Genomic DNA, 142,591 nt, shown 5'->3' on the forward strand with positions numbered 1-142,591 from the left:
GCCCTGAGTGGTTAAATGAATTGCTCAGGGTCACCCAGCCAGTATGTGTTGCAAGCAGGACTTGAACACAGGTCTCCTGATGCTAACGGCAGCCTTCCCTCTGCTACACAATGCTAGGGAGGTAATGTGACATTTGAATCAATAGAATTTGGCAGTTGATTGGATGGGGAAGGAGTGAAGAAGAGGAAAGAATCGAGGATGGCTTGTGGTCTGACTGCCTGAGCAAGATGGCAGAGCTGCTGCCAACAGACATAAGAAAGCTGAGAGGAGAGCTCCCACTTTGGAGGGGGAGAAGGAGGAGAAAAGAATGACTTCCAATTTGTTCATGTGGAGTCTGAGGTGACACTGGGTAGTACAGGTGGGCATGGCCAATATACAAATGAAAATAAGTACTTCCTAATCTCTCTGCCGTGTTGGGTGTTGGGTAACATTGGGCTAATTCTCCCCATAGAGAAAACTAGGACAAATCCAAATATGTGGACCAGAAACCACTATGTCTGACCTTATCAGGCCAATAGTTGAAGCCATGGAAGTGGATGAGACCATTTAGGGTGAGAAAGTAAAGAGAGAAGAGCAGAGAGTTAAGGATGGGCACTTCAGGGAACATTCAGGGGACTAAAGAGGGAGGGGAAGGGGGGAAGAGCCAGTAAAGGAGATAGAAATGGAGCAGATGGAGACACAAGGGATTCACAATGGGCATGTCACAGAAGCTGTAGGAAGAGACACCTTGCATAAAGATGATGGCATCATGAGTGACCGACACTCTTAAAGGTCAGAGAGAATAAGGAATGGGAAAGGCCATTGGATTGGAAGATTGGGAGGTCACTGGTGACCTCTGAGACTATTAGCAGACTGGTCAACATGAATGTAAGATTGTTATGGGTTCAGGAGACTAGAGAGTGTGGAAGTTAAGGCAGCAGGTATAGACCAGCCTTGTGTTTGCTATGTAAGCTAGTTACTTGTGGAAAGTATGAAATGAAAGGAGTAGGAGATCTGATCCCTGCCCAGGAGGAAAGGAGACAAGCAGGCTGTTGGGTTAGCTGGTCAGCCAATCAATCAGCATCTGGAGAAGAAGGGTTCTTTCACTCTTTATATCCCCAGTACCTGGTACCTGGTAAGCACCTAATACATGATTGTTGAATTGATTTGAATTCAAGAGCCTCCTATATTCTAGCCACAGTGTGGCTCAGTGGCAAAAGAACCGGCCCAGGAATCAGGATTCCCACTCCACTTCTGACACCAACAAATCTTATGACTTCATGGGGCCTTCGGCCACTAGGATTCTACATTTCTGAGCGAGTGCTAAGCTGCCCTAGAGAGGCGATTCCTTCTGACAGCTCCCCTAACAGCGAAATCACTAGGCCGCTGGAAGAAAAAAAGGACCCAGAGCTGGGAACCCAATGGACAGAAGCACAAAGAGGAGCACTGCCCTCAAGGAGCTTCTGTTCAAGATCCAGGAGTGAATGATAAGGGCGAGACCAGAGTGGGAAGACTGGAAATAGGACAGAAGGAGCCAAATTTGAGACTCACGGCAATGGAAGAAGCAGCAGGTGACTGCTTGGTGGCTAATTGGAAGGTCGGTGAGAGTCCAAGAGGTCTCCAGGATTTTGAACCCAAAGGACTCTGGGGGATGGAAGTCAGTGCCAGGGTTGGAGGAAGGGGCTGCTGTGGGTGGGAAAGGAGGAGTTCCATTTAGTGTTTGAGGTGACGTTGGGGTCCCCAGAGAGTGGGCAGCCAGCACTGGGAAAGGTAGGAATGGAATTACACTGAGAACACAGGTCTGGGAATTGGTCACATAGACAAGAATAGCTAAAAGTATAGAAGAGGCTGAGATTTACCAAAGCATAAAGTATATGGTATAGAGAGTATAGAGCGAAGAGGAAAAGAGAAAAGAGGAGATTATGGATAGAGCCTTGGGGAATATCCACACTTAGGGGACTTGAGAGAACTAGGAGAGAAAGGCAGAGACAGAGAGACAAAGAGAGGGGGAGGGAGACAGACATGGAGGGAGAGAAACAGACAGATAGGCAGGACGCAGAGAAAAAAGAGGCAAAATGAGGCAGAGACCCAGTACTGTAAAATATCACAGAAGCAAAGCAGAGAGAGATTTTCAAGAGCAAAGGAGGTCGTTCTGGAAAGCAACTGAAAAAAAAGGCACTAAATTGTTCAGCCCCGTTGGCCCAGCTTCCCCCCCCCCCCCCCCGCGACTGGGCACACAGCCCAGGGAGGTCGTGTTCAGAAACAAAGGTCCAATTTATACCAAAATATTTATAGCAGCGCATTTTGTGCTGGCAAAGAACTAGAAAAAAAGAGGTGCCCAACACTTGAGAAAGCTGAACAAACTGTGGAATTATCAGTCAATCAACAAACATTTATTAAACACCTGCTATATGCCAGACACCATGCTAGGCACCGGAAATGCAGACGGAAGCAACAATAGCTTCTGCTCTCAAGGAACGTACAGAGTTCTCCTGGGATAAAACAACAGGCAAGCCCGTGAGCAACAAGCATTTAAGTGCTTACTCTGCATCAGGCCCCGTGCTAATCACCGGGGAATGTGGATACAAGCAAAGAGAAAGACAGTCCCTGTCCTCAGGGAGCTTACTTTCTCCTAGGAGAACATGACAAGCTTCCAGGTAAATAAACAGAAACAAAACATAGACAAAGAATTGGGGGCCAGAGTGTGCTAGTAAGAGAGGTAATCAGGCTAGGACTGGTAAGGAGGCAGCCTTTACAGGGAGCCGAAGGGGCTCCAAAGGGGTTCTTGAAGGGATGAGAGATGGGAAACTGAATGACACACATAGGCAGTGGCCAGGAGGTCCCTGAAGACTCCCTCCACTGAAGTGGTTTGCACCCCTCAATCACCTTACCCGGAGTGTGGGATTCTTTCCAAGGCAATGCTCTTTTTCCTGTACTTAAAAATTCCTTCTCCTCTCTATGGAATTCTCTAATTCTACTTAAAAATTAAAAATTCCTTCCTTAGCCAGAGGGTTTGGGGGAGGGGAGAGATCATCTCCTCCCAGGATTCCTAACTCCTTTTCTTATTCATTCATTTTACACACGCTTATTAAACACTTACTGTAAATAACACACAGTGCTGGCTACTGAGGAACACACTTGATCTCTCTATGTTCAAAGCAAACTGGCATTTTCAGCCCAAGCAACCGTCCAAATCTGCCTACAACATGATAGAGGGAGAGAGAGCTATCGGGGGAAAGGACTGCCCAGGGATATTTGAAGCCCTCTTTCCCTTTGAGTGAATCTTCTCTTATATCTTTCCAATCTCTGCACATATCTGTAGACATGGAGGCCAGAGTTAGAGCCTGCATTAGCACGGGACATTGAAATAAAGCTGCAGGAACTTGGGCCATTTGTTCTGTCCTGATGACTCCTTGAATCATGGCAATTAATGAGTCCTAACACGTAGGATTACATACACGTTTACTTCCCCAGAGAGGAATGAACTCACAGCCTCCTTGTGGGCCAACACATACCAGAAGGCCCTGGTAAAGAGGGTGGAATGTTGCTGATCCATCTTACCCCAGCTCCATCCCCCATGTGCTAGCCAAGCCCTGGTAAAGAGGGTGGAACGTTGCTGGTCCATCTTACCCCAGCCCCTTCCCCCATGTGCTAGCCATGCCCTGTTGAAGAGGGCAGAATATTGGTGGTCCAATTTGCCTCAACCTCAGCCCCTAGGTGCCAGCCATGCAACTGACAAGCCCAAAAATAACAGAAGAATTGTAAATCAGTGCTTTCCATAGAATAATTGCAGACAACATTCAGATCTCCTTGGGATTTCCACTCAGGCTCCCTATCTGAGAACAATTACCCTTGTGAACTTAATGCTTGCTTCCCTACTGTGAGATCCATACCACTGGTTATAGATGATGCTGATGATAGAATGCTTTAGAATATGGAAGTCTTACCTGGGGAAGCAGAGGGTAGAACAAATAAGTGCATTAGCCTTACAGCTCTTAACACTTTATCATGAATTAGCCTCTTAGCTCTCTGCAGGGAGGGTGTGATGAAACAACATCTGGAAAGACAAGGAAACTCTGGTGGTTGGTTCAGTAATAAGGAAATATCCAGAGCAAACTGGCCTTCTCAACCTTTCTCGTGTCACCGACCCCTTGGTCAGTCTGGCAGGGCTAAGTACTCCTCAGAATCCTGTTTTGTTGCCTACATTCATGATTGGAAGAAATACTAAATTTGAGTTAGAGATTAGTGGGGGGAAAGTGTAGTGTTGCTGGTTTTTAACATCCAAGTTCATGGATTCCCTGAAATCTATTAATGGACCCTTTAGGGTAAGAGCCCCTGGCCTTACCATGACACATGAAGTGATATTCAGAATCACTGGGTAGCCAGAAGACACAGAGGGGAGTGGATCTGGAAGGTTTGGAGAGTGAAGAGAGACCTGAAGAAGTCAAGTGAGATAACAGATTGACTTCTAAAAGACTTTGCAGATCTCAATGGGACAGATAGATAAACACACACACACGTTCAAATCCAGCCTCAGACACGTAGAAGCTTTGTGACCCTGGGCAAGTCACTTCACTCTGTTGCCTCAGTTTCCTTATCTGTCAAATAAGCTGGAGAAGGAAATGGCAAACCACTCCAGAATCTTTGCCAAGAAAATCCAGTCCTAACAAGCACAATTACTTATATGTTTACTGCCCCAGAGAGGAATGAACTCATAACCTCCTTGTCAGCCAACACCCACCAGAAGGCCCTGGTGAAGAGGGCAGAATGTTGGTGGTCCATCTTACTCCAGCCCCATCATCTATGTGCTATGGGGTCATGAAGAGTCAGAAACAACTAACCAACTAAACAATAATAACACATGTGTATATATACTGCTTTTGATTTTTTTAACATTTTTAAAGTTTTGAGTTCCAAATTCTCTTACTCCCTCCCCTCCTGTTCCCCCTTGCTGAAGCAGTAAGCAATTAGATACAGGTCACACATATGCAATTATGTAAAACATTTCCATATTAGTCATTTTTACAAGAAAGCTCTAATAAAAGAAAAAATGAAAGAAAGAAAGAAAGAAAGAAAGTGAAAACTAGCATGCTCCAGTCTGTATTCAATTAATATCAGTTATTTCTCTGGAGGTGGATAGGATGCTTCATCATTAGTACTTTGGGATGTTCTTAGATCACTGTATTGCTGAGAAGAGCTAAGTCATTCACAGTTCCCCATCAAACAATGTTGCTGTTACTACGTACACTCCACTCTGCATCAGTTCATGTAAGTCTTTCCAGGTTTTTCTGAAATCATCCTACTTGTCATTTCTTATAACACAATCATATTTCATTCCAATCATGTACCACGGCTTGTTTGGCCATTCCCCGATTGATGGGCATCCCTTTGATTTCCAATTCTTAGCCACCACAAAAAGAGCTGCTATATTTTTGTTCAAATAGGTCATTTCCCCTTTTTTGGATGTCTTTAGGTTTTAGACCCGGCAATGGTACTGCTGGATCAAAGGGTATATACAGTTTTATAGCCCTTTGGTTATAGTTCCAAATCGTTCTCCAGAATGGTGGATCAGTTCACAACTCCACCAACAGTGCATTAGTGTCCCAGTTTTCCCACATCCCCTGCAATATCCAACATTTTCCTTTTTTGTCATATTAACCTCAGAATTGTTTTAATGTACATTTCTCTGATTAATGGTAACCATACATACATACGGGTACATGTTTATACAAACTATTGTTATTGCTATTATCATTTATTCAACCAGATTTTATAGTATCTGCTATGTGCCAAGTACTGTGCTTAGCACTAGGTACATAAAAGGAAGACAAGACAGTTTCTGTTCTTGGAGATCTTGCACTCTACTGACTAAGAATCCACACGGCTAAACACACGGATACCTTATTTAGACTTGTATACCAGAATCAGCAAGCATATATTAAGCACCTACCAGGCACCGTGTGAGGTGCTCAGGACACTAAGAAAAAAATGAAGCAATCCCTGCCCTCAAGGTGTTTATTTATAGTCCAACTATGTAGTTATGTGTGAATGATGAATATACAATAGTGGAGAGTTATATACAAAATAAACTCGAGTTAGATACAAGGTGATTTGGGGGCAGGGGATATACAAGGTGGCCCCCAGGCTGGGTCTAGAGGGAAATTCATTTTCTACGAGATGGAGGTGAGGAAGCGCTCTGGACAACCAGTGCCAATGTATAGAGCTGGGAGATGGAGCATTGTCTGAAAGGAACAGCAGAAGGCTGACATGACTGGGCCACAGAATGTGGAAAAGAGAATGAAGATTAAGAATCCTGGAGAGGTAGGAAGGGTCCAGGTGGTGAAGAGCTTTAAATGCCAAAATACTTTATATCTCAACCTAACAGTAATAATAGGGAACCAATGCAGTTTATTGGGGGGGGGGTGTTACCTGGTGCTTTAGGAAGATCCCTTGGCAGGGGAGAGTTGAGGCAGGGAGACCAACCAGAAGACTACTTGTTCTTCTCCCTGGAATGGTGACCAGAGTGGGTTAAAGTTACAGGGATAACGAATGAGGCCATAGGGAAGTTGATTGACATGCCCCATCCAGGAACAATCACATAGTCGATTTTATCATGGTTCCAAAACTGGAATGTATACAGTGGCAAAGCTATTGTTAAGGCTATATAGAAGATGACTGAATGCCATGCAGTTTAGTGAAGCAGGACTGGCATTTTCCAAAAATAATTTTCTGGGAGAGATAGTCACCAATCAGTTGATCTGGGTCCCATTGCAGAATTTCCTTCAGGCAATGGCCTCTGGATTGGGTACCCTGGTGGATGGGGAGGCTATGGAGGAGATGGCCTGAGAGTAGATGAGGTCCACTTTGGGCATGTTGACTTTGAAGTGATGGCTGGAGAATGGAAAATGGATCAAGACCATGGAGGCTTCAGTGTGGATGGGAAGACATTTGAGGGTACAGGAGAGACAAACGACAGAATATTATGATTATAGGGAATTTTTGAAAGAAGGATATTAGAGCTAGAATCCAAGCTAATTAAAGAGTGTGGCAAGATGATTGGGCTGTGAAATGAGGAGGTACAAGAGCTCTCTCCACCACCAGCCAGCTGCAGCCCTCTCTCCCAGCAGAAAGAGTAGCCCACGGGGCAGCTTACTGGTGCAGCAGATAGAGCACCGGCCCTGGAGTCAGGAGGACCTGAGTTCAAATCCAGCTTCGGACACATAACACTCACCAGTTGTGTGACTCTGGCCAAGTCACTCAACCCCAATTGCCGCACCTAAAAATAAGAAAGAGTAGCCTAGGTGACTGCTTCAAAGGAATCATATTTAGCCCAGAGAATGAAGACTCAGGAAGGATGGGATGGCTGTCTTCAAGTATCTGAAGGTCTGTGACATGAAAGGGGAGTTAGATTTCTTCTCCTCAGCCCTAGAGGGAGCATACATTTCCAGTCCTATCACTCATTCCTCTTGCTCACGTACTCTGAGGTGCAGTCAAATGGCTCACTCTCTGTTGGCCACGCACCACCCTCAGTTCTCCATCTCCATTTGCACTCACTGCCCACACTCCATGCCTGGACTATACTTGCTCCTCATCTCTGCTTCCTAGCATCCCTAGTTTCCATCAGTATTCATCTCCAGTGACTCCTTCCTGCTCTCCCCCCACAGCTGTTTCCCCTCTTGAATGTGAATTCCTTAAGAGCAATGATCATTTCATTGTGTTTGCACTGGTAACCCCAGTGCCTAGCACAGTGTCCGGCACACAGGCAAAATGCTCACTTATTGACTGCAGCGTGTCTCCCTGCCCGCTCTTCAATTATCTTTCATTTGTTGTGTCTGTATTCTTGGTATGTCCTTCAATATATGGGTGAGCACGTTGGCTCCACTAACAGAATGCCAGCTCCTTGAAGACAGGGACTGTATCGCCTTCGTAGTCGTATCTTCAGCACCTAGGACAGTGCCTGGTACGCAGGTGACCCTTAATTGATGTTTGATGATTAGTTGATTGAAATGGATAGACGTTGCAGGAGGGCAAATGTCCTTCAGTGTCAGAGGCAGAGATTCAATGTTAGAAAAACTCCCTGAGAACAAGCACTGTCCCAGAGTGAAAAGGACTGTCCCCAGAAGGTAGTGGCTCCCCCCTCACTGGAGATCTACAAGCAAGAGCTGGATGGCCACTGGTCAGGAATGTTGGGGAGGGTATTCTTGCTGTCCTCCAGGTGGACCAAAGTAGCCTCTGTGGCCCCTTTCAGCCCTGAGATTCTGTATGACTCTATATTCCAAGTAACATTCCCCAGGTGGCCAGAACATGAAGTCATAATGAAATGATGGATGTGACAGCTACCCCACCCTACCCCACTCCACCCCCCAGGGTTTTGAGGGAGAAAAGGGTTTGCTCTCTTGGCAGAAATACTTCCCAGGAAACACCTGGGCTGCAGAGAGCTTTCAAAAGCCAGGCTTCATCTCCACTGGACATCTGCTTGTGAGACTGCCAGACACGGAGGAGTCTGGAGGAGGCATGAGCTAAGATACAGAGGACTCTGGGGGGCAGGATGAGGAAGGATGAATTAGCCAGAAGTTGGTCTAGAGTTAAGAGGATGGGAAGAGTGTTAGGTCAATCAGAGCCATGTTGGGAGTGGTGGCATTGAATGCCAACATAAGGAGCACGCACTTTATTTGAGAATCAATGGGAAGTCATCTAAGGTTCTTAAGATGATGACCATAGTCTTAGAAAAATAAATTAACCATGGAAAGAGTACTCCATCAAAGATGTGAAGAATATACTGGGGAAGGGAATGAAGAAAGGCAAAGAAACCATTTAGTACAGAGGTTCCTAATTTTGTCCCCCTTGCCTAGAATACCCACCCTCTTCACATCTGCTGGCTAGCTTCCCTAGCTTCCTCAAGTCCCAGCTAGAATACCACCTCTTACAAGAAGCCCTTCCTAATCCCTGTTAATTCTAGTGCCTTTCATCTGTTGATTATCTCCACTTTATCCTGCATGGAGATGGGGTGAAAAACAACATACAAACAACTTTGTACAAGCAAGATACAGATATAGATGTAGATAATATATATCCGTGGCTATTTATATGTGTCTGTGTGTTGTATCTCCTTAATGTGTGTTTCATATTTTCTTTTCTGTGTGCTTGTACTATTAGAAAGTAAGCTCCAGGGGCAACTAGGTGGCACAGTGGATAGGGCACCAGCCCTAAAGCCAGGAGGACCTGAGTCAAATCCATCCTCAGACCAAACACTTGACACTTACTAGCTGTGTGACCCTGGGCAAATCACTTAACCCCAACGGCCAAAAAATAAAAATGCTCCAGGAAACGGTTTATTTTTGGTTTTTATATTCTCAGTGCCTAGCACAGTGCCTAACAGATAGTGCTTAATGGACACACGTTTCTTCATTTATGCATTTGTTCGGCTTTGTGCTGTATTGGATAGGGTCCTGGATTTGGAGTCAGGAAGACTTGAGTTTGAATGCTGCCTCCTGCCTTAGACCTCTGCCAGTCACCAGTCGTCTGAGTCAGCAAGCACTTAATGAATTTACTGGACGAATGACCGCCTGTGATGTGCTGGACACTGTTGGAGGCACAGGAGATCTAAAGGTCAAGAACCAAAATGAACCAGTCTGTGCCTTCCAGGAGCTGAGAATAAACAGCAGCATGAAGACTGCAGGGCAGAGAATGGAGGGGACAAAGAGTCTTAGAAAACGTGGAGGAAGGAAACTGAACAGACATCATATTTACTTATCTGTGTACATATTGTTTCACCAAAATGAGATCTAAACTCCTTGGAAAGTGAGGTTTTTTCTTTTTAATTTTTGTGTCTCTGACATCTGGCATATGGTAGATGCTTAATAAGTGAATGCCCTTTGAACAAGTGATTAAATGAACAAATGATCTAGAAATTCTTGAAAGAAACCCTAACATTCATGAGCCAGCCCTTTGTAGCACAGAAAATGGAAAGAAAATCAAGTGAGAAAAACCAAACTGGGATGAAGCCAGCAGCCAGGACGGTTGGGGACAACCAAGAATGTTTTTTGATTCTCTCAATCAGTCACTCTTTGCTGTCCCTTCCTCCCTTCCAGCAATGAGCATTCTAAGACCTTATTTCGAGGAGAGATAAGACTCTTCTCAGAGTGCCCTGTCTCTAGAAGGGGCCCCGCACACCTCAACTCCTCTATCCACAGAACCGTACAGGCTCCCATCAGAATCCAGGGAGGAGAGCTCCAAAGGGCTCGGATCTGAAGTTGGGGGAAGGTTTCCTGGCAATTTTAGGGCCAGGGCTATTTGGAAAATAACCAAGTCTTTTTTTAAAAACCACAAAAATCTGGAAAGAAAATGAAGTCAGATGATTTCTGAATGGCCCAATTAACTAGCCTGGAGCCATCTGACAAAACATTGCTGAGCAGCTCTTCCTACTGAGCGACAATTAAAAGTCCGAAGAATGGTGAGAGGAAGCTAGATTTTCTCTATTCTCAGATAGATAACTATTTATAGAGGCAGCACGGTGTGGAGGCTGAAGAGCTGATCTTGGGGTCAGGAAGTCTTGGGTTCATATGCAGTGGCTGTCTGACCCTGGACAAGTAATTTTACCTCTCTCAAAGTTCGCAAGACCACAGAAGGTGCAGAGGAGGGGCTGCCCAACAGAGGCTGCAGGCAATGACCCTGGGGAGAGAGTCAGTCTCTAACCCAATAGGTTTCCTTCAGTTTTCAGGTACAGAGAACAAAGTAGTCCAGAGACCAGCAGCCCCTCCAGAAGGGCAGGAAGTAGTAACCCTGGACTGGTGGCTTTCTGCTTCTACAGCCTTCGGAGCTCAAAGGTCATCCCAAGCTTTCAGTTCCACACAATTTCTGCTCTGTGAGGCCTTTCCTGATCCCTCTCCTGGAGGCAGCTAAAATTCTGGACTCTGAGTTCAAATCCCATCTCAGAGACTACATGGCTGTGTGACCTTGGACAAATCCATTGACTTCTCTGAACCTCAGTTTTCTCATCTGTAAAATGGAGATAATAGCACCTGCCTCCCAAGGCTGTAGCAAGACTCAAATGAGTGAATGTATGTAAAACACTTAGTAAATATGAAAGTGATATACAAATGTCAGCCATGATATTATCATCCCTCCACAGGTATTGCTGGCATTTAACTTTTTTATGTATTTGGTATCTGAGGGCAAGTTGTTTGCCTTCTGAAATAGAATGCAAGCTTCTTGAGGGCAGGAACTCATTAATTTTTCTCTGCATTTCTTCAGTTCTGGGCACAGGGCCAAAACCTAGTAGGTGCCTAATAACTACAAGCTGAATTAAATTTAATTGAATGATTAAGCACCGGCTATGTGCTAAGCATTGTGCTGAAGCAAAGATTAAAAAAAATTACAGTCCCTGTCTTCAAGGGAGATAGAACACTACTCTGGGGGGATAAGCTATGCATATAAGTATAATGAAAGTATAGATTATAGACTGTTACCTCCTCCTGGTACCAACCTCCTCACTTTACAGATGAAGAAACTGAGGCACAGAGAAGTTAAGCAGCCTGCCCAGGGTTGCACAACTAGGAAGGGCTGAAACAGAATTGGAACTCAGATCTTTTGACTCAAGGCCCTGCACTCCCCCCTCCCCCCACTGCATTACCTAGCTGTTGGAGAGCCAGAGAAAACTCCCTAGGCAGTTTTTGTTTTCATTCAGTCATTTATAGTCATATCCAACTCTCCGTGACCCCATTTGGGGTTTTCTTGGCAGAGATACTGGAGTGGCTTGCCATTTCCTTCTCCAGCTCATTTTACAGATGAGGAAACTGAGGCAGGCAGGGTTAAGTGACTTGCCCAGGGTCACATAACTAGTAAGTGTCTGAGACAGGATTTAAACACAGCTTTTTCTGACTCTAGTGGGCAGCTAAGTGGTACAATGAATAGAGCACCCACCTTGGAGTCAAGAGATTCTGAGTTCAAATCCAGCCTCAGACACTTGCTAGCTGTGTGACCCTGGGCAAGTTACTTAACCTTGTCTGCCTCAGTTTTCATATCTGTAAAATGAGCTGGAGAAAGAAATGGCAAACTACTCCAGCATCTCTGCCAAGAAAGCCCAAATGTGGTCATGGAGAGTCAGACACAACTGAAATGATTTAACAACTTTTTGACTCTACCCGCAGTGCTCTTTAAAGTTCAGGGAAGGGAGGAAGGAGAGGTAAGGCCAGAAAGGTAGATTGGAAGCAGATCATGTAGGGCTATAAATACCAGGTTAAGGAATTTAGGTCTTATCCTGGAAGTCATAGGGCACCCTAGAAGGTTTTTGATCAGGAGTCAGGCTTGGCCCTAAGAAAGATCATTCGGGAAGCTTTGTGACAGATGGGTTAGAAAGAGGAGACACGGCATTCAATGACAAGGTATGAACTGCTCATCTCTAGTACTACTGCATGGGGCCAGCAGACAAAACGTCTGATGCTCATCCAGAAGCAGAAGAGCTGCCTTCACTGGAAGTGTGTGCTGGGGACAGGGAGAAGTTACGTTGGCTAAGTAGGTAGGGGCCAGATAGTGCAAGAGCTTACAGGTCAGCTTTGTTCCAGTGGGCAGTGGGGAGTTACGGTAGATTGTTGAGCAAAGGAATAATGGAATGGTGGAAGAGCTATTTTTTTTCCTTTGAAAGGTAAGCCTGGTAGGATAGATTTAAAGGGTTGAAATTTGGGACAAGGAGGTCAGTTTGGAGCCTGCTGTCGCCTGGGCTTGACGTAACAAGGCTGCATTCGATGTGTTCAAGATGTCTTGTGTACCTCCCATTTTGAGATTTCTGGAGACTCCTAGGATTCCCCACCAGGAAGCTGTTACAATAGTCCAGGTAAGATGAAACCCTGAACTACAGGAGCTACTCAGGGCAGTGTGGTACAGAGTCAGAGAGGCTAATCAGGGGCAGTGTGGTGCAGGGTCAGAGGGGCTAATCAGGGGCAGTGTGGTGCAGGGTCAGAGGGGCTAATCAGGGGCAGTGTGGTGCAGGGTCAGAGGGGCGAATCAGGGGCAGTGTGGTGCAGTGGTGAGAGGGATGCAACAGGAAAGCTTTGGTTGGAATCCTGCCTCATATCCTTAAATGTTCAAAGATTTAGCACGGGAAGGGACTTTACAGCCAATGTAGCCACACCCCTTCCTCATTGTACAGAGCAGGAAATTAAGGCCCAGAGAAACTTTTAAGTGACATGCTGATGGGTAATAAGAGGCAGGGATAGAACTGGACCCACGTTTGAATCCTGCCTCAGACTTACTAGCTTCCTGACCTGTGACTTGCTAGTCACTTCACATCTTTAAGCCTCAGTTTTGCCCCTCTGTAAAATAGGGATAACAAAAGAATTTATCCCTCCCCACACTGCTGTAAGAATCAAATGAGCTAATATAGATAAACAGCCTTGTAAATCTTAAACGTTACAGAAATGTCAGCTGTTATTTGGTTCTAAATTTGCTTTAATTAACCTTACCACAAAATAACTAGGAATTTTGTCACTCTGCTGTGTACTTTTTTCCTCCTAAAATTTGTTTCACAACTGTAGACAAACTGCTAGTAGTTTAATTTTAAACTGAGCAGAAAGAAATGAATATCAATGAAACACTGAAGAAAAATGGTCCAGAAGGGAGAAGAAGGAAGTCGACAAGCAGGGCAATGTTGGACCTACCATTGTAAATTAAATACACACTTTTTTAAAACTATAGCTGTACATAGTAGACATTGGTGGTTTTCTGTTTTTAGTGTTTTGGAATACTCATGTTTGTTGGTGTTTGTCTGATTCATCATTTGAAAAATGCGAATTTATTTTTTGTAACATTAAGCTGGACAAGGAAGCTTTTGCCAGAGTCATTCACATTTAGCCACCTATGGCCACAAGACACCCAACTGAGCCATACCCCCAAACTCTGGAGGGAGCCAGAGGCAGCTCCCCAGGGATCCTGGTGAATGTCACTGCACTCCACACTCCTAACGTGAAGAATTGGACAAAACTTTGGGGATGCCAAAAGGCTTCTTTCTCCTGGAAGTCCCAAGCTTGGGATTTTCACCTATTACCATATTAACAGGGATTAACATGAACCAGCATGATTGAGGTACAGTCATTAATTGTTGAACACCTGCTGTGTGCCAGAGACTGGGCTAAGGGCTGGGGGTACAAAGAGGCAGAAACATGGTCCCTGCTCTCAAGGAGCTCACATTCTAATGGGGGAGACATGTCTCGCATGCAGATGTCCATGGCCAAACATAATGGCTGCAGGATAACTTCGAGCTGATCTTAAAGGGAAGTCACTGATGTGGAAGAGTGTGGGGAAGGCTCAGTGGAAAGAGTCCCAAGTCCTGTGTTCAAGTCTCTCCTCTGCTACTTACTCCCTGTTCTATTTTATTGTTTCCTTCTGCTGGACCTCAAGTTTCTAAAGCTCTGCTCCTAGGGGGGAAAGGATTGATTTCTAAGCGTGAGCCCTGGGCTGCAGATGTCACCTTGGAGCTCTGGGAGGTTACACCCATTCGGCACATCATTTGTGCCTTCGAGGCAAGCGTGACCTTTTACAAACCCAGGGCCTGAGAGAAAGAAAAAGAGAGAGAGAGAGAGAGAGAGAGAGAGAGAGAGAGAGAGAGAGAGAGAGAGAGAGAAACAAAAGGTGGAAAAACCAGAGCCAGAAAAGAGGGACACATAGAGAAAATGAAGAGAGAAACCGAGACAATATCAGAGACAGACACAGAGAGAGACTGGGGCGAGGGGGCGAGGTCAGTGTTACAGCACGATCGAGAGAGAAGGAAAAAGGTGGAGATGGAGACAAAGAGATACAGAGAGAGACACCGTAACGACTAAAAGCAGAGAGATAGATGGGGGAGGGAAAGAGGAGGAGAGAGAAAGTCAGAGACTACTGCCCTGGCCGTCTGCCCTCTGCAGTTACTAGCAGGTGACTTGGCTGCCTCTGCTTACTCTGAGCTCTTTCTCTCTTTTCCGGGTGCCAGGCCCCAGGGGAGGGCCAGGGGCCGCCCCTTTGCTTTGGCCTGGGTGCCTCCCTCTATCCTGGCACCCTAGGGTGGGAGGTGGCGTGGAGGGAGGCCAGAGCGACGCAGGAGCGCCAGCCACAGCCTGGGTACCTGCCCCGTGGGTGCGTGTGCTGAGACTGAGCCACCCGCGGAGAGGAGAAAGTCGGGGCGACTGCGGAGACGGGAAAGGGGAGCCTACCGGTGGGCTCATCGCAGAGCCTGAGACGAGGTAAAGGGCTCCCGCTCCTTCCCCCCGGACTTGTGCGGCCGCTTCCCAGGGCGCCCAGCTGTTGCCCTGGCCCGCCTTTTTTCTCTTTCTTCTGTACTTCCCTTCCTTCCTTCTCACCCTTCCTCCCTTTCTTCCTCCTTTCCTGCCTTTCTTTTGATCTTTCTTTCTCTCCGGTCCCTTTTTCCTCCCCCCTTTTATTTTTCTTCCTATCTTTCATTCTTTCCTTTTCCCTCTCTTTCCACTCTTTCCTACCTCCCTTTTCTTCCTTTCTCACCAATCTGATTTTTGTATTTTTCTTTCCTCTCTCTCCTTCCATTTCTCCCATAATTCCTTTTCTGATTTCTTCTTTCTCTGTCCTCCCCTTCCTGCTTTCCTTCCACCTTTCTCTTTCCTTCATTTCTTTTTTCCTTTCTCTTCCCTCCTCTTTCTCTCCTACCTTTTCTCCCTCCTCCCTGTCCTTTCTTTCTCTGTTGTTTCTTTCTTTCTTTTTCTTGTTTATCACATCCTTTTTCCTCTTCTCATTTCCTTTCTCTTTTCCTTCCCTTTCTTCCTTCTTTCCTTTTTTACTAGACTCTTTTTCTTTGTCTGTTCTCCCTCTCTTCTTCCTCCCTCTATTCTTCCACACAGGATGATGGAAAGAGCACTGACCTAGTAGTCACAAGACCAATGTGGTTTCCCATGCTTGCTCTGAGACTTTTCTTACTAGCTGTGGGACCTTGGGTGAATTCCTTCGCCATTCTTGCCCTCACTTTCCTTATGTGTAAAATGGGAGGATTGGACTAAATGGTCTCTAAGCTCTCTTCCACCTCCAGATCTATGATCCTCTCTCTCTTTTCTTTCTTTTTCTTCTTCCTTTCTCGGTCCCTGCTTTTGTCCTTCCTTCTCTTCCAAACGCACAGGAGGTCAGAATCAATGTCATGGTCAATAATAGGAGATCTTAGCTAGTGCTGGCCTGATGACTGGTGGAATCTGCTGCCTGAGAGCAGGGAGGGAAGGGGCCATTCAGGAGCCCAAGAGGAAGCGATAGAAGGGAGGAGGGGACACAATCCCGTAGTCGTTTAGAATTGAGGCTCCATGGTGGAGTGCTTGGAAAAGTCGGCCCTGGGCTGGAAGACAGACCCCTTTGATTCACCAGGTGCAGGTGAAGGGGCCTGCTCACTCTGAGAGCTGCAGCCCAGGGCTGCTGGGCCAAGTGCCTTCCTTCAGGTGATGCTGAGTCTTCACCTCTCCCCTTCACCCACCCCACCAATCCCCCAAGGAAAGCAGTAGAGGATACCCTGGGAGCCCCAGGAATGGCGTAGGGAGCCAGGGATCCATGAAACACAAGGGAAACAATTCCTAGAATGCCCAGGGCTGAACTATGCACTCATACTCACCAAGCAGGACCTAAAAAGGTAAGGACAAGACTGATGGATGTGTCCGCTTGAGGAGAGTCACTGTTTGAGTGGCAAAAGCAGCCACTACAGGGACTTGAGCCTTCGGTGGGAACTGGCCATTTTGGGGATTGCTCTTTGAAGATGACCTTCTGTCGTACTGATTTATATTTTGGGTAAAGGAAGGATAGAGCCAAGAAGGCAATGAATGGAGCAGATTCTGAGGCACCCTGGAATTGGCCATCAGACCTGGAAGGCGGGTGGAACGACTAGGCTTTGCCCTAGGCTGCTGACAAATGGAGAGGGCTTGCTGAAGAAATACAACTGAGACAGCAAAAATCAATTTTTAAAGCACAGCCAGGGTGATGCTTGTCCTCCCCATCCCTACCCCTTTTTCTCACTGACAAAGCTGGACAGGGTGAACTCCTTTCCCATAGCCCATCCCACTACCTCTCCTGAGAGAGGCCGCGTGGCCCCAGGGGCATCCCCCACAAGGCCTCATGTTCATGTTCCCAGGCTTGGATTTCTCCCCAGTATCCTCCTCACCCCACCCGCAGGGCACAGTTTGCCTTTAAGACTTGATTCAAGGCTGCATTCGAGTGTTGCTTATTTACCCGGAGTGTGCTTCCAAAGTGCTTTGTATACCCAGAGCTAGGCACAAAGGAAGCTCTTCATGTTTGTTGGATGAACATGCCCCGATTTACCTTGACCGCCAAGGCTGCTCTTCACAGCCATATTGGTAAGGAAAGGGGCGGAGGGGAGGTGGGGTGTCAGGCATAGGGGACAGAGGGGCTAGGAGAGAGGAGGGAGGTGAGGAAAGCAATTAGCAATAAGACAAGGAGTATTAACCCCACTTTAGAGACGGGGAAACTAAGCCTCAGGGCAGCAAAGTGCTTTGTTCGAGGTCACAGAGCTTGTCATCTAAAGCCCCTGTTATGCTATTAGACAACCCTCAGCCTGGTGCCTGTCTGTAATGAGGAAGACTTATGCGTAGACAGGATCTCACGGGGGACTGTCCAAGAGCCAGCCTGGGAAAAAAGCCGGACGGGGATTACCATTGCCATTATCTCATAGATGAGGAAATTGGGGTCCAGAGAAATGAAATCACGTACCAGAAATTTGTTCATTCAACAAGCACTTAAGCCTGACTCTCTTTGACTCCATTTGGGGTTGTCTTGGCAAAGATACTGCAGTGGTTTGTCATTTCTTTCTCAGCTCTTTTTACAGATGAGGAAACTGAGACAAACGAGGTTAAGTGACTGGCCCAGGGTCACACAGCTAGTATGTGTCAGGCTGGATTTGAACTCAGGTCTTCCTGACTCCAGGCCCAGCTCTCTGAGCACTGTGGCGCCCCCTAGCTGCCAGGGCACTCCCTGTCCTCAAGCAGCTCCCATTCTAATGGAGATTTCATCTGCCGTTCAGATAGAAGTCTCGTGATTGCCAGTGATTGCCAGGCCTCTTCTCTAATGTCATCTCCACCGATAAAATCACATCTGTTTGAGATGTTGAGACAGGACAGGGCCAAGGGCTTCGGTGGCCAGGGCTTTCCCTTCCAGGGCTTCAGTCTCTGTGGACATCCCAGAGCTGTTGCCAGGCTATGTCTCCAAGGGGCTGCTTCCCAAGCTGACGCTGAGGACACTGGGCGGGAAGCCAGGCTCAGGGCCCTGGGCTGTCTCCCCTACAGTCTGAGGGGAGATGGCAGTCAAGGCTGCGATACTGTTCTGACTTGTTGGCACATGCTACATCCTGTCTCACCACTGGGGGGCCTTGCTGATGTGGCTAGCCTGGCACCTCTGCCCGGTGCATGCTGACGCTCAGCAGTTGTTAGGGATGGCCAGCCCCTTCCCCACAGGACTTCTTTGTCCAGATAATGACTCTGAGGGCTGGTCTGGACTGGTGGTCTTGGGGTAGCTGCCCCTTCCAGGGCTCCTGAGCCTCCCTTGCCTGTAGCGGTAACCTGTCAGCAACTGTTGCTGGTGGTGATGAGGAAGATATACCCCTTCTCCCCTTAGAATTGCCTGGAACACGAAGGTTAAGTGATCTCAGCCCAGGATCACAAACCCATATGCGTCAAAGGCAGGATCTGAACCCAGGTGTTCATGACTCAAGGTAATATTCTATCCATCGAGAGAGGAGTAATATTTGGTATAGATGTACAGGCTCTCTCCTCCAGTAGAAGGTAAGGATCATCTTCAGTTTTCTCTCTATATGCCTGGCTCCTAATAACTGCATATCAATTGATTGTGGGCCAGGGCTACACCTTCCCTGTGACAGCAGCATCGCCCCCTTTGGAAGCAGCAATATGTGTAGAGAAGGCTAAAAGCCCCTTCCTTCTGCCAGAGACTTGTGCATTCCAATCCAGACCCTTTGGCATCAAACCTGGTGCTGTTTGCTCTCTGCCTCTCTGCTAGATCTGCTCCCTTCTCTCTATAATTCAGTTCATGGTCCTAAGCTGAGGGGAGCTACAGGAGGGATGCAGAATGATTTCAGGTCATGGGCCCCTGTCCAAAGGGCCAGATCCTGGAGAGGTGTTTTAAGAATTCCCAGGACAGGGAAGCCTAAGGGGGAAGTGAGAGTGCCCCGCCCCCCAAGCCTGGCTCTTCTGCCTCCCAATCCTGCCTAGAGCCAGCTCTCTGCCTCTGGGTATTCTGGTTAGAGGACCAGGTGTCACTTCAATAAATGATTTCAGGGATAATCCTGGACAAAGAGATGTGTTCCAGCATAGAGTGGAGAGCTCGCTGGACTTGGGGGCACTGGGCCTAGATTGAAATCCTGACTCTTCCATTTACTAGCTGTCTCAACTCCTCTAGGACTCAGTTTCTTCTGATGTAGAATGAAAGGTTAGGGCTAGGTGATCTCTGAATCCAGGTCAAAAGCTAAGAGTCCACTGGTCCCCAGTTTCCTCATCTGTAAAATGGGGAGAGGGATAGGGTGCAGTGAATGATCTCTGAGGTCCCTTCTAGCTCTAAATCTGTGGTCCTGAAAAACTTCTCTCCTCTCTCCTGTCTTGTCCTTGAAGTCAAATCAATCTTCTTCCACAGACATGGATTAAACTCCTGCTTTGTGTAAAGTCCTGGGGAGAGAAGGCTTCAGAAAGGTCTTCCTGCAAGCAGTGGCAGAAGGGACCTGGACACTATTTCCCTTTCTTCTCTCCTCCACAGAATGAAGAAATGCTTGTTCATAGGACCATCGATTTAGAGCTGGAGGCGAGCTTGTCCAGCCCCCTGATTTTACCAGTTAGGAAACTGAGACCCAGAGAAATAATCTGCCCTAGGTCACATGGGGAGAAAGGGGAAGAGAAGGGATTCGAATTTAGGGCAGATGGGTGGTGTGTTGGATAAAATGCTGGCCCTGGAGTCAGGAAGACTCCTCTTCCTGAGTTCAAATCTGGCCTCAGACACCTACTAGCTTTGTGACTTTGGGCAAGTCATTTCTCCCTGTTTGCCTCAATTTCCTCATCTGTAAAATGAGCTGAAGAGGGAAATGGCAAATCACTGCAGTATCTTTGCCAAGAAAACACCAAATGGGGTCACGGAGAGTTGGATACGACTGAAACAACTGAACAGCAACCATGTCATGCTTTCTTGTAACTCATAGAATTGGTTTTCGAATTCAAGGGACAAAATCTCTGCTGCTTCTCCTTCCCCCATCCCCAGAGGACCCTCTCACCTCCCGTGTCCACCAGCATAGAGAGGAAGAGTGGTGGATTCAGAGTCAGGGGACTTGGGTTTGAATGCTGGATCTGCTAGTCACTCACTACCTATGTAACCTTGGACAGGCTGCTTAAACTCTCCAGGCCTCATTTCCACATCTGTAAAATTGGGAGGCCAAATGAAATGAATGGTCCTGAGGGCCCTTCTGAGTCTGAATCTATGATCTATGACCCACAGAAATATGGTTCCTATTTGTAATATTCCTGTGAAAAAAGAAAATCCATGAACCAGCAATTAAGACTTTGTCCCAGAGGGTCTTGGGAAAGCCCTCAGCATCTTCAGCTTTGATGTCCCCCTGAGTCTGCTCTTTTCCAAGCTAAATCTCCCCAGCTCCTCCACCATTCCTCATGTGACATGTAGGTAGCACCATGGAGAGAACACTGGTCTTCAACTCAGCAAGACTCAAGATCAAACCCCACCTTAGACACTCACTAGCTGGGTGACCCCCAAAAAAGGGGAAAAGGTCAGACTCCAAAGTTCCTTCCAGTCCTAATTCTATGACTTAAGGCCTCCACCATCTTGTTTGTCTTCATTTGATGACTCTCCAGATTATCAATATCCCTCTAAAACTTCGGCGTCCAAACCAGGGATGGCTATAAGATCGGTACTCTGGGTTCCCTTATCTCCACCCATGTAGGAAGAATGACTCAGAGAAACTCTCTCCTCCATTTATAGTCAGAGGCTACGTGGGGGGAGGGGAAGTCTCCGGAAGACTTCCCAACAGAGCTTTGCTCCCCAATTCCTGTTGGCCAAGAACGTACCTCCTACCAACGTCAGATCAAAAGTTCTCTTCCAATCAAGGAAAGACAAGAGATAGAGTTTAATTTTAAACCAACATTGCAGCAAAAACTGTTTTTTCCCCATCATTCCTTAAACTCAATCCAAAACTACCAGCAATTTGTAATTATTTTTTTTTTAAGGGGAGAGAGAGAAAGCATATTTTAAGATATCTAATGAAAGCCAATGATCTGTGTTTGCCTCCTTGGTATTTAACTGTGCAAATTGTCCTGAGCCCCCCTGCTGGGTGGCCCTGGGCCCTACCTCTCCCCACCCCCAGCTGCTCTGTCAACAAGCAGAGATGACTGCGAGTCTCAGGAAGTGAAAGCATGATTAAATTCAAGCACAGGAACGAGGAAGAAAAGATTATTTGCTCAGGAGCCTCATGACCATGAGATAATTTCTAGAAATTTATTTTTTAACAGTCTCAAGAGAGATATGATCATCAGGACTAATTAAGGAGGGGATTGTCCCATTCTCCTGAACGCAGTGAGGCGTAGGGAATAGAGTGCTGGGACCTGGACTCAAGAAGATACCTCCAGTGCTTAAGAGTGGAATGGCCCCTTGCCCCAGGGTGTCACTATCTCAAGTATCACCAAACCAAAAAAAAAATGCTTCTGTCACTTCCTTTTCTGAGCCTCAGTTTCCCCATCTGTAAAATGGAGATAATCAGGCCCATATACCCCACCTCACAGGTGTGTTGCAAGGCTCAAATGATAGAATGTATCTAAAGTGCTTTAGAAACTTTAAAACACTATATCAATGGTGACTGGTTTTATTACTCCACCCTGGTTAAAACCTATCTGGAGTATTGTGTTCAGTGCTGGGTGTCGTAGTTCAGGAAGAGCACTGATCTGCCGGAGAGCATCTGGAGGAAGTGAACAGGATGGAGAAGGGCCTGGAGTCTGTGTCATATGAGAATCTGTGGAAGGAATTGAGAATGCTTAGCCTTTTGAAGAGAAGACTCAGAGAGGGCATCGTGGTATGGAGGAAGGATTAGCTTTGCTCTGCTTGGCCCCAGAGGGCAGAACCAGAAAGGGCTGGTGGTAGACTGCAACAGTTGCACAGAGGCTGATTCAAGGCTGATGTCAAGGAAGTCTTGCCAGCAGTCAGATTTGCTGCAAATCAGCTGATGTGGGCTTCTTTGGGAGGTGGCTGGCACTTCGTCCCTGGAGTCTCCAAGCAGAGGGTGGAGGCTCTCTTGGGGATGTTGCAGAGGACTTCCTGTTAAAGGCTGGGTCAGGCTAGAGGCCACCGAGGTCCCTTCTGACCCTCAGAATCTGTGATTCTGGGACTCAGTGGATGACCACTCATCCGGGACGTTTGTGGGAGAGGCAGGTTGGACCTCTCACCTGCTTTCTGGCTCAGGGATTCCAGCACACTCTCATGGCCAGCAGAAAAGGAGGAGGGAAGCACTTCACTCCACTTGCATGATATCTGAGACAGTGACACCCACCTGTCCTGGCTGTGGACCATTGGATTGCTCCAGCTGTTTGCACAGCTCCTGGGAAGCAAGGCTGCATTCCACATATGTGCTGTAAGAGGACACCAAATCCTGGGGTGGAGGGAGGGGAAATAGCAGACTTTATTGCCTAGCTCTCTAATACACTCTCAAACAACAAGCGTTTATTAAGCGCCTGCTTCGTGCCAGCCACTGTGCTAGGCAATGAGGATACAAAAAGAAATGAAACAATTCTTGCCCTCAGGGGGCTTACTTACTGTTCAGGACGTATCAAATAAATGTAAATTAGGTACAAGGTGATGGGGGGGGCTAATTCAACATTCAAAAAGATGGGAGGAAGAAAGAAGAGCGTTCCAGGTATGGGAGAAAGCCAGTGAAAAGCATGGAGCTGCAGAGAAGAGACTGAATTAAGGGAAGTAAAACATTAGAAGCCTGGGAAGGTGGGGCAGGTGGGAAAGGGCTTTCAATATCAAACAAGAGGTGTTCTCTTTGATCCTGGAGGTGCTAAGGAGCCAATGAGTTCATTGAGCTGGGGAGGGACGTGATGTGTTCAGAGTGAGCTTTAAGATCACTTGGGCAGTTGAACGGAGGAAGGACTGGATTGGGAAGACCCTTAAGGCAGGCAGACTGACAAGCAGGTTATCACAAGGGGATCATGTGTCATGCGAGATGGCATATTAAAGAGATCTGGTTTTGTATCTCGCCCCCTGACAAGACTGTAAGCTCTCTGAGGGCAGGAACTGAGTTCCCAATTTTTTATAATTATATAAGTGAGATTGACGATAGCATTTATGGAACACCTTAAGGTTTGTAAACTGCTTTACAAACATTATCACATCTGATCCCCACTATAACCCTGCAGGGAGGTGCTGTTATTTTCCCCATTTGTTCTAAATGTTGAGGTCAGATCTGAACTCAGGACTTGTTTTATTCAGGTCCACCCCTCACCTAGTGCAGAGCTGTACGTGTAGGAGTAGGCAGTGAATAAACCTTTCTTGACAGACCTTTGGCTTCAGAAGGATGCACACTTATGACAGTGTTCGGTCTCGCTTAGTTGGCACATCTCATCAGAGCTTAATATTTGCTTGTTCATTGATTGATTGACAGACAGATTGATAGATTGATGTGGCTTTGGGCAGTTGAGACTCTCAAGGACCATCTCATCTAGTGAGATGTGGATGGGGTGTTACCTGCATCCATGGAAAGATTGTCCCCCTAAGGAAATCACAGTTCCACGACTTAAAAGCTATTGTGAGGATAAAATAACATATGTAGAAGGTTTTGCAAACTTTAAAGTGCTAATATAGTTATGATGAAGTAACCTTCCCAAAGTCACCCAGGAAGTAAAGCCAGGTCTCCAGAGTCCAAATGCAGCTCTCTTTCCACCAGCTGTGCCAGCTGCTGAGGGAGAGGCAGGATGCTGAAGGACAAAGACACAGAAGTGTGTCTAGGGGACAGAGAGGAGTCCAGTTTTGCTACAATGTGAGATAAGGGTAGGAAAGTGGGTTGGAATAAGATGTTGGAGGGCATTGAATTCCAGGCCAGGGGAGTTTGGACTGGGGCTTTGGGGTGACAAGGTGATCCAGGGGTGTGCTGATAAATGTTTAACAACCAACTCTCCCCTCACCCCTCTGAGAAGTACTACATGACACTTTTAAGTTTAATCGGCACTATCAATATTTTCTCCATCACTGTCTTAAGTCTAGACAAGCAAAAAACAGTAAATCAAGCCTTGATTTTTAGCATTTGCCGATTTCATAAGTATGAATATGCCCCTTGAAAATTTAACAGTTGGGGGGTGGAGCCAAGATGGCAGAGCAAAAGCAGCAACTTGCTTGAGCTCTCCCCCAAACTCCTCCAAATACCTATAAAAATATCTCTAAACAAATTCTAAGACAGCTTAACCCACAAAAAGACAGAGTGAAACAAATTTCCAGCCCAAGACAACTGGATGATTGATCAGAAAGGTATATTTCGCTGGGCTGGGAGCAGAGCACAGCGTGGCATGGGCATGCAGGCTGCAGCAAACCTGGAGCAGGCCTCAGAGGCCTGAATCGCAGGCAGCTGTGGTGGTTTCCAGACTTCTCAACCCAGAAATGCCAAAGACAACTTAGGTCAGTAGGAAAAGTCTGTTTCTGCAGTGCTGAGAGAGGAAGGTGGGGTCTCAGCTCCATTCCCCAAGAGCATGGCCCTGGGGTGGGCAGCTGCTTCCCTAGCTTCTGGCCCACAGACTGAGAGGGAATCGATTGGCTGATCAGAGGGGGATTGCAGGGATCTCTCTGCTGGTGCTGAGGCAGGAATCTCTTGCTTTGCCCCCTACTTGGATCTGGGTCACAGTTCTGGGCGGGAGTCCTGGGGTGAGGAGGAGCGCTGGCACAGTGGAGCTTGTAGTGGCTGTGGACAGAAAACCTTCCTCACACTTCCAGGACAGAAAGGAGTGCTTGTGGTCACTAACAGACCACAGCACAGGCCAGGAAAGGAGAAAACACCTCGCCCCTTATCATACCACCTTGCAAGAACTGAAAATTTACAGGTCCCTACAAGTATCTCTGAAAACAGCTATATAAACCCCCAAAGCTTGGGACAGTACATTCTCCACATTGGAAGCAGACTCTTAGCTTAACAAAGAGTTTAAAACTCAAGTAATTGGCTGGGATCATGAGCAAGCAGCGCAAAAAGAGTCAGACTATATTATCTTACTTTGGTGACAAAGAAGATCAAAACATACAACCAGAAGAAGACAACAAAGTCAGAGCTCCTACATCCAAAGCCTCCAAGAAAAATATGAATCAGTCCCAGGCCTTGGAAGAGCTCAAAAGGGATTTTGAGAAGCAAGTAAGAGAAGTAGAGGAAAAACTGGGAAGAGAAATGAGAGTGATGCAAGAAAATCATGAAAAACAAGTCAACAGCTTGCTAAAGGAGACCCAAAAAAATACTGAAGAAAATAACACCTTAAAAAATAGCCTAACCCAAATGGCAAAAGAGGTCCAAAAAGCCAATGAGGAGAAAATGCCCTAAAAAGAAAAATTGGCCAAATGGAAAAGGAAGTCCAAAAGATTACTGAAGAAAATACTTCCTTAAAAATTAGAATAGAGCAATTGGAGCTAGTGACTTTATGAGAAATCAAGACACTGTAAAACAAATCCAAAAGAATGAAAAAATAGAAACAATGTGAAATATCTCATTGGAAAAACAACTGACCTGGAAAATAGATCCAGGAGAGAGAATTTAAAAATTATTGGACTATCTGAAAGCCATGATCAAAAAAAGAGCCTAGACATCATCTTTCAAGAAATTATCAAGGAAAACTGCCCTGATATAGTAGAACCAGAGGGCAAAATAGAAATTGAAAGAATCCACCGATCTCTTCCTGAAAGAGATCCCCAAAGGAAAACTCCTAGGAATATTGTAGCCAAATTCCAGAGTTCCCAGGTCAAGGAGAAAATATTACAAGCTGCCAGAAAGAAACAATTCAAGTACTGTGGAAACACAATCAGGATAACACAAGATTTAGCAGCTTCTACATTAAAGGATCACAGTGCATGGAATATAATATTCAGGAGGGCAAAGGAGATAGGATTACAACCAAGAATCACCTACCCAGCAAAACTGAGTATAATCCTTCAGGGGAAAAAATGGTCATTCAGTGAAATAGAGGACTTTCAAGCATTCTTGATGAAAAGACCAGAGCTGAATAGAAAATTTGACTTTCAAATACAAGACTCAAGTGGAACATGAAGAGGTAAACAGGAAAGAAAAATCAAAAAGACTTATTAAGGTTGAACTGTTTATATTCCTGCATGGAAAGATGATATTTATAACCCATGAGACTTTTGTCAGTATTAGGGTAGTTGGAGGGAAAAATTATATGTATGTATAGGTAGATATAGATAGATAGATAGATAGATAGATAGATAGATAGATAGATAGATAGATAGAGGCACAGGGTGAGTTGAAGATTAAGGGGTCATATCTGGAGAATAAAATTAAGGGATGAGAGAGGATTATATTTGGAGAAGAAGAAAGGGAGAGGTAGAATGGGGTAAATTATCTCACAAAAAAAAAACAGAAAAGAAAATGCTCTTACAGTGGAGGGGAAATGGGGAAGGTGAGAGGGAATGAGTGAATCTTATTCTCAGGATTTGGCTTAAGGAGGGAATAACATACACATTCAATTGGATAAGGAAATCTGTCTTACCCTATGGGAAAATAGGGGGAGAAGGGGACAAGAGAAGGGGGATGATAGAGAGGAGGGCAGATTGGGAAAGGGGTAATCAGAAGCAAATACTTCTGAGGAGGGACAGGGTCAAAAGAAAGAATAGAATAAATGGGAGGGCAGGATAGGATTAAGGGAAATAGAGTTAGTTTTTCACAACATGTCTACTATGGAAGTGTTTTGCATAACTGCACATGTATAACCTATATTGAGTTGCTTGCCTTTTCAATGAGTGGGGAGGGAGGAAGGGAGAAGATTTGAAACCTAAAGTTTTAAAAACATATGTTTAAAAAAATGTTTTCACATGCTACTGGGAAATAAGAAATACAGGAAATGGGGTACAGAAGTCTGTCCTGCCCTACAGGAAAATAGAAGGGGAAGGGGATAAGAGAAGGGGGGAAGAGATAGAAGAGAGGGCAGACTAGGGGAAGGGATATTCAGAATGCATGCCATCTTGGGGTGGGGGAGGGGTGAGATGGGGTGAAAATTTGGAACTCAAAATCTTGTGGAAGTAAATATTGAAAACTGAAAAAAAATAAATGTATAAAATGTAAAAAAAAAAGAAAATTTAACAATTGGCTCTTGAGAGCTCATTGGAGCTGGACCCAGCATACTCCTGTCAGAGCCCTACAAATGATCGGCCAGCTCCCTGCCCCTTCCTGCTGTCCACTTACCAATGTCCTAACATCACTGCTACTCATCTCTGCCTTTTGGATTTAGGCTCCCCACCCCCACCCACCCCCTGTAGACCTCAGAGAGCTATCAACCCCACCCTTGCTTTCCTCCCTCCTCCTCAGCCCCTCGCCAGCAGGGAGCCCCAGGCAGCTTCAGAACAGGGTGGGATCAGCAGCCAGATGGCAAAGGGCAGAGGAAGGAGTGAAGAGTGAGAGCAAGTGTAGATGAATCTCTTGGAGAAGTCTGACAGTGAGAGTGAAGACAATGAGAAAGGAAAGGGGGGAAAGGAAAGTTTCTCTCTTTCCTAAGATTAGAGACACCTGAATTGCTTACCGTCGGTATGCAAAAAAAAAAAGGGGGGGGATCCAAGGAATGCAGGACTTAGGGCACCTCCGGGGCTGGGGCAGCCAACCCCTCCATCTTCACTCTGAGGCCCAGAGGGGTTGGGTAACTTATCCAGAGACACACAGTAAGTGTCTGAGGCAGAATTTGAACCCAGGACTTCCTGACTCCAGGCCAAGCTCCTTCAAGTCCTTTTTGGGAAGGCATTGTAGATTACTTGGTTCTCTGAGTTCTTGGGTATACTTTTTGATGTCACTGTCTCCAACAGCTCAGCAGTTTCTCTAATCTGCAAGGAAGCCACAAGGGATATAGGAGACCCTACTAGAAAGTGGATTTCCAGGGGAGTCTCCTTTCTCATTGTGACAGGATTAACAACCAGGCTTGCTACCATTATGTCCTGAGTAAGAATAAGTAGGATCTGAGAGAGAAGCTCAGGGGCTCTCCAGAGTCTATGGAGTATGAGCTTTCTCACACAAATTCTCCGATGTCGATTTAGGCTCAAAAGTCTATTCTGGCTTACTCTTTGTATCTCAGCTGTGTTCTAGACGCTTGACTGGCATTTTGTCTTCTTGTCCTATATTGGCTTAGCACAGTGCATTGAACTTTGGAGGAACTCAATAAATAAATACTTGTTGATTGGTTGGTGGGGGGGCCCTGAATAAGTGAGAGGTTAGGGTAACTGACTTTGATTGACTGACTTATTCTTAGGAGCCAGATGTTTTTTTCCATGTGAGGTTTGGGGTTCGGCCTTTCCAAGGTATGGTAAAAAAGAGAACAGCTAAGTCAGCTGATGGTCATGGTTGCGTTTGTTTGTTTCTTTTTTCCCAAAATTAGGATATACTGTGTTGCTTTGATGTTAATGAATGCCCTCACTGTAAGCTTAAATATTTCAGAAGAGAGGGTGAGATGGGAAAAATAAGAATTAAAGAAAACCACCCCTGTTTTTTATGAGGAAGAGGGCATTTTGTTCCATTGAAAAACAGTCATTCATTTTGCTCTAGGGGGCATCTGGAAAGACTTTTTTCCATCCGAGAACCCAATTGAACCTTACATGAGCAGTTGGAAGCCTGGGGCATACCAACTCTCCTCCCCACCCAAACACAGCCCACAAAACAGTGTTGTTTGTGAAGTTGGCCTTGGGTTCTTAGGGCAGTCAGACTGGTTAGCCTGTGAACTTGGAAGTCTGCCTGTGAACTTGGAAGTCTGCCGTGACCTGGAGGCTCCAAGAGGTTTATAAAGGAAACCGGGCTCTGGGCAACCGAAGGAGACTTATCATGCTGGCCATGAAGAGCGTAATGGGAAGTTTCCAGTTGGTAAAAACTAGTTTAGCCCATCTTCCTGGTAAAACAATCTGAGGGAAGAGTTATGCTAGAATGAAGAATGGACTGCACTGGGAACCAGTGGATACGAGTTAAATCCTCACTTTGTCATTTATTACTTGTGTGACCTTGGGCAAATCACTTCCCTCTTCTGAACCTCAGTTTCCCCAACTGTAAATTTATACACCTAGGAGGTTGGACTAGATGATCTCTGAGGACTCTTCCAGCTCTGAATCTAGAAGCCCAGGATCTGGGAAAGAGGTTGTTTGATTAACATTTTCACGGTGAATATTTTTGGTCAATGGGTTGGGCCGAGAAAAAAAAACCAAACCTTGGAATCCAGAATGGAAAAAGGGCTCTCCAAGAAGGGGGAGTCATTTTCCCATTTCTGAGGATTCTCAGTGTCAGGCTAGGAAAGCAAGCATAGTGGACCACCTGCTCAAAGGGCCTGGGAAAGGACCCTAAAAGTGCTTCAATGCTCTCACCTCTTGCCCTGGATGAATTCCCCTAGGGAAAACATTCCCGGTAAGTTTATCTAAGGACTGTGAAAACCCACAGTCTTGGGGCTGGGGAAGACCTCAGGAGCCACCTGGCCCAACTTGGCCCTGAATAGGAATCCCCTTCTCTGATTAGGGATCCTAGTCCAGTCTCTGCCTCCAGACCTCCAAGGAAGGGGAGCGCCCCTCTCCCTCCCCACTACTTCCCAAGGCAGCCCAATTCCACTTTGGAACGGTTCCCCTTGTCAAGGAGAAAGCTTTTCCTTCCATAAAGACTCAACTTACCTCTTTGCCCCTTCAGTCCCTTGTGCTGGGGCCTCCCCTCTGGGGTCAAGAAGAATGAGGATAATCCCTCTGTTACTTGAGAGACTTTGAAATGGTCCAAAATTGCTCTCATGCCCTCCCCTGGTTCTCCAGGCTAAACCTTGATCAATCCCTTTTAGAAAGATTTGTAACTTACCCAGTCAACCAATCAGCAAACAATCATTTGTTGTTGCACAGTCATTTCAGTCGTGTCCAACTCTCTGTGACCCCATTTGGGGTTTTCTGGGCAGAGATGCTGGAGTGGCTTGCCATTTCCTTTTCCAGCTCATTTTACAGATGAGGAAACTGAGGCAAACAGGATTAAGTGACTTGCACAGGGTCACCCAGCTAGTAAGCGTCTGAGGATGGATTTGAACTCAGGAAGATGAGTCTTCCTGACTCCAGGGCCGGCACTGTATTCACTACACCACCTAGCTCCCCTAAGCATTTAGTAAGCCCGTATGATGTACTAGGCACTGGGGATATACACACCCCCTGATCTCATGAGGCTTACATTCTACTGGCAGGTACAGTATGTTCACAGACCAGTAACTATAGATTGTCTTGCTACAAAATGGCAGCCAGCTGTGGATGCATTGAGGAAGGCCTTCAGTCCCCAGAACCGACGTCTGCTAGATCTCTCTGTTAGCCAACTGGTTTTGGAAATCATTCGCTGCTTATTCCATCAGGCTCCTGCCAAGAGTGTGACCTTAAACCCTATGATAGCAGCTGAGCCCATTAGAATCAGCCATGTCTAATGGACTCTGACCTCCATCTTTTGCCCTCATCACCCCATGTGCTATCACAGCAGGGATAGCACATGACACTTCTCACAGCAGACATTCCAGTTTCATAAGAACCAGGCCTGTGTGATTCCTCTTTGCTATTTCAGACACAGCCCTTGGGCATTCAACTTGCCTCAGTACTCTTGAAAGACTCACTGGACCCTGAAGAAAGATTTTTTAAACTGTTCAAATATTGCCGTATCTTCAAGTTTGCATTGAGGTTTTGGATTTATCGTGCCCTCTTCACTAACAGTTTTTGGATTCATGGTAGAAGAGAAGAGTTCTGGACTGAGAGCTGGATTCAAATCCCAGCTCCACAACTTATTACCTACATAATCCTATGCAAACGACTCCTCCCCCTGGGACTCAGTTCTCTCATCCTGCAAAATGAGGATAAATATCCATAGTATTTAACTGCCGAGGCTGTTGTAAGTCTCAGACCAGATAATGCATATAAAGTGATTTGTGGATATTAAAATGCTTTAAAAATGCCTGCTGGTGGTGGAGGGGATGGTAGTACGAGGAGAAGAATGCTTGACTTCCTTTAGGACTCAGCTGCAGCACTGCCCCCAAAACGAGTTCCCCACCCCCAGCTGCTCATACCTCTCCTCCAAAATCACCTACTTATTGGGTATCTAAAATATATAGGTATTTTTCTGTCAATATGTTGCCCCCCCATTAGACTATAAGCTCCTAGAGGGCAGGGGCTGTTTGATGTGTCTGTGTCCTCAGCACCAAGGACAGAAAGCAAGGCTTCATACTTTCTATCTGATAGATAGATAATAGTAAGTTGGATGAGATAGTCTCAAAGTTCACTCCTAGTTCTGAATCTAGGAACCTCTGTGTGTGTGTGTGTGTGTGTGTGTGTGTGTGTGTGTGTGTGTATGTGTGTACATTTTGAGCACTGACCCAATGATGGGCTGTAGTTCTCTTGTCCAAGGACCAGACCAACTAAGTTTGATGATGCTTATCCTCATGAATGTGGAATTTTTCAACCAAAACTTTCCTCTCTTCTTTCTAAGTAACAATTTTTAATTAATCTGTTTCCTCCCACCACCCCTACCTCCCATGAGAATTTTTTTTAAATGAAAAATAAATCCATCCACTCATATTTGCAGAGTCCTTGGATAATTCACTTCACCACCTCAGACTCTATAGCCGGAGGTCCTTTCCACCTCTAAATCACAGGGTTCCACAGGGTTCAAATCTCTGTCCTGCCACTTTTGCCCATGTACCCTTGGCCAAGTCCCTTCTAGCCTCTGGGCCTCTATAAGATGAGGAGGGCAGACTTGGGGGCTCTGGGGTCCCTTCCAGATCTAGGGTCCTATGACTTAAGTGCTTGTTGAGGACAATTGAATTGAGTTGAGTAGAGGATGGCTTGGCCCCCCCTTGTCTGATTGCCTTCTCTGTGACTCCTAGGGTGTTGTCCTGAGCCACCAGCCACAATGGGCAGAAAACTGGATCTCTCCAAGCTGACGGATGAAGAGGCCAAGCACGTGTGGGAGGTGGTTCAACGTGACTTTGATCTTCGAAAGAAAGAGAAAGAACGATTAGAGTAAGAAACTTGGTCATTGATTTTATCTTTAGTTTTCTGTTTATGTGGGGGATCCTGTCCCCCCTGAGGACAGTAACTATTTTTCTTCTGTATCCTCAGTTTCTATTGCATAGTAGGTGCTTAATAAGCATGTGTTAAGACAGCAGAAAGAGCACTGCTCTAGAGTCAGAGGACTCGGGTTCAAATCCCACTTCTAATGTGGATTTTCTTTGTGGCCTTGGGGAAGTGATTTCACCTTCATAGGCCTCAGTTTCCTCATCTGTAAAATGAGGAGGTTGGACTACATCCAAGGTGTCAAACACACAGCCCCCAAGTGAGGCCCAAACCAGATTAAAATACAATTGGAAAATATTTAATAAAATAAAAATACAGCAAAACATAGACAATATTAATACACTGTGGTTTGGTCCATGGGGATCCTTATACACAGTTTAATGGCCCCTGTTTCTATTAGAGCTTGACACCACTGAGCTCAATGATCTCTGAGATCCCTCCCAACTCTAGATGTAGGATCCTATGAATGAAATTCAAGTATATTTCATAAAGTTGCATATAGATTCATACACGCCAGAAAATTCTACCATCCATGATAGATGGTTATTTGTTTTAAGTCAGTAAATCTGTTAGAATGAAGGCTTGAGTCTCCAGGGGACAGCTGCAGGCCAGGGCTGCCATTTGCAAAGGGAGGAGATGGAATGTTCACACCTGGCCCAGGCTGTATAATTGCCTCCTCCACAGCTATATCAAGAAGAACTGGTTGGGGGTGGGAGGTGTTAACCTCAGCCTTAGATAGGTTGCATGTGTGGTGATGTTGTATAGGTGGCTAGAGGCTGGCCTGGAACTTGGTCTCAGAAGGACAGTCAGGGCTAGAGATGGCCATAGTCTGGGAGTCATCTGCATTGATGTCAATAACAAAGCCCCTTAAGTGGTCACATTATTTGAATTCTCACTGTTTCCCTTGGCTAGAACGAATGACCATATTTTACATAATTATAACTTTTAATAGTGCAAATTCAAATGACTGCCACCACTTCAGGAAGTTCATGGTTCACACTAATTGGGACCTGGCCATATGTGGACATTGAGGCCATGCAAGCAGGCAGGTTTCCTGAGAGCAAGAAAGAGGAGTAAAGGCCCAAGGGTAGACCTTTGGGCCTTCTTAACTAGTTAGGTTGGAAGAAGAGAAGCCTTTGAGGAGAAAAAAGGGGAGGACCTCTGGAGAGGGAAGAGGCCAGCTAGATATAAATGGGGTCAAGAGAACCAAGAGAAGAGAATTCCAAGAAAGAGGAAGTGGCATCAGTGCCCTGCCACAGAGAAGGCCAGGAAAAGCTGACCATCTTTCTTTGTCAGAGGGTTGGTTCTTGGAGACATCAGGTCACCAAATGTCTACACCACCCACCATTCACCCCATACCTGCCTGTGAAAACACTACCCTTCCTTCAAGGCCCAGCTCCTGCACTGGAAGCCCACCATTATTGCCCAACACATTGGACCAGGAACTCCCGTAGGACTTTACCCTTTCCTGGGCTTAACCTGCTCTACCGTGGATCCTAGTCAGTGCGAATCAATACTATGTGCCAGATGCTAAAGATGCAAAATCAACGACGAAAAGAGAGCTGCCCTCCGCAAGCTCCCCCACTCCCGGGAGAACGGGAGCAGAGCTTGAGCACCTTTGAACCACCTCAGCACCTAGCATGGGACCTGTCCAGTCACGCTGGTTCCTGTACTGAGGGGCAGACAAAGACGAATCGAATCTCGTCTTCCCTCAGCACCACATGCTAAAGCATTGCCGTGACTATGTCGTAATGAAAATGTCAAAGGACTTTGGACGTTACTTCTCTTGCCCGGCTGCTTGAGGAACAAGTGTGTGTCTCTTTTCTAACTGTCCCCTCCTTATGTGAGCACATGGTTCTCAAAAGAATTGCAAATCACTCATGAACAAAGGGAATAAATAAGCTAGGGAAATTTCATTTAGTATAAGAAACTCCCTCTATCGATGCAGATTGCAATCTTCTCCAACATTTGTGGCATTAGGAAGCTGCCTAGAGCCCTGAAAAAAGAAATTACTTGGCCAGGGTCACACAGCCAGTATATGTCAGAAGCAAGACTTTATCTCATGCCTGTCTGGCCAGTTCTCTATTCATCCCTCCACACTGCCTATGATAACAAACTGCTTTAAAAGGAGAAATGTTGATACTATATCCAACATTCTGCACCCACAGTCCCCCATCTCTCCAAGGACAGGAGAGAAAACAGAAATCTGAGTTACTGAAAAACTAACAATGGTCTTGGAGGACAGAGAGTGAAATCCACTTCCCTCTTCCCAGCAGAAAGGCAGAGGGCTGCCGGGGCAGAATGCTGTATACATCGTCAGGCACAATCACTGTGTAGGTTGTTTTGGATTAACAGTTGGTTTTGCTTTGTTCCAAGGAAGGGTTCTGTTCTGGGGAAAAGAGTAGGGAGAAGCAAGAGGTTGGGTTTTCCAGAAAAAAAAAAAACTGTGATAGCCAAACAAAAGATAGCAATGATGCTTTAAAAAAAAAAAAAAACAATGAAGATGTGCCCCTGACAGCAAAGGCTCCCATCCCAAAACTTGTCACGTGGCTGACACGGACGCTCGTGGTCCTGGATGCTCTGTGACCTGAGGAGAGATCAGGGGCCTCCAGGGAGCTTCTTATAACAAAGGGCCTGGATACTGAGGAAAGGGCAAGGGCAAAGCAGAATTCAGGATAAAGGGTCCTCCAGGTTCTCATTATTATGGGAAGTGATTCTACCTTTGCCATGTGATTCCTGCCTCTTGTCCCATTAAGACTTGCCACCTCTCACGTTCCTCATCCAGAGAAGGAAGAGCTCACTAATTTCAACAAGTGTTTGTTGATCGCCTGCAGACTAGAAGCCCCCTGGCATCTCTGTCAGCTCCAAATCTAGGAGCCTATGAATTGAATTGACTACCTGATCTGTGCTCCTTACCTACTGGAGTAGAAAACTCTGCTCTCCCCTTTCTAGGCCCTGGTCAGCTTGGCCACCTACACAGATGCTGTGGAAGTGGACCAGAGACACTGATGTCACCAGGAAGCTTGAGGACCCGTGGGGAGCCATTCTCTTCCCCCAACCCCCTTTGCAGGACCATCAAGCCTTCCTCAGACTGGGAGATGTGGGCTACGCTCCTCTCCAACCCCAACCTTCAGTGTCCCTTGGTTGTATAGGGAGAGAGCCAGATCTTTCCCCAGAAGCTTCGCCAAGATGACTTATCTCCCTCACTAGATTGTCAGTTTCTTAAGGGCACACAGTAGGTGCTTATTTCTTGAATGACTAAGTTCAGGATGTGGATTGAGATTCTGGTCCCATGAATTCTCCCTCAATCTGAGAAGCAGAGACAGAGTGAAGGAAACAGAGATGTTTAGGCTGGACAAGAGAAGATTCAAGCGGGTGGCTCTTTAGGGCTGTTAGTAAAGGAAGCTTGTTCTGTTTGCTCTGTGTGACTGTGTACTACTCACTCAGCCTCTCTGGGCACTGAGCAGGTCTCTGGCCTATAGAATAACCCTAAATCTGCTCTGAATTCTGGTGGGAATATGGCTGAAACCCAGAAGAAAATGAGCTCCTTGAGTACAGGAAGGGTCCTGCCTCTGCTTTGGCATCCCCAGTGCTGGCACAGAATTGCCACTTAATAAGTGTGGGTTGATTTCTGAACTGATTACCTCATATGCCTTCCTGGCTTAAAACCCCACTGTGATGCAACAGAGAGAGAGATGGCTTTAGAGTCAAATGGACAGGGTTCAAATCCCAGCTCTGCCGACTGCTGTGATTCAGAGCCTCTATGTGCCTAGATAGGGGATGGAAACAGGATCCAGCCTAGGCCTTCTGCTCTGATCCCGTGACTACTCCAGTAGATCTCTAATCATATCCATGTGGTCCCTCCCGTGATGCTGATTGCAACCCACCCATGCCACTCTTGTCCAAGTCCTCCCACAAGTCGACCAGAGGGGACCCTCCCCAGTGTGCTGGCAGCCTTCCTCAGTTTCTCCTGACACCAGAAGGATAGCAGTGGGCACAAACGCTGTGTGCCTAGCTCCTCTTTTTTCTCCCATCTTTTCCACACCTACATTTCTTCCACAGCATCCTTCAGTGCCTGGCTATACCAGGCTACAAATGATTGGTTTGTCATGTAACATTTTAAAGTTTGGTTCTATCACATTTGGTCCTCACAGCAACCCTGAAAGGTAGGTTCTGTGGGGAATTAATTAGTATCCCCATTTTACAGAGGAGAAAACTGAACCTCAGAGAAGTAAACTAACTTGCCCAGGGTCATCCAGCATTCCAGGCAGGATTCAAACCCAGGACTTCCCAGTATTAAATCCAGTGCTCTCTCCATCACATTACACCCCCCTTTTCTGAAACTCTGAAGCCAACAAACCAGTCAATTAACAGACATTTCATGTGGTAGGCACAGAGCTAGGCACTGGAGATAGAAATGCTACCCAGGTTTCAGGAGCATTTACTAGGACAGAAAGGACAGCAAACCTTGTCTTTGATTCAGCCCTCAGTGGCTTTCAGCCCCCCATCAGGCATTTGGCTGGGCAGCAGAGGAGGGGGGAGCAGAGCCTGTCTGAACCAATAGAATGTTATTCCTGGTAGTTCCCTCAGACAGGATGCAGCACTTGCCACCTTAAAGGTTAAGGTAACCTCTTCTAGTGCTCAGACAAAATGAGTTAGACTCTAGGGAGAAAAATGTCAGGGTGACCCAGAGCCCCAGGTTTGCCATCGGGGGCCTGGGTTCCTGTTCCAACATTGTCTCAGGCAAAGTGTCATGAGCTCCCCAGCCTCACTTTCCTGCTCTGTAAAATGGGGCTTGACACAATTCAATAAAGAAATATTGTGTCTATTTATGGTGATGTTAGGGTTAGGCACTGCGTAAGGATGGAGCTCACTGAGTGGTCCCCAGCTTGATGCAATGGCTCCATGTCATCCCCAAACTGGAGCCTGCTGGGGGCATCTCTCTCCTCCCTCTCTGCCCCTGGGATTTGTGCTGGGTCTCCTGCTCTGGCCAGCAGAGGTGTCCCCACCCTAAGCCTCGCCAGGGAGGGTCACGATAATACCTCTGTTGCTAACATCCATCAAGTGGTTTTGGGCAACCTTGACACAAGCACTACCTTTTAGGGGGAGTTTGGCTGGACCAGATCAAGCCCATTCTTTACAGCCAAAACACAGTGAGCACAGTGAGATGTTGGATTCTTTACACCCTTCAGTCAATTTTGTAACAAGACAGAGCCTAGTGCCAAAACCCTCCCTGTTCCTTTATCACAGGATCTCAGCTATCAGGCTGGAACAGATCTCAAAGGCCATCTAGTTTCCTCATTCTACACAGGAGAGAACTGAAGCCCAGAGCCACCAATTGGCTTCCCAAAGTCACACAGAGGTAACTGGGGTTTGAACTCAAGTCCTCTGATTCCAAAGCCCAGGCTCTTTCCACTGTACCAGCTTTGGCTTCCCATACCTAGCCAGCCCCTAATTCAGGCTGTCCTCAACGGAAATGTAAACTATTCTCCTAAATATCTTATACAGATGGGAATTCAATAGGAGGAGGAGAGTGGGGTGGATAGCCTTGGGGAAACTGGCCAGTGTTTTCAAGGACCCCAGGTTTCTCCCTGAAATAACCCCCACCTTTCTGACATCAGCCATCTTCTGGTGATGCCCATGGATCTTGGAACATGACATTCTCCAAAGAATTACAGCACTGTATCACCCAAAGGCCTCTAGAGAGGGGCACAGTGGAGGGGGGTTTCAGCATACTCAAATGTACTTAAGTGATGGGCAGCCCGCCATTCAATGTTCAAAGATCTGGAGGCCTCCTGCCCATCTCCACCCAGCACACTGGGTGGACTCCTGGTGAAGGAATCATGGGAGGGCCTGGGCAAGAGTCAGGATGAGAAGGCCAGGATGAGTCACCCTCTCAAAATCTTCTCTGACTCAGCGTGAGCTCACCATTCCAGGCCCTGCCTGGAATCCAGGAGCCCTCCCCTCCATCTTGACTTCTTATGTACTCTCTATGTATCTTGCACGTACCTATTTATGTACATGCCATCTCCCCCATCAGAAACTGAGGTTCTTGAGGGCATCTAGTCCACCCCCACCCCCCACTGCCATTCCTCATTGTGTAGAGGAGAAAATCAAGGTCTTAGTGAAGTAAAATGACTTTCTCACAGTCACATAGGTGTGCCTGGGATTTGAACCCAGAGCTCCTTCCACTGTGTCATGCTCTGGCATGTACCTACTCATCCCATCCTCAAAGATGTCCTCAACACAAGTTGGGCTTTTTTGCCTTTCTCTGTATCCAATACAGTGCCTAGCATACAGTAAGTGCTTAATAAATGCTTGCTGATTGATTTTAAGTGCCCCACATCCAGGAGATCACAGCTTCATCCCAATATCTCAGGCAACAGTTGGTGCAGTCATTTTGGTTACAAGACCCTTTGCCCTGCCCACATCCCTGAGTCTCAGAAGGAGCTCCAAGATGTGGTATCAGTGGTGGAAAGACATAGGCAGGGCCTGTCTAGAGGAGGCTGAAAGGAAACCACCTTCTTTAAAGGGCCCAGCCTACAAGCTAAATATCACACCTGCTCACCTTACCCAGTTAGGCAAACAAGAAGAGAGAGGCTTGGGAGTCACTACAAACACACAGGGATTTCAGAGATAACCTCAGACAGAACCTCCATCTTGGGACAAAAATTGATAATGGCTTGCTCAGGGAGGAGGACTTAGGAGCTGCGCAGTGCTGAGTCCTCCAGGGAGCAAACACAGTGGAAGGGGAGGTCAGCTGCCTTCCCTGAGGGGGTGATGGCATCTGAGCACTGACAGATCAGCCTCAGAATCTCTGAGAGCCAAGTTGAAGCCAGGTGGGGCACCCCTGCAGGGCCCCAGCTTCCTTAACTCCTGGTTCAACACCAGCTTGGTGCGGGTGACTTCTAGCTTCTAGGAAATCCCTCCCTTAATATCCCAAGGGATGACTGCTTTCTCTGACCCTAAGTTACCTCAAACCTCCTTATCTAGGCAGTTATTATCCCCATTGTACAGATGAGGAAACTGAGGCTCAGAGAGGTTAAGGGATGATGTGCCCATGTCAGGGGTGGGACTTGAACCCTGGTCTTCCTGACTCCAAGTCCCCAATATGCTGCATTAGAAATACAGGAGAGGGCAGCCAGGACAACTAGGAGGCTTCGGACCAGTGAAAACAATTTGGAATAATTGGCCTAAACAAGACAAAATTTGGGAGATGCATGGCCACCTCCAAGTACTTACAGGGCTGTCTGTAGAACCTGCCATATACAGTAGGCACTTAATAAAAGCTTGGTGACTTGATGAACTGGCAGAAATGGCAGAAATTCTGAGTTTGGCTTAATATAAGGAAAACCCTTTGTAACAATGGAAACTGAAAAAATGAGATGGGTGTGAATTGGGCTGGGCGGCTGCAGGGCCCTGTTCCTGCTCTGAGATTTTATTATCCTACTTCCAGGCTTTGTGGTATCCTTGTATGGTTTCTCCCTCCACATAGAAAGATTGTAACCTCAGGGGCAGCTAGGTGGTGCAGCGGATAGAGCACCAGCCCTGGATTCAGGAAGACCTGAGTTCAAATCCGGCCTCAGACACATAACACTTTCTAGCTGTGTGACCCTGGGCAAGTCACTTAACCCCATTGCCTATGCTTAAAAAAAAATTCAAAATACAAAAAATAAAGATTGTAACCTCCCCTCTACCTCCTCCAAAAATATGTGCCCCTAGAGATAAACCAAGCTACAAAAGCCTGGTTCTCTGGGGACAGAGATACAGGTAGACCAGCCATGCTCAAATCCTTGCAGGGGAAATGAATCAACATTTATATAGCCCCTACTATGGGCCAGGTACTGTACTAAGCTCTATTTATAAATGTCTCCTTTGATCTTCACAATCACCTTGCAGGGTAGGTGCTATTATCATTCCCATTTTATAGATGAGGAAACAGAGGCAGATAAGTAAATAAAGTGACTTGCCCAGTGTCACGCAGCTAGTAACTGACTAAAAGCAGGATTTGAATTCAGATTTTCCTTACTCCAGATCCAGAGCTCTCTTCACTTTGCCACCTGGGCTTGGATTTCCCTGGGCCCCCACCACCACCACCCACCATCTTTATAAGAGTTTGAATGTCACTCAATCCTAAGGAGGGAAGAATTAACAAGAGGTCCTATTTAACCCCCTCACATTCTACAGATAAGGAAACTGAGGCCTCAGAAGGTTAGTGACCTGCCCAAATCACTGAGGTGGGAAGTGGAAGAGGCACAAGACCAGCCCATCCTCTTCCTCACTCTCATGTTTCTTTGGTGACATCTTTGCTCTTCCATCCTTTGAATCCTTCATCCATTCCAACCCCCATTCACCCCAGTGAGGAGAGCAGATTCTGGGAGAAAACACGGGGAAAACACTGGGTTTTCTTCCAATGTTGGGCAAGGTTCCTCGTCTTCTTTCACCCTTTCTTCCCTCATCCCTCTCCCCTCTGCTCACCTCAGACCCAGCATCCTTTCTTCCTCCTACACCCTGCTCCTCCTTCAATTCAGTTCTAAGAGTGTTGCCTAAACTGGGCCTTGGGCTTTTAATTCAGCTGTAAAATGAGGGGTGGGACTGGGTGGTCCCTGTGGCCCCTCCAGCTCTAGAGCTTGGATCCCAAGAGCTCTCTGAGCCTCAGTGTCCTCATCTGTAAAATGAGCGGTGGGCCTAGGAGGTCCCCATGCTACCTCCAGCCCTTGAGGTATGATCTTACATGCTGTGTACGTGCAGGGCACTGTACACAGACATTTAGCAATATTTATTGACCCAATCAATCCATCTACAAAGTCTCCTTAAGTCAATAATTCCAAGCTTTATTGAGGTGCGGCTACTCTATGCAAAACCATTGCTAAGCTCCGGAGAGGCTGGAAAGGCCCCCCGGAGCCTCCAGGGAAGCCCTGCAGACTGATCAGGACGGAGCTAGCATGAGAACCCACCTCCTCGGGCACCGAGCCCTCAGCTCCTCGCGTTGGGAGAAGCTGCGCAGCCGGGGCCTCTGTTTCCTCACATGGCACTTTGTTCTTTTCCGCCACCTCCCTAAGGGAGCTGAAGGGCAAGATCCGGAAGGAGAGCACGAAGAAGGAGCTGCTTTCGGGCCAGGCGCACCTGAACGAGACCCACTGCGGGCGCTGCCTCCAGCCCTACCGCTTCCTGGTCAGCAGCAAGCGACAGTGCCTGGACTGTCACCTCTACACCTGCCCGAAGTGCTGCAGCCGCAACCAGCGAGCGCAAGGCTGGGTCTGCTATGCGTGCCGGCTGGCCAGGTGAGGGCGTTGCGGGACCAGCTGCGGGACCAGCTGCGGGACCAGCTGCGGGACCAGCAGCGGGGCAGCGCGGGGTGAGCTGACTGTTAGCCCAAGTCAACTCCATTGGCAGGAAGCCTGCAAAGAAAGCGCTCGTCTGTGGGATTCGGAGTTATTGTTAGGGATGATTATTGAACAGTGAACTTGGAGTCAGCAGAGACCTGGGTTTGATATAGGCCTTCAGCTGTGAGATTTGGGGCAAGTCACTTCCTTTCCGAGCCTCATCTTTCTCATCTGTAAAATGGGGAGAATAATGCAACCTACAAAGTTCATGGACTGAGAACTAGAAACTGTCTCAGAGACCATCTGATTCACAGGTTCTCAAACTTATTTGGCCTACTGCCCCCTTTTAAAAAAAAAAATTACTCAGTGACCCCCCCCAGAAATCTACTTTATTTAACCTTTTGACGGTTTTTAAAAATTTGTGTCATTTCAAAAAATATAAAATACATATTTTTTAAATGATGTATCTTAAATTTAATGATTCATTGTGTGTTTGTGGGGCTTTCTGCATTGAAATTTTGATGATACAATATCGCAGTAATGTAGTATCGTTACTGTAAACAAGTCATCATAGGCACATATTCCTGCCGATGCACGCTGGACTACCCGACAATGCACCACACACTCACCTGCCATCATCAGTCGCTTATTAAGACCTGTCAGTGGCCTTGACCACTGATCTGTAATAACTTGGATTCTCTGTATTTATTTGGAAAATAATGTAATCGCTATGACTTTAACTCTGTTACACAACAGATGAAACATATAGGGATGGTTTTTCAAGATGTTCTATCTTCTTTTCTTTTCCTATGCTTCCACCACTCCTTTATTTTTATTCAATGCCCCCCAATTGCCCCCCATTGTTCCAGTGCCCCACAGGGAGCTGTGTTGTCTACTTTGTGAGCCTACGAATCCAACCTCCTCATTTTACAAAAGAAGAAACTGAGGCCTAAGGATTTGCCCAAGCTCATACGGGTAGTAAGTGGCAGAGCTAGGATTTGAACCCAAAGCCATAGAGTCCAAATCCAAGGTTCTGTCCACTGCACCATACTTTCTAAGGGACTCACTCAAATTTGGTTGGTTTTTTTCCCACTCCACCAAAACTCATGGGGTTGTAGTGAAAAAAAGTCCTTTGTAATCTCTAAAGTCCTATAGGAATGCAAGCTGGGACTTTTATCCTTCTACTGAAGTCCTTTGTGATGTCCTCACGGGGCATGTAGGTGAGCTTGTGGTTCTGAAGGCTATGGTGGGAGAATACAACCTCTGTAGCAGGATGCGAAGGCTGTAAATGGGGCTGAGACACACTCCCACCCTGTTAAGGGAAGACCAGCCTAGCAAGGCTCAAAAGGGCTCATTCTCATATTAGCTCAAGATGGTAAACTTCTCAGTAAGAGCCATTCTGAAAAATGAGGCATGACTAAGTCATGGAGGGGTCACTATCAGGATCTGTGGAGGGGGCATCAATGCTGATGACATCAGAGATCTCTGAACTATTAAGATTTTGAATAGTGGGACTGTTGTGAGAGGCATCAAGGTGTAGTGAATGAGGTGATGACCTCAGAAAAAGAGCTGGGTGGGTTAGCTAGATGGCTCAGTGGCTAGAGGACCAGCCCTGGATTCAGGAGGACCTGAGTTCAAATCCGGATTCAGACACATAACACTCACTAACTGTGTGACTCTGGGCAAGTCACTTAACCCCAATTGTCTTAAAAAAAAAAAAAAAGAAAGAAAAGAAAAAGAGCTGGGTGCTTGTATTGTCCGTGTGGTCTCACACTTTGGCATTAACTCCCTGGTTCACAAGAATGTCTCTTTTCCTTTGGCAGAGTTGTGAAGACAGGCTCCCTCGATTGGTACTATGAGCATGTGAGAGCAAGGTTTAAGCATTTTGGTAGCGACAAAGTGATGCGCTCTCTCTATGGAAGGATGCAGCATGAACACAGTAACTTACCTGCTTTAGGTAAGAGTGTGGTAGACTGGGTAGGGGAGGAGGGGTCTGAGTTTCTCCGAGCCTGGTCTTCTCTGCATACAACAGACTGTGACCTTCACAGGGACAGCTAGGGGCCAGTCTGCCTCTGGAGCCCCTGGTTTCTTTTCCCAGATGAATGTGAACTGCCCTAGGTAATAAAATTATGCAAATTACAGCAGGAGGCCTCACAGATGTATGTGTGTGTATGTGTGTGTGTGAGAGAGAGAGAGAGAGAGAGAATAGGAGAAAGAGGGGAGGGAGGGAGAGAGAATAGGGGAGAGAGAATAGGGGAGAGAGAAAATGGAAGAGAGAAAGAGAGAGAATGTGGGAGGGGGAGAATAGGAGAAAGAGAGAGAAAGAACAGGAGAGAGAATGAGGGAGAGAGATAATGGGAGAAGGGAGGGAAAGAGAGACAGACAGAGACAGAGACATGGGAACAAGCATTTCACTTTCTTCTCATATGTAGGTGTTGTTATTATCTCCAGTTTACAGATAAGGAAACTGAGGCAAACAGATTAAGTAACTTGTCCAGGGTCACGAAGCTAGGAAGTACCTGAAGCTTGATTTGAACTCTGGTCTTCCTGACCCTAACTAGCACAGTAGCCACTGGGTCATCTAGCAGTCTTCTAATAATAAAAACAATTAAGACAAAAATTATGTAAATAACAAGAGCGAATCAAGTAGTAGAATCATTCCCTGCCCCATTCAGCAATGGGGACAACTGCTTGGGCAAGTCATTTAACCTCCACCAGCCTCAATTTCCTCATCTGTAAAATGGGGGGGGAATCAAAGTAGAAGGCTTCCGTGGTCCCTTCACTCTCTGCATCTAAGATCTTATAAATAGAGCTAATGTTGTTTTTCCCCAGCAGATGGCAGCATTGTGCAGCATGAGCCTCCTTAGTATCTGCTCTGATCCGCCAAGGACTCATTCAGTATCCCTCAGCTGCGCTGTCTCCAGCCCCGAAGGCAGATCTAAGGATGGGGCTGGAGAGCAGAGCATCCCCCCTCCAGAGCAGAGCTCTCTAGTTCGACCCAAGATTTAGAGCAGGAAGGCCCGCAGAGGTGTTCAAGTCCAACCACCCCATCTTACAAAGGAGGGGACTGAGACCCAGAAAGGCAAAGTAAGCTGCTTGGGGTCACCCAGCTACTATCTGAGGCAGGATTCAAATCCAGGTCTTCCTGCCTCCAGGTTCAGCCTCTCTTAGGGAAGGAGAAGCGTGGCGGTCAATGTCTGAGAACAAGACTTCATGCTAATATGAGGGGCAGTGTGGTGCAGTGGGCAGAGAGCTGGCCTCAGACTCAGGAAGACCTGGGTTTGACTCTTGCCTACAATAAAGTCCTACCAGCTACCGTTTCTATACATTATCTCAAGTGATCCCCCCAACAACCCGGGGAGGAACATGCCCTTATAATCCCAATATTACAGAAGAGGAAAGTGAGGCAGACTTGCCCAAGGTCACACATAGCTAGTAAGCATCTCAGGCCAGGCTCAAACTGAGGTCTTTCTGACTCACAATGGTCTACCCTGTGCACTGAGGCACCTGGCATGGTCTTTCTCCATAAGATGCCTCCCGAGAACGTTGCTGATGACGAAGACAATGATGATGACAAAGACGAAGACAATGACGATGATGACAATGACGATGATGATGATGATGATGATGTAAAATAACATGGGTGTGTGCTTTTAAGGTTTGCCAAGCATCCACATCATCTTGTTCATTTCTCAATGAATGTCTTCCCCTTACTTCCAGGTCTTCACAACAGATCCCACAGTCTGCCAGACATGAACAGTAAGTGGCCTGGGTGGTTGTTTTGCTGGCATTCTTACATTCTTACCTAAATTTCAAGGAATTAACCAGAGCCCTGAGGAAAAGCCCCAATTTCCCCATCCTAGTTATGGTTCTACTTGAAGTGGTTGGTGTCTGCATAAAGAGGAAAGAAGACAGGGCTCAAACAGACTCCATCTATGTAAGAAAGAGAGAGAGAGAGAGAGAGAGAGAGAGAGAGAAGAAAGAGGAAGAAAGAGAAAATGAAAGAGAAAGAGAAAGAAAGAGAGAGGAAGGAAGGAAGGAAGGAAGGAAGGAAGGAAGGAAGGAAGGAAGGAAGGAAGGAAGGAAGGAAGAAGGAAGGAAGGAAAGAAGGCATTGGACTCTAATGTTTTATCCATGGGATTCTTAGTAAACACAAATACTTCAATGAGAATCAGCCCTCCCCCCTATCCTCCCATGTACACCTGTGACTCTCCAAGGCCATGAGGGATAGCGGATAGAGCACTGGACTTTGACTCAGGAAGACCTGAGTTCAAAGCCTGCCTCAGCACTCAGTAATAGTGTGACACTGGACAAGAAACTTAGCCCCTCTTGGCCTCAGTTTCCTTATATGTCAAACAAAGGGGCTGGACCCGATGACCATTAGGGTTCCTCCCAGCTCTAAATCGATGCTGCAGCCAGTCTCCTGTCCATCACAGGTGAAGCACAGCTCTCTCCCATCGGAGACAGCGGGGAAAGTGAGCAGACATCTGAAGATGAGGCTCCGGATGGCCCGAGACTCAGCATCTCAGCAGAGTGAGTGTCCCTGCTGTGCCTGTCCCTCCTTCCCTACAGTCCCTTCTCTCACATCACTGGTGCCCTGCAGTCAGGACCAGTCACCATCTGGGCGCCCTTGAGCATCACAGGAGTTTCCAATCCTGAATTCTCAATCCCCAAAGGTCAGACAATGAGGCCAGAGTGACCAAAGTCCAGAGCCAACTCAGCAAATAGCCCATGTCAGCTCTGGTCCCACCTCCCACTGACACCTGTCTGGGTTACAGCGATCCCCTTTCCAGTGCCAGCTTTGGGCAAGCCAAAATGTCTGCTCCAGCCCCCTCCACTCCTAACGCTCAGGGAGCCTTTGGCAGTCCAAGATTTAGGGCTCATCTAGCCCCCTCACTTTGTAGCTAAGTGAACTGAGGCCCAAAGAGGCACAGTCCCCTGCCCAGGGTCACATAGCAAGTGAGTGATTTAACCCCATATTGCATCCATCCTAGAGCAGCCTTTGCATGAGGCCTCTATAGTAAAGGAGAGCTACAGACTCAAAAGGGCTGGGTTCGAGCTTTGGCTGGGCTATCAACTAGCCCTGGGTGGGCTACTTCTCTATCCTCTCAGAGCCTCAGTCTCTTCCTCTGTAAAATGGGAATAAGACCTTTGCAGTCCCCCCACACCAGAGCTGTTATGAGGGGCCAGTGAGAGACACTTGGGGTATGCTCTGCCTGGCATCTCCCTCACCACTGCCATGAGCATCAGATGAGCTCATACATCAGGGGGCACCATGGGTAGAGCTGGGAACACTCGAATTCAAATCCAGCTCCATTAACCAGGTGACCCTGGGCAAGTCATTTTGCCCTCTGTTTGCCTCAGTTTCCTCAACTATAAAATGGGGATAATAATAGCACCACCCTGCCAGGGTTGTTGTGAGGATCAAAGGAGATCATATATGTAAAGTATTTCTTGAACCTTGAAGTGCGATGTAAATGCTAGCTTTATCATTATTATTATTATTGTAAAGTACTTCACAAACCTTAATATCCCATAGACACGTCAGCTATTACTCTTAAGGTCCATGAAGAAGACCCAGCCAATGCCCCCCACATACCTGGAAGTCCCCTCCACAGGGCTCCCCCTCCCCTCCCCCGGTAGGCACCAGACGTGGGTATGCCTAGGCTCCCAGTGCCCCCCGTGAATGCTGGTGCCCTTGACTTTTGCCCTTTCTCCCTCTTGCCACCCCCTTCTAAGGAAAAGCGGCTGCTGTCAGTTCATCCCTTTGACTTTGAAGTCGACTCCGACTGTTTGGCTCAGTCTCGTCCTCAGTCTCTGCAGCTTTGTCCAGCGCCAACCGCCCTGGATGGCCTTCAGGTACTGGAGGGTGGGTGGGCTTTGCTGCCATCCCCCTGCCCCTCTGCTCCCTCCTGGCCTCCCTGGCAGCCAGCACATCGACGCCTTGAAGTGTCTCGCCATCCACCGGGGAAATCCTGCTAGGCAGTGGGGTTGTCCTCAGTCACGAGGACCAGCCCCCACCCAAGCTGTTACTGACCCTTCCCCACAGTCCTCTGCATTGTACTCACACTGACTTCTCTGATGGACTCTGAGTTCCCTAAAGGCAGGGAATAGCTCATCTAGATTCAGAGCTGGGAGGGCCTTGGGGGTCATCTTCACAATCATCCACCTCACCCTTCTTTTTTTTTCAATAAAGAAGCAAAGTGAGGTCCATTGAGGGGGTGAGTATTAGAGCAGAGCCAGGATTTGAATGCGGATCCCATCACTAGGATCCGTGCTCTTGTCTCCCACCAAAGTTAGACCAGAATTATCTCAGGGGCAAAGGTCAGCTCTGCTCTCACTCTCCTTGGCTCTCAACAAGCCCCATGGTAACAGATATGCTGAGAAACCCTCGGATCCTTCATTTCAAAGGACATGGGTCTTCAGCCCTGTGACCAGACCCTCTCAGATGATCCCAGTGCCGATGATGAGGAAGCTGCCTCCCAGACAGATGCCCTGATCACCGATGCCAGCCTCACCCCAGAGGCTCAGGACCTTCTCGAAGAGCAGGGATGCAGCAGCCCCAAGGTGTCTGTGCTCTCAGACTCCAGCCTGGAAAGAAAGCCCAGCTCTGGTGAGCTCCAGGGTCCTCTGGGAGGGGAGGTGGAATCAGCCGGGAAACCTGGACCATCACCCCGGTCTATAGGACAGAGGTGTGCACTTAGGGTTAAGGCTTGCAGGCCCTTCTTGGTCAGCACCCCCTTTTTGGCATCCCTGTGTGGGTTGCATTAATTCTGTCTCCCCCTAAGCTATTTTTCAATGTTTCTAAGAATACATGAGAGACACTGTATTAGAATAGCTAGAGAGCAAACCTCAGAGTCAGAAGACTTGGGTTCCAGTATGGCTTCTGACCCATGCTGGCCATGTGGCCCTGGACAAGTCCCCTAACCTTTCAGGCCCTCCCCTCCAGGTAGCTCTAAGACCAATGAGTTACAGAAGGAGAGCTGACCTGCATTGACAAGGTTTCACTACAAACTCCTGACACTGATGAAATCCCTGGTCAGTCCAAAAAGTCCGTTTTCTATTCAAGAAACGAGCCACCATTTGGGAAGGAGGCTGGGCTGGGGGATGGGGGAGTGCCATAAATGGCTGGCCCTGGGAGAATGAGGATTGGTGAGTATTCTGACATTCCTGGTCACGGGACAAGAAAGGCAGTCTGGGGACAAGCCTTCTTCTGAGGGACTAGCTGTATGGGCCACCATCCTCGAAAGTGCGACAACCAGCTGGAGGATCCAGAGGAGGGCAGCTGGGCTGGGGAAGGGCCAGGAGTCTGGGTCAGATGCAAGGGGGTGGAAAGAACTGGAGAAGAGAAGAGTCAGCAGGGAACGTGATAGCTGGCTCAGGTGTTTGACGGGCGTCCTTTGGAAGAGAGATCAGCTCCACTGGGCACTCAGCGATCCATCCCAGCAAAGAGATCAGTCTGGAACTGAGGTCAGGGAAAGGTCTCTGAGCCTCCCTTCCCAACCTGTAAAATGAGTGGGTAGGACTAGATGAGAGAAGGGGAGGAAATAAGCATTTATGTAGCACCTACTGTGTGCTGGGTGTTTACAAATATCTCATTTGATCCTGATTCTGTCGTTGGAGTAGATGACCCCTGAGGTCTCTCCCAGATCAAAAAGGATCATTCTGCAATCCTAAGTTTCCAGTGATCCTCAGCCTGCAGCCTTCTGGAGAAAGTCACCTACAACCATAGATTCTAGGGATGTGGCTGCATCAGAGCACGCAGCCCCGTAAGGCTCCTTCTGCATAGAGCTATTCATTGAAAGATCCTCCATTCCATTTAGGGGATGGACAAGAGCTTCCTCCAGCTCCAGTTTTGTTTGTTCTGCCATCATTTCATTTCCTGATACAATCCTTGGCATTCAGAGGCTTGCTTACCCCCATCCCACCTGGGGGAGGGATGAGGTTTTGAGCCCCGCAGTTCATGCCCCTCTCAATTCTGCAGTCAATGAGGTCATGGCAGAAGCTGAGCTTTTGCTCACTAAGCCGCCTCTAATAGCATTACTCAATCAGTGCACTGGGGAATCTTATCATAGGGTCCTGAAGCAGAAAGTCTGCCCCCTACCCCCATCCATGTTTTCTCTTTCTGTTTTTCCCTGCCAACATCTGCCAGCTGCCAAGCAGAGCTAGGATCCTGTAAAGGTCTGTAGACATAAAAGTAGTCTTAAAATTCGGCCAGTCAATTTAACCAAAAAAGTATTTTTGTGTTTTCTTTTTTAACTTATTTTTGCATTTATTATCTCTCCTTCCTACTCCTCCCACCACTGAATTTTTTTTTTCCCTAAGAAAAAACCCTAGTCCAGCAATTCAAATTCCCACACCGGTCATGTCCAAAATATACATCTCATTCTACATTTTTAGTTAAGCACCTACTATGTGCCGGGCACAGTGCTAGGCTCTGGGATGCAAAGACAATTATGAGCTTGTGCCTGCCCTCAAGGAGCTTACACTCTGCAGGGGTGGGGGGGGCAGCATGGAAACTGATAAGTGTAAGGAAATACAAGATGGGTAGAAAATAAATACATGGCGATTTTTGTAAGACCTCCACTTCCCAATGGTTCCACCTCACCCCCTCCCAGAGCCCTGCCCCTTATAATAAAGAGTGAAAAAGAAGGTGGGCAAAGGGCCGGGAGAAGTTCAGCAAAACTAACCAATGGATCCAAGAAGTCTGGTAAGTATGCAGTGTTCCATACCTGTAGCCCCCCACTCCTATAAAGAAGTAGGAGCAGATGCCTTCTTATATCTCTTCTTTGAGGTCAACCTTGGTCACCATACTTTTGAGGCCTTAAGTTCTGATTATCTAAACTAGGAGCTTTGACTTGGCTTGAGTAATGGAGAAATGGATTTAGAGTCAGGGGCCCTGGATTGCCTAGCCAAGAACTGGCTGTATGACCCTGAGCAAGGCCCTTAACTTCTCTGGGCCTCTGTTTCCTCTCCTGTAAAATGAGGGGACTGGACTCAAATGTCTTTAAGAGCCCCTAGTCCTCTAAATCTATGGTCTTCCAATCATAGGGGCTGAGAGGGGTCCCTCCCACTTCCAGATCCATGAAACTCTCCCCACAGAATTCAAACCCACTCATCCTCCACAGAGGGAGAAGCCATGGGGAGTGACCAGCCCCAAGTCCAGTACTTTGCCAACATGGACATCTCAGACGAGGACCTTGAAGAGGACCACCAGAGAGCAGCCCACCCGACCCACCATTCCAAACGCAGAAGCTGGACTTCCTCCCCGGAAAGCACAGCTCCCTTTGAAAGCCAGGTAAGAGCAGGGATTCCCGAGAATCCACCTCCATCCTTCTCCTCGGTGTGATAGACTCCACGCAGAGACACTGAACCGAGAATGTTAGAAGAAAATGTGCTCAAGCGTGTTTGCACACTGCTTTCTTTTACATACAAAAATGCTGACAACTCCGTGCTAGAGAAACTCTGAGTAACTAAGGGGGAATGCAGGCCTTTGGCCTTATGAGCTCAGGCAGCTTCCTGAAAATTCCAGCTGTTTCTGAGAACTGGGCCCAAAGGCCCTGGTCCTTGGTCATTTGCCCTGGGCCTTCTCCCCTCTCTTTTCTCAAATTCTCCCTTTCTTGACTGCACATCAAGGCACCAAAGCTTGAAATCCTTCAACCAGCCTGCTCCAGCCACCTGGCCTTCGGCATCTCTGACAAATACTGCCTTTTTCCAAGGCTAGACTCAATCATAGCCCATAGGTTTCCAATAGCATTGAAATCAGACATTCCCAAAGGCAGATGGAATATTGCAATACAACCCTGCAGCATGGCATGCTTTGTGGAAAATTAAGAAATTTACCCGGAAGATAGAAATGACCTTGCTTTGATGGCCTAGGAACTCTGATCTGGTTTAAAGCCCATTGAACACCTGTGAGCTACAGTCAAGTTTAGACTTGGAAAATTAGTCTTATTTCCAAGTCTGCTTAATATTCACCATGATATGTGGTTTCATGAGGAAGAACTAAAGGAGATGTGTTAAAGTCTTATAACCTCAAGGCCAAATTGGATACACTAAGTAACCCCCTGCAGCGAAAGGGGAGATTGCAGATCACAAGACTGTGGGTTGGGTTCGGGGTTTTTAAGATGTAAAAGGCTGTCAGATTTACTGCTCACCAATGAGTTTCATCCTTTCCTCTGCCCCGAGTAATTCTCCCATAGTGTAGGTGCCAAGGCTCACGCTGGGCCCTGGGTGTACAAAGACAAAAGAGATGTAGTCTGAGAGCTCCCATTCTGCTGGGGCTGCTTGAACATGACACATACATGGTGAGGTATAAAAGAAGGCAGGGAGAAAAGGGGGCAAAGGAAAAATTGGACCAGGTGCTCTGGCAGAATGTGAGGGAAAAGAGGGGAGGGGAGGCTGCCATTCCTTTCATGTAAAATGAGAAAGTCTTGGGGCAGCTAGGTGTCACAGTGGATAGAGCACTGGCCCTGGAGTCAGGACGACCTGAGTTCAGATACAGCCTTAGACGCATAACACTTACTAGCTGCGTGAACCTGGGCAAGTCACTTAACCCCATTGTCTAGTCAAAAAAAAAAATGAGAAAGTCTTAGACCACATGGGAGGTAGCTGCTTGGCACTGTGGATTGAGCACTGGACCCGGGATCATGTTAAATCCTATGTCTGATATTAGCTGTGCACCAGGGCAAGCCAGTTCACCTCTGCTTGCCTCAGTTTCCTCATCTGTAAAATGGGGATAATAACCAAAAGGCTTCGCAAACCTTGAAGTACTACATAGATACTAGTTATTATTATTATTATTATTATTATTATTATTTCAGCTCTAAGTCTCTGATCCTCTCAGACCCCCAGTTTCCTCATCTGTAAAGTGAAGGCATAAGCATAGATAGCTTCAAAGATGCCTTCCAGATCTAGACTGATGGTATTATCATTTGAAATCATTCCATCTCTAACAAGTACAGTTTCCTCATTTGAAAATAGGGAGAAAAATAGCCCCCCACCCAATCCCTGGAATGGTCAGGGGACCCAGATGAGATTTTATTTTAATTTTTCAAAGTAAGGCCCTCCAGTCCCCAGCTCCTCTGCCTCTGCCAGCCTGACCTTTGCTCCAGGGATGTTGGAGCCTCTTCTCCATAGGCCAGCCCTGTGCCCGCACAACTTCTTCAAAGGGGGGGCTGTAACAGGAAGTTTACCCAGGACTTTGGTCTGTTCACCCACAAATAAGAGATTCGAAAGGAGGCAGGTTAGGGGATTGAGCCGCTCCCTGACCCCATGAGAGGTCTAGAGAAAGCTCTCCAAGGTGCAGGGAACACAGGACCCCGCTGCCCCTAGCCTCCAGGATGACTCAGACGTCCCCCACTAATTGGTGAGTTGGCCACTAAACAAGCACATGTCCGAGATCTGACCCCCTAACCAAGGTGGGAGGACTGGTCCAAGGTTTGCTCCCAGGGAGAGGGCTTCAAATGAATTTAAGTGCTCAGCCGCTTCAGGCGTTGGCTAAATCAATAAAGCCAATGAGCCTGGAACACAGCTGGTTTTTGTCCTGTTTACTCAGACCTGTTTAATGGGGCTGGGAAATGAGCTACTTCAAAGTAAGGAAGCCATGTGACCCAGCAGGAAAACGCCCTGGTTTTAGGGCCAGAAGACTTGGGTTCAATTCCTATCACTGTCCACTGTTGCTGTGTGACCTTAGATAAGTCCATTTACTGGCCTGGGCTTCTGTTTCCTCATCTGTAAAATGAGAGGCTTGAATTCCTTCCAGTTGTAGACCTATGATGCTCTGATCTTCCACGGGTTTTTGATGAAGATTCTGTGCCTAACCCAGGCTCTTGGTGCTCATGGAAACTCTGTCTCTTCCTCCTCCCACTCAGCTTACTTGGTCTTAATAACTTGTATTATTTTCATTCCATGAATTATAAGATGATTTGAAGCCACATTTGGTGCCTTGGGCACCAAAACAATTCATTTTAGTGCAGACAACAGACACAGGCAGGCCATTTCTGGGCCCAGCGCTCTGGGCTTTCCCAGTGGAAATGAGCTGCCAAGAAGCTGCCCTCTGCTTGCGAGCCTTTGACAGCCCTGGTGATGGGTCAGAGGTGGGTGTTGACAGAGGGTCTGGCATAAAAAGATATGAGGATACAGCCCCCATGCCCTGCAAAAAACCAAACAGTTTCTCTTTCCCTTTGTGGCCTCAAAGGCAAGGAATGTCATCCAAGTCTTGTGGTGGGACCTTGAAGTTACAAATTCTCTGACTCCATGTTGAACATGAAGAGTTTGGACCCAGTGGTCTCTCAGGTGCCCCATCCATTTCTAAAATTCCAGGATTTACTCAGGATTTTTTCTATATTTCTGGTTTCCTGTTTTTGACCTAAGTTTGACATTTCAAAAAATCATACACTCCCATTGTCATTCTGGGGCTGGAAGGGGCCTTATAGACCATCCAACTCCACCATTTTAGAGGCAAAGAGGAAGCCAAAGAAACAGGTGGTACATGACAAAGACAGAATTTGAGCTCAGGTCTTCAGACTCTGAATCTTGTCGAATGCTGCCTCAACGTGGCAATGATGATGGTGATGATGATGATGGTGATGATGGTGATGATTATGGTGATGGTGATGATGATGGTGATGATGGTGATGATGATGGTGATGATGATGGTGATGATGGTGATGATGGTGATGATGATGGTGATGATGATGGTGATAATGATAGCTAGCATTTATATCATGCCTACTGTGTAGCAGGTACTTTACAAATAGTATTTCATTTGGTCCTCACAACAACCCTGGGAGGTAAATGCTATTATTATCACCCTTTACAATTGAGGAAACTGAGACAGTGATGAGGTGACTTGCCCAGAGTCACACCACTAGCAAGAGTTTGAGGTCAAATTTGAACTCAGGTCTCTATGACTCCAGGCCCCTATGACTCCAGGCCCAGTACCACCTAACTGCCCTGGTACTACTTTGTCTCAGGGATTTTAATCAGGTTGGGGACCTGACTCGAATTTGGAATTGCTTTTTCCCTCCATGCTCTGGGGTAGCAGCTGTCCAGTGAATATGCTCTGTTGTGAGATGTTCACAGTGGATAGAGTTGAAGGGGGAATTACTTCAGATCAGATCATATTGATCTGAGTGTCTTAAGGAAATGACTCATTAGAGCCAAGGGTTTAGCACATAAAAGGACCATTGATTGATTGATTATGATACACACCTCTCCCAGTTTAGAAAGATACTCCCACTCCAACCCTGAGTGCCTGGAGGGGCCCAGGCTAAAACCATGGCCCTATCCCTTTCCTCTCTTCAAATAAACCAAATAAGAAGCAGATACAATAATGACAAGAGACTTCACCTCGTCAGTAGAATTGAAATGGAGACAATTGATTTTTCTCAGTCGAACTTAGCCCAAAAGAATGATTGGTTTGGGGTGACGAATAGAAATCAAAATTACCCCTTTATGTAGACCCTTGGATTCTGGCAGGAAACCAGAGGCTCTTATCACCCGATGGCCACTTCACCTCCATCAGTGTGGATGTAATAATGTGTGTGCCATCCGGTGTGGATCAATACAGGGGGTTCTTACTGGATGTGTTGGGTAAACATCCCTGCTCCCAATGAGAGGAAGGACAGGAGGCACCAATATCTGCTGTCTGGGTTTAGATAAACTTATGATCCCATAAGAATTGGGTTTTTTTTTAGTTTATTCATTATGCCTGTGATTTCCCAATCTCTCTTGCCAAGTCACCCAGTTTTCTGCCTTGAACTCTGAAACTGGGGAGGCAGATTGGGGTGATAGGGGTTGAGCAGAGGCTGGTGTTAGAATCAGGAAGACATGGGTTACTGCCAAACTCTTATCAGCTTCCTAACTCACCCTAAGCCAATCACTTTAGCTCTCTGTGATTCCATTTTCTCATTTCCAGCTGGAAATCTGTGACTCAATGATTTCTAATAGCAGGGCTTCCTTGGGGAAGGCTGCTAGCATCCCTTCGAGACTCTCCATTCTGTGGTTCCTTTGTGGCCCTCTCATGGGGGCCTCTTCTTACGGGCTCCTCTTGGGTGCTCTGGTGCTTCCAAGGTGGTGGGCGCCAATGTTGGGAAGTGGAATCTGTTTCCTCTGCTGTCTTGCTCTTTCTCCTGCCGCAGATCCCTGACATGAATTGGCGCCTTCTGGCCATTGAATGCCTGCTGGCCCAGCTACAGGAGAGAATCCTGGTACCCTGGGAGGAGGTAATGCTGAGCCACACCCTGCGAAGCCATGTTCCCTCCTGGTCCTGTCTTCATAAAGGAAATCATGATGCTGAAATGGAAGCCTCTTGTTGAATTAAATAGGGCACCTTATACCATTATCTCATATCATCCTTGAAATAACCCTGGGAAGAAGGTGCTACTCTTGGCCTCATTTTACAATGAGGAAACTGAGGCAGATAGAATAAGTGATTTGTCCAAGGTTATAGAGCTAGTAACTAAATGTTTGAGGCTGGATTTAAACTTAGGTCTTCCCGACTCCAGGTCTGCTGCGCTATGCACTGAGCCATCTAGCTACTTGCACAGACGCTGGGTTGAACAAATTCAACCTATGTACCCACGATGTATGAGGCAAAAAGCAACACGGAGTAATGGACAGATGGCCGGCTTGGAGTCAGGAAGACTCCAAGTTCAAGTCCTACTTCCAACACTAACTGGCTAGGTGACCCTGGGCAAATCACTTAACAGAGCAATAGACCACTAGCCCTCCCAAATCTGAGCCTATGATCCCAAGAACCTGCAGACTTTGACTGTCTATGACTAGCTGTGAGATAATACAGGTGGTGTGTTTTGCAAACTTTAAAATGCCATAGAAATGTTAGCTATTATTATTATGAGAAAGACCTTGAATGAATGAAAGATAAATCATTTATTAAGTACCTGCTAGGTACCAGGCCCTGTACTAAGCCCTAGAGAATACAAGTATAAGCAAAACAGTCCCTACCTTCAAGGAGCCTTACATTCTAATGGGGGAGAACGAGATATGAAGGGGAACTGGAGGGGGGAGTGGGGAGGATAGCAGGGAAGAGGCAGGGAGCCCTGGTTGTGGGCAAGATGAGGCAGAAACAGAAGCCAGCTTCCCAGGGGCAGAGTCCAAAGTCCTGAGTAGGATGAGAAATATAGCCTGAGTGCTGGCAGCATGGTTTGGCAAGAGATCCAGCTAAGCCAATAAATCCTGAGTGCAGTCCATGACACTCTGGGACAGCTCTAATTTTAAAAAGTGTTTCCTGAAAAGCCTCCCAGGCCACACTGTAGCCAACCAAGAATTCCCTTATACCATATATCTAGTTCAATGCCTTCATTTTGCAGATGAGGAAACGGACACTCAGAGAAGGGAAGTGACTTGCCTGAGGTGGCAAAGTGGGAGAGCCAGAATTTGAACTCAGGTCTTCGAATTCTAAACTATCTCTCCACTTCCTCATACAGTATGTATTGTTAATATCAATCAATCAATAAATATTTATTAAGTGCTTACTATGTTCCAAGCACTATATTGAGCCATAGGATACAAAGACAGAAATGAAAATAGCCCTCACATTCAAATGTGAGAAAGCATGTGCATGTTCAAGAGGTACATACTATATCCAAAATGAGTGCAATAATTTCAGAAGGGAGTATCTCTACGTAACTAACTGGTCGTTTATGACTAGAGTAAACCACAAATAATCATCTAACTCCCCCAATATGACAATCCATTCAAGATCTCATCAGTGTGAGAATATGCTCCAATGACTTCAGATCCCAAATGGTCTGTAATTTAACACTTGGAATGGGTTGCCTAAAGCTCAGAGACAAGTGACTTGCCCATGGTCACCTAGCTGTTACATATCAGAGGTGTGAGTAGAACCTAGACCTTCCAAGGATAGCTTCCCCCAGATCACCACTTAATGAATTTATGGCAGCCATCTTTGTCTCTTGTCAACTCCAACCTTTTCTTTTACCAAGAACAAGCTTTCAGAGAACAGTCATTAAATTAACATCACTGTTCCTGGACAGGACCTATCAATCATTGGCCAATCACTGTTCCCTCTGACTTCCTGGTCCAAACTCTCCTCCCCGCTGACCACTCCCCTCTCTGTGTTGTCTTCACTTTTAGAACATAAGCTCCTTGAAGGCAGGGACAGTCCCCCTTGCTTGAATTTGCACTTCCATTGCTTAGCACAGCATCTAACTCATAGAAAGTTCTTCATAAATGCTTTTTTACATTCATTCCATGCCATAATTAATGGTTCTCATGCGTGATATAGCTCCCCCCAAAAAAAACCTCAGCTAGTGGCCAAGGTCTAGTGATGACCCCTCCTGATAAAGTGAGGTGGGCATCACTGATCTCATCTTTGATAATGCAGAGTCCCCAGCAATTCACCATGAGGCATGGCTGGGGAGGGGGAGGACATTACTGGAAGAGTCATGTCTTACATCTCTGGCTAACAGGAGACCTGATCACAGGGAGCAGGGTTGGTATATGGCTATATAACCTGAAAAGTGGCAGCTGGGAAGGAATGGAAAAACAGTATCCACCAGAGGATAATGGAAAGGGGCCTCATTGGATTGGGTATGAGAAAGCAGCAACAAATTACAGAGAGGGAAGGTGTTCAAAGGATCGTTGATTTTGAGACAAAAGGCACCCCCATCATTTTACAGATAAGGAAACCGAAGCATTCAGAGGTGAACTTAATTGCTCCAATTCACACAGATGGTATGCAAGGCAGGATTTGAACTCTAGTCTTTCCAACTCTAGGCAGCTAGGTTGCCTAGTGGTTAAAACACTCAATTTAGAGCCAGCAAGACTGTAGTTCAAATGAGTGTGTCACATAGTGAGAGTGTGCCCCATTGGTATCACTGAAATACCAGGGTAGACCTCCTGTGGCAGACCTGTGGGAAGCCATGAGCAAGGGTAGAACAGGAAGGGCACAGATGGATGGATGGATGGATGGATGGATGGATGGATGGATGGATGGAAGGATAGATGGGCTGCAATCTGCCCCAGTAGAGAGACACACACATCAGCGAGATCACAGCCCTATTGAAATCCTGGAATATTAAGTAATATTAGAGCTAATAAAAAGAGCTGCTGTTGTAGGGAGAGCCTTGGGGGGAGGGGGGGAGAGACAACGTCAAGAAAATATTTGTTGGGAAAAAAAGTCAGTAAGTTGTAAGTGCTGGGAGGGCAAGGATTGCTTTCACTTTTTGCCTTTGCAACTACAGCATCTAGGCCTGATATATGACAGACCTTTAATAAATGTGTGGAGAGGAAGAGAGAGAGGAAAGGAGGAGGAAGGGAAGGAAAAGGGAGGAAGGGAGGGGGGAGGGAGGAAAGGAGAAAGGAAGGAAGGAAGGAAGGAAAATTGGGGAGGGGAAGCATTCCTGGCCCAAGAGCCAGACAGTGAAAGGCATCCAAAAGGAAAAGGAAAGTCCTGGGCGGAGAACAAGGACAGCACCGCGGTATCATTGAGGGAATGGAGGGGGCTGGGCATAAAAACCTGGAAAGGTAAGCAAGGGGTGGGCTGGGAAAAGCTTTAAAAGCTCAAGAAAGGCCGTTGTATTTTCTCTTGGAGGTAACAGGTGGTCCTTGGAGTTCGTGGGGTGTGTTGGGGGAAGGAGGAGGGTGTTGGCGGAGAATGGTGTCATCAGCACTGAGTTGAGCATGTCCTTGAACTCGTTTCTTCTTCCCTATCTGCTCCGGCTTGTGGTAACTTGAAGGAGATGTAGCTTGGTGGCAAGATCTCGCTTATTTTAGCGTTAAGAGTCGTGGGACTAAATCCCCGCTCTGACCCATAGTAGCAAGATTAACTTTCTACTCATCGGCTTTGTTACTTTGACTAGATTCATTCCCTTTCCCTCCCTGAGTTTCAGTTTACTTATCTAGAAAAGGAGGGGTCAGATAAAATGCCCCGAAGACTCGGATCTGGGCCCTCACGGTTGCCCTCCGCGTGAAGCTCAGTTTTCGTTTTTAAAAGCGTACAGGGTCATACAAACACTGCAGAAGAATATTGGCGGTTTGTTGCTGTTTGCTTGTTTTCCAGTAGGCCTTGTTTCTAGTTCATTCACTCAGTGAACTCTGCCATTTTCCAAAGGCCATCCAGCCTGTTTCTCCTCCTGTTTCACTCTGGACTCAGCTCCTTGTCCATTTGCAATATCTGTCCAGGACTGAGCCCACCTCCCGAGCGCCTCGGGCATCACCCACCGGCTGCTGGACGGTACCCCCACTCCACCCACCCCAGCCAGGGGTGCAGGGAAATGGGCTCCAGGCTGGTAGTCCGAGGAGCCGGCTTGGAATCGGGGCCCTGTCCAAGCTCTTTATTAACAAAGTTATAAAAAATTCGCATGACTTTTTTACTTTTATCTTCTTTGTTGCCTTCTAGCTCTCGCTCCCTTTTTTCACCTTTACGTGACCCGAGGATGCCTTTGCTCAGTTGATCTAATTGGTTTTAGGGAGGAAATCCTGATGACGAGGGTGGGGCAGCGGAAGGGAGGGGAGGCAACAAGGGGGAGGGGGAAAGGAGAGGGCGGGACCCCGACTACATAATTAGCTCTGCCTCGGGGCCGGAGGAGACACTCTGGGAGCCTCGGAGGCTTGAAGGTCGTGGACTGGGATCCTGGAGACCGCGAATTCGGCGCCTGCCAAGGCGTAGCGTGGCCAGCAGCCCGGCAGGCCAGTCCTCTCCTGGTGCTCAGCTCGAAGCTAGCGCGCCTTTCTGCGCCTCTCCTAGCCCAGCGATGCAGCCTGATTCTCCCACAACGCCTTCCTGGACTCCTACCGACCCCGCTGCAGCTGCAGCTGCAACTGCCGCTGCCGAGGCCGGGCCCAGCTCCACCCACCTAGGTACCCCTGGGCAGGACCAGCACCCAGTGCGGCCCTGGAGGAAGACGCCCAAAGACTTCGCTTTTGGCAAAATCCTGGGTGAAGGATCGTTCGCCACCGTGGTCTTGGCCCGGGACTTGTCAACTTCCAAGGACTACGCGATTAAAATCCTGGAGAAAAAGCAAATCCTTAGAGAGAAGAAGGCACGATATGTCACCAGCGAACGGGATGTCATGTCCCGCTTGGACCACCCGTTCTTTGTCAAGCTTTACTTCACTTTTCAGGACGAGGAGAAACTGTACTTTGGCCTCAGCTACGCCCAAAACGGAGACCTCCAAAGATACGTGCAGAAACTGGGTCCTTTGGATGAGCCCTGCACCCGGTTTTACTCTGCAGAGATCGTGTTGGCCCTGGAGTACTTGCACGGGCAGGGCATTATTCACAGGGACCTGAAACCTGAAAACATTCTGTTAAATGCTGAGATGCACATTCAAATTACAGACTTTGGATCGGCCAAAATACTGCCTCCCTGTAGTAAGCAAGCCAGGGCTAACTCCTTTGTGGGCACGGCATATTACATATCACCGGAACTCCTCGTGGAGAAAAGTGCGTGCAAGAGTTCGGACCTGTGGGCTCTGGGGTGCGTAATATACTACCTTGTGGCAGGCCTGCCTGCTTTCCAAGCTCGAAATGAGTATCTTGTATATCAGAAGATCATTAAGCTAACATATGACTTTCCAGAACAATTCTTCCCAAAGGCAAAAGATCTCGTGGGAAAGCTTCTGGTTTCGGATTCTACAAATCGATTAGGATGTGAAGAAATGGGGAGATACAGAGCCTTGAAGGCCCACCCATTCTTTGAGAACATCACCTGGGACAATCTGCATCTTCAGATTCCTCCCCTGGTCCCAGGATCCTCAGTTTCTGTGTATGAAGATGAAAATGACTTTGGAAATTATAACATTTTCCAGCACGTAGGTCCACCTTCATCTTCTTCCCATTCCTTGGATGGTAGAGCCATGCTTACTTCAAAGGCCCACTGGTCATGTGGAAGGCTACATTCATCAACTGGATGAGAATTCTTTGGAGCTGGACCTAAGGTTTTCTGAAGAGGAGAAAAGACTCTTACTGGAGAAGCAGGCTAGTGGGAACCCGTGGCATCGGTTTGTGGACAATCATTTAATTCTGAAAATGGGCCCAGTAGACAAGCGGAAGGGCTTGTTTGCCCGACGGCGCCAGCTGCTTCTTACAGAAGGACCTCACCTCTATTACGTGGATCCTGTCAGCAAAGTCCCGAAAGGAGAAATCCCTTGGTCACCACAACTGTGGGCGGAAGCCAAGAATTTTAAGACCTTTTTTGTTCATACGCCTCAGAGGACCTATCACCTGATAGACCCAAAGGAGACGGCTCATAAGTGGTGCCAGAAGATCCAGGAAGTTTGTCAAAGCAGATGCCAGAACCATCCACAGGCTGCTGTCTAGGAAAGCTTACCCCGGGAGGGCCAAGAGCCCTGGCAGCTGCCCTCTGTCCTACGAACTCTTTGGCCATGTCTGAGTCCTACCTAGGTAACAGGAGGAGGTGTGTTTACTGCTTTTGTCTCTCCTGCCTCATCCTCCATCAGGCTCGGTCTCAATGATCATTGAAGCCTGAGAGTTCTTTAATGCCTCTGCTGAAGCTTGATTTCAATTTAATTTTATTCTCCTGTTCCACCTTTTTTTTTTACATATGGCAGAAATAAAATGCTTTTGCCTTCTACTTTGCTTCTTGTTATTTTATGTCCGACGTGGTCCTGCTAGGTTATCTTCCTTTATCCTTCTCTGTAAGATTTCAGGAATGAGTTTATACAGCAAGAACTGGCATATAGAACTCTTTAGAGTTTGCAAAGTGCTTTACATTAGACTGTGAGCTCCTGAAAAGCCAGTGCAGCTTTTGCCTTTTTTATATCCTCTGAGTAAGCAGCAAACCCACTGAGGGCCTACTGTGTGCCAGGCTTTCTGCTGAGCACCGGTGTGCCAAGCACGTGGAGAAACAAAGCCCAAAACAGCCCAGCCCCCTCCTTCAAGGTTTATGTTCTACCCTTGAGAAGCTTACTTTCTGTCTCAGAACTTCCATTCAATCAGCATATATTTTAACTGGGTTTAAAGCGTGTTATTTAGGAGGTGGATAATACATTAGCTCGCTAATACCTCTCTATTGTAACCACCTCAGCCAGCAGCCAAGTGTGGAGAAGTCTGAAGGCAGACTGAAGGGGGGAGGTGGAAGAAAGGCAAAGCATGGTTGGCTGCGGGGCATAAATGGGGAGTACAACTGGGGCTCAGGGGAGCACGGGGGAGAGAGGAACTTAGCTTGGGGAAGAGAAGTCAAATCGATGGGTGGACAGCCTCCTTCCCCATCTTGCCCAAGCTTGACTGTCTCCTTCATAGATACCTCTTAGCTGAGGCTCTTACTGGAGCCTTGGAGCTGAAGGGCCACAAGGGAAAATCGAGCCTGTCCCTTTCATTTTATATGTGCAGCAAGGGAGGCACCCAAAGTCACAGGGAATAAATGGAGGCAGGATTCGAATCCAAGAGGCCAAGCCTCTCACCCTTTCCACCACACACACCAGCCGCCCAGTGCCGCTGCCACCGCCCCCCCCCCACCCCAAACATTTCTTCCTTGGCTGTGTTGACTGAAGCTGCTGCTACTGTGACTCACTTGCTGACCACAGCCGGCACTGGGCTCTGGGTAACTTTCACATAGGCTCTGACTCTGGAGTCCTTGAACTTGGGATTTAGAAACATTTTGAGCATTATGTGTCAATATAATTGGTTTCCTTGTAACCCTCTGTATTTTATTTCGTATGCTTAAAAAGACGATTCTGAAAAGGGGCTTTCCCAGGCTGTCAAAGGGGCTGAGGTGCCAGACTGAAACGTGAGTCCCTGATAGATAAGAATGCTGAGCCTGGAGACAGAAGACCTGAGTTCAAATCCAACCTCAGACACTTAGTCATTTGTGTGAACCTGAGCTACACTTTCCTCCTCTGTAAAATAGGGATAATAATAGCACCTCACCTCCCAGAGTTGTGAGGATCTGATGAGATAAGAATTATAAAGCACTTAGCAGGTGACTGGCACTTAGTAGGTACTTAATAACTGTTTTTGGACTAATGAGCTGTTACTAAGTGCTAAGCACTACAGTGCTGGGTGCTTAGGGTGGGGACAAGAGGTGAGGAACTTGTTGTGAGAAGCTTACCTTCCATTAGTTCAGTCCACAAATATTTATTATTTACTTTACTGTGGCCAGAGCCACGTGCCCCCTTCCTCTCGAGGCTGAGGTGGGGGGGGGGGGTCGTACTTGAGAGACAAAGATTTTAAAAGTCCTTACTCTTGGAGCACACATTCTATCCAGGAAGAAAATGTCTCACTCATTGCTTAGGTGTCTCTGTTAGTCACTGGGGAGACAGAGACTAAAAGAGCCCCTTGTTCCATCCGGGGGCTGGCATAAAGCCAGGCAGGTGAACAAGGCTGCTTCTTTTCCTTAGTGAGGGAGTTTCTCGTGTGCAGCTACCTGCACACAATCATATCTCCGGCCAACGACAAAACTCCAGTTAGAGTGAGGCTTCATCGACCCGTAGAGACGACCAATAGAGGTCATCTAGTCAACCAATCAACATGCTTCATCAAGCGTTTATTCTGTGTCGGGGACTGTGGACCACCTGAACCACCCCTGCCCTCAGGGAGCTTCCATTCTTTAGGCTCCTAGATTCAGATCTGAAAGAGAAGCTCTGGTTTAACCCCTCCCATTTCTAGCATAAGGAAATTGAGGCCCTGAGAGGCTTGTGACTTTCCCAATGTCTCACAGGTAATAAGTAGCATAGCTGGGTGTGCAGTATATTTTATAGTACACAGGTGCTTACTAATTGTCTCCTCTATTAGAATGTAAGCTCCTTGAGGGCAGGGACTATTTTTAGTCTTTCTTTTTCTCCCAACTATGAATATGCTAAACTGACTTAGTAGAGGCTGGGAATTCCCTCCCTGACTTCTTGATATAATAAGTTACTCTTTGTAAGTCCAGGGGGCTCCTTCCTTTGTGGCCTTGATTGATTCAAAGAGGTGTACAGGCCCTGTTCACACTCAGTTTTGATTGTTTGATTCAATTAAAAATTGTCTTCACCTAGTCACTGGAGCTAACATTGGGTGATTGGTTTCAACTCCACCCTTAACACTTAACTACAGGTCTGGTCCCCATCCCCGAGAGCTAACTCCCTCCACTCCCTCCACGTTATGCCCCAGGCAGATAGAAACTCCTCAAACTTTCTGTTGGTCAGAACTTGAAGGAGAGGGGACAGGAAATCGAAGCCAGTTTCATTTGCTTCTCTGTTTCAGTCCTTTGGGCCTGAGCCCCACACGGAGGCTGACATAGAAGAAGAGGCCCTGAAGACCAAACTCGGGGAGCTGACCAGCAAGGTCAGTGACAAGGGAGGGTCTTCAGAGGAAGAAGAGGAGGGCCAGAGTGGGCTGAGCCCGGGAAGGAGCTCTGTAGCTGGCAGCGGACCCATCGAGGCCCAGCAGGTTGGTAACCACACCCTGGGCTATTCCATACCTGACTTCTTGGCCCTCCGGCCTGGCCTGGTGAGAATGTGTCAGGAAAGGAGCATGATGCCAGCAGACTTACTAGACCACTCATCAACTGTCAACCCAAGAGCTCCCTAGAAGGAATAGGGCTGGTTATGGCATTAGGTGTCTCAGGCTGGGAGACATCTAGTCCATCCCTTCCTGAGTAGGATCCCCGCTCCAACATTCCTGGCAAGCAGTCAGGCCTTTGCCTGAATCCTGCAGTGATGGGGAGATCACTACTCATTTCATTTCTGCACAGTTCTGATTGTTGGGAAGTCATTCCTTGTATCCAACCCAAATCTCCCCCTCTGTAACTACCACCTACTGATCCTAGTTCTGAACGTTGGGGAACAAGTTTGCCAAGCACAGCCTTTCAAAGTCTAGAAGCCAGCTTTGTGTCCATCCCACCCCTCTCTTCTCTTCCCTGTTTCCTCAACCAGCCCTCCTATGACCTCAGTTGGAGGCCATTCACCTTTGCTGTATGCTCTCCAGGTTCATCAATATCCTTCATAAAATTAGACACCCAAGATTGAATGCAAGACTCCAGGTGTGGGCTGACCAGTGACCATCACCTCCTGGTCCTGGACATCGCTGCTCACTCTTAAAGAAGCCCAAGATCTCATTGGCTTTTTTGCCTATCCTGCAGGACTATGGACTCCTGTTGAGTTTGCAGTCCCCTAGGACCCCCAGATCATCTTCAAATGAGTTTCTAGCTAGCTAGCTAGCTAGTGAATAGGGTGCTGGACTCAGAAAGACTTGGGCAAGTTACTTAACCCCTGTCTGCCTCAATTTCCTCATCTTCAAAATTAGAATAATAAGAACACTTACCTGCCAAGGTTGTTGTGAAAATAAAATGAGATAATATCTGTAAAGTGCTTGAAAGCCTTAAAGAAATGATGATGATGATGATGATGATGATGAAGAAGAAATGGATTTTCCAAAGCCACGTAGTTGGGGTAATGGGTCTACACTGATCCCCCTACACTAAACACAAGGGCCTAGTCACTCCATCTACAGCCTTGGAATGGGACGAAGCCAGCTGGCTCACACCAGGATCAAATGTGACTTTGTTCTCATTTGTTGTTGTTCAGCTGTTTCAGTCGTCTCCAAGTCTTCATGACCCCGTTTTAGGGTTTTCCTTTCAAAGATACTGGAGTAGTTTGCCATTTCCTTCTCCAGCTAAGGAAACTGAGGCAAATGGGGGAAGTGACTTGCCTAGGGTTACACAGCTAATATCTGAGGCCAGATTTGAACTCAGGAAGATGTCTGCCTGACTTCAAGCTCCAGGCTCTATGTGCATTATAGCACCCCCTAGCGGCCCTGTTTTGGTCTCACTGGTGGTCCCATCCTATGGGAAAAGTTTCCACCAGTTCTGTTAGTCACTCTCAAAGCTGGACAGACCCCATGTATGTGCCTTTAGGGCCTGCCATCTGAGACAGTCTTTCAGAACCTGAGGACAGGATAGGGAACAAAGGGGCTCAATCCCTGCCACGTGAGATTCCGGTGAAAAGCTTGAGGGTGTTTAGGCTGGAGAAGAGAAGCTGTTTTCAAGTATCCAAAGGACTATCACAGACAAAGGTGATTAGACCTGGCCTGAATGGCCCCAGAGGAAAGAGCAAAGAGCCTTGGGTAGAAGCTAAAAAGTTTGGCTGATGTCAAGAAAAACTCCCAACAGCTGAGTGCTATCTAAAAATGGACTCTGGGCTGTCCACCCCCAGCCCTCCATGGAGGTCTTCGGGCAAAGGCTGGTGCCAACTTGGCAGACAAGGGGATTCCTGTCTGTTAGGGGTTAGACTAGGGGGTCCCCCAGGACTCTTCTATCCCTGAGTCTGGCCTCCCACTAAAGCATGGACCCCTCCACTCTGTGCATCCTTAATGTCTCAGAGTATCTCCTCCCACCAGGCAGATTGCAACCCTCTATGCCTAGTGGATAGGTTTTCATCAACTTCCATAACCTGGTGCCCAACACTCGAGGCCTCCCCACACTGAGCTGGACTGGTTCTCAGACAGCAGATGTTCAAGCCAGCATCAGTGTGCCAAACATGTTCACCTCCATCTACCCATTATGCCAGCCCTCTCCAGCTTGATCAGACATGCAACATGTTCATTCCACTGACTTGAAGGCTCCAGGGTCCTCTCCAGGCCTCGCTACAATGAGGCAAGGGAGAAGGATTTTAGTTCAGGATTTTTCACAGTAACTGCCATTTGTGGGGACACAGACAGAACCTGTGATTTCATTAGCAGAAAGAACTCATTCTGCTCATGCAATTGGGTGACTTGGAGGCTTAGAGAGAGTTGCCTGGAGTGCTAAGGAGAGGCAGAGACTTGGCATAGGATCATGCTGCCTGTATGTGTCAGAGATGGGACTTGAACCCAGGGCTTACTGGCATCTGCTTCGGCTCACTATCCACAACCCTCCATACCCCACCTTGTCTCCAGCTTCCTCCAGGGACAATGATTGACAGATCAGAGATTTATAGCTGGAAGAGATCCTGTAGACATCTTGTCTGACCCCCTCATTTTACATCTGGGTTTACACTGTAGGTGGATAGCCCCGCATCCGGTCCCAATCTGGATCAGGCTTTTACCCATGTAGCTAAGTCTGCTCTGTCCTATTTTCTCCAGGCTGGCCAGACACATGGAGGGGAGAATAGGCTTCTTGACCTTGAGGAACGAGTCCCAAGCACCAGAAGCCCTGAGTCAGCGCTCTCAGAGCTGGAGGACAGAGTGGCCTTGACAGCCACTGAAGTTCAGCATGCAGAGAGGGAGGTAATTGTCAGGATATCTTATGTCAAGTCTGCAAGGATTTATTAGAATCTACTCTGTGCTGAGCACTAAGTGAAGTTCTGAGGATACAAAGAAGGGGAGGGGAATTACATTACTATTCTATCAATTACATACATATGTGTGTGTATGTGTGTATACATACTATATACATACAATGAATTTGCAGTTAGGTAGATAGATGATAAATGGATAGATAGATAGATAGATAGATAGATAGATAGATAGATAGATAAGATAGATAGATGAGATAGATGGATGGAAAGAAAGATAGATGAATGGATGGATGGATGGATGGATAGATAGCTCAGCCTTGTGCTTTCACTAGTATTTTCCCCAGCATATCAATTAATTTAAAAACATAGTTCTGAGAAGGGGTCCCTCAGCTTCACCAGATGCCAAAGGAATCCAGAACACAAAAAGAGGCCAAGAACCCTTAGGCTGGAGCGTGCTGAGAAGGAGGACTGTTCTCAGGTTTCATTTAGTGAGCCAGTTGGATGAGGGGTTTTCGTATGCATTTAACATGTGGGTCTTGTCATAGGTGTCAGATATAAAATCTCGAATTGCTGCCCTCAGCGCCGCTGGACTTCCTGTCAAGACCTGGGAGAAACCAAGGAAGAAATCAAACCTACAGGTGGGTAGAAGGCACTGCAGGCTGGGTGGGGCATGGTGGGGGGAGTGGGAGGATGGAATCACTGTCCACAGCAAGCCAAGCCCCAGCCGCAGCTCCCAGAACTGAACGGGAATGCCAGGGGTCGCTGCTCTGCTGGTTTGTTGGGGGTTTTATTTTCCTATATCCCTTGGTGATACTGCATCCTGGAGACTCACTATTAGATCTTTCGCCACTACAAAAAAAAAAAAGCCACTATTAGTATTATCGTACATATTGGGCTTTTTCCTCTTTCTTGATCTCTTTTGGTCATGGACCTAACAGCATATAGCTGTGTCAGAAGGCACACTTTTTGTGTCTGGTTCCACATTGCTTTCCAGAATGGCTGGATCAATTCACAGTTTCACCAACAGTGCATCAATGTGCCTATCTTCCCTCAGGCCTCCCGGCATTTATTGTCTTTGCCAATCTGATAGGTGTGAGGTGAAACCTCACAGTGGTTTTCACTTGGTTTTTCTCTAATTATTAGCAATTGGAGTGGTTTTTTTTAATACAGCTATAGACAGCCTTGGTTTCTTCTCTTGAGAACTCTCTTATCATATCTTTAGACTGTTTATGACTTGGGGAATGGCTCTTATTTTTAAATTTTTGGATCAGTTCCTTAGAAATGAGACCTTTGCCAGAGAAATTTGATGCAAATATTCTTCCCAATCACCTGTTCCCCTTTTAATCTTAACTTTATTGGATTTGTTTGTGCAAAATCTTTTTAATTTTTGGTAATTAGAATTATCCATTTTATGTTCTGTGATCCTCATTAATCCTTGTTTGGTCATGAACTTTGCTACTATCCAAACACCTGATACATAAATTCTTTCAATATTTCTCGAATTATTTGTGCTAGGACCTTTTGTATCTAGGCCACAGGCCCATTTGGAGCCCATTCTGATGTAAGGGATGTGAGGTGTTAGTGTAAAGGAATTAGGATTAGAAATGGAATCTGTTACAACCCTAATTCCAAGGCATTCACTGTGGATAAAGCACTGGGCCTGGAGTCAGGAACACCAGAACTCAAATCCAGGCACCAACACTTACGAGCTGGACAACCCTCCACAAGCCATGTACCCTTCTTCAGCCTCAGTTTCCACATCTGTAAAATGGAGAGAAAATAGCACTTACTTTGCGTGACTGTTGTGAGGAGGAAATGAGATAATATTTGTAACGTACTTCACAAACCTTCAAGTGCTATATAAATGCTAGTTATTCTTAATAATAAATCTAACTTCTTCCATGCTGCCAACTACCTTCCCTAGCAGTTTTGATCAAATAGTGGGTCCTTTCCCCAGTAGCTGGGGTCTTTGGGTTTATTAAAACTAGGGTTCTCTATGGTATTTACCTAATCTGTTCTGCTGATCAACTTCCCTATTTTTAACCAATACCAAATTGTTCTGATAATTACTACTTTATTATAGGGGGCAGCTAGGTGGCACATCAGCCCTGGAGTCAGGAGGACCTGAGTTCAAATCTGACCTCAAACACTCCTAGATGTGTGACCCTGAGCAAGTCACTTAACTTAAATGTGTATGTGTGTGTGTGTGTGTGTGTGTGTACACATATACACACAACACATACAAACACACACACACACCAGTTGTCCTTCTAAAGAAAGGGGAATGGTTGAATAAATTGTGGTCTATGACTGTTATATAATAGCATGGTGCTACAAGAAATGAGGAACTAAATGATTTCAAAGACACATGGAAAGAAAGACTTGTATGAACTGCTGCAGAATGAAATGAGCAGAACCAGGAGAAAAATTTATACAGTAATAACAATGCTGCAAAGGTAAGTCTGAAAGCTGTAAGAACTCCGAGGAGGACAATGACATCCGTGATTTCAGAGTGCTGGTTGTAAAGCATGCTGCGCACCTTTTGGCCAAGGCATGGAAGGATGCAGAATGAGATAACTTTTTTAAAAACACAGCCATTGAGGAATTGTATTTGCTTAACTGTGCATACTAGTTGCAAAGCATTTGTTTCCCACCCCCATGGAAAGGAGGAGGGAAGGAAAGAAAATATGTTTTTGTTAATTTTTAAAAACTTTCATATGAAGGAAAAACAAAACAGAAAAAGACTCAGCATTTGGAATAGAGGACCCTAAGTTTAGAGCCAGAAGGGGCCTCGAAGCTCATCCCTCCAGTCCAATCCCTTCACTGATACTTGAGGAAACTCGGGCTCAGACTTGGTTGAGTGACCAGGATACAAGCATCATAAAGTTAGGGCTGGAAGGAGCCTTACAGGTTGTCTACACCCACCCCCTCATTTTACAGATGAGGAAGCTGAGGCCCAGACAGGTTAGCTGATTTGCCCACGATCACACAGGCAGGACGCAGCAGAGGCAGGACTTGTACTCAGGTCCCTGACTCCAAATCCAGGAGTAGCTGATCTGCCTCAGTGAATGGGAGTTTCTACACTAGCGAGTGCTCAATCTCCACACAGGCCTAGACCCCCAAAAATGACAAAAATTCTATTATCAACCTGACATTGCTTCATTTTTTTAATGGAAAGTCACAAGGTAGGATAGTGGAGATTTGGAATCTTGGGGTTTAAATTCCAACTCTCTAAGGGTGGCCCTCTTCCCCTCTGTGCCTCAGTTTCCTCATCTGTAAAATGAGGGGTTGGCCTCTAAGGACCCTTTAGCTCTGGAGTGAGAACCTAGATTCATGGTCATCTATGGGGAGAGGATCAGTTCCCCCATCCAACCTGGGGGGACCTGAGTCATGTGGGTGTCATGAGGGAGCCACTGAGATGTCTCCTTTCTTTACTCTTAGATATTTCCCCTGCAGACCCCCAAGAGCAGCCTCGGAGTTGAAGATCCCGAACTCTCTGGGGCAAACAAAGTGAGTAACCGCCCATCACCCCAAGAAGCCAGAAAAGGAGAGGAGAAAGGAAAAAAAGAGGCTCAGCGTCAATCGTTATGAAATAGGATTGGTCTATTCAGATTTAGAGGTCCTTTTTAAACCCTTGTTTCTATTCCTGTCTTTATTTCCAAATACATCCTTCTCCCTCACCCCCTCATCCCTTCCAACGAAGATTTTATTATTTTTAATAATATTTTATTTCCCCCAATTACATGTAAGAAACAATTTTTAACATTCATTTTTAAAAATTCTGAATTCCAAATTCTCTCCCTCCTTCCTTCCCTTCCTTCTCCCTGAGACAGCAAGCAATTTGATATAGATTATATAATAACAAAGATTTTAAAAGAAAGGGAAGAAAAGCTATTCCACAAAACCAATAATCACATTAATGGTATCTGACAACGTATGCAATATTTTCCACCCATAGTCCCCCCACCCCTGCAAAGGGTAGGAAGAAAGAATAGTATTCATAAGCTGTTCAACTTAGGGAAAGACCTTTGCTGGGATGGGGGGGGTCACCTAAACGGAGGATTATTAATTTGGTCCTGGAAGAAAGCTTAGAAGTTGATGAAGTGGATAGAGCACTGGCCCTGAAGTCAGGAGGACCTGAGTTCAAATCTGTCCTCAGACCAAACACTTGACACTTACTAGCTGTGTGACCCTGGGCAAGTCACTTAATCCCAATTGCCTAAAAAGAAAAAAAAGAGAAAGTTTAGAAGCCAGCTAAACAAATCCTTCATTTTATAAATGAGGAAACTGAGGCGCAGACTTGCCCAAGTTTACACAAGTAACAAGTAGCAGAGTTGGGATTTGAACCCAGGTCATCTGACTCTAATTCCTCTGTGCCATACACTCAATTCTCTTTCTAGTGCCCCTCCCACACTGCCTTTTTTACCTTTTGTATATTTCTGATTAATTAAAGATTTTCACTTGATTAAAGCAATTCAGGAAGAGATGGAGAAAAACACTCAACGGGGGAAAAAAATTACCAACATGCAAGTAAGAATTAGGGTGCTAGGTGATGCCATAGTGCACAGAGTCCTGGCCCTGGAATCAGGGAGACCTAAGTTCAAATCCAGCCTCAGACACTTGCTAGCTGTGTGACACTGGACAAATCACTTCACCCTGTTTGCCTCAGTTTCCTCATCTGTAAAATGAGCTGGAGAAGGAAAGGCAAACCACTCCAGTATCTTTGCCAAGAAAACCCCAAATGGGGTCATGAAGAATCAGACACAACTGAGAAAGACTGAAAATAAGAATTTAAAAGTGGAGGGTGTTCAAAGTAACATGGATGGGTCTCTTCCCTTCTGACACTGATTATTTGTTGTATGCACAAATGAGTCTTTAAAAAAAAAAGACCATTGGTGTGGGGGGCCTCCTCCCTCCAGCCATGCTTAACAACTGCTTTCATCGCCTGCCTAACCTCTACCCTTGCTGCTTAAAGCCTCACCAGCTTAAAGTCAAACTGGCATTGGGTGAATGGTCTGAGCAGGTTGAAGACTGAATAGACATGGCTTCAAGGCACCGCTGGGTCCACCCAAGTGGTGCTTGAAGTTGAGATACAATAGGAAGAAAGCCTGACCCATGACTGTGTTGAGTACACCCTACTCAGCTAAGGGAGGGTAATAGATAGAAGGATGGCCAGCACTAGAAAAGATGGATGGTTTTCTACTTCATTTTTTCACCTCCTTTTCATCTCCAACTATACACCCAGGATTGGACTGGTTCCATAGATCAGGCCAAGGACAAACTCATGAAGTCAGACCACCGAATGACATCTCAAGATGTCAGTCCTTCCTACTTACTATCTCTTATCTCCTTCAGAAAAAATCTCGAAATTTCAGGTTCCTCCACCGTCCCCTGCCGAAGGGCCTGAATACCCTATGGCCCAGTGGTTAATCTTAATTGGCAGGAATATAGAGTTTTCATGGTAAGATCTTAGCTAAATGTCTCAGTTGATTATAGACTGTAGATTCAGAGCTGGAGTGGACCTTAGAAGGCTATCTGGCCCAATTCCCTTATTTGGCAGATGAGGAAACTGAGGCACTGAAAGAAGAAGAGATCTGCCCATTTGTGTAGCCTTAGTTCACCTCCCTGGCCTTAGTTTCCTCATATGTGAAATGCATAGGTTGGATTAGAGGAGCCCTGAGGCCCCTCCCAGCCCGAGATCTATGATCTTATGAGTCAGAGACTAGACAGGAGTCTTTCTGACTCATAGAATCATAGATTTAGACCTAGAAGCAGGGGCACATTGGAGCCAGCTTCTACCAGCTCAGGAGAGCATTTTGATTGATAAATTTTCAGGGTGAGCATATATGCTTCAGAACCTGAAGATCTGTTAATATTTCAAGCACTGATTTTTCCCTCACCCCCCTCTCAATCTTCCAAAAGGAAGAATTGACCCTCAGGATTCAATAAAGACTCAATCCAAAAGCCTTCTTTTTCTTATAGGTAATGGCTAGGCCACATGTACAGAGGAGAATATTCAATAATTCTCTCAGACTTCAAGGTAAGGATCATCAGGTCTGCCTGCTGGGGGAGCCAAGAGGAGGCAGGGACCTTAGAGATAAATATTTAGGGAATTGAAAAGAAGCAAATTGTGGGGACTTGTAAGGGTTAAGTGAATAGATTCAGCTTCCGTTGAATGTTTGTTGTGGATACAAGGAAAACCCAACAGGCTGAATCCCTCCAGAAACTGCTCACTCCAGACTCTCAAGTGAAGGGTCTGCCCCTTTAAAAACTAAGGCCATTTTCTTTTAAACACAACACACACTTCTTGGTCATGCAGCCTCTTCGTGGCTGCCATGCACTGGACTCTGTCCACAGTGGCCAAGGAGGCCTTCAAAGTGCCCTCATTCCCGCTCCCTCCACTGGGCAGTGCTCTTGAAGTCACTCTGTACTGCTTGGGATATCGTTTGTATTTGCCCAGTATATCAGCATAGCGGCATAGTGTATCCCCCCTCAATAAAATGTAAACTCCTTGAGGGCAGGAGCCATTCCATTTTATCTTTGTATCCCCAGTACCTAACTGAGATTCTCTATTGTGCCATAATGGATGAAAAGCCTCCTTCAATTGATCTGAGTTTCCAACAACAAAAACCAACCCCCCAAAACGGTTCCACCAAATCACCAGATATCATGCTTGCAAGAGACACATCACGTACCTTTTTCCACGTTTGTAGTTTGTTCATGAAAAGCAAGGGAGTGGCCTTTACCTTGGACAGCCTGGTACTAACCTCGCCCGAATCCCTCGAGCTTTGGCCTCGGTCACGTGTTCATCTTCCTCCTTCAAAGCCCAGGGGATGTAATACATCATTTTCTTGGCACTTCAAAGTCATTGTTAGGAGCCCGCCACGGCTCAGCGATGCTCCCCACCTCCCCACCTGCCTTTGGGGCCTGTAGTGCTGCTCATCACTTCTTGTGTTCCCAGCTGCTTTGGATAATTTGGCTTGTCCTTTACCTTCACTCCTCCCTGCTGTCCACGTGCCTGCCTCCGGCAGCAGCTTTCTAATCGGCTGCTTCTAATCTGCTCTGACGTGGCCACCAGACCACCAAGGTGGTTAGAACTGCTCATTGAAACAAGTAAATGGGCCCCAAGGGAGGGCCTGAAGGAAGGGTGTGTGGATGTGATGAGCTCCATTCAGGGTGCTCAGGGAGCCTGCTGGTTTATTTTCTGGATCTCATCAGGGTCCCAGATGATCGGGGTGAGAAGGAACTGAATTTGAGACAGGGAGGGTGTTGCTATAGCACCTGATTCCTGATCCTGACTGGGTCCGTGAAGGCTCACTCAGATTCCTCATCCCAATGATGAGGAATCCTCAAAGGCTTCACCCATGGACAGCCAGCTCTTTCAGGCCTGACCAGGCTGGAAAGTCTTTCAGTGAAGCTCTAGGGATGGACTCTACATCTCTGGGCCAAAGAGTAGCCTAGATTAAATGAGTCAGGCTCCTCTATGATGAGGGATTTGTTGGCCACAGCTGCCATCTATGCACAGAGGGGTCATGATCTGCTCTGGTAGAGGTGGAGATCCATCCACTCCAAAGAAATGACAGATCCCTGCAGCATCAAAGTGGAGGGGGGGGCAGGGAGTATGCAAAAACGTATGAGTGTACCCACATGCATGTATGTACTCAGAGTAATGTGAATGCCAAACATCTTGGAAGAGGTTAGGTTTTTCCAACTTTATTTCCTCAGACCAGGATTCCTAGGCCCGTCTGGGCTTCTATTGCATGGCTTCTCCTCACACACAGTGTCCCAGTCAGACTGGCCTAATCGATCCCTGAACTGGACATCAAATTTCCTACCTCCATGTCTTTGCATAGATTGTCCCCTATGCCAGGATTATGTTCCCTTCTCATCTCCAACTCTCAGAATCTTTAGCTTCCTTCAGTGTTGAATTTAGATGCCACCCTCAACATGAGGCCTTTCATGATCCTCTAAACTATTAGTGCTTTTCCCAAAAATTAGGTTTTATTTATTTAGCTGTTTGAAGGCCGTATGCCCCCAGAATATGAGCTTCTTATTTTGCTTTTGTCTTTCTCCAGCACCTAGCCTAGGCACAAAATAAGAGTTTAATAAATGTTGGATGGATGGATGGATGGATGGATGGATGTTGAAAGAGAACATTAATCTTTAGTCCGGAGTAAACAAAGTACAGACTGATTATTCCTCTGATATAATCTTGTAAGTTATGATTGGGCTTTCAGGCAGCTGAGGCCACTGTCCAAGGTGCTGAGGGGGAAGGGAGGTTGCTTTGCTTGAAGTATCTAGGGAGGCTTGTTCTAGAGACCAGCATGGAAACTGCTGTCATATTTGATAGTTTGAGCCTAGCTAAGTGATTAAATCAAACCTTTTGTTTCCCATGAAGACAGAGTTGATGGCCCTTTCAGCCGAGCATCAGCTTACCGAGGGTCCTTGACCCAAAGAAATCCCAATGGGAAGAACAGAAGGGTGGATCACATCTTTGCGGTAAGACTTTCACCCCATTCAACTTCATACTTCAGCCCAGTGAGTCTATTGTCTTCAGCTAAATACCCATAATCTGGGCCAGCTTAGTCTTAAGACAAGCCAAGGCAAAGAAGAGGGTGGTCAGATAATGTTGAAAAAATGGAACACTCAGTATCAGTCAACAAGCATTTAGCAAACACTAGGTGCTTGGCACTTTGCTAAGTGCTGGAGGTACCAAGCAAATGAAGAAACAATCCCTGCCTTCAAGGAGCTTACATTCAAATGGGAGAGATGCCATGTATGTAAACAGACATATACAAGATATATATACCAAAAGATGAAAGGTAGCATTGGAGCAGAAGGCTCCAGCAGCTGGGGGATGGGGAGTGGGGTGGCAGAGAGACTAGGAGAAGCCTGCTGGAGGGACTTGAGTCTTGAAGGAAGCCAGGGATTCCAAGAGGCACAGGTGAAGAAGGAGGGCCTTCCCGGTATGGAGACAGCAAGGGAAAATGTCTGTAGGCATGAGATGAAACATCACATTTGAGAAATAGCAAGCAGACAGAGCAGTGTGGGTGCTCTGTAGCTTATGGGAAGTGGAGTGAAGTGAAAAAAAAAGACCAGAAAGGTAGGGAAAGACCAGGTTATAAAGGGCTTCAAGTACCAAACAGAGCAATTTATATTTACTCCTTTGTATGATAAGGAACCAGTAGAGTTTGCTGAGTAGGAAGTGACATGGTCACATCTGCACTTTAGGAGAATCTCTTTGGTAACTACATGAAGGATGAGTTGGAAGAAGAATGGTTGGATGCAGGAAGACTAACAATAATAATAGTTAGTATTATGGTAGTAATAACTAGCATTTATGTGGTGATTTAAAGTCAACAAAGTGCTTTACCTGGTTTTGGTCCTCGGAGGTGATCTTACTGATCTAATTAAGAGGCCATTGCAGTAATCTAACTGAGAGGTGAAGAGGGATGAATCAGGGTGGCAGCTGTATGAGTGGAAAAAAGGGGACTGGAGAGAGATGTCTTGGAGATAGAAAAAACAAGATTTTACATTAATTGGGAGGGGGAGATGCAAGGGGGAATCATCATCATCATCATTATAGGTAAGGCAAATGGGGATGCTAGTCACTGAGAGCTTAATTGACTAATAATGTAACAGCCAGTTTTGGCTTACGTATGAGAACAGCAGGGAAGTGCCCCCAGGCTCAGAATTTCATTTGAGCGGTTTTTAACGTGTGCTTGCATTTCTTTTTTTGGCCTACTCCCCAGAAACCTGTGATGACCCATCAGCCTTAAAGAAGACCTTCAACCTTGGAAGTCACATAAAGAATGACTCACGTTTCCTCCACTATCACTGCCATTGTTTTCTTCTCCCTCTTCAATTCTTTCTTGGAAAAAAGAGGAAACACCACTTGTATGGGATTCCAGCTTCAAGATAATAATTGTTGTCAGCTTTTCCTCCAACCCTCTGCAGAGCGAACTTAAGAATAGAACTACATGGCCCATCACTTCCCAGATCAGGGCAACCTACTTGCTACCTGATGCTGTGTTTCTTTCCAGTTGGATATGTCTCTGAATTTGTATTCCATAGACTCATAGTTTAGAGCTAGGAGGGACCTTCGGGAACATCTGCTCATGGGAACATAGTATCATAGATTTAGAGTAGGAAGAGACTTGTAATCCAATGCCTCCATTTTACCCATGAAAATACTAACATCCAGGAAGGGAAGTGATTTGCCAAGGTCACCCAAATAATAAGTAGCAAAGCTGGGATTTAAATCTAGGTCCCTTAAAAAGGGGATGTCAACCCTCAAGGGACCCATTTAGATACCTATTAGATGATCACTTTCTTGTATTGCTTTTCTAACCATTGTTGCTTCTACCATAATGAAAAGAAAGAATGTATAAATGGCCACTGGAGATCAACATATATAAATGTGTGTGTGTGTGTATGTGTGTGTGCGCGTGCATGTGTGCATGTGTACACACACATACAGAGAGAGACAGACAGACAGAGACGGGGAGGGGAGAGAGAGAGACAGAGAGGAAAAGAGAGAGAAGGAGGGAGGGAGGGAGAGAAAAAGGGAGACAGAGACAGAGAGAGACACAGAGAGAGACAGAGAGACAAAGACAGGAAAAGAGAGAGGAGGGAGGGAGAGAAAAGGAAGGAGAGAGAGAAAGAGAGGGAGAGAAACATAGATTCACTTTAACTTGATGTTTCAGTGAATCTCTAATTTTATTGGCATGGATACTACTACTAATATTGCTACTGCTCATAATAATAGTTCACACTTATATAGCCACTTTTTAAGGCTTGAAAAGCACTTTATAGACACCTCATTTGACCCTCACAATAACCCTAAAAGGAGGGGCAACTATTATTCCCATTTTACAAATAAAGAAACTGAGGCCCAGAATGGTGAGAGACTTACCCAGAATCACACACCTAGCAAGCAGATGAGGCAGAATTTGACCTCCTGAGTCCCTGTCTAGCACCTTAGCTGTGCTACTTCCACCAATACTAATCATAAGCTCCTCTTTGCTTTCATTCTCTGCACTGATTTTCTTTTCTCCATAGACCTCTCACTGTAGAGAAAGTGCCCCACCTGATCTCTTCAGTGGCTTGGGGTGCCATGTCACACTTGGGCTAGCCATTGTTCTCCTCTCATGCTACTGAGGCTGGCCTGCCTCCTTAGCTGGTCACTCAAAGGCATGCGCTTTATGACACGTCTAAGCTAACTCCCCACATACAAGTCATTCTGGGATTGTGCTGCAAGCTGCCTCTGTCCATTGCCCATTGGGTTACTTACTAACATAACAAGCACCTTACAGCAGTGACGAAGGCCGTTCTCCTTTGGCCCTACTTCAAAACTCCCCCGTACCTTTGGTCTTTCAAACCAACACTGCACAGAATTTGTGGCCCCCACTTGCCTCCTTGCTGGTGGCTTGCGTCTCACAGGCATCCACTAACAGTCATGCAGTAATGACAGATCCTGGAGGGCATGGCCTGGCTGGCCTTTGTGTTTCTATCCTCAGCATTCAGCCCAGTGCCTGGCACTTAAGGAGATCATGGAATTCTAGATGAGTCCAACTCCCCCATTTTATAAAGAGGGAACTGAGGCCCAGGGCAGGCAGGACCCCTGTTCCTGTCCTAGCATAAGAGTGAAATGAAGAGGAAGCATCATCTCAAGCACTGGGACTCAAGTCGTCCCCAGCAGCTGGGCCCATAATTTCATGACACACTCATCTACCCAGTTGTCCCTGAGAACTTCAGAAGAGATGGCTCAGACCCCAAATCCCCAACTAGGAAGTTGTTTCAGATAATGATCTGGTAATGCCATGCTAAGAAATATTTAAGGGTTCTTGGTCCCAGCCCAAAGGTGCCCATCGTTTACTTCTCTTAACTACCAACAGAGGCTCTTGAATCTGTAACTGGAAGGAGCCTCAGAGACCATCGGGTCCAAGCCCTTCAGTTTATAACAACTGTGATTTGTCCAGAAATGGCAGAAGATGCCCTGTGACTCACACTGCAGCCTCTTTCCCCTCTGACTCTGCACTCGCTTCTGCCATCAAGGGATGAAAGGAACTCCAAGGGAGAAGGAGTCTTAGCAGTCCCTCAGGTGATCCAATCCTTCATTTCTCAAAGAAGGAATCTGAGGCCTAGAGGAAGAAAGTACCTGCCCAAGGTCACAAAGATAGTACGAGACAAAGCCTGGATTAGAGCTCAGGTCTTAGATGTGGAATTCAATGTTGAGAACTTCATCTCTTACCCAGAAATTCTAATCGCTTCCTAACTGCAGTCTTAGCTGTCATTAGCCCCCTTCCAATTTTTTTGGTCCAAATTTGTGACTGCGTCATTGCGGGTAACTCCTAGTATGGGAAATTCTTCCACTGACTCCAGATAAAAAGTCACTGGCAATTTGTTCCCAGTTTCCTGAGGTGCCGAAAGATTCAACAGCTTAACCAGGATCACAAAGCCAGTATGTGTCCAAAAAGGGGCTTGAGCCCAGATCTTTCTGGCTGGAAAGGTGATCTTCCTATGCTGTCCTGGCCACAACCCCCTGCCCATCCCAATAGAGCCTTCAAAACAAGTGTCCTAAGAAGACAGGGCAGCTAGGTGCCGCCATAGCGCATAGAGCCTAAAATCAGGAAGACTCACTCATCTTCTGAGTTCAAATCTAACCTCAGACTGGCACTAGCTATGTGACCCTGGGCAAGTCACTTAACCCCATTTGCCTCAATTTCCTCCTCTGTAAAATAATCTGGAGAAAGAAATGGCAAATCACTCAAGTATCTTTGCCAAGAAAGCCCCAAATGGGAAGTTCATTGAATGCCAAACAAGATGGGGGGAAGATATATTTTATCCAAGAGGCAATAGGGAGCCACTGAAAGTTCTGAAGGAGGAGAGTCACAAAAGGTCACCTTAAACTTTGTTGTTGTCTATTTCAGACTCTTCATGATCCCATTTGGGGTTTTCACTGGCTCAGCCCCATTCCTGAAATGCACACCCTGCTCACATCTCCCTTTCAGGATAACAACCACAACGATAAGAGCTAGCATTTATAGAGGACTTTAAGATTTGTAGGGGCAGCTAGGTGGCACAGTGGGTAGAGCACCAGCCCTGGATTCAGGAGTTCAAATTAAGCTTCAGACACATTAACACTTACTAGCTATATGACCTTGGGCAAGTCACTTAACCCCATTGCCTAGCCAAAAAAAATAAAGATTTGCAAAAAACTTTAGTATTTTATCTCACAACAACCCTGTGAGGTAGGTACTCGTATCCCCATTTTACAGATGAGAAAACTGAGACTGAAAGAAGTTATCTACGGCTAGGAAAAGTTTACGTCAGGATTTGAACTCATATCTCCCTAATCCTACACTCTAGCCACTCTGCCCCCTAACATTAAAGATCCCTAGTTCCCTTCAAAGTTCAGCTTAGGTGCAGTTTTGCAGGTTCCCTGAAGTTGTCTGTATTCTAGCCCCTTGGGAGTGTGTGCCCACAAGGCCCTAACCCACCCTCTGGAAGAAAACTTTGGATCAGTGGTCTTACTGGGGACTGTAGTCTTCAGTCCCCTGGGCGTGAAGCCCAGCTCTGTCACTTGCTGTCAGAGTGAGCCTCGACAAGTCTCTCTCTGTTCCTCAGTTTCCCCATCTGTGAAATGAGGACTTTGGGCTCCACGGTCTCTAAGGTCTACAATCCCTTGATTACACACCCAGTGCTCTTTTCACTGTGTGCCTTGTCTCTGCCATCCCTACCTTCAAGGTGCTTTCCTCTACTGGGCCAGAGAGATGGGCACAGGGTACAAGGAGGCCACAGGTGGGTAAATATGGGACATGCTCACATCTTTGCTGTTTACTCAATGAATCAAAATGGGGAAGCAACAACTGGGGAGGGGTCAGGAAAGGCTTCTTGGAGGGGATCACATGAGCTGATCTTGAAGGTAGGGTTAACAAAAGGCACAAGCAGGGTGGGAAATGCCAAGCTAGGAAATATCAGAACCAAGATTCGAACCCAGGGCTTTTGTAGCCCATAGGTCCAGCATTCCTTGCAAAACACCAAGCCTGTTACCATTCAATTGGCAAAGAAATCGACCTCACTCAAAAAATAAAACAAAGGACAAATTGCAAGCATCGTCTGCTGCCACCTCTGCCTCTATGGTGCTGGAGGCACTTTACCTTCTTCAGTCTCCCCATCCACCACAGTGCGGGCTCCTTGAGGGCAGGGACTGTCTTTTGCCTCTTCTTGTATCCCCAGCACTTAGCACAGTACCTAGCACATAGTAGGTGCTTAATAAATGTTGACTGATTGACTGTAAAAGGAGCGAGCTGGACTGATGACCTTCTAGCTCTGATGTCGTGATCCTCTGGGCAACGTCTAAGGCCAGAAAACTCAAGGGAAGCAGATTGTGAAGGGCTTTAAACAGCAAGGAGAATTTGTATTTGATCCTAGAGCAATAGGGAGCCAGCAGCACTTCATGGGCAAGAGCAGACTGTGCTTCAGGGAGCTTCCTTTGGCAGTCTGGCACATGATGGCTCAGACCTCAAAGTCCCTGGGGGCATTCTGGATGCCATGGCCCTGAGGTAGATGGTTCGCCCTTCGCATCCAAGGTCCCCTTCCTTTGCCTTAAGCTGCACCCATTTGCTGTACCATATTGCCCATGTGATGGAATAGTTAGCAGTTCTTCATTGTTCCTCCATGTCCAGGTGGCACCTGAAGGTTCAGGGTAGCTGAGCAGAGCCTCTCCAGGCCAATTCCATGTTTCTTCCCACTACCACTAATGAAAAACAAAGGAAAATGAATAGTCTGGCATTCAATATCCTTCACAATCTCACACCACCCTAGCTTCTTGATCCTTTTCTTCTCTCTTTGTTGCCCTCTCTGCTCCAGACTACTTTGTGTCCTCAAAACATCCCTAGCACATTCCCACCTTGTGCTTTTACTCATATAGTTCTCTATGCTATGAAAACCCTTTTCCATCCTCTTCATCTGATGAATTCCCATCCATCCTTTAAATCCCCATTCACATTCGAGCCCACCTCTTCTAACTCCATATCTAGTTCTTTCTTTCCACACCACACTAGCTCTCAAAGACCACATAGCATTTTTCTTAACATTTTCTATGTAATCCCTGACTGGTTTAGGGCTCTACCAGCTATAGCCAAGGAAGAGCTCCACAAGCTAGAAAGAACTGTATGGGGTTGATCATCACCACCCCTAGTGGACACTTTGATAAGGTAACTAAGGACTTCCAGGATCTGGGAATCGTACCCAAGAAGTGAGAATTGCCACAGCGTACTGGAAAATCATGGACTTGGGGTCAGAAAGACCTGGATTCAAATCCCAGCTCTAACAACAGCTATGTAATCATGGTCAATTTATTCTACTTCATAAGCATCAGTTTCCTACTCTGTAAAATAGGGATAATAAAAGTTATACTCAGAATTCTCTTTGTTCCCAGAGTGTTCTGGGGGAGGGGAAAAATGGGCATGAAAGGGAACACTTTCTTCTCAGAGGGATGTACTTTCTCCTTGGGAAGGTCCACCACCACTTTCCCCCTCTCTCTGCACCTCACCTTATGACATTCTGCCAGAGCACACCACCTGGTGGTGCTGCTGTCACCCCAAAGGTCCAATCACCATGTAACTCCTCTCCCTGGCCAATGCTTCCCACTCAAATCTCTTGGGAGCAAAGGTCAGACTATCCCATCTTCTGAAACCTTGCATGGACCTAATTTCTCCCCCAATTCAACTATTTTTGCTATCTGGTGAAAAAAGAAATCATAAGATCATAGACTTAGGGCTAGAAGAGACATTAGATGCCATCTTACACAACCCTCCTTAGAGATGAAGAAGCTGAGATGCTGAGTGGGTTAACTGACTTGCCCAAGGTCTTACTATGAGCCAGATACTGAGCTAAGTGCTGGGGATACAAATGTGAAAGTAAGATAGCGCTTGCCCTCAAGAGGCTTACATTCTACTAGTAGATATGTGTTCACAGATATAGAAGTGCACAATTTTTCATACAATCTTCTTTTTTGTCTTTATATATTGATATCATTGTATTAGTTTGAAGATAAGGTTCAAAAGAAAAAATATTTTCAAGTAAACAGGATGTATAAGTAGCAGAGACAGGATCTGAACCCAGGTCTTCTGGCTGGCAATGATTTCCACTTCCCTTGCTAAGATCTCACACACTGTCTTTAATGATGTTCTAGAATTCTAGCAGGCATTTAAGTCAAGGCCACCAGTCAATAATGTGAAGAATCCGCCTTCTTCCCCTTTTTAGAAACCAAGACATTTGCCCTTTCCTAGTCCTTCATCAGCTCTCCCATTCTCCACACTTATTTTTCCAAAGATTCTTAAATTCAGCCCAGCAATCATATATATGGATTCTTGCAGTGCCCTGAGCTATTTCTGGGCTTAAGGACTTGAAATGCCTGAGGGCAGCTAAGGACCTTCTTACCGTCTCCTTTATCCTAGCCTTCAATTTGGGAACTCCCCTTCCCCTTTCTATCAGTCTCAAAAAATCAAAATAAGAGTTGAATGATTCTCCCTTCTCCCTTACATCCATTATCATCATTGCTAGTCACTCCCAAGCAATGGTCCTATCCCATTTATCTCCATCTCTCCTCTTTCTCTCTCTTTCTTTCTCTCTCTCTCTCTCTCTCTCTCTCTCTCTGTCTCTCTCTCTCTCTCTCTCTCTGTCTCTCTCTCTCTCTCTCTCTCTCTCTCTCTCTCTCTCTCTCTCTCTCTCTCTCTCTCTCATTCACTTTCACATCATCAGTTTGGGGAGGCAGCTCAGGAAATGGGACATATGGGTTTTTCCCTTGTCTCTACATAGCCAATAAAAGCCAATACTTGAAATCCACTGCAAGCCATGAGCTTGTTCTGGATTCTCCCACTCCTAATGGTCTTGCAGTACCACTTCCCTCTTCTGCTCTCATCCTCAGTGGCCAGCCTTTGCTTCTACCTCCTGCCTGTGGCTTTTGAAAGTCAGCCAACAAGTTCCCTGTGCAGCCACATTGCTCTCCTCAGTTATTTCCCTTTTTCTTCTTCTTGGGAACCATTTATGTTTGGATTGTCCCAGTTCTATTCTTAAGACCATTCCATTCCTCCTGAGCCAACTTGCCTTGAAGAATGGCCATGGGATCCTACCTTTCTTTCATCTGACATTTTAGAAATCTCCTTTTCCAAAATCAAGGCTGGGTGTCTGTCTATATCCTCATAGACCATGAAATCTAAGATTAAATGGTCATTTCCTCCCAAAATTCCTTTCATGTCTGTTCTCAGCAATCATCTCCTCCTTGTCTAATTGAATCCAGTTTAGAATAGCACTCTTCTGCTTCTTCATCTTTTGAAGACAGAAATAGCAAAGTCATTGCAATGGTATACAAGGCTTGCTGGGCAACAGTCATAGATATCGATTTGCCTTTGAACTCTAAGGATAATGGATCTTGGAGGAGGTGAGTGCTAGGATGAGAATGCTTCATTTCCTGGGGGCACCAATGACCATACACATGAAGCAAAGTTAACCTTCTTAAAGGCTATTAAGTCTCAGTGAAAATTTGGGGGTATCAAATTATATCCCTGGTGATTCAAAAAAACCAAATCCTCACCTCTTTAGTGCATCTCTCCTAATGAGATTAGGGAGGGGGAGTGACGACATTTGGTTGGAGAGAGGCTGTACATGCTGATGACCTAATCAGTGAAGAAGGATATAAGAAGAGGGGTCCCAGGAATACCAGTTCAGCTTGGGACTCAAACCCCAGCAGCAGCACCTGCCCCAGAAGCTAAGCTCCTTCCTTTCCTGAGCGACACAGTAAGTATACTCTACCCAAATGGGGCTATGGACATTGGGGAGATCTGAGCAGGGTGAAGGAAATGGGCATCTACTGCCCTTCAACAGCCTAGGTCCTCTGAGGCTCTCTCTGGAGCTGCAATGGGTGCTAGCTGTGGTTGGGAATAAGGGAGTGAGGGAGGAAGAAGGCAGAGATAACATGAGGAGATTGCTCTGCTCTGCATCCTGCCGTGATTTCTCCACTAGGGCTACACCATCACTTGTGGTCATTATGCAGGATACACTTTCCAATGGGTTTGTCTCATGGGAAAAGGGGTAAAGTTTCTGAAAGGTCTTCTGATTTTCCCGGCTTTGGTTAGATTATTTTAATGTTATTATTGCTAGCCTTTCTATAGTACTTTAAGATTTCCAAATTTTCTTACATATAGCATCTCACTTGATTTTCCCAACAATGTGTTATGTGGTGGGTGCTATTATTATCCCAACTTTATAGATAAGGAAACTGAGTCTGCTAGAGGTAAAGTGACTTGCTTGAGCTAGTAAGTGTCTGAGTCAGGATCTAAACTCAGGTCTTCCTGCCTTCCAACCTCTTGCACCTCAAAATCTAATATTCCTGATCCTGCCACCTGCAGAGATCAGAGAAGCTCATTGAATACTGAAAACCAAGAGTGGTAAGAGATGAGGTGGTCAGCAGAGGATTGTGGGTGCTTGTTCTTCAAAAGTTTTTATAACTTATATATTTCAAAGCTTTTAAAATTAACTCACAAATTTCTTCTGTTGCATTTATGTTAAATATCACTTATTTTTAATCTCTTCAGTTTAGCCTATTAACTTCCTTTAGTTAAGTGATACAGTGGGAAAAAAACACTGCGCTTTGTGTGAGAAGTCATGGCTACCTATTAATTAAATCATTTCATCCTCTCCTCTGACATTCAGCAAACGAATCCAATTCAACAAATATTTATTAAGTGCTTACATTTGTAAGATGCTGGGGGGACACAGATGTCTTCTTTGATTCTGATAATTACACTTGGAAGAAGATGTTAGCATCCCTCATTTTACAGAGGAGAAATCTGAGGCTCAGAGGGGGCTCAAGGACTGGATCCATAGCCACATAGCTGGTGTCAGAGGTGGGATTCAAACCCAGGTCTGAGGACCTGCACCATTTCCCCTTGGCCCCATTGGTCTTCTGTTGACCTCTCCGGCTATGTTCTTTCTGAGAGGTACTGTAATCTATGCCTATCATCCAATGGAAATACAGGTGATTTCTCCACTCTCCCATGTTTCCAATGATGATAATAATCTGCTTTGTCTTGTTGTTTGAGAATAGTGACAAGTGACTTTTTCCAGACAATGATCTGTGATTCTATATTCAGCTGTTTGAATGACCTGAGAACATGCTTGTGATTTACATTTTGATATTCATAAGTATATTTTACATATATTTATATTATATTCAATGAATGTATGTATAGAGGCAGAGAGAGCGAGAGAAGGACAGAGGAGAGCCAGAAAAAAGACAGAGACAAAAAGACAGAGAGAGATAAGGAGGGACAAAGCTGCATAGAGACATAGATAGAGGAGAAAGAAGAGAGATGGATGTGGAGAGACAAAGATTGTGAAAAACAATGCAAAGAGAGACGTGTAGAGACACGGCAAGACAGGGAAGAGACACAGAAAGACACAGAGACACACAGAGAGCATGGAGTGACCGATGAAGTGACCTGTCCATGGTCCCATGGCCCGTCAGCACCATGCCCCAGCTGCCTCCCAGGGGTTTGAGAATCTTTGTGGGCTGAAGAATAATGAGAGCTGATAGAAAAACAGGGCTTCAATGCTGATGTTAAGATGTTATCTCAGTCAAGTAAGCAGCAGCATCCCCTAATGATGGCTGGCACCTCTGTGTCTCTTTAAGGTTTGCAAAGTATTTTCCAGACAGATCTCATTTGATTAGTGCTAAAAAGCCCTCTGAGGCAGGTACTATGGGTATTGTCATCACCATTTTAAAGATAAGGAAAAGTGCCCTGAGAGCAGTCAGAGTGTCAGAAGCAAGTTTTCAGAAAGTGTCTTGTGATCCATGTCCAACACTCTGTCTTGAGCACTACTATCTCTCTCTATCTATTGGAGCCTGCAACAGTAGCAAATGTGGGCGCTCTCCCCCGCCCCTTCACATCATCAGTTTGGGGAGGCAACTCAGGAAATGGGAAAGAACATTTGTTTTGGAGTCAGTGGGCTGGAGTCAAATCCTGGCTGCCCAGTTCTACCTGTGTCACCTTTAACAAGTAACTCTTTTTCTGAGCCTCAGTTTCCTCTTCTGCAAGATGGGGGAGGGGGCAGTGGCCTAACAGCCTCTAAGCCCTGTGATCAGAGCTGCCAGAAATATTCTAAGCCCCCTCCCTCAAGTCCTCTGGCTTTCTTCACCCACAGGTAAGGTGTACATCTCTCGGAGTTCTGGACTGAGCTGATTGCCGGCAGAATTCAACACAATGAAACTTGTCCCAATCTGCCTCATGTACCTGCTGCTGACCTGCCTGGCCCTGCCGAAGGCTGAATGCCGGCTCCATGACCACTCAGTGGAGATCAGGAGTGAGTACCCATTTGCTACACAATATAGCCCAAACTACCTCCACACCTTTCTCCAAGACACCCACCAAAAAGCCCTGGATTCCTTCCAACTTTAAACCTACAATCCTCTGGTCTTCTGACCTCTTCCAGCTCTAAACTGATGCTATCATTATGGGTTCACTGAAAGCCCTCCCCCCACCATGCTGGTTCTTCACCATTTCTATAGATGAAGAAAAAGAGGAAAACTTGGTTCAGTTGGCAGAGTGAGGAAAGAAGACAAGCTGAGTTTAGGGAGCTGTCTTCTCTCTGGATACTTGTTAGCCCAACTCAACACATTTATTCACCATGAGTCCTTGGAGCTCTGTAACAGGGGGAAAGGGCTCCTGCAGTTTGGAGGCCAAGTGCAGACATCTTCTTCCCTAAATTACCAAGGCTACAGCCATTGCCAAAGACACATGCACAGCTAGTGCATTTGCATTAAGGCCAGGAAACCTGGTTACTGGGGTGGAGGTACCTACACAGATCCCACAACACAGTCTTTGTGATTTGCAGCAGCCCCAGATCTCATCACTCTGAAGGCCATTGGGTGGTGACGCTGACCAGACTCAGTCAAGCTGGGCTCAAAGCTTTCCCAGCTGGCTAGGACCAGACAGACCTCATGGTCCAACAGCATGGCCTTCAGGAGTGCAGGGTCAAATCCCTGCCACTAGGAAGCACCACAGAGCACTTCAGAGGCAGCTGTGCACATGAAAATGCTTGGTGATTTTTCAGTATGAAGACAGATTTCATGTCCTATACTTTGCTCCCAAATGTCCTCACCTCGTTATGCAGGAGGCATTCTACAACCTCAGGTCCCCCGGATTCATAGTCAGTCAGTCAGCATTTATTAAGTGCTTACTGTGTGCAGGCAGTGTCCTAAGCACTGGGGATGGATACAAAGAAAGGCATAGATGGTCCCTGCCCTCAAGGAGCTTACGTTCTAATGGAGGAAATGACATGCATGCACACGCATGCATGCGCGCACGCACACACACACACACACACACACACACAAGATATAGAAGCCTAAAATCACAGCAGGAAGGGACCCCAAAGACTCCAGTCCCCTCATTTGACAGATGAGGCAGCTGAGCCCCAGAGGGAATGAGGGATGGATTTGGAGTCAGGGGACCTGGAGTCAGACCGTGGCTCAGCTCCTTCTTCATTGTGTGACCTTGAGCACTTCCCTGGGCCTCAGTTTCCTCGTCTGTAGAATGAGGGGCTGGACTAGCTGACCTTTCAGGCTTCTTTGGGCTCTAGAGCTACATGCAATCTCTGAAGCTGGGAGGCTAGCACTCGGGATGCCCAAACACGACCCCTTCCACGTCCACATTCCCTCGGGGGTTCATCACTGAGCAGAGGTAAGCACGTCCCATCTCACTCCACAGCTAGGCAGCTCCTCCTTTCTTCTCTGCAGGGCAGTAGGCGGAAGGGTGAATACTCAGCCCACTGCATCTCGTCAGCCTCCTGCCTCTTCCCTTGCAGATCCTGACATTGACCCTTCCTGGTACACGGGCCGAGGAATCAGACCTGTGGGCCGCTTTGGCCGAAGGAGGGCCACCTCGGAGGGCTATCAGAGGTCTGCCTATGGACGGCATCACCCTTGCTTCCCCACGGAGGAAAGTAATGAGTCTGCCCAAGACGACTAAGACGCTTCTGCTGAGAATAAGCCCGGATGCCTTCTCTCCCTCTCCCTTCTCTTCCACTTGCTAGTTTCTTTCTCACCAAATAAAAATATTTGATCTTACTTAAATCAGTGTCTGTGCTTGGAACTGAGATAAACCAAACCGTTGTGTGATGACCTAAGTTCCAATTCCACCTCCAGTACTTAGAGCTGGGTGGCCAATAAATTACTTACCCTACCTGGGCTTCAGTCTTGTCCTCTGTATGACCAGGAGGATCACGCCCGTGGCAGCCACCGCACAGGGTGATTAACCTCACGGAGACGTGTATCCCCAGGACCTTGTGAGGTGCCTGACACACAGTAGGTGCTTAATTACTGCACGCTGATCGATCGGGTTATTATGAAGAGCCAATGAGATAATGCATGTAACCGAGCTTTGTTACATACACAGTCAGGAGGCCTCGGGTTCAAAGCCTGCCTCTGACACGCACATGACTGCGCGACACTGAGCAAGTCACTTCATTTCTCACCGCCCCAGGTAACACTCCAGACTGATGAGCTACAGATGTTACCAGTTTCCATCAGTGAAGGGCGTTTCCACACCGGGCATTCCCCACACACACAATGATGCACCGAATACCACCCCCCTCCCCCCGCCCCACACCTGCAAAGCTGCAGATTCAAATCGGCTAGGATCTGACCCGGAAAGGTCAAGGGGTATAAGGGTCTTTGAAAACAACACTCTATCTACAGCATCACAGGAACACACTATAGAGCTGGAAGAAACCTCAGAGCTTATCTCTCCCAACCCCCTTGTTTTACATACAAGGAAACTGAGGCAAGAGGAGGGAAATGCCTTGCCCAACGTCATGTGGATAGTGTCAGAGAAGGGATTTGAACCTAAGTTTGGTGACTCTGATTCAATGACCTAGATTAGTGCCCATCCTCCCTTGGGACTCGACTCCCTTTCCCCAGGCGGGCACCTTACTCCTGGCTCTCCTGGTTGGCCCTTTTTGGTTTTCAGAGCTCTTTCTGGGTCTCTCTGAGCAAACTGCTTCATTAGACATGACTTTGAGCTGCACAGCCTTCCCTCAGTGAACAAAGCCTCCGGGAAGACAATTCCCCGACTGTCAACTATGGGAATACGAGGGGTGAGGGAAGTGCTGATTTCTTTAGTGCTCAGCTGATGGAGGCAAAAGTGGAGAAAGAAGGAAAGGAAGAGGGAGAAGAAAGGGAGGAGGAGGAAGAAGAGGAGGAGGAGAAAGAAGAGGAGAGAGGAGGAGGAGGAGGAGGAGGAGGAAGAGGAGAAGGGAAGAGAAGGGGGAGGGGGAAGAAGAGAGGGAGGGTGGGGAGGAAAAAGAGGAGGAGGAGAAGGAAGAAAAGGAGGGGGAGGAAGAAGAGGAGGAGAAAGAAGAGGAAAGGGGAGGAGGAGAAGGGGGAGGGGGAAGAAGAGAGGGAGGATGGGAAGAAGAGGAAGGGAGGAGAAGGAAGAAAAGGAGGGGAGAGGAAGAAGAGGAGGAGGAGGAGGAAGAGAGGGGAGGAGGAGAAGGGGGAGGAAGGAGTGGTAGCATCCAAGGCAAAGACCTGAGATGTTCCAACTTTAAAAAAATGAAGTTGTATTCATGTTTGTTTTTCACATCACCTCCATTTCCCAAGGTATCCCTCTTCTCAGGGAACCATCCCTTCTAATGAAGAATGAAAAAGAGGGAGAAGAACAGTAGTATCATAGGCAGTGTTGTACACCCATCCCCCACCTCTGCCAGGAAGCAAGAGAAAGCCCTTTCTCCCGTCTCTTGTTTGGAGTCAAGCTTGGAGACTTTCCACCTCCTTGGGAAGCCAGGCTGCCCCTGGGACACCACAGAGACTTTAAATTCTCTGCTTGCTCCCTGGGATGCCCACACAGAATGACGGTCAACCCTGGGGGTGGAAGGAGAACGGTGCTTTAAAAAAGCCCCAGACCTTCAAGCCCTGTGGAAGTGGGAGTCATTCCAAGGCCCTTCCCTCAAAACTCCACCTGAGGTGACTGGGGTAAGCTTGATTCTCACTGTTTTATAAATGAGGAAAACACTTCTAAGTGAGAGGTAAAAATGACCTGCCCAGGGTCACACAGCTGCCAAGTGGCAGAGCTGCCCCGAGGCCGATGGAGAGATCCCACACTGCTTCTCACCAGACAATCAGCTGGACAAGCCCAGGGGTCCGGGCTCTCAGCTTCCCCTGCACCCCCAATCTGTAGGATGTGCTCACAGGTAGGCAGAGCCAGCTGGACACCCTAAGGACTGATCTCATCATCTCGGCTTCATTTGCATTAGTTCTAAATAAGGAAAGGAATGAATAAAATGGCCACAGAAACACTTCAAGGGCCAACGGCTGAAGATGCAAGATGGCCTATTGCTTTGGTCCAGACTTGGAGCTCCTTGTAGGTGACTCCCAGTGTGGAAAGTCCCTCCATGAACTCAGATCAGTGAAGGATCGATAAAACTAAAGAATCCCTGGAGGACAATGAGAAGGTGGGGCTTACCCAGGCTGACACAGCCAACGGGTGTTAGAGGCAGGACTTGAACTCCAAAACTGGCTCTCTATCCGGTGGGCCACATTGCCTCAACTGCACAGCATTATCATTGATCTTCCTGGCAGGGGCAGAACCAAGACCAGGTGTTGGTGTTTTCTTTAATAATCACGCAACACAGGATTAAAAGGGATAGCAGAGGCCGTCCTAGAGGAACACTCTCTGTAACATGACTCACAAGTAGAGTCCAGACTCCATTCAGAGACCTTCAGTGACGGGGAGCTCACTCCCTTGGGAGGCGGCCCATTCCACCTTTGACCAGCTCTCTTAGAAACTTGCTAGTTCCACTGAACTTCTATCTGTCTCTCTGGTCCTTCCATACCCCCTCCCACAGAGCTCTGCAGGGGGCACCATCGCCCCAGCCTGACACCAGTGTTCATGGCCCAAGAGACAAAAATCAGGCCCAAGACAAAGCAAGGGGCAGGAAGGCTTTCTCTAGGCTTGAAAGCCCTCTGTCCACTTAGCCTGGGGACCAAATGCTTCTCAATATCAGAAATGTGGTATTTCAGGGATTCATTTATTAGAAATGTGATCTAAGAGGCTTTGGAGTCTGAGGGCCTGGGTTCAAATCCTGGCCCTGCCACTTATTAGCCATCTGAAAATGAGGGGTCCGAGCTAAGGCTTCCTTCCAGCAATGACCACAACAGCTCACGTTCATTTGTTTAAGCTTCCAAGGCACTTTTCATGTTATTGACCATCAGTCCCCTGACAGAATGGAAGCTTCTAGAGGACAGGGACTGTTTCATCTTCTTTGCATCCCCAGTGCCCAGTGCAGTGTCTCATATATAGCAGGTGCTTAATAAATGCTCCTGGATTGATTGACTACCTCATTTGAACCTCTCAACCACCCAGTGAGGCAGGAGCTCTTGGGTCAGATCCAAGCTCCCCTTCAGCTCTGAACCAGTGATGCCATGGGCAGGGTGGAGGCGGGGAAGAGGCCGTGGTGTCCCTGAGAAGTTGTCCGGGGGTGGAGGCATGGAGTGTTCCCAGAGCCACAAGGCCCCGGCCCATTCCTCCCCCACAGGCTCCGTCAGGAAGCATTCCTTTGAGGCCCAGTGGTTTTCCTCTGACTCCTGGGAGGGGGACCTGCAAGACAGCAAGTCCGGCATGTCAACCGTCAACCTTCAAGGTCCACACCGCCATAGCCAGGGCGGGTCTATCCATCAGGCAAGGCAAAGGCAGTTTGGGTAATTGGCCGGGAGACTCATGTTCATGACCGGAGCCCAACAGGAAGCCAGAGCGAGGGGAGGGCTCCCCATGGCGCCCACCTCCCCCTAGTCCTGGCAGCATTTGACCTTCCTTGCTCTGGCCGTCTCCTTCAGATCCACTGGGGGGCTTCTCTGCCGACTCTGGCCTCCATTTTGTTCTTCTCTTCTCAACAATTCACGAGCTAGGAAAAGAAGGGAAAAGAGAAGGTAGGAAAGTGTTTGCCCAAGAAGCTAACAGCCCCCTTTCCCACTTGAAAGTCACATTGATCTGTGCAGGACAAGTTCCCAAATCAATGCCTCTAATTATTCATCCAAATTATCCCAACTTTTCTCCTGGTCACAGAGATACTTGGAAGACAGACAACCTCATAGAGCGTATGGATAGACTTCCTAACAAGACGTCCCTTCCTATAAGCTCGTGTTGCAGACCTCAGAGTTGGAGGGCTGCCAATCACCCAATCAACAAGCATTTATTAAGCACTTACTGCATACCAGGCACCCTGCCGGACACTGAGGATACAAAGACAAAACACTAAAATATCCTTTGTCCACAAAGAGCTTACATTCTCTCGAGGGATAGACATATATGCCTCTGTGTGTATGTATATGTATGTATGTATATGTACACATATGTGTATATATAGAGATGTGTATATATATATATATATACATATATACTTATATACATATATATGTATGTGTATAAAATCCTGTTTCTAATACCTATAAGCATAAGCCATGGGCAAGTTGCTACCTGTCCCTGGACCTCATCCTCTTCCACAAAACCAGGGGGCTGGACTAAATGGCCCCTCCTGTTTTAAATCTAGTCCTGTGACCTCTCTTAGACTCAGTTTCCTCATCCATAAAATAAGGGCGTCAGACAGATGACCCCTACACTACAGAGCACTGTGGACTTGTGAACAGCCAATGGGGAGCCCAGGGAGGAGGGCCCAGAGGACCAAGGCTGCTTGTCAATTTCCAGAAACTCACAGGGAAAGTGCATCTCCTGGCTCTCCTGTCTCTGAGCATCTCTGATTGTTTGCCTCTGTTTCCTCGGTTGTAAAATGGGGATAACAATAGCACCTACCTCATAGGTTTGATATGAGGACCAGATGAAATAGTAATTGCAAAGCATTCAGCACAGTGCGTGGCACACAGTAAGTGCTCTGTAAATGTTAGCTGTTATGATCTTTATCTACTTACCTACAGCAATGAAGGCTTCAGTCACTTGGTAGTTTAATTTGGCTGAGGTTTCCACGAACAGTAACTTTTTACTTTCTGCAAATGCTTTTCCCTCCTGGAAGAGAGAAGAAAAACTGAGTCTGACTTCGAAATCCTAGAATCGTAAAAGCTAACCTTGAGAGACGTCACTAGCATTCCTATTGGCTTAAGGTTTGCAAAAGCACTTTGGTTAGAATCTCTCGTATGCTATTTCCTCACTTTCTAGGCAGAAGGGACATTAGAGATCACCTCCAGCCTTCTCATTTTCCAGGTAAAGAAAGTGAGAGATTTACTGACATGTACTCAAGTTCATCCCCCTAGGATTACTGCCTTGGCAGGGTGGAAGGGCTTGTGCAGTTCAATAAAACTAGGAGCTAAGCCATGCAGGGTTATCCAAGATGGGCAGGTCACGGTGGAGAATTCTGACAAAATGTGATCCATTGGAGAAGAAAATGGCAAACCACTTCAGTATCTTTGCCCAGAAAACCCTACGGACAGTGCTAAAGTGATCAAAGAGTTGACATTGCAAGATGAGCCCCTCAGGTCAGAAGGTGTGCAATACACTACTGAGGAAGAACAGAGGCCAGCTACAAGTAACTCCAGTACTGATGAAGTGGCTGGGCCAAAGCTAAAAGGAAGAGCAGCTGCAGATGTGCCTGGTGATAAAAGGAAGTCTGAAGCTGTAAAGATCAATATTGCAAAGGAACCTGGAACATAAAATCTATGAACCAAGGTAAGCTGGATATAGTCAAACAGGAGAGGGAAAGATTAAATGCAGACATCTTGGGTGTCAGTGAACTCAAATGGATAAGAATGGGTGAATATAACTATTTGTAATTGGCATTGTATTTATTACTGTGGTATATAAGGTGACCATTACCTATACTACTGGGGGCAAGAATCCCTTAGAAGAAATGAAGTAGCCCTCAGAGTCAATAAAAGGGTGAGAAAAGCAGTCCTGGGATATAATCTCAGACACAACAAGGTCCTCTTGAATCCAAGGCAGACCATTCAACGTCACAATAATACAAGTCTGTGCTCCAACCACTGATCCAGAAACACATCTGCTGCTTCATTGACTACACTAAGCCATTGTCTGTGTGGATCACAACAAAATGTGGCAAGTCCTCAGAGATGGGAGGACCAAATCATCTTGTCTCCTGAGGAACCTGTGTGTGGGTCAAGAAGTAACAGTTAGGGGCAGCTAGGTGGTACAGTGGATAGAGCACCGGCTCTGGAGTCAGGAGGTCCTGAGTTCAAACCCTGCCTCAGACACATAACACTAGCTCTGTGACCCTGGGCAAGTCACTTAACCCCAATTGCCTCAGCAAAATAAAGGGAACAGAACCAAACATGGACCAGCTGATTGGTTTAAGATTGAAAAAAGGAGCACAACGAGGCTGGAGAGTGTCACCTCATTTATTTAATGTATATGCAGAGGACATCATGTGAGATGCCAGGCTGCATGAATCGGAAGCCAGGATTAAGGTTGCCAGGAGAAATATCAGCAGCTTCAGCCATGCAGATGATACCAGTGTGACAGCAGAAAACGAAGAGCATCGAAGAAGCCTCGTTTTGGTTGGCTGGTTGTTGCTGCTGTTTTTGGCTACATTTGAACTCAGATCCTCCCAACTCCAGGGCCGGTGCTGTATTCAGGGCACCACCTAGCTGCCCCAAGAAGACTCTTAATGAGGATAAGAGAAGAGAGCGTAAAAGCTGGCTTGAAGCTTAGCGCCCAAAGAACTAAGGTCTTGGCAGCTGGTCCCATCGCTTCCTGGCAGACAGAGGGAGAAGAGGAGGAAGCAGCGTCAGGCTCTCCACTCTCGGACTCAAAGATCACTGTGTACAGTGACAGCAGCCGCGAAATCCTTGGCAGGAAAGCGACACTAAATCTGGACATTGTACCACAAAGCTGACATCAGCTTACCCACAAAGGTCTGTGTAATGAAATCTATGGTTTTTTCCGATAGGAGAGGGGGACTGCGAGGAAAGCTGAGCGCTGCAGAATCTATGCTTTTGAATCGCGGGGCTGGAGAAGACTTTCGGGAGTCCGGTCAGACAGCAAGATCAAATCAGCCAATACTTAAAGAAATTAATTCAGGCTATTCATTGGAAGTTCAATACTGAAGCTGAAGCTTAAATACTTACAAGATGGGGCTGATTGAAAAAGACCCCGATGATGAAAAAGATTGAAAAGGAAAATGGGACGGCAGAGGATGAGATAGCCAGGGTCATGGAAACAATGAGCTTGAGCTCGGCCAGACTAGAGAGACGGTGGAGAGAAGGGCCTGGTGTGCCGTGGTCCATGGGGTCACCAAGAGCCGGACATGACTCAGCAGCAGCACTAATGTTCCTGGGCTGGTTAGTGGCAGGTCACCATACGTTCAGAGGCTCTAGAGCGTTTTTTTTGTTGCTGTTGTTGGGGGGTTTTGCTGCTTCTTTTTTTTTTTTTTTTGGTGAAGCAATCGGAGTTAAGTGACTTGCCCAGGATCACACAGCTAGTATCAAGTGTCTCAGGCTGGATTTGAACCCAGGTCCTCCTGACTCCAAGGCCAGGGCTCTATTCACTGTGCCACCTAGCTACCCCGAGGCTCTAGAGTTCTAAAGGAACACAGCAACCATCTCATCCTGGGTGCTCAGCCTGGGGGTAGCGACCTTGTTTTTTAAAGATGTATCTTTGACCACTGTATTTCAGTATAATTTGTTTACTTTGTAATCCTCCACATGCATTTATTTACACAGTATTTTAAGGCACAGTAAAGCATTTAAAAACATGACCCTGAGAAGACCTTTGGAGGTATCACCAAAGGACCAAAGGAATTGGTCACATAAAAAAATGAGGAACCTGGGGTCTCGTCTAATCCTCTCCTTTCACAGAAATAGGAATAGAGCCCCAGACCTGGTAAGTGACTTGCCCAGGGTCACACAGCTTGTGGACATCAGAGGCAGGATTTAAAACCAGATCCTCTGATTACATCCAGGGCTTTTTCCACCAGACCATCTGAAGGGCAGCCTCCTAAAACGGGGCACCCAGAATCGAGCACAAGCTCCCAGATGGGATCTGACTGACACAAACAGCAGTGAGCGTCCAGCTTCCCATAACATGGACTCGTCAGACCCTGACTCAGGCTGTTTCCTTACCTGTTACATGAGAGGGTTGAGCTAGACCATCACTAAGGTTCCTTCTGACTCCAGCTGGAAGAGGCCATCTTGGTCCAACCCTCTCCTTTTACAGATGAGGAAACTGAGTCAGGCTAGTCATTGGACCACAGAGTTAAAGCTGGAAGAGACCTCAGAGGCCCCTTAGCCCAATCCCCTCATTTTATGGATGAGGACTCCCAGGCTCAGGTAAAGGGATTTGGGCCCAAGGTCACAGAGGTCCAAGTAGTTTCCCTATCTGGGCCTTAGAGAATCTCCAATTCCCTCACAGTCTTAGGATTTGACCTCTGCTGATTTCTCCAATGTTGACCTTTTCAGGAAAAGCTGAAAACCTTTTCTACGAAGAATAAAAGTGAAACCAAGGCCCAGAAACATCGTAGGCCTTTTTCTGGGTCTCAGGGCACACAACAGCCCAGACCAGGAGAAGCTGCAAAGCACAGAGAACTAGAGATGGCCCAACCCCACTGTTCTGCAGGTGAGGCAGAGAACGGGCCAGGGCTCAGACACCATCACCCAGCTCCCCTGATTCCCAGGTCTCCCAAGTCCTAACCCACTGTTCTTTTCACAAGACCATGATGTCCTCAGGTGAGCTCAGTGATGGAAAAACCAACGAAGGTCGTGGTGAAGAGGGACCCCCCTGACAGAATGCGTATATGTTGTCTGCATGCAATGTTTGCATTTAACTGTAGAAAGGAGACTTTGGTCTACTACATGGAGAGACATGATAAAAGGCATCAATAAAACTTAGTTTTTCTAAGACCAGGCCATCCCCTTTTGACCAGGATCACCATCCGGTAATGGTCTCCAGACAATGAGCAAACCGGTACCTCGAGGGTCACTTCCCGAGAATCCTCCAGATCCGTCTTGTTGCCTACCAAAATCACCACAATTTCTTCAGGTTGAAACTCATTCTCCAGCTCCTTCCACCAGTTCTGGGCCCTGTGGAAAGAATCCTTAAAAAGACAACAGCATATGATAATCTCTTCAGTTTGGTTGTCTAGAACAAAGCAGTGGGAGGAACTGATGTTTTCAGGGGGCTTTCAGGTGGGCAAAGCACTTTGCCAACATCATCTCCACTGTACCTGGAAGGTGGGTCCCAATGGGATTATTTACCTCATTCTCAAAAGGAAAAAAGTAAGACTTAAAGAGATGGGATTATTTGTGTAGCATCACAGGCAAGATTCGAACCCAAGTCTTCGAGAGTCAGGGTTCAGCACTCTAGCTGCATGCCTCCTGGTAACAAGTGCTTACTAAATGTGTTGACTTACTATGATCTCCTATCACCTCGGGACCCTCTGCTCCCATCTGATGTTTGATGCTCTTGTGATCAGGTGTTTTCAGCCATAATCATTGTTCAGCTTTGTTTTTTTAATCACTTACAATTAATACTTCAAAGTATCTAATATAGTTAATTAGCCCATTCCTTGAGAACTTCATTATGGGGACAACCATTGCAGAATTTGAGAGCTGAAAGGGACAACAGCAGCAGCAGTCCCCCAGTGTAACAGTGGACAAGCAGCCAGCCAGCCAGCGCACCCTGTAATTTTCTCACACACTCCTGAACATGTGGCCTTCCCAGGAGATCTAGTCTCTGGCCACAGCCATCCCTAGGAAGACCCAGAGGGCTGAGACCAAACAACCATGTAGGGATTTCGGCTGAAGCCTAGCCGTGGGAGAACAAAGGGCAAAGAGCCCAATGCCAAGGCAGAGCGCCTGGGGCACTCTGGGCTAAACTGGGATTTTTACTCCTGAGAGAGTGTTAGCACACCAGCCGATTTTTTTTTAAACCAACCTCGGATTTGGGAACAAAAGATCCAATATAAACCCAGGTTATCACCCTGGAAGTGAGTTAAGACCCACTAATGAGAATGAAAGTGCCTCTCAGCCCAGTGACTAAGCTAGACACAGCACATGATATTATGAGATTATTTAATGCTCCGTAACTGGATCAGGGTATATTAAGGGTCTCCCATTAGTCAAACACTGTGCTGGACCCTGGGAGATTAAAAGAGAAAATGAAAACAGATCCTGCCCTCCCAGGCTCAGGGATCAGAGATGGAAGCCATCACTGAATCCAATCCCTCACTCTACATATGGGGAAACTGAGGCCCAGGGAGCGTGATTTACCTAGGGTCACACAAATAACAGGTGTGTGAGGTGAAGTCTGAACCCAGCTCTAGCCACCACACCGTGCATTCTGCCCAAGGATGTAACATGCATCCAGACAAATAGCTGCAAAGCGTGTGCAAAGTAATCGAGGGATGCCTCAGGTGGAAGGAGGGACTGGGGGAGTCTGAGATGCCTCCTGGGCATGGGAGCCTGCCTGGGTAAAGTCACAGCGGTGACAGGTGGCAAGGTCATGTCACTGATGGCATTTGTGTGGCTCCATGAGGTCTGCAAAGCACTGTGGGATGTGAAGTCTTCTGATCTTCACAACAACGTTGGGAGGTGGGTGCTATTAGTATCCCATTCTAGAGAGAAGTAAACTGAGGCACAGAGAAGGTAAGCAGCATGGCCAGGGTCACAACCCCAGGGTAAGGGTTAGGGTTAGACACTTCTGTGTCTAAGGCAGAATTCAAACTCGGGTCTTCTTGATCCATGGAGGGGAAGAGCACATAGGACAATTTGGTTGGAAAGTATAATATGTTAGGGGGAGCCGTACAAACTCAGATGGAAAGGTATGCTGGAGTCGGGTTATGCTTTTGTTTTTGGTTTTGGTTTTGGTTTTTGGTTTTAGGCAATCGGGGTTAAGTGACTTGCCCAAGGTCACACAGCTAGTAAGTGTCAAGTGTTTGGCCTGAGGCCAGATTTGAACTCAGGTCACTGAGCCACCTAGCTGCCCCAGGGTTATGCTTTTAAATGCCAAGTAGAATGGCTGGTGTTTGATCCTAGAGGTAGTGGGGAGCCACTGATGTTCACTGAGCAGGAGAGGACTACGGTCAGGCCTGAATTCTGGGACCACCCCTTTGGCAGCTGTGTGGACCTTGGGCACTTCCCCCGGCTGTGCCCCAGGCCTGGAATCCTCCCCCTCCTCCTCTCCATCCCCTGGCCTCCCCGGCTTCCCTCAAGCTCCCACTAAAACCCCACCTTGTCCAGGAAGCCTCTCCATAGCCAGCTTCATCCTGGTTAGCCCGTCCCCTCTTTGAGTATCTCTAGTTCATCCCAGATTTACCTTGTTTGTACTGAGTCGTCTGCATGTTGTCTGACTGTGAGCTCCTGGGTTATTTTTGGCCTTTTTTGTATCCTCAGCACTTATAACGGTGCTGCACATAGTAGCTCCCTAATAAATACTTGTTAACTAACCAGAGATTGGATTAAAATAGCATTGGAGAGAATGGAGGCCAGGAGAGCAGGTAGGGGCTACTGCAACTGTCCGGCTAAGGGACAGGGAGGGCCTGAAGAGGGTGGTGGCCAGCTGAGTGGAGAGGAGGGGGCAGTTGGAACAGAGGGTGCTTCTGATGAGCTATGGGGTGAGAGGGGAGGGAAGAGGCAGGGATGCCGGTAAGGTCGGAGACCTGGGTGATGGCTGGAAGGAATCCCTAGACTCTGGCTCTACTCGAGCTTTAGAAGAAGGAACAGACCCAAAGATTAATCAAAAGCTAAACCTGGGCCGTACAAGCAGTCAGGGCTCCGTACCTTGTCTGCAATGTCATAGACCAAGATAGCAGCATTAGCTCCCCGAAAATAGAGGTGGCAGACGCTGTGATACTTCTCCTGCCCCGCAGTGTCCCAGATCTCCAGCTTTAAGGCCGAGCCGTCTAGTTCCATCATCTGAGTGAAGAAGGCGCCTGGGAGGAGAGGAAGCCACAAAGGCACTGGTTTGAAAGCAGGGATTGGCATCCATCCTGCAGCATAATCTGTTTTACAGGTCATCGGGACCAAAGCCTTTAGCACCTCGCAGCCAAATGGCGCCCAGCTGGTCACGTCCCAAGAGCCCCCTTTCTACCCACTATGACGGAGCCAAACCAGGCTTCCAGTCTCATCCTCCCTTCCCCCACCTTCAAATATCTGAAGACACTATTGTGGTCCCCACCCCTCCCCCCTCAACTGGTCATCTCTCCTCCAGATTGAACATCCTCAGACCCTTCGAATGTTGCTCATATGACATAGTTTTTAGAAAGTTTACGCTCCCCCACCTCTACCTCCACCTCCACCACACACACACACACACACACACACACACACACACACACACACAACGGCCTTGCTAGCTCTCTCTTCTTGACCTTCCCCTGTATTTTCCTTCCTGGGTTAACGTTGAATCTCCCTCCCCCCAAGAGAATGGAATCTCCCTGAGGGCAGGAGCTATTCTGGTTTCTGTCTCAGGCTCCCCAGCCCAGGGTCTGGAACACAGTGACAGAATGGAACTAGGCATATGACTTCCAGTTGAGAAATCTCCCTCTGCTGATGCAGGCTGGCCCTTTCCTTACAACATATCCTCTTAGAGAGCTGGAACTTGAAATGTCTCACCCAGGGTCACACCTTGCCCAGACAGTATGTGTCAGAGGTGAAATTCGAACTCAATTCTTCCCCATGCCAAGAAGGACTCTCTTTGAGACAAAATAGAGGCTTAGTTAGGGGATGGGGATCTGTGGTTTCATCTGCTATTTAGCGTTTCTTAAGAAACTCCCTCGCCTGCTCCAGGTCCGCTATTGAGAGAGAACCCCCAGGAGCGCTGACAGATTAATTGACTTGCCCAGCGTCACAGCCAGGATGTGTCCCACTGGGCGTACAGTAGGTGCATGATAAATGTTCACTGACCTGGACTGTCTGGAACCCAAGATTCTAAACTCCTCATGGACAAAATCGAGGCCATCTTTCATTTCCGCAGCCTTCAACCAACAGTCCTCAAAGTGTGGGCCCAGACATTCCTGAGACCCTTTGGGAGGTGGTAGGACTGTGAGGCCAAAAGAAATTTTATAACAATGCTAGGATGGTAAATATTGATGGATACAGAGCTAGGTCCCAATTAGTGCCGATAATAATCCCGTACAATGACTGTGTTCATCGAATTCACACTGCATATTTCCTTTGAGCTGGAATCAATGACCAAAGTTAACATAATTATAGCTTCAAATAGTGTAGATTTTAATACATGCAGCCACGTCAAGGGGCTTCTTATTTGCACCAGTTAAGATTGTAAAGGAGTCCTGACACCAAAAGATTTGAGAACTAATCCCTGGAGCCTTGGAGAGCCCCAAATCCATGTGACTGACATTTCTACAAGGCTATTAAATGGGCAGGGCAGCCAATATATTCCAGTGAAGTTGGCTCTGTCTCTCACCCACTAAGAGAATTCTTTCCCCATCTGGAAAATGGGGATCACTAAGTCCCTATTGATCATCCCGTGGCCTGAACCTTCAGGGCCGGCATACAAGCAGTGGAGGGATGAACTCATTCTCGTCATTTTAGAGATGGCAATCATGGCAACTTCCATTTTGCCAAGATCTTAATCAATCCATCAATCAGCCAATCAACAGACATTTTCCCAGTGCCTCTAATGATCCATGCACTGTGCTAGAGGCTGGGTTTACAAATACAGAGGGGTTTACATTCAATAGGAGAAAACATATATACATATAAATCAATACCAAATTTATATTAATGCCTTATATTTGCACCATTTGCAAAATTATTTCCTAACAACAACCCCATGAGGTCAATAGCAACCATTGTCATTATTATATCATTATATATATACTATTATCCTCATTTTACAAATGAAGAAACTGAGGCCCAGAGCCATGCTACATTCACACCGCAGAGCTAGGACTTAAGCCCAGATCATCTGATCTCAGGCCCAACATGGCGCCCGCTTCACCTGCTGCCTCCACTCATCCAGGATTGGATACCCTGGTGCTAACTTTGGAAGCTGACTCGGGCTGCGTCTTTCACCAGCTGTTCCCAGTGCCTTATGTGTAGGCGTAGAACAAAAACCACTTGACTAAGCAAGTACTTCGCTTCTACTCTTTCCCTTTTTCCTTTACTATGAAAATAGCCTCTGATGACGACTGTCTCACCAGCCAAGAAGAACCACATGGCGTCTCATGTAATATTGTGGAATTTTTTCAGAAATTAAGCAGGGGCCATCAGGTGTATGTTTGCAGAACTTGGACAGCAGTGGCCATGTAGACGGACCAGGACTCCCCTCTACAACACCTGGGACAAATGGTAACCCAGGCTCCTCTTGAAGACCTGCCATGATGGAGACCTCACTACATCACCACTCCCAAGGCTTCCTATTCCACCTGGGGGCAGCCCTAATTCAGAGAATTGTGGGATCTCAGAAGTCAAAGGGGCTAGCAAGCCCGATGTCTTCCCATCAAAGATGAGGACCCTGGGCCCCAGAAAGATTCAGGGACTTGTCCAAGGTTATACAGGTAACTGCCAAAGGTGGGATTTGAATCCAAGCCCTCTGACTCCAAAGTTAGTGCTTAAAGTCCATCTAGACCAGGGGCCCTTTCCCTTTTTTGTGTCCTTTACCCCTTGGGTAGTCTGGTAAAGCCTAAGGGCCCCTCCTCAATGTAATGCTTTAAGTGCAGAAAATAACAAAGGAAACCAGTTATACTGAAATGCAGTTATCAAAGTATTTTTTTAAAAGACAAGTCATGGACCCCACTTGAGAACTCCCAATCTGGCCAACCTATGCCCTCCAAAAGTATCCCCACTCCAACATACCTGCCAACCTTGGCTGGAAGCCCTCCAGTGAGGGGGACACCCTAATTCCCAAGGTCACTCATCCCACTTGGGGACAGAGTTCCCTGTTGGCCATTGAGCCTAAACCTGGCCCTTTATAACTTCCATCTACTCCTTCTGTGTCTGCCCAATAAAGCCAATCCCCCTTCCCAATCTCAAATACAAAGACAAGGACAACTATCATTTCACCCATAATCCGAACTGTAAGGTCTTCTTTGAATAGAGAATTAAGTCCTTTGAGTTAAGACTTTGTAGCTCTCAAAGCCGGACTCTGCTGCCATGTCAAACAACCTCTGGCCATCTCTGCCCCCAACAAGGATTAATCATGGGTCTCTCCTTTCAGACCCAAAGACAGAAGGAAGGCATTGTCTGGTTTCTCATAAAAGGCTGCAAACAGCCATCCTGGGGATGCAGACAAAGGCATGATAGTTTCATCTGAATTCGCCCTGGGGATTAATTACAGCTTAGATAGATCTGACCTATGGCCGGGTGACTTTTCCTCCTGGACTATGGCAGCAGTGCAGAATGTTGGCCCCTTTAGCACTTGGTCTGGTCAGAGTGGGAACCTCTGGTTCTCTTCAAATTTTAGCTCGGGCACCACCATCTAGAAGAGGCCTTTCCTGACCCCCTGGCGGTTCACTGGTCTCACCCTCCATCCACCAGGCCCGGAATGTCCTCACCTCTACCTCTTGGAATCCCTAGCTTCCTTCAGGGCTCACCTCAAGGTCTACCATCTTCAGAAGACCTTTCCTGACCTCCCCCCTCAAGCTTCTCATGCCCTCCCCACCAAAAGCACCTTGTATGTTGATATTTATTTGGCTTATCTGATAGGCTGCACAGTGGACAGAGTGTTGGACTTGGAGTCAAGAGGACCTGAGCTCAAATCCAACCTTAGGTACTTACTAGCTGGGTGACCCTGGGCAAGTCATTTTCCTCTCTTAGATTCAATTCCTCATCTATAAAAGGGGGGTAACAGTAGCACTCACCTCCCAGAGTTGTGAGGATCGGATGAGATAACACATATAAAAATACTTTGCCAAGTAAATGTTATTATCATGTATAATATGTATAATTTCTGTGTACTTATAGAGATTGGTGGCCAATGACGTTCCCTCAGTCATAGGGGAGGAGGTTGATTGTACGGACTTTATCAAGTCCCTGGACATTGGAGAGCCTCGGGAAGAGATCTGGAAGGAGTCTGGCCTGTCCATCCGTGCAGGAAGCGCTGAGGACAGGAAGGATGTCTGCTCCCCACATTTCAGTAGCAGCCTCTAGAGCCTCTAGAACAGCGCACGTTTCTGGACGAACAGTAGAGCCGGGCAGGACGAGGAGGGTGGGCTGATTGCTCCTCTACTGACCCTGAGCTTCCCACGAAAGCAAAAGCCCATCTCTTCAATATTAACATTGCGCCCGTGTTCTGTATGGAAGCAAGACCTAGAACCCCACTAGAACCCCACCGCCTCTAAAGGGCTAAAGAGGGGAATCACAGAGATCGATGGAAAGGCAGAATAACCCGGCCCCCGTCCTGGCTCTGCCATTTGCTCACAACAGCTAGCATTTCTAGAGTATTTTAAGGCTTTTCAAGCACGTTGCAAACGTTATCTCATTTTACTCTCAGGACAAGCCTGGGAAGTAAGTCCTATTATTATTCCCATTTTATAGACAGGGAGACTGAAGGGATCGGACTAGAGCTCTTTCCTTCCCGCTCCAGAGCTATCATCCTACGAGCCACTAGATGTCGCTCTCGCCCCACACAATGGCTTTAGCAAGCGGTTGAGGGTGGTATTCAGTGTAACCAGTGGAGGGCAGTCCTCCTCCTGGGAGGTTTGCCTGAAGCTGACGCCCTTCCGGAGCCCCCCCCCCCCGGCCACCTCACGTCGGCCGATGTCGGAGGCTCCAGAGTTCAATGGTCCCCAGGCTGGCTCGAAGGGGAATGCTTTAATTCACATCCCGTGTAACCCTGGGCAAGCCCCTTCTCCTTCCAATGCCTCAGTTTCCTCATCTATAAACGGGGACACCTACCTCCCCGAGTTGCTGTGAGCATCCGATGAGATGGTCTATGTACAGTGCTCTGGTAACTTCAGGGCCCTGCCTACATGGCGCCCTTATGATAATTATTTATTATGATCTAGTCTTAGAGGTCATGTAATCCAACTCCCTTATTTTCTAGAGGGGGAAACTGAGGCACCCGGGGGAAAGTAATGTAGTATCAGCCTGTGGCTGGCTGCCTTTGATGCTTTATATTTATTGTGTGTGCCTCTGTTTACTTATCTGGGAAAGGGGTATATATCTTCCCAGTGGGCAGAGCCCTTGGTTTTTATCTTTGCATCCTCAGGGCCTAGCTCAGGGCCCAGCAGAGAACAGGCAATTCACAAATATTTACTGTTAGATTAATGGATGGATGGAAGGTATAAGATGTAGGTTGGGACCAGTGAGAAAGAACCACCAAGAAATGACAGAAGAAAGCACCAGGGCCTCTCAGTAAAGGCCGCCCTTCTTCCCACTGCAGCCCACCAGGCCAGTGAGCTTGAGCCTCTCGAGGAATCCCATTCCACCTAGAAACAGTCTCACTGTTCGCTGCGTTGAGCCCAAATTCACCTCTTTGCAATTCCCACCCAATGAGGCTCCATTCGAGCCTCAGCCAGAGGCCGAGGAAAACTGCTCCGAGCCCTTTTTCCGTATCACCGCCCTTCACACTCTCGTTTTTGGTGTTGGTTGTTTGTTTATTTTTGGTGAGGCAATGGGGGTTAAGTGACTTGACCAGGGTCACACAGCTAGTAAGTGTCAAGCATGTGAGGCTGGATTTGAACTCAGGTCCCCTTGAGTCCAGGGCAGGTGCTTTATCCACTGCGCCACCTAGCCGCCCCCTGAGCCCTTCACACTCTTGAAGGCCGCTCCCGTACCCAGCCCCCGCCTTGGACTTCTCTGGGAAGCCATCATACTTGGCCTGTCTGGAAGGAGGTGCCAGTTTCAAGGCGATGGCGCCCAATGGTGAGGAGGGTCATGCCCTAAGATAGCCAGCAGGAAGCACCCCTCCAAAGGACCCGACACCCTGGCTCCCTGAAATCCAGCTGAACATCTGAAGAATGCTAAGAGAAACTCTTCTCTCTCTCCTCACCAACCCCATTTAGTTCCATTGGCCTTATCACAAAGGAACAAAAGAGAAAGCCAAGGCAAGCACTCACAGCCCAGCGTGGGCAGGATGTCCTTGAAGTCATTCTTGATGAGTCGGAAGGCCAGACTCGACTTGCCCACAGAACTGCTGCCCAGGAGAACCACCTTGAAGACGTAGGGCTGCTGGGAGGCGCTCTCAGGCTGGGTATTCCCCTCCACCAGCGCCATGCCCTGCAAGGAAACACTATGGTCAGAAGCAGGTATCAGACAACCTGAGGACGCCCAGTTGTACAAACCGACTCACCGTGAGCCTCCTAGAGATGCTTCAACAGTCACAAGAAGAGAGAAGATCAAAGTCACAGTTAGGGGCCCTAAGCTGCGGTCATTGTGAGTAGAACATGGGACTCTTCCCTAGCATGACCATCTCAATCAATGAAAAAATACTGCTCGGTTTCCTCAAGTAGTGAATCCAAGGATCTTAAAGCCCCTCAGGGGGGATGCTGGGACATCAAAGAATGAATAGTGGCTTTGGAGCCCGGAGAACTCCATCAGAACCTAAGGTCTGCCACTTAACTGCTGCATGACCCCACATGAGCCAACCCCCCCCATGCCTCAGCATCCTCCTCTGTAAAATGGGAATACCGATTCCTACAGTACTTAACTGTTTAAGAGCAGCAAATGATATTTTTCCCACAGATCACATTTATCATTACCCACAATTAGAGCCAAGAGCCTATGAACGGTTACTGCCTTTTGTCCCCCCTAAAACATAAAATATTGATGCCGGAAGGCACTTTGGAGCTCCCCCAGCCCAGGGCTTCTTCCTATTTTTGTGGTCTCGGGCAGTGTCTAGAGAAGCCCACAGACTCCCCTTCCCAGAAGCATATTTTTAAGTAGCTAAAGGAAATGCTAAATTTCCATTTTTGTTCAGTCATTTCCGACTCTTCATGACCCCATTTGGGATTTTCTTGGCAGAGATACTGGAGTGGTTTGCCATTTCCCTCTCCAGCTCATTTGACAGATGAGGAAACTGAGGAAATCAGGGTGAAGTGACTTGCCCAAGATACATGTAGGAAGAGAAAGAATCAGGCACCAAACCAGGTCACCTGACTCTAAAGGCCCGGATTCTCCGGCAGACAAGACAATCTGGCCTGACTCTCCCAATAACATTCACTCAGGCTCACGCCCAAATCCATCAGCTTCTCTGCGTTTTGTTTTTCCTTTGCTTTCTCTGCTCCCCTGGATGGTGAAAGGCAGCACGGTGCAGAGGAAGGAGAGCGCGGCTGGAGTCAAAAGGTCTGCTGCTCCCTACCTGGGTGGCCTTAAGCTACACAATTCAGTTTCATCATCTGTAAAATGGGGTTGGACCAGCTCACTTCTGAGGTCTCTTCTAGAATCTCATCATCTTCTCTGGGCCTCAGTTTCCTCATTTGTAAAAGGAGGGGCTGGCCTAGCGGCTGACTAGTGGCCTCCAACAACTCTTCTAGAATCTCATCATCTTCTCTGGGCCTCAGTTTCCTCATCTGTAAAAGGAGCCCTTCCAGTTCTAAATCTGTGGTCCTGTGATTCCAGTTCAAATCCTGGCAAAACTACCAACTAGCTGCGTGACCCTGGATAAGGTACATCCCTTCTCTGGGCCTCAGTTTCCCCTTGTATATGAGGAGGAGGTTAGACTCAAGGACCTCAAAAATTCCTTCCATGATGCTACAAACACTGCCCTAACATACAGCAGATGAATTGGAATTTCAGTTATTTTCAAGAGTTAATGTGAAGCACTTGCCCCCTAAATATTGTAAAAATCCTTTCCCCACTCCAAAATTTTCCAATGCTGTTCATGAGCTCTAATCCTAAAGAGAGACTTGACTTCACCCAAGGACACTTCAGGCCAGCCCTCAGCAGATCTCCTACAAGAAAGTGAGTGGGAGAGAATATAGGTATGATGGGGGAGGCAGGAGGGGGAAGGGGGGAGGAGGGGGAGGGGGCACAGGAGGGAGAGGGGGGCAGGAGGGGGAAGGCAAGATGGGGAGAGCTTTAAAAAAAGGAATGTAATTAGAATGTCAGAGAATAGCTTTGAGAGACACATGTCCCCAGTGAAGACGGACCCCATCACCTGGACACCCACCCCAAGCAGTGGGATTTTTCTCCCTCCTTAGCCCAGGGGACCCCTGAAGCCCAGAGCAGTGAGGTGGGTCTCTTAAAGTCATACAGGTAGGTAAGAACACAGAAAGCTGGAAGTGATGCCAGAGACCATAGACTACAACCCCTTTGTTTTACAGAGAAGGAAACTGAGGCATGGCAGGAGGGTGACAAAAACACTGAATCGTAGATTTAGGGCCGAAACCCTCTCCCCACCCAATATATATGCACCCTTACACACACATGCATACACACATGCATGTACATACGCATGCGCACATGTACACATGATTTTCAGAGAAGGACTCTGAGACCATGAAAGGAAAGTGACTTGTCCAAGGTCACACAGCCAGGTGGGAACTCAGATCTTAAGCTAGGTGTCAAAGGGCAGAGCTGGGATGTAACCCCTCAGGTGCTGAGCCCAGATCTGGAAAGCCTCTTCCCACTTCACTGTCTCCTCAGCCATGGTAATTACAAGATCCAAGTTGGGACCAAGAAGGCATAAGCTGAGATCAGTCCCATGGCAGAAGGCCCCTTGCCCAGCTCAGTCTGTACCAGGCTTGTGCAAGTGGACTGTGCTGGACCAGGGGCTGACAAGCCCAGAGCTGCCCTCCCTGGGGGTCTCCCTCCCCTAGCAGCCCAGCCCCAGGTGACCCAGCCAGGAAGTGCTGGCCCCTGGGGGACACCTCCATCTCCCTCTGGTCACTCACCTGGGCTCTGGGCCTGGCTTTGCACACTGGGCCTCCACAAGGCCGGCCAGTGAGCCTTTCCAAGGAGAGCAGGCTGCTGGGCTGGGAAATGAGGGCCAGACCTCGCTCACTTCCTCATAGTTCCTGGATAACTTCTCCCCGAAGCTCTGCAGTTGGCTGAGCCAGGCTCAGGCCCCAGCAGCTCACCTTTCAACCGGATTGTTCTCCTGGAACCAAACAGGGCTTGTTTTCCTGAGTGAGGTCGCTGATTGGCCAGCCTGCAGAGGCTAGCAGGGGACAGAAGATGGGACAAAGAAGGCCAGAAGAGGGGAAAGGTCAGCAGGAAGAAAGGCTGCTCTGCCCTGCACCCCCAGCCCCTGTCGGCTCCCCACCTCTGCCCACACCCACATGCTCCAACCTAACAAACATGCCAGGGGCAAGGAGAGTTGAAGGTCCACTTGTCAGCCAGGGACAAGGCCAAAGAATGTGGGAGGATCAGGTCCCACCCTGCACTCGGGAATCAGCAGATCAGAGGCTGGCAAACATCAGCCAAAGGGCAAAGGGGAGTTCTTTTCTGATCAGCATCATCGTGGGCCTCAGTTTCTTCATCTGTAGGCTCACAGGGCCACTGATTTAGAGCCAGAAGGGACCATCTAATCCAACCACCTTCATTTCACAGACAAGGAAACTGAGGCCCAAGAAGATTCAGTGAGATAGATCTGGAGAAAGAAAACACTCTTGAGGCCATGCAAGCCCACCTCCTCATTTTATACATAAGCAAACTGAAGGCCAGTGAGTTAGCCAAGGCCACTCAGGTAGTATCAGAAGTGAGGGTCAGACTCCATATCCCCTGAAGTCCTCTTTTAACTCTTCCTCTGAGAGCCAGTGATTTCAGGTGCCTCTTCTCTGGCAGCCTGATCCAAAGGAAAGAGCCCTGCATTAGGGGGAAGAGGCCTTAGGTTCAAATCCTCACCCTACTGGGAAGTCAGCACAATGAAGCAGATTTAGAGTCTAAGGACCAAGGTTCAAATCGGTTACTTAGCTGCGTGGTCATGGGTAAGTTCTTTCATTAATTTCCCTGGACCTCAGTTTCTTCAGCTATAAAACTAAGAGGTTAGACCAGATGACCTCCAAGATCCTTGCTGGCTCTAGATGTAAGGTCCTGTGGAACATACAGTGATGCTGGCTAGTGACCCATCCCCTGAGCTGGCAAGGATTGGGTTCGAGTCTAGCTTCTGATGCAGACTAGCCTTTGAGCTGGACAAGTCACTTAAGCAGGAGGACACAAAGGGATTTTTTTTTGGTCAGGCTCTTTGCTTTTAAGGCAGCTTGGTGCAAAGGAAAGACCACTGGGGAAATCAGGATTCAAACCTTGACTCTGCTGCCTATGAGCTGTGTGACCCTGGACAAGCGACTTCTCTCCAGGCCTCAGTTTCCTCATCTGTGAAATGAGGGACTCACATTGTCAAAATGACCGAGGTCCTTTCTAGCTCAAAATCTTGGGTTCTAGATCAGGGGTTCTTCACCTGGGATCCACAGACCCCAATAGATTTCAAGAGGTTCATGAATTTGGATGGGGAAAACAATTCTAGCTTTATTTTCACTTCTCTAGCTGAAACAGTGTTTCCTTCATTTATTTAAAAATCTGATTCTGAGAAGGGACCCAGGTGCCTTGGGGAACGTCCTGACTTCTCTTTGTCCGAAGATTTCAAGTCTTTCTCTCTCTGGCTTTCCCTTGGCGGGGGAGGGGTCAGTGGCAGAGAGAGAATCAGCGTTGCCCCTCCTGGGGCACCAGGGACTAAGAAACCCGGTGCTTTGCCCAGACAAACCTTCCAATCAGTCCCTCTCAGAGTTTCCCATCTTTTCAGAGACTGGGAGCAGGTTCTTTTAAGAGCAGATTTCCAGTAGGGGATCGCCTTCCAGATATACATAGCCTAGAGAGTGCTCTGCCTCTCGCAGCCCCGCCCCCATCCCCACCCCCCGCTCCCAGCCGCGTGCCAGGTGAGGCCACTTAATAATTGCACTCGATTGTCCCGAGGACTTTCTGTGGGAGGAGCTGGAATGCTTTGTGGCTTCCGACAGCCGGGGAGGGGCCTCTTGCTCCAGGGACGCCCCTCCCCCGAGTCAGAGAGTAGAAGGAGTCTGAAATCCACCTGCCCCAACCCATCTTTTCAACCCCGCTGCGTGGTATTCGCCCTCCCGCGTCGTGTGTGCGATCGGGCCAAACCAGCTGGCTTTCTCTCCCTGCTCCTCACACAAAGGCTCCATCCGCAGTCTCCCCTGGCTTTGCATGCAGGCCTGCAAGGCTCTCCTTAGCTCCTCCCGGCCAGAGTCTCTCTTTTCCTTGAAGGTGGGGCTCAGGGTCTGCCTTCTGCATGAAGCCTTGCTAGTCAGCAAGCCTCTCCTTCGTAGAGGCTTCCTTCTCAGAGGTTTTCTTCGCAGAGTCTTCTTTCCCAGATACTTTGTGTCGAACAACGCTGTGGGTTTGCGTTTTTATTAACTTCATATTTACCCCGACATCTTGTCCTGTGTCCTTGCAAGTTCCTCGTGAGTAGCCACTTGTCTCCCCAGCCCAGCACAGTGCTTGGCATGCAGTAGGCGTTTAATAAATACTCGCTCTTTGCTTGATGAAACGTCATCTGTTGCAAGCCTTCATTTTATATTTAAGGTATTTTAATGTCCACATAAGTAGGCGAGCCTTCCCAGCTAAAGCATCAGAGCACCCTGAGGGGCAGACGGAGGCAAGGTGAACCATCACCGCCATTACCTTGGCTACCATGTCCCGTCCAGCCCCGATGAGGACAGCCCAGGCACCTGAGCCCAAGAGCCTTGGGATAGCATTGTCCAGCCCAGCCCCCACAGCCGTCATGGAGGGGAGATATCAGAGACAAGGGGCCGCCTTCCCCACCACCATCCTTAACCACTGCTGACCCACTGCTTCGAGACACGGGGAGCCCTGGCATGGTTTTACACCCTAGGTTACTCAGGTCTAGCCTTGTGTGTTGCATACCTTGTCTCTTCCACTGATCGATCTTGATATTTTTTAACCAACTTGTTTGGCTGAATACTGTTTTCTAGTACAGTCGGAGATCCAGCTAGGCCTCTTTCCTTCCTACTTTTTTTTTCATTATTTTCCTAGAGATTCTCAACTTTTTGTTCTTGGAGATGAGTTTCATTACTATTTTTCCTAGCTATCTAAAGTAACCCTTTGGTAATTTGATTGGCACGGCACTGAATAAGTTAGTTAATTTAGGTAGTATTGTCATTTTCATAGTATTAGCTTGGCCTACACATGGGCCATTAATACTTCTCCAAGTATTTGTTGTTATCTGGTCTTATCTGACTCGTTGTGACCCAGTATGGAGTTTTCTTGGCAAAGACACTGGAGCAGTTTCCCATTTCTTTATCTAATGGATTAAGGCAAGCAGAGGTTAAATGACTTACCCAGGGTCACATAGCTAGAGACTGTCTGAGGTCATACTTGAACTCAAGTCTTTCTGACTCAAGCCCAGCGCTCTATCTACTAGGCTGCCTAGCTGTTGCCTCCAATTATTTCTATAAAGAGCATTTTATGCTTGTCTTCGTATAGTTCTTGTGTGCATGGTGGTACATTGTGATAGATCCTGGGCATTTCACACATTCTGAAGTTATTTTAGGTATCTGCCTGGAGATGATAATTACACTTGTGGGAGCTGATGAGCTTACCAAGAGAGAGAAAGTAGAATTAGAAGAGATGAGGACCTAGCATAGAACCTTGGGGATAGCCTCAGTTAGGCAGCGTGATGTGGATGGGGAGCAGTAAACACTTGGAGCAGGCGTCAGAGATGGGATTGAAGGCATCAGGAAAAGCCTTCAACAGGAGATGATGCTTCAACTCAGCCTTGAGGGAGCCGACAAGTCAGAGGTGAGGAAGAAGAGTGCTCTGGGCGTGGGCCTTGGCCGGGAGGCAGGAGATGACTTCTTCAAGGCTGGAGTGGACGGATCCCTACTGGTTATTCTTGGTCATTCTTCAAGGGAAAGCCAGAGAGTTCCTCTAGATAGGTTGCTGACTCAGGCAAACCTAGGAGCTAGACCCTGGGTGTGGGTTCTATCAGCAGTATGACTGGCGTTTTCCAAAGGTAAACTCCCTCCAGGCTTGCTCCTTGTCACAAGTGGCTTGGAGGATGGAGGGGACAATGAGGACCTTCAGAAAAGGATGCCCCTGCATTTCCTACATGGGTCAAGTCATGGGCTCAGCATCCCTGAAACAGTCCATTTGCTAGATGACACCTCAGAGGACATCTAGTCCAGCCCCCTGGTCTTACAGATGATGAAACTGAGGCCCAGGAAGGCAAAGTGATTGGCCTATTCTCAGCCATATGATCACAGGAGACCAAAAACTATCTTATTCAGTACCCTCATTTCACAGGGGAGGAAACTGAGGCCAGGAGAGAAGGGGCTTGGGGTGTGTTTCAATTGATAGGATCAGGGGCAGCTAGGTGGCGCAGTGGATAGAGCACCAGCCCTATCAAATCTGGCCTCAGACCAAACATGGCACTTATTAGCTATGTGACCCTGGGCAAGTCATTTAACCCCAACTGCCTAAAAAAAACCCAAAAAACAAAAAAAAATCAATTGATAGGATCACAGTTTAGAGCTAGAATCCCAGCTCCACTCCTATGAAGTCCCAGAGATCTAGTCCAATCCCCTCATTTTGCAGGTGCAGAAGCTGAGGCCCAGAAAGGTTGAAAGACAAAGGACCATAGATTAGAGCTGTACATGACCTTAGAAACGGGGCCATGAGTTGAAATTGATTCACTGGTATTCCAAAGCAGTCAGTCAATATTTATTAAGCACCAGGCATTATGCTAAGTGCTGGGGATACAGAAAGAGGCAAAAGACACAAGGACCTCACAATCTAATGGGATAAATAGATAATTAACAGAGGGAAGTCACTGGAGTTAAGAGGGGTTAAGTAAGGCTTCCTATAGAAGATGGGATTATCAATGGGACTTGAAGCCAGAGAGGTCAGTAGTTAGAGCAGAAGAGGGAGAGCATTCCAGGTCTGGAGGACAGCCAGAGAAAATGTCCAGAGCTGAGAAACAGAGGGTCTCGCTCGTGGGACAGCCAGGGGGCCAGTGCTACTAGATTGCTGAATACGTGCTGGAGAGTAAGGTGAAAGAAGACTGGAAAGGTAGGAGGAGGCCAGCCCATGAAGGGCTTTGAATGTCAAGTGGAGGATGTGGTATTTGGTCCTGGAGGCAATAGGGAGTCACTGGAGTTCAATGCATATCATCAGTGTGTGACTTTGGGTGAGTCACTTCCCTTTCCTGGACTTCAGAAATAGAATTCAACATCACTCTTGAAATACAAAGCCAGCAATCTCAGGGAGCAAAATAGGAGGGAAATTTATAGATGGCTCAGACAGACCCCTGTACTCCCAGCCTTCACGTTCTTAATGGTTTGCTAAAGAGGAGCACACCTTTGCTCTCAAAAGGATCCCATCTGGAGACAGGAAACCACAATGGGGGGGGGCAGGGGAGAGGCAGAGCCAGACTCCAGCCCAAAGCACTCCTTCCAAATGCAGGACATTCCAAAGCTCAGGCTTCCCACTGAAATAAGCTCTGCTGAAGACCTCTGACCCACCCCCAGCCTGTTGCTAGCGTCCTGCCCTGGAATTCAGCTCCAGCCTCTGGGTCCCCAGACTCCCCAGCCTAGGATCCTTGGGCATTTGCCCCAGCTGCCGGCCTGAATTCCTTCCCTGTAGCTCCTGGCCATCCAGACCTGGGCTTCCCACTGCCCTCTCCATCTGGCCCAATATCTCTGCAGCTGCCCCCACACACACACACCTACCTTGCTGTCCTGGCAGGGCCTTTCCTATCCTTCCATGGTCCTGGGCTGCTGCACCTGAGGCCTGTCTCTCCATCCCTCCAGCCTGGAGCAGCCTAAGCCCTAATGGGACAGAAGCAGTTTGGGATCCTCAAATGCAGGCTGTAAGATAGCACAGCGTGTAATAAAGCATCAGGCTTGCAGTCAGGAAGTTCTGAGCTCGAATCCTGTGCCAAATGCTTGGTCCTTGGCAAGTCACTGAACCTTTCTCATCCTCGGTCTTTTCAACTATAAAATGGGGATTATAGGAATAGCACCTACCTCCCAGGGTGGTTGTGAGAGTCAAATGAGATTTGGTATAGATAGATAGATAGATAGATACATAGATAGATAGATAGATAGATAGAGATGGATATCTAGACATATGTACAGATGTATGTTTACATATACTTTATTATATGTACATTATTATGGTGATAGTGTTTATACAAGGCTTTGAAGTTTGCAAAATATATATGCATATATGGAATGGGAATATATACATATATATATACACATACATATATATATTATATATATGGAGAGAGAGAGAGAGAGAGAGAGAGAGAGAGAGAGAGAGAGAAAGTGTGTGCGGAGAGGATATGTAAGTATATATGTGTATGTGTATATGGAGTGGGGAGATATAGATATATATGATATGTATATACATATACATAGTACCCTGTGCAGTCCTTAAAGCCCCATATAAATCCTAGCTATCACCACGATAATAATAGCTATTATTAACAATAAAAATAATGACCATTATTAGTGGCATGGCATTCCTGACCTTTAACTGGCCGGCTGAGGGACAGTGCTGCCACCTCCTGGCAGCATTAATCCTCAGGATTTACCACAGAGCTTGGAATAAATACCTTTTTTCATTCACTCATTTGTAAATTGCAAGTTTAGGACTAAAAAAAAGTCCTGCTCTAAAGCTCATGAAGACAGACAATGTGTTCTAATGGATAGAGATAGTTGGCATGAGAGGCAGGAGGAGTCAAGTCCCACCTTTGGCCCATCTCAGCTTCATGACTGTGGAAAGGTCACTTAACATCTCAGTGCCACAGGTCCTAGTGCTGGGCTGTATCGAGGGAGAGAATTTCCTCACTTGGGAGTTCCCTGTGCTAATGAAATCACTGGGCTAGGGTCCTTCCCAATCCCTGTAGACCCCACCTCTCCAGGATTACTACCAGGACAGAAAGAACCTGCATAGGCAAGAGTTTTCTCACTGGGAGTTCTTTAAACAAATGATACTGATACACAGATACTGTCCAGAAAAAATAGGTCCCTCCCTGATGGGATTTTGTCCAGCCCAAATGAGATTATATCTCTAAGGAACTTCACAAATACTGCAAGTGTATAAATGTCAATTATGTTATTGTTATTATTATTATTCTATCAGTTAACGGGGGGGGGCAGTGTAGTCGGATGAGGAGAGTGCTGGGTTTGAATCTTGCCTCAGACACTTATAAGCCAAGTGACCTTGGAGAAGTCACTGAACTTTTCTGATCCTCAGCTTCCACATCTGTAAAATGGCAGCGATGATAGCTCCCATCACCACACAAGATAACGTGTCTGGAAACCTTAATACTGTGAGATCATTATTACACTGTTATGAGCATCTCCGAGTCTCTGTCCCCTCATCCATAGTGTGGAAGTAAGAGGCTACATCACAATGCAGCTATGGCACGGTTCTGCCTCCTACCTTATTGGTGGTGAAGAAGATCCTTTGGGAACCTCAGGTGGAGCTCATCAATTGGAGGCCTGGGCTGATAGCGACTCCTCCAGGAAAATCCACCTGCATGAGCAGACATGTTCCTGTGAATGCTGGAGGGACAGTTTGTTCTGAAAAACATTTCTGTTCTGTGCTGGGGCTCCCGCAGAGCAGCTCCAAGGGTGGATGATATATTAATAGAGATGTGAAAATTAACATTAACCTGGGAAACTTTGGACCAGGCTGAAGAGAAACAAGCCCAAATGAAAAATAAAATCTCCTTTAGGCTTCTGAGGTTGCGGACTGATAGGACCAGACAAGGACTGAGGAGGGAAAGGGTGAAAATTGGGTAAACTGATCCCAACCCCACCCCCAGCTTCATAGATCAAAGGATCATAGCCTTAGGGCTGAAAGGTGACTTAGGGGTCATCTGGTCCACTCCCCACATTTTACAGATGGGGAAACTGAGGTCCCACGAGGTGGAGGGGCTTGTGTCCAGGGTGACCCCACAAGCCAGGGGCAGCGCCAGGATAGGACCTCAGAGCCTTTCATCATCCTTTCCAGTGAGTGTTTTGTTTTTTTCTTTGACTCTGTAGGGCCTAGTACAGTACCTGTCACACAGTAGGTACTTTATGAATGATAATTGATTGAATCAGTAGCTGGTGAGCGTCCAGAGCAGAGGAGCCTGGCTTCTTTACAACCTTGGTGTGCCCAGTCGCCAGTATGGTGCCTAGCACATAGTAGACATTCACTACATTCTAGTACATAGAATCACCTAGTCCCATCCCTTCTTTTTACATAGAAAGAAACCGAGGCCCAGAGAGAATAAGTGATTCCTCTAAGGTCAGAGCAGAGTCCTCAGACTCCAGAATTCCAGTCAATGATGCCTGGGTGAGAATAAGTCACTCCCACCAGCTCTGCCATAGGAAAGGCACTTCCTGTAGGTAAGGCCCTCAGGTGTGGTGTGTGGGGCCGAGGGAAGGGTCCCTCCTCCCTGTGATGGGCATCCCTCCTCCCAGGGGGAATTCATCCTTGGGAAATTCTAAATGGGATAAGGGAGAGGTGCCTCCCACTACTCCAAGCTATGGGCACTCTGGGAATCACTGAGACAGTAAATTTTCTCAGAAGCCTTAAGGGGAAATGCTGTCTTCTATTTTTGTAACAAATTGTGTGGCTAACAAAGGGGGTCCAAGCCAGGAAAAAATTCTACTTTTAATTTTTGTGGCTTTTACCCTCTGAAAAAAGCAATGGCCATGTTCCGTTATGCTTCTAAGTGGCTTGTTCACTACAGGCCCTGGATCTTGGAGATGGAGGGGACCACAGAGCCATCCACCCCAGCCAGGGCCTGTACAAGACCTTGAAATTCTGGAGCAGGGCACCACAAGTGACATCAGGCAGGTCCCTTGAATGGCCACACAGGAAACCTCCGGCTGAGCCAACAGCTCCCCGGCCCTTTTCTTTTCTGCTCCTTGGGTTCTTGGGCAGTGCCACGGGGCTCCCAGCAGCTGCGGCTGCTGGCCCAACATGTCCGCGAAGTGGGCAGCGCCAGGAGGAGGTGACCAAGTGTCTGAGCTGGGGCCAGCACTCCCTCTGCTGGGCCATACTGCCCCTCACCTCTCTGGTGACAGGCCCCTGAGCCCATAGCTTTGTCTGGCTGTCTTGGCTTGGCTTCCATACAGCTCGGGGATTTCACTGCTGTGGAAATTCCCTCCCCCAAGGCTGACCAGCCATTTGCCTATAAATTATATATAAAATTATATGTCCAATATTATATATATATATATATACATATATATATATATAATTATATATATAAATTATATATTAAATAAAGCAGAGGTTTCAAACTAAAATAGAAATCTCTGTGGGGACATATCAACTTAGAAAACAAATGACCATTTTCTGTGTTTTATTGTATTTTTATTTATTTTGTCAAAAATTTCCCAATTATATTTGACTCTGGTTCTGGACAAAGCCTCCTTTGGTGGGCTGTGTGTTTGAAAAGTCTGAAAAGATTGATTGGGCTGAACAGGCTGTGACTTGGCTGGGCACACAGCCCAGATGTCATAGAGGATGAAAGGTTTCAAACTGGAAGAGCCCTAGAGGCTGACTGAATGGGGAAACTGAGGCCCAGGAAGGAAAGTGATTTGCTCAAGGTCATTCAGGTCTCAAGTATCAGAGGCAACATTTGAACCAAGGCCTTCCTGACTCACGCCACCCTTGTGAGTTCACGGGACATTTATGCATTGCAAACTCCCGACTAAATTTTATTGAGCATTTTCTATGCCCAAGGCATTGTGCTAAGTGCTAAGGGTAGACCCAAAGAAGGAGAAGAGAGGCTCCCTGCCCTCATGAAGCTTAACGTCTCTTTGAAGAAATAAACCTACCTGACAAGTAATGCCAATGTAAGGTACCACACATGGATGTCTACTGACATGTCCCAGCTCCACGCCTGAGCACAGGCTCCTCTATGACTGGAACACAGCCCTCCTCTCCTCCTCCCGATTCTCACGTGCTAGTGCATGTCCTAACCCTTCCTCCCCAACCCTCCCCCCGTACCAGCCACCATTACCTTGTGTCTGTATTATATTTAATTTTCTCAATATAGATTATTTCTGCTCCCTCCTGCACATCTCTGCCCATAGATGCCCCTTTCAGGGCAGGGACAGATTAATTTTCATCTTTGTACCCTCAGCCCTTAGCATAGTGCCTGGCACGTGGTAGATGTTTAGGGAATGGATAAATGAATGAATGTATCCTTTTCCTTTGTCTCATTGTGGCTTTGGGGTCAATCCACACTTAGAGGTGAGATCCTGGCCCTCTGGAGTGCAGAAGTGTGGTGCCATGACTGACTGTCACATAAGCAGGTCCCTGGAGGAGCTTCAGACAAGCCTCTGATTCTCCCTGGCCTCAGTTTCCTCATCAGTATAACAAGGGGACTGGACTGGATAAACCCTAACGTCCCTACTAGCTCTGGATAGACGATAATATATCCTCCCTGGGCCTGGATTTCTCCATCTGTGAATGAGGGCATTGGCCCAGTAGCCTTAGAGCCTTCCAGCTCTGGAGCTGTGATCAGGGAAGGCTTCTTGGAAGATGCAGCACTCAGGAGGAGGAAATAGGTGAGGAAGAGAAGCAAAGAGGGAAGGGGGTGCTCCTGCTTTCTCTCTGTTGCTCATTCACATGACCCCCTTTGCTCCAAACAGCAAACAGACTTCTTCCTTCTGCCAAGCCCTCACTGGCTTCCTTAGCATTTTGCCCATGGCTCGGCTCAGTCTGGGCATTAAGCCCCTGGCCCACTGTTCTCCCAGGCTAACTAGTATTTCTCCAGACTCTGGACCATCTGCTCTTCTGAGGTTTAGACAGCATCTAGAAATGTCCCAGCACTTCTTTCTTAGGGAATTGGGAACCTGGAGAGGACATGGTCACTTTCTCTTGAGATGCCTGCACCTTCTGCTTCACCAACCTAAGAAGTGTCAAATTTCAGTGATGCAAAACTGGGAGGCATAGCTGATATATGGAGGAATGAATTAGACTCCTAACAAACTTGTGAATAATTACACTGGGATTGGTCCTGGAATGTCAATGACTCCCAGATGCAGAAACTCCCTCTACCAATGCAGGTGCCGTCTCTAAAACTTAGAGACCTTAGAGGGTTGCCTGATGCACCTAAGACTTAAGTGACCTTCCCAGGATCACACAGCAAGTGTGTGTGCCAGAGAAGCAGGACTCGAATCCAGATCTTCCTGTTTTCTCTGCATTGTGCCCTATTATCTGGCTGGCTGTCTCCCTCTTCCTCTAGGGCCCAGCTCACATCATTCGGCAAGTTATTAGAGGGTTCTAAACCAAGACTGGGTGAGCCCCTGTGAGGAATGTTGGAGAGGGGAACAAACTGAATTATTTGGCCTCCAAGGTCCCTTCCAACTCGGAGATTCTGAGAAGTCCTTTAGCAAGGGCAAACCTACTTTCTCCCAAGGCAGCCCATTCTACTGTGGAACAGCGAAGCTTATCAAAAAGGTTTTCACCCCTTGATCTACCTCTCTGCACCTTCTATCTAGTGTTATTTGCTCTGCCTTCCAAGGTCAAGCAAAACAGGTGGAAACCCGCCTCTAAGTGATTGCATTTCACCTGAATAGAGAATAACAGATGAAGAGTCTGGGAAACAGATCATGAGCCTGTCGAAGAGGCGTGAAATAGGGGATTGATGGGGGCCCCAAAGGCCCAAACGTCTGCTGGAACTTGCTCTCTCCCTCTCTCCTCTTGTCTTTCCTCTCTCTTCCCTATCTTCTCTCTCTCTCTCTCTCTCTCTCTCTCTCTCTCTCTCTCTCTCTCTCTCTCTCTCTCTCTCTCTCTCTCTCTCTCCCCTATGTCTGTCTTCACCATTGTTTCTGTCTCTCTCTCTCCTCTCTCTCTCCTCTCTCTCTCCCCTCTCTCTCTCTCTCCCCTCTCTCTCTCTCTCTCTCTCTCTCTCTCTCTTCTCTCTCTCTCTCTCTCTCTCTCTCTCTCTCTCTCTCTCCCCTATGTCTGTCTTCACCATTGTCTCTGTCTCTCTCTCTCTCTCTCTCTTTCCCTGTTTTTTCTCTCTGTGTGTCTGTCTCTGTCGGTTTCTCTGTGTCTCTAACTCTGTCTTGCTCTGTCTTTCCCTGATTCTGTCTCTGTCTATATCTGTCTCTTTCTCTCAGCTAATAATTTCTTTTTTTCCAGTTAATAATTTCTTGACTTGCTTTAGTGTTCATTTCATCCTTCAAAAGGTCAGAAGAACCAACAAACAGGAACAGTGTCCTGGGTCTGGTTCTCACTAACAGAGAAAACCTAGTGCTGGGGTAGAAATAGTGCACATCTTGGGGAGAAGTGATCCGTAGTTAGCACTTATATAGCACCTTAAGGTTAAATGACTTGCCCAGGATCTCACAGTTAGAAAGTATCTGAGGCAAGATTTGAACTCAGGTCTTTCCAACTCTGAGTCCTACCTATACTCTCCACTGTGCCACCTAGTTGTGTTAGAGAAGGAGAGGAAAGCTGGGCATAGTCTGCTACCAGCCTAGATTCTCTGAAAGCAAATTTTAAAGGATTCAGACAAAAGAAAGGTAGGATCCCATGGAGTAAAATGCTTTAGGGGAAGCCAACCCTGGAGAGATAGGAGATGTTCAAGAAGGAAATTTTGAAGGCACAAAAGAAACGATTCCAGTGAGGAGGAAAACTTAGATTCCTTTAAAGAGATCAATGTGGATACACAGGAAATCAAGAACCAACTTTGATTTTACAAAATAAAATGGGTGCATGGCCAGGGACTAAAGGTGGGTACCAGAGTGTGGCATGATCCTACAAAAAGAATACCAGGGAAGTTCAGGAACAAAATAAGCTGAGAATGGAAAGGGAAGCTGAGTACAGCAAAGGGTAGGGGGTTTTATCTAGTCATATTGAGAGTAAGAGGGGGATCAGAGAAGATCCAGGACCGTGGCTTGGGGGACATGGAACCATGATAACTGACAACACAGAGAAGAAGCACAGAGAGAAGATGCAGCCACCCAAGCCTCATTTTCTTTCTGGTTTTTTTTTTCTGCAAAGGAGAAGGACCTTTATACACTAGCAATGACAGAACAAAAATGATTAACAAGGAGTTGATATCCAAGATAAGGAAGGAGACAGTCAGAGAACACTGACTTTCCCTTGAGGAATGAAGTTCCCTGGCTCAGATGAACTCTGTCCTTCTGTCCTGAAAGAGCAGACAGCTGTGATGACTAAGCCATCTTCAGGGACATTTGGAAGATCATGGACAATGGGAGAGGCACGACAAGATTGGAGAAGGGCAAATGTCTTGAATTTCAGAAAAAGGAAGAGAACAGAGCCTGTGAACTAGAGGCCAGTGAAGTTGGCTTTGAGTCCTGGGAAAATTCAAGAACAGATTGTTAAAGAGATGATTGCCAAACACCTAGAAAAGGAAGCCATAATTATGAAGAACCAAAGATCAGTTACTCCAGGGGTGGGGAACCTGTGGCAGGGAACCTGCGGCTTTAAGGCTACAAGTGGCATTCTAGGTCCTTGGGTATGGCTATTTGACCGAGTCCAAGTTTTACAGAACGATTCCTTTTATTAAAGGGATTTGTTCTGTGAAGTTTGGATTCAGTCAAAGGGCTGCACTTGAGCACCTAGAGGGTCACAGGTGTCCTCAAGGCCACAGGTTCCCCATCCCTGATTTAACCCTTTCAAGACAGAAGGACATAGTTCATCCGAGCCAAGTAACTTCACTTCATCAAGGTAAAGTTCCCCACCCCTGCTCCAGGTCAACTTCCTCACTTTTTTTTACTGACTTACTCAACTAGTAGATGAAGGGAATGTGGACAGAGTCCACCCAGATTTCTTCAAGGTGTTAACTTTTGCACTTTCGTAGTAAAACATGAATTTCATATGTGTGAGATGGAGGTGATGTGGTTAGACAGCAATTGTTCAGGAAAAGTTCTAAGGGTTACTGCAGATTGTGAGCTTGATTTGAATCTGCAGTACAACATAGCAGCTGACAAAAGCTGGCACAGTCTTGGGCTTCTTTGAGAGGCTTAGCTTCCAGAATAGAGAGGTCACAGTGCCACCACACTCTGCCCTTATGAAGAGTACTGTGTTCAGTTCTGGGCACCACCACTTAAGAAGGACAATGAAAAAGTGCAGAGTTCCCAGAGGAGGGCACCCAAGGTGCCTCGACTCTATCACATAGAAAAATCAGTTGAAGGAATTGAGCATATTTAGCCTGGAGGACAGGAAACCCATGGGGGAGATGAGAGCCATCTTCAAGTGTTGGTGGACTGCCCCTTGGACTCAGATTAGAGTTGTTCTGTTTGGCACAAGAAGGCAAAACCAGGAGCAATGGATGGGAGTGGTAAAGAGGCAAATTATATTTGATATCAAAGGGGAAAGGTCTTAACAATGGAAACTGTCCAAAAATGGACTGGGCTGCCATAACAGGTGGTCAGTTCCCCCTCCTTGGAGGACTTTAAGCAGAGGAGGGATGACTGCTTGCCAGGCACATTATAGTGGGGATTCCTTTTGTGGATAGACTGAATTAGATGGTCACTGAGGTTCCTTCCAATTCAAAATTCTATGAAACTATAGCTGGTATTGGGATCACCCCAAGTCTTATCAATTCCCATTTCTTTTCACCGATCTTCATGGCAAGAATTCCAGTCTCCTCACTATCCTGGTGTCTTTCTCCTACACAAACCCCACATGATCAATTTATTCCCTTAAATGTGGTAGTGAACACAATCTTCCACATGTTGAGTGATGAGGCAGAGCATAGTGTTCTGTATATTCCACAGGCAGCTAGTAGCACCATGGAAAGAGCTCTAGGCTCTGAGTCTGAAGACTTGAGTTCAAATCCAGCCTCAGACCCTAACTAGCAGTGTGACCCTGGGCAAGTTACTCAACCTCTGTCTGCCTCAATTTCCTCAGTGGTAAAATGGGGATAATAATAGCACCTGCTTTGCAGAGTTGCCGTGAGGATGAAATGAGATATTTGGAGTACATGCTTTCCCTCCCCCCCCACCTTTCTTAATGCAGTCTACTATCATGTTAGCTTTTTGACTGCATGTCACAGGTCCCATGTCACATTGGTTCATCGTAAGCATGTGGTCCATTAGAGCCTCAAGACCTTCTTCTTGTCTGGTCCTGTCACCACTGTGGAGATCAGTCCTTCCAATAGAGGGAGACATACATAGGTTCATTGAATCCTGCATGTCTTTGGACCTTAGAGATCAACTAATCCAAAATTTCTTTTTTATAGACAAGGAAATGAAGCCCAGAAAAAAGGCAGTGTATTGTCCCCAGACTCCCTGACAATCAATGGCAGAGGGGAGGACTTGAACTCAGGCCTCCATAACTGCTTGGCCAGGACTCTTTCTACTGCTCAATGAACCCACAATTCAGTGCATTTATTCATCACTTCCCACGTGTCAGGAAGAGAAGCAATGTGGCATAGTAGAAAGAGAGCCAGCCTCAGAGTTCTAGTCTCATCACAGAATCATACAAGCTGTGCTACCCTGGGTAGGTCACTTAACTTCTCAGTATCCCAGACAGCTCTCCAAGACTAGTAGCAGAGCAGGTGCAGATTTGTATCAGCAGAGGGACTTTCCATATCTGGGAGCTCCCTACGTTAATTACATGTCTAGAGCAAAAACAAAAGTGTCAGCACTATTCTGGGTGCTGTGGCTCCAAAGACAAGAATGCAGTAGCCTCTGTCCTCAGGGATAGCCCATTTTCCTGGGAGTAGGTGTGCTCTATGGCATATTGTCATAGACTCTTAGACTGGAAAGAGGCCTTGGAGAATGTTAGTCATTAATTCCAGCTAGCCCGGTCTACATGGAGACAACGTTTTTAAGAGCACTTTCCCAAGCATCCATGCAGCTTTTTTGCTCATCGTTATAAGATTATGGGAAATTCTCCACTATTTTCTAGGCAACTCATTCATTTTGGGAGAGCTCTGTTAAGGAACTTTCACAAGAGACTGATGGGGATTCTCTGCCTTTCTATACTGTCCATTGCCCTATCAGACAGCTCGTGTTTTAAAAATTCTTTAAATAAGGCAGCATGGCATGATGAGAAGACATATGACTTCAGTATCAGGCAGGAAGACCTGGGTTCTAGTCTCTCCTCAGAAACACGACATAGTGACTGTGTTCACTCATTGGCGCTCCAGGCAAGTCTGTAAGTTGCAGAGAAAGTCCTGCATTTTCAGAGCGAGTTTCTATTGCACGACCTTAAAGTGCTCCCATTTTAACTGCTTAGAAAGTTGTTAACATTTAAGATAACAGAATATGAAAGAATGGAAATATGAAATCTTCATACAAAGCATGAAAGCAAGCTCTCCGTACTAGAGATTCTTCGTTTCCTCTACAACCCTCTCCTCTGCTTTTCATTGTCTATGGACATGCTCACATGCTCCCTTTATTTCCTATTTCCTGTGTCGATTTTTTTTAAATTTGAGATAAAATTAAAGTAAAAACTACAGGGTTTGTTTTTGTTGTTGTTGTTGTTGTTGTTGTTGTTGTTGTTTTGCCGCCCTTGGAGAGTCATGGAGAACCCTCTCCCCTCGGAGCAGCCCACTGCACGTTGGGACCACTCTCGTTGCTCGGGCGCTTTCGTGGGCATCTCTGCGGCCCGGCCGCCCATCCCTACTGGAGGATGATGGGAAACTCCCTGCCTTCCTCCCGAGGCCCCCCGGCCCCCGCGGCTGACGTCAGGACGCCCAGGCGCGGGGCGGGGCTGGCCGGGGGCGGGGCGGGGCCGGTTGGGGGCGGGGCGGGGGCCAGCGGCGGAGCCGGAGCAGGATCCGGGCCGGGCAGCCCGGGCAGAGGCGGCCGATGGAGATGGGCACACAGGGCTCCGGGCGTCGCAGGCTCCCCCAGCGGGAGCGCCTCACGGCGGAGGACGACGCGCTCAGCCAGATCGCCCGCGAGGTGGGTGGGTGCGCCGGCCAGGGCTCGGGCTGGGGCTGGGGGCCGGGGTTGACCGTGACCTTCTGGGGGCCGCCTGTGCCGGCCGGGCGCAGGGACACACAAAGAGCCGGCCCAGGGCGGCCCCAGACGTTCATCTAACTCGACCGGGGACCGAGGGGCCGCCGCATGGCCTGGGAGGCCCTTTCCATCTCTAAGATTTTGAGCCTGAGGAGCCCTGGCGGCTCTTCATCTCCCTGGTCCTCAGTTTCCCCATCTGTAAAATGAATTTTTCCCCATCTGTAAAATGAAAGGTTGGATTAGATGGCTTGGGAGACCCCTTCCAGCTTGAAGCCTCTGAGCCTGAGGCCTCAGTTTCTCCATCTGTAAAATGAGAAGGTTTCACTAGAAAGCTTAGGAGGCCCCTTCTTGCTCCAACGTCTCTTAAACTCCCTGGCCCTCAGTTTCCCCATCATAAAAACTAGAGGTTTAGGCTAGATGGCTTCTGGAGTCAGAGGACCTGGGTTCAAATGTGGCTCTCCTTACTACCTGTGTAGAGAGTGCACAGTGGTCAGATCAGGTTAGCTCTTTGCATCTCAGTTTCTTAATCTGTAAAATTAGGGGGCTAGGCCAGCTGGCCCTTGGGTTCCCTTCCAATTCTTAAGTGCTTGATCCTTTGGGCAGCGGGGTTTGTCTTTATGAAGAGAGAGAGGCTTGTTGCTCGGTGTTAGTCAAGCATTTATTAAGTGCCTACTGTGTGCCAAGCATAGCACTAGACACTGAGGGAGACAAAGACCAAAATCAATTTCTGTCTTCGATGACCTTGTATTCAGTCTGTCAGTCAACAAGCGTTTCTTATGGGCTTACTGTGTGCCTGACACTTGGCTAAGCCCTGAGGCTTCCTAATACTAGGAAAAAAGAAAAAAAGACAGTCCCTGCCCCCCAGGAGCTTCCATTCTGTTATGTGTGTGTTGGGGGGGGGGACTACACATAAAAGAGAAGGGGCTGGGGAGGGAGGATAGCCTTCATCTTGGCCAGCCTGGGACTTTCCCTAAATGAATGTTATGAGTGGAGTCCCCCCATTTTCCCACCAAGAGGTGGCAAAACAGTCAATTCTGGTCTGCTTGATTGGATTTCATTCCTGTTGTCTGCCGGCTTTGAGCCTTGAGAATACAAGGACAAAACTGAAACTGCCCCTGCCTTAGTTTATCTCCTCCAGAAGAGATGCCACTTCTCAAGCCTGGTGGACAGGGCACTGGCTTCCCAGGTCATTGTACAAAAGAGGAACTGAGTCAGGGGAGGAGAGAAGTGACTGACTGCCTCACAGGTAGAACGTTGGCAACCATCCCCAACCTTCCTCCTTAGAGCCGCTGCTCATGATTCTGACTTCTGGAAAAAGCCCCCCTCCTCTATGAGGCACTGTGGCTTAATGGATAGCATTGGCCTCAGAGCCCAGAAGACCCCAGTTCAAGTCCAGCCAGAGTCATCCTGCCTCTGTGACCCTGGGCAGCTCATTCAATCCCTCAGGCAGCTGCTAAGAATATAATTGGCAGAGGAGGCAGTGGCCTCCTTTGGAGAGGGAGCTCCTCATACCAGTGAGTTCACAGTTCTCCTATCTTTCCCCCTGGGAAGCTTTTAGTTTCCCTTACTTGTTAGTGGTCTGTCCCTCCTCAGATTATCCAAAGTTTATCACAAAGTAAATACTGAAGATCCTAGGATCGTAGATTTAAAGCTGGACAGGACCCTAGTCCCCATCTTGCCCAATCATCTCATTTTACAGATGAGCAGACTGAGGCCCAAGGGGCTGTGTGCCCAACCTCACCCAGGGCTCCCAGCCAGCCTCAGACGCCTGCTGGGCTTCCCTTCTCATCCCCTCCTTCCTCTTCTTTCAAACAGGAGTAGTAATACTTCCATTGCTGACCTCACATGGAGGGTTGTTTGGAAGGGCATTGAATGACAGAGAAAAGTGCCTCTGTGTGCAGCTAGTGAGACAGATGGCTTGCTGATCTAGAATCCAGTAAGGCTTCTAAAAGTGCTTTGAGAGACAATGAGCAGCCAGATACTGTAATACCCGGAGGGTAGGTCCTAGAGGTAGGAGAATCTGGGTTCAAGTTCTGCCTGACTGACTGTGACCATAGGTGACTGCTATCCTCTCTAATTGTCCGGAAACTCACTCAAGGCTCAGTGAGAGGCCAGTAGCCAATCAGCATTGGTGGGGGGAATTTTCACCCCAGCAGTCCCATGATGACTCAGGTCTCTTGTAAAGGAGCTCCTCTGGGCCTCACTACACCCAGCTGCCTGCATGGACAGTTGTCCCAGGCAGGGTGGCCGGGGCGTGGGAGCCCTGGAGAGAAAGAGCTTTGGTGGATGTGATGTAGGAAGGGACAGCTCTCCTTGGGTTCCCATGTGGCAGCCAGGCTGTGCCGTGGCCTTCAGCAGCCAGTGATGACTTAGAGGCTCTCATGTTGGTCAGGGGAAGCCCGTTGTCTGCAACTGTTTGGGCTGCAGCCTCGGTGCAGAACCCACCCCCAAGTGCCACAAAGTTTTCCTGTTGGAGCTCACGCTTCTGCAGCAGACATAACCCACTTCTGCCCCATTAAAGCCTTGCCAGGGCCTGCTCATTTCCCTTCAGAATTGGCAGCTCCTAATAGAATACTTTTAAAAGGAAGTGTTGAAAATATCTATGCCAACACCCAGGGGAGGCCTGTGTGCAGGGGCACACACAGGGTCGCCTGCGCTCACGGCTTTCTTCAGTGTGTTCATGACTGCCCCTCACAGCTGTGTGGATTCAGGATTTGAGAGTTTAATTATAGTATGTGAGGGGCCATCAGGAGGGGCCACATGGTCATCTCTCCAACCCTGGCTCCCCCAGGTCCATGCGTGTTTTTGCTGTGTGCCTAGCACTGTGTAAATGCCAGTAATAATAATAATAACAACAACAGACAACTCTTCTCTGCCCATAAGCGTTTGTAATCTAACCTGGTGTCCTGTCCTAGCTTGGCTGTGTTTCCCATGTGACAATGGAATTCTTTCATCCTCTTAGATTGCAGATTTAGGGGAGGGACTGATTCACATTAGTCTTTGTATTCCCAGCAACTCGCAGAGTGCCTTAGACTTAACCGGGGCCAGATCGATGTTTCTTTAATTGGATTTTGCTTGTGTGAGCACTGGAGCCAGAAGAGGGTGTCATGGGGGCCATAAATGAATCATGGGCCCATCAGGAGTCTGTCTTTGAATCAGTGATTCAGAGTGGGAAGGAAGGAGGATTAAATAAATACTCTCGAGCTCTGCAGTACAGCTTTGGAGTCAGAGGTCCTGAGCTCAAATTCTGCTTGTATGACCTCAGGCAAGTCATTTCCACCCCCCCCTTTAGGCCTCAGTTTCTTCATCTGTAAAATGAGGGTGTTGGAGGAGGTAGCCACTAAGGAGTCTTGTGTTTTGCACTCTCTTACCTTGGGGTTATGGGAGAGAACGAACAAGAAAGCATGGGGGCAGGAAACTTAGAACCAGGGAATTCTCCCTCCTACATAACGCCCTGGAGTGTTGTTATCCTCTGAGAGAAGCCTCTCCGGTCCCTTCCAGCTCTAAATCTGTGCTCTTCCATCCCTCCTCCTCTATGGCCCTCAGTTTCCTTCTCTGTAAAATGAGGAGGTTGTGCTCGCTGGCATCTGAGGCTCCTTTGAAGTCTAGAGTCGTGTCTGACTCCGAGACCCCATGGAGCACATCACACCAGACCCTTCTGTCCTCCGCTGTCATAGTCTGTCCAAGCTCACGTTTGTTGTTTCTATGACACCCTCCATCCATCTTGTCCTCTGCCAGCCCCCTTTCCTTTTGCCGCCCATCTTTCCAAATATCAGCATCTTCTCCAATGAGTCCTGCCTTCTCATTATGTGGCCAAAGTATTTAAGCTTCAGCTTCAGTGTTTGTCCTTCCAATGAATAGTGTGAATTAATTTCTTTAAGTATTGACTGATTTGATCTCCGTGCTGTCCAAGGGATTCTCAACAGCCTTCTCCAGGCCCACAATTCAAAAGCATCGATTCTGCAGGGTTCAGCTTTCCTTTAGTCCAACTCTCCCCGCCGTGCGTTGCTACTGAAAAAACCACAGCTTAGACTCTACAGACCTCTGTGGGCCAGGTGATGTCTCTGCTTTTTAGTCTGCTGTCCAGATTGGCCAGAGCTAGGAATCTACCTTTAATTTCCTAGTGCTTCCCCATTTATTCCCGGATGTTCTCTTGCCCTACAGGTCCAAGCAGCCTAGCAAGTCTCCCATGGCCCTTGCCTTTCCAAGCCTCCTTTCCCACTCTCTCCAGCTGTGGCAATCCAGGCTGATTGGCCTGGGTGCCTCTGCCCAGACTAAAGAGAGAGGGGAATAGGGAGCTAGAATTCTGCCCACACTGGCTGGCCCTGTGTGTCCTCCTCCCAGCTGAGGCTGGCTTTCCTAAATTGGTGCCCCAGTGGAGGACTCCTTCCCTGTGTCAGCCTTCAGTCTCTAACAGCTGCAGCCACCCAGGGGCCATCCGGGGTCTGTGTCTGCACAGCCCGGGGAGTGCCGGCCTCCTGGGAATCCTTAAGCAGGCCAAGATGGGCCCTCATGGGTGGCAGGGGCACAAAGGAACACGCCTCTTTGTATTTTTCTGGATGAGTGACTAGGTCCACTGGGGGTTTGTTTGCTTTCAAGAAACTGTGTGGTTTGAGCAAATGATTTTGCAGCTTTGTATATGACCTGACTAGGTCGCATTTCTTGGGACATGCCTTCATTCCCCTGTCTTGGGTAAGCCAGGACACTTAGGATCCTCCAGCCTTTCTCACCTTGATTCTCCCCTTTCCTTACCCTCCAGACCCTCACTGGTACTGAGCACCGCTTGGCTGTCCTCTCAAGGCTAGGCTCAAAACTCTGTTTCCAGTCTGAGCTCCCATGCCCCCCACATAAAAGGAGCAGTGGCGGCTTATAGAAAGGGTGCTTGATCTGGAGTCAGAGAAAGCCAGTTCAATCCATTCAGTGTATTGAGCACCTCCTATACTAAGCTCTGTACTAGGCAGGGACCAAAATCACTCATAATAGAAGCAGGAACTTACAGCCTACTGGGGGAAACATGGCTCCCAATTTCTTGTTCAGTCATTTTCAGTCGTGTCCAGCTCTCTGTGGCCCCATTTGGGGTTTTCTCAGCAAAGATACTGACTAAAGTGGTTTCCCATCTCCTTCTCTGGCTCATTTAACAGATGAGGAAACTGCGGCAAAGAGGGTTACGTGACTTGCCTATGCTCAGCCAGATAGTAAGTGTCTGAGGCAGGACTTGAACTCAGGGAGATGAGTCTTCCTGACTCCAGGCCTGGCACTCTATCAATATAGATACTATGTATCCAGACAAATAGAATTTTTGTTGCTTGTCACTAGCTTTCCACCCAGCTTGTACTGATTACTTTATCCTTTTCTAATGACCCCTTCGCACCATATTCTAGAATTTGTCATTGTAAATGGGGATGGAAGGAAACCCCAGTAGCTGAAGGAGTCGTCAAACCCTCACCTAGGAGGTAAGTTGAACCAAGTCTTGGAGGGAGCAGGGGAGCCCCAGAGTTAGTGCAGATGAGGGACGGCATTCTAGGTACCCAGCACAGCCAGAGACAGAAGACGGAATGTGTTCCATGGGGAGCACCAGCTTGGCAGGGTCTCAGAAAGCAAGACAAGGGTTCCCGACAGCTCAGTCTGGAAAGACAGGCTGGACCCAGATGGAGGAGGGCTTGAAGTGCAAAACATTTCAGCTGGAGGCCATAAAGAGCCCGGGGCTTCGAAGGTCCCATCTGTGGTTTTGGAATATTGTTTGGCAGCTGTGGGGGGGGGGGCAGCTTTGGATCCCAGGTCTTCTCCTAACTTCTCTGTGGGAACTTGGCCAAGTCATTTGACTTCTGTGGGTCTCAGCTTCATCTATAAAAACGAAGGTTGGCCCAGATGGCCTCCAAGGTCCCTTCCAGCTCTGTGTCAGTGATCCAGACAGGATCCTACCTGTGTGACCTTGGGGAAGTCACTGAACATCCATAAAGTGGCTTGAACCAGGTGACTTCTGAGACTTCTTCCAGCTCTAAATTCCAGGCTGAGCAGTGGCCTAGGCTGGATCTGGGCACACACACACCCTTGCCCTCCACTAGTGGCTTGCTTAGCCACATTGCCCATGGTGCCTAAATGACATTTATTAATGTTAGTGGGAGTGAAACTTAAACAGGCATGCTAAAATAATTCAGTCATACACACGTTAGGAGCAAGGCCAGTATCAGGGATCTGGGCCTGCTCCTGGTCAGTCCTGAGATCAGGGAGTTGCTTGGACACGTTCTTTCTGCCGGATCCTTGCTGGGGCTCACTGTGCCCCAGTGTGGCCTGCTGGGCCCTCTTTCTGTCCTCTTGTGTTTTCCCTGGAGAACCACATGGAAAGTGGGGGTGGGGATGGGGTGCCTCATCCAGTCCCTTCTAGCTGGGTCCACACAGCCTTTGGCATCACCCTTTGGCACACTGGACTGCTAGACTGACTCCTGCTTACAGTCTTGGCCCAAGACCAGAGGGCTCGTCAAGAAGAAACAGACCTGTTGTCTGGTGCTCCTGGGCTGCCTGAGAGCCATTCCTGGTAAGAGAATTCCAGCTGGGGTGGACTAGGAAGGCTTAAGTCTGGAGACTCTTGGGCCTGCCCCGGTGGCTCATGGGCCTGGGCTCTGGCAGCTGTCACAGATCCCGGAGTTCCAGCTGTCTTCTCAGGCTCTGAAAAGTTGTTATAAAAACTGAAGCGAGCTTGCCTTCATTCCTGGCACAACTCTAGAATGTGCTTCTGAAGGGTTGGTTCATGAACACTTGGAAAAGGACAAGGTAGTTGGTACAAGCAGCTGGGTAGCGAGGTTCAGGAAGGCCACCAACCCGTCTTGTTTCCTATTTTGAAAGGATGAGTAGACGAGGGGTGCAGGAGAATGCCACGCATTGCTGAGAGGCAGTGAGGGAGGGGCTGGGCCTGGCATTCCATGTTCAAATTCTGCTCAGGCACTTACTAGCTTTGTGACTTTGACCAAGTCACTTCACCTCAGCCTCAGTTTCCTCATTTGTAAAATGAAGAGAGTGGGCTGGTCAGATGACTTCTCAGGTCACTTTTAACTCTAAATCTAGGCAAAGAAGGCCCTAAAGGGCAGCAAGGGATGGGGGGGGGGCTTGCCAGCTCTTCCTTTTGCCTGTAATAAAGTTATGGCCAAGTCCTCTTTGACTTGTCCCTCTCCCTCCACTCCAGCTAATCTGTTGCTTGGTACTGTTGCTTGGATAACATCTCTCACCTCTATCTCTTCTTCAGTCATGGACCCACCACCCTTCTTGTGATTTAAATTACCTACCTCCCAACCAGTGGTCTGGAGTAGAGATTAGGGAATAACCCTGATGGGGGGAGGGGAGTGTATGGTCAGCCAGTCAGAGGGCAGGAATATGAGTCACATCCCACCCTCTCCCCATCCCAACCAACCCTAGACTCATCTCCAGTACAACTACAGCATTCCTGCATTACCAGGAATGGCCTGGGCAGGTGTGGGCCCCTTAGGGTGTTTATAGAACCTAATCCAAGCCTTGCAGACCCAGATACTGGGAGCTGATGCACCGACAAAATTCCCTGCCCCAGCCCCCAAGCAGACCCCACATCTTGAAACTCCACCCACCACCTCAGGACCTCTGGGCAGCCACAAGTACCCTTCAGCGGAGTCTGTTCATCAGGGCATTGGCCAGTGAGGAAGCCCATGCGTACACATGTTATATGGCTGGTGGGAAAGAGGGGTCAGCATAGATCTTCCACCCCAGATCCACCCTTGCTTAGAACCTCCCTGTTTTTTTCAGAGGGCACCTTCCTTTCCCTCTCCTTGATTCTCTATCTTCTCATTTTCCTTGACTCATCGTACAGTTGAAACTCTTCTCTCCAGAGTGGCCAATGATCCCTTATTGCCATATGATGATTTTTCTCATTCCTCTGACCTCTGCTGTGTTGACAGTATGAACCATCCCCTCCTCCTACATGTTCACTCTTCTGTGGGTTTCCATGACACTGATTTCTCCTGATTCTCCTCCCTCCTACTAGACCATCTCTTCTGCTATATTGGCATCCATATCGTGCTTCTAACTAACCCTGAAAGCTATGTCCTGGGCCTTTTCTCTTCTCTCCATACATTCTTTTACTGGGTAACCTCATCAGTTCCCCTGGGTTTAATGATTCTCTCTATGCAGGTGACTCCTGGGTCTATTTATCCAGCCCTGGACTCAAACAACATCCTTCAGGCTCCTCAACCTATCCAAACCAGACCAGTTAACCATCCCCCAAACCATCCCCCTTCTCCTCTGAGCTTCTCTGTTGCTCTCAGAGGCACCACCCTCACTCCCCAGTCTTCTCCTCCTCCCTTGGTGTTCTTGACTCCACATGTCCAGTCAACACCAGCTCTCATTTCTGCCTTTAGCATCAGGCCCTCATCACCTTCCAGACCATTGGAAGTCTCGGATCCTTCCCTCTGCCATCTACCACTCACTCTACTGCCAAGTGATTTCTCACATCACTTCCCTACTCAGGAAACTCCACTATCTCCATATCGCCTTCAAGTTCAAATATCACTTCATCTTGATCTCATCCTTTGTAAATTATTTTTGTATACCCTTACATAATTATTAGTACACCCGTGCATGTATATCATCTACCAGTAAGTAAATACACACACATCGGGAATGCGCTCTCATTTCTGACTGATTGGGGCGTGGAATCAGTAAAGCTTGGGGCCTCTGCTGTGTTAAGAGCCTCCTCACTGGTTTCTGTGCCTCCAGTCTCTCCAGACCATCCTGCTCCTGGTTCCTCCAATAACCTTCTTAAGGTCCAGCTCTGACCGCCCCACCCCCCCCCACTCAGAAACCTTCCATAGCTCCCTGTCACCTCTGGGATAAAGTACAAATGCCCCTTTTATGCATGTGCTCTGTATTTGGACAACGTGGTGCTGCCCAAACTCAGGGTGATGTCATCCTGCTCTGGGTCGTCATCGGGGCAGTCCCGATGCCTGGAGTGCACCCCCCCAGCTCTGCCACTTGAAGTCCTTGACCTAAAAGGCCCAGCTCAGGCGCCACCTCCTTGGGACAGTCAGCATTGCTTCCCTTCCCCCCCCCGCCCAGTGTTCTTTTCCTTACATCTTCCTAGAGTGCTTTACCTTAAGCTTTCAAGGGAAGCACTGATAGACTGGTGGAATCAGGAAGGCCTGAGTTCAGATTCCTCCCTTAGATATTTACTAGCTAAGTGACTTGGGCAAGTCATTTCACCTCTGCCTGCCTCAGTTTCCTCATCTGTAAAGTGGGCTTAATAGCAGCACCTTCCCTCCCAGGGTTGTTGGGAGGATTGGATAAGATACCGTGTGTGCAAGACACATCACAAGCCTCAAAGTGCAACATGAACTCCAGATCTTCCCATCCCTGGACCTCAGTTTTTTGCTCTGTGAAGTGAGGGGGGTGGGCTTGATGGCCTCTGTGGTCCAGGATCCCATGACCCCACCTTGTGTTGTACTTTAACTGCATCGATAGCACATTCTTCTCCTCCTCCACTCCCTTCCTCCTCCGGGAGAATGGAAGCTTCTGGAGGGCAGGAACTGGCATTTTAAAATGCCTTTATCCCCCGGATTTTGTACCTAGAAGATGCATAGTCAATATTTATTGAGTTGGATTGATTTGAATAAATGGTCTCTATATACAAAGTGTCTCCTTACACACATTATCTCATTTCATAGGCTTGTCTATTTGTAGATAAGTAGACAAGGAAGGGACGTCAGAGGACCTGGGGTTCAGCCCTTTCATTGATCCTGATCACAACAATGGGAGATCATGATGCAAATATCACTGCCCCCATCTTACAGGTGCAGAAACTGAGCCTCAGAGGGTGGAAGGGACTTGTCCAACTCAGAGCTTTCAGTTAGGATTTTAAGTCAGGGATTTAAACACACGGTTTTTGACTCTCTGTCCAGTGTTTGTCCTGGGGTGCCCCCAGTAATGTCAGGAAGTGTGTGGGCTGAGGAGATGGTCATTTTGAGCCGGGACTTAGATGTGGGACTCCTGACTTAATTCTAACCTCCACCCGTGTTCATCAGGGACTGAGCTTCTCCTTTCTGGCTGACCCCTTGAGGTCTTGTCCCCAGAGTCCTCTGCCTGGAGGGGAGCGGTGTCTCCAGCCAGTAGATTGCTTGGTGAAGCGCTGGGGTTCTGAGGCCTCCTTTGAACCGCTTTTCCTGCCCTTAGTCCTGGTTCTAGAAGTGCTCTGTGTCCTTGATGCAGATGTTGCCCTTCTGCTGGTCGACGTGAGCCTTTTCTATGCCCTGGACACTGAATCCAGCCTTATCCAATCCTGGCTGTAGTTCCTTAAAATGGTGATGGGAGAGCTAGCTCCATGGTTGGAAAGCTAGGTGGCAGTTATTGGGGGGGGGGAGCACATTTATTGATAGAGCATTTATTAAAGGCTTACTGTGTGCCAGATACTGTGTTAAGTGCTAGGGATACAATAAAATGAGGCAATTTTGTAAAGCCCTTTGCAAACTTGACGATGCTACATAAATGCTAGCTATTATTATTATAATTATTACAAATCAAGCAAAAAGGAGAGCCACGAGAGTAACACTCAACGAGCCCAGCCTCCTCATTCTGTAGGCAGAACCTCATCTCCTGCTGCTGCATCTTTGCAAAGGCTGTGCCCCGTGCCCAACATGTTCTCCATCCTTACATTTATTTCTTAAAACATTTCGAGTCTCAGTTCACCTCCTGCCCTATTCGTGATCCTGTTTGTCCTTCCTCTGCCCACCCAAGCCACCAAAAGAGTAACTTTATATTGTAGGATCGTAAGATCCTCGATCTAGAATTGGGACCAGAACTCAGGGTCATCTGGTCCAACTCCTTTGTTTCAGAAATTGGGAAACTAAGGCCCAGGGAGGTCTGATGTGCTTCAAGTAGCTAGATAGAGCTGGGACAAGAACCACACATTCGTTTACCTTTTAAAGTTATGAACTTAAACCCAGTAATGTTTTCCAGAATCTTCTTGCTGGCTTCATGACATCTCAGTAATCTTGAGGCTTTTTACCATTTTTTTTCCAAGTCAGTTTACTTAGGGCAGATTCCTGAAGAACTGAAGCTTTCTTCTCTTCACTGTTACTCAGTTTTTTCTTTTTCTTTTCTCTTCATCTGCTTCTTTAATTTTTGGTTGTTTTTGTTCATTTGTTTTTTTTTAGTTTTATGAGACCTCCTAAGAAGGACAATATGTCAGAGTAGACAGAGAACTGGCCTCCGAGTCAGGAAAATCTGCTTCTGACCCATCCAGTCAGTATGTGTGACCCTGGACAAGTCACCTAGCCTAAGTGGAGCCATAAGTTGTGGAGAAGATGCTTTCCTGCATTAGTAGAGGGAGTTTCCTTATCCAGCAGGCTTCTATACTAATTCAGTCGAGGTTTCTGTCCCTATCCCCTGTCCCTTTGTGCCTGTACTTGTGCTATGTGCTGGAGATATATGTATGAAGTAAAACAATCCCTACCAACAAGGACCTCACAGTCTAACAGAGGAGACAAGGACACATACTAAACTGAATAAATACAAATATGTAGAAATTACTGCTGCCCTCCCTCCCACATTGCCTTGGATTTATCTACTCATATATACATATACATATCCTTGTCTCCCCCATAAGCATGGCAGCCCCTTGTGAATAGAGATTGTTCATCCTCCTCTGTACTTGGCTCTTAATAAACACTTGTTGATTGGTTGATATTAGGGAGGACACTGGTTTGGGGGGAAATCAGTAAGGGCTTCATGTAGGCAGAACCTGGGCGTCAGCTCCTGGAAGTCCCCAGCCAGCATCTTCACAAGTGCCCCCATCCGCTCTCTCCCAACTGCATCTCATGGCTGCATTTGGTCTCATGAAGTTTCTTTCTAAAATCTCTCTCCCCATTCAGGCTCTGCAGCCTCTTCTCAGGATCCACCCGCCTCAGCAACTCATTCTGAAGTTATGTTTTGGCCTTCCTCAGAGCTGCCTTGGGCCACTTGGCCCCAAAGCTCCTGCAGCTTCTCAGCCATCCCACATATGATTGTTACTCAGGGGCATCCTCAGCAATTCTCACCTCCCCCCCCTTCTCCCCTTGCCCTTGGAAGTGAGCCTCCAGCTTGCACCTCTTCTTGGGGAGGTGCCCAACAGGTTACCTGCCTCCTGTAGCACTGCAGCCAGAGCTCAGAAACTCTGCCCTTGGGCTGCGAGGGGGCAGGCAAGTCTGTCCACTGTAAAGAAGGAAAAAGCAGCCCCAGAAGACTCCCCAATATCCTCGTGCTCACTGAAGTTTCCTGAATTGAAACCTTGGAGAAGTTAGCGTAGATGGGGAAAGAGGCCCCCACACCCTTGAAAAGATATGACAGAGAAGTTTAAGGAGGAAACAATGAAGAAAAAGGGAAATTGTGTCAACATTAGCACATTCTGGTTGTGCCCTGGGCTGTGGGGCAGCCTGGCTTTGGGCCTTTTGGAGAGGGGGGCTGAAGGCCTGATGGAAAGTGCCCCAGGAATGTGCAGAATGAGACCAGGAAAGACAAAGCATGTCAGGCTATCTTTGGAACGGCCCCAGAAGGTGGATTTGATGTATGTGTGCATTGGAGGTTGTGAGAGGGATCCGTCAGGGGGGCCAGGTGTCTCATGTCTCCCTCCCAGAGGCGGCCCCTGCTCCATTCTTATCTTTCGCTGTGCTTTAGGGTGACTTCTGTTTTTAGGCTGGGCTAACGACCAGTGATGACTCCAGCAGATAATTCCACATTGAGATCAACGGAAACATTTTCACAGTTGTGTTCCTGTCCAGGAAAAGTCGCCATGCCCAGCAGTTGAATGTGTGTGCCAGGAATGATGTGGTCTGGCTTGCCTCATTTAGCCCTGCCGTGAGTGTCAGGAGCTTTGAGATACTGTGATGTTCATCTGTCAAGCAGGCCCTGGCGTTGGCAGCGAAGCCCTGAGCCGTCTGGGCACGCTGTAGACGAGCTAGGCTTCAAGGGTCTCTGTCTGGTCTCTCTCACCCTGACAGATCTGGAGCAGGAGTCTACATATAGACATTGTTCTTTTCTGCTGGTTGTACTCCGTATCTCACACCAAAACACCTCACTTTCATTGGTAGCCGCTTAGCTGTTCTGCACAGCTGACTTATTAAATAAAGACTGCTGGCTCTCTGTTACCAAATGTGTGCACAATCCCTCTGCTGCTTAGCTTCGGGGTCTTCCCTTCACCTTATTTCTGTGTAGTGGACAGCTTTGCTTTTTGGTCCTGGGGAGCACCAGGGGGTTCAGAAACAAATGATCTCAGTAGCTCTGTTTCTAGATTTCTGAACAGATTGATTTTCTATCTTTATTAACACATGAAACGCTATTGAAATTTTCCTTTATTTTTACAATTAACAAAAAATAATTTTATCTCCTCCCTCCTCCCATTGAAACAAAACAAAACAAAAACTTTGTAAGAAATCTGCATAATTGGGGCAGCGAGGTGGCGCAGTGGATTGAGCACTGGCCCTGGATTCAGGAGGACCTGAGTTCAAATCCAGCCTCCGACACATAACACTTACTAGCTGTGTGACCCTGGGCAAGTCACTTAACCCCATTGCCTAGCCAAAAAAAAAGAAAAAAGAAATCTGCATAATCAATTAAAACAATTTCCCCCATTGATCATGTCCAAAAGTTGATCATGTCTCAGTTTCTACCCTGAGTCCTTCACCTCTTGGCATCCATGTGTCCTCTGAAATTGTGCCTGGTTGTTGCATTAATCAGAGTTCTTCAGTCTTGCAAAGTTGTTTCTCTTACGATGTCATTGTTACTCTGTATTCTCCTGGTTCTGCTCATCTCACTCTGCATCAGCTTGCTCAAGTCTTACCAGGTTTTTCTAAAGCTGTCCCTTTGATTATTTTTTACAGCACAGTTACACTGATAGACCATAATTTGTCCGTTCCCCCGTTGCTGGTTAACCCCTTAGTTTCTCCTTTTTTCTCACTACAAAAAGTACAACTTATAAATATTTGCTGGGTACACATGGGTCCTGTTCCTCTTGCTTTGATCTCTTTAAGGTATAGACCCCAGTCAGTGGAGTGTCTTTGAGGGGATAGTTCCAAATCGCTTTCCAGAATGGCTGGAACAGTTCACAGCTCCTCCCACAATGCATTAGCTCTTCCAACATTTGTCGTTTTCCTTTTCAGTTAATATCAAATAAGTTGACATATGTAAATATGGTGTAAACCTTAAAGAGGCATGTAAATGCTAGTCATCTTCATCATTATAACTATTATCTTTGCTAATCTGGTGGGTGGGCAGTGCCATTCCTAGGTTTCTTTAACTTGCACTTCTCAAATTATTAACAAATCAGAGTTTGTTTCTTTGAGACTTGGTCTCCCTATCTTACCAGCCTGGAAGTGCAGTGACCACTCATGGGCCACCCAAGCATGGAAGCTTTCACCTGCTCCATTTTTCATGACTTAGGCTAATTCACCCCCTCCTTAGGCAACCAATGGCCCTCTGCTCCTGGGGGACTTACCACATTGGTAGCAGATTTAGCCCTTACCTAATAGGCTTCAGCCTTAGAACTCCCTGGCTGAAGTAAAGGATCTGCCAGCCTCAGGAGACTATGCCTGGCTAGAGCATTTTTTCATATGGTTATTGATAGTTTGAATTTCTTCCCTTGACAACTGCTCCCCCACCCCCATATATGTGTATGTGTGTGTTTTACACTTTATTATTTATTTATTTTTAGCACTCTTTTCTTTTTTAAATTTTGAGTTCCAAATTCTCTCCCTTTCTCACACCCCCTCCCCCATTCACTGAGAAGGCAGGCAATGTGATAGTAGTTTTATATATATGTGAAATTATGTAAAACATATTTCCGTATGAGCCATATTTTTTAAAAGCAAGAAAAATAAAGTGAGAAGATGATCCTTAAATTTGCCCTTGGAGTTCATCAGTTCTCTCTCTGAAGGTGGAGAGCAT

At 47.3% G+C, this 142,591-nt stretch overlaps 4 protein-coding genes and 1 pseudogene across 37 annotated transcripts in view; 4 read left to right on the plus strand and 1 right to left on the minus strand.

Annotated features, from left to right (window-relative positions):
• Nucleotides 1-14,936: 14,936 nt before the first annotated feature.
• Nucleotides 14,937-83,221, plus strand: MLPH (melanophilin). The gene is given in 18 exon segments (XM_078154611.1): nt 14,937-15,191; nt 32,073-32,208; nt 41,325-41,546; nt 43,412-43,545; nt 45,309-45,347; nt 46,025-46,096; nt 46,099-46,121; nt 47,328-47,447; nt 48,000-48,201; nt 50,717-50,886; nt 55,733-55,816; nt 64,782-64,967; nt 67,638-67,781; nt 68,338-68,430; nt 71,234-71,302; nt 73,775-73,832; nt 76,191-76,291; nt 77,545-83,221. Coding segments are annotated over 17 exon segments (1,854 nt in total). The 5' UTR covers nt 14,937-15,191; nt 32,073-32,098; the 3' UTR covers nt 77,572-83,221.
• On the plus strand, nt 60,245-62,123 carry LOC110198072 (3-phosphoinositide-dependent protein kinase 1 pseudogene; annotated as a pseudogene).
• Nucleotides 83,222-88,009: 4,788 nt separating the features above from the next.
• On the plus strand, nt 88,010-89,915 carry PRLH (prolactin releasing hormone). The gene is made up of 2 exons (XM_020972091.2): nt 88,010-88,162; nt 89,666-89,915. The coding sequence occupies exons 1-2, from the start codon at nt 88,063-88,065 to the stop codon at nt 89,827-89,829; spliced, it is 264 nt and encodes an 87-aa protein (XP_020827750.1). The 5' UTR covers nt 88,010-88,062; the 3' UTR covers nt 89,830-89,915.
• A 2,953-nt stretch (nt 89,916-92,868) lies between these two features.
• On the minus strand, nt 92,869-118,280 carry RAB17 (RAB17, member RAS oncogene family). 3 transcript variants are annotated; one of them, XM_020972226.2, is made up of 8 exons: nt 118,149-118,280; nt 116,426-116,524; nt 110,615-110,880; nt 107,840-107,999; nt 101,595-101,746; nt 98,786-98,911; nt 94,782-94,875; nt 92,869-93,760 (listed from the first exon to the last, which is right to left on the minus strand). In XM_020972226.2, exons 4-8 carry the CDS (start codon nt 107,994-107,996, stop codon nt 93,645-93,647), a joined length of 645 nt encoding a protein of 214 aa, XP_020827885.1. In that variant the 5' UTR covers nt 107,997-107,999; nt 110,615-110,880; nt 116,426-116,524; nt 118,149-118,280; the 3' UTR covers nt 92,869-93,644. The 3 variants fall into 3 exon arrangements, with proteins under 3 accessions (XP_020827885.1, XP_020827886.1, XP_020827883.1); XM_020972227.2 differs by lacking the exon at nt 116,426-116,524; XM_020972224.2 differs by lacking the exons at nt 116,426-116,524; nt 118,149-118,280 and having other exon boundaries at nt 110,615-110,992.
• A 9,168-nt stretch (nt 118,281-127,448) lies between these two features.
• Nucleotides 127,449-142,591, plus strand: part of LRRFIP1 (LRR binding FLII interacting protein 1) — a 201,290-nt gene continuing 186,147 nt past the window's right edge. For 7 of the 32 annotated variants that reach the window (XM_020972198.2, XM_020972194.2, XM_020972193.2 and 4 more), the window contains exon 1: nt 127,460-127,603. In XM_020972198.2, the coding sequence (XP_020827857.1) occupies nt 127,508-127,603 (96 nt within the window). In that variant the 5' untranslated portion in view covers nt 127,460-127,507. Of the gene's footprint in view, nt 127,604-142,591 lie in introns of all 32 variants that reach the window. The other 25 variants (XM_020972219.2, XM_020972188.2, XM_020972191.2 and 22 more) reach the window with 12 other exon arrangements.

This window comes from Phascolarctos cinereus, unplaced genomic scaffold (assembly GCF_003287225.1).
Source record: "Phascolarctos cinereus isolate Bilbo 61053 unplaced genomic scaffold, phaCin_HiC Scaffold_5;HRSCAF=322, whole genome shotgun sequence".
NCBI lineage: Eukaryota > Metazoa > Chordata > Mammalia > Diprotodontia > Phascolarctidae > Phascolarctos > Phascolarctos cinereus.

Coding starts and splice junctions, on each gene's coding strand:
- PRLH (XM_020972091.2), top strand. CDS start 88,063: ATGAAACTTGTCCCAATCTGCCTCATGTACCTGCTGCTGACCTGCCTG. Junction 88,163..89,665: donor CCACTCAGTGGAGATCAGGA/GTGAGTACCCAT, acceptor CTTCCCTTGCAG/ATCCTGACATTGACCCTTCC.
- RAB17 (XM_020972227.2), bottom strand. CDS start 107,996: ATGGCGCTGGTGGAGGGGAATACCCAGCCTGAGAGCGCCTCCCAGCAG. Junction 101,747..107,839: donor CATCCTGCCCACGCTGGGCT/GTGAGTGCTTGC, acceptor CTCTCCTCCCAG/GCGCCTTCTTCACTCAGATG. Junction 94,876..98,785: donor CTCGGGAAGTGACCCTCGAG/GTACCGGTTTGC, acceptor TCTCTCTTCCAG/GAGGGAAAAGCATTTGCAGA.